The sequence below is a fragment of the Pelecanus crispus genome, chromosome 6 (assembly GCF_030463565.1).
Source record: "Pelecanus crispus isolate bPelCri1 chromosome 6, bPelCri1.pri, whole genome shotgun sequence".
Taxonomy (NCBI): domain Eukaryota; kingdom Metazoa; phylum Chordata; class Aves; order Pelecaniformes; family Pelecanidae; genus Pelecanus; species Pelecanus crispus.
The window spans coordinates 16,515,235-16,619,040 of NC_134648.1; the positions used below are offsets into that span (position 1 = coordinate 16,515,235).

General features: G+C 40.2%; 2 protein-coding genes across 2 annotated transcripts; both read right to left on the minus strand.

The window, feature by feature from the left end:
- Window positions 1–12,222: 12,222 nt before the first annotated feature.
- On the minus strand, window positions 12,223–13,425 carry KCNJ11 (potassium inwardly rectifying channel subfamily J member 11). Its single transcript, XM_009485832.2, has one exon. It carries the CDS (start codon window positions 13,423–13,425, stop codon window positions 12,223–12,225), a length of 1,203 nt encoding a protein of 400 aa, XP_009484107.2.
- A 6,612-nt stretch (window positions 13,426–20,037) lies between these two features.
- On the minus strand, window positions 20,038–103,601 carry ABCC8 (ATP binding cassette subfamily C member 8). Its single transcript, XM_075711762.1, has 39 exons — window positions 103,406–103,601; window positions 101,921–102,062; window positions 99,134–99,255; window positions 93,784–93,950; window positions 91,299–91,541; window positions 90,256–90,444; window positions 83,145–83,309; window positions 80,995–81,150; window positions 74,337–74,471; window positions 72,655–72,817; window positions 67,752–67,792; window positions 67,305–67,450; window positions 62,654–62,759; window positions 61,740–61,850; window positions 59,691–59,766; window positions 59,495–59,600; window positions 54,692–54,727; window positions 53,063–53,098; window positions 49,858–49,956; window positions 48,912–48,996; window positions 47,547–47,627; window positions 44,326–44,463; window positions 41,745–41,870; window positions 40,812–40,911; window positions 39,955–40,202; window positions 38,890–39,050; window positions 37,670–37,739; window positions 36,816–36,973; window positions 35,506–35,598; window positions 31,825–31,927; window positions 30,279–30,392; window positions 29,532–29,652; window positions 29,237–29,367; window positions 28,574–28,652; window positions 27,600–27,708; window positions 25,575–25,678; window positions 24,663–24,796; window positions 23,229–23,291; window positions 20,038–20,175 (listed from the first exon to the last, which is right to left on the minus strand). Exons 1-39 carry the CDS (start codon window positions 103,599–103,601, stop codon window positions 20,038–20,040), a joined length of 4,791 nt encoding a protein of 1,596 aa, XP_075567877.1.
- Window positions 103,602–103,806: the final 205 nt, after the last annotated feature.

Below are 103,806 nucleotides of genomic sequence, written 5' to 3' on the forward strand. Positions count from 1 at the left end.
CTCATCTTTCAGCCTAGACACGTCCTAAATATTTCAGATGTCCCTCAGGCTCCTCAGGACAAAGCCAGGGTTGCACCAGTGTTGCACCAAGTGTGCAAAGAGCATTTTTTAAAATTTATTTTAAAAACCAAAAATAAATTGCAACATAGTAGTTATGAAATAGGGGAAAAAAGTGCTGGGATTAGATGCAATGCATTCACATACTGCCCCAAAGGACTAACTGAAAAGATGCAGTTTGACTTGGAAGGTGGCTAATATGTGACATCCGGCCCACACCTGATGCACGTGTGTGATCAGTAGAACTTCAAAGTGGTAACTCCCAACTGCTTGATGATATGGTTTCTTCATTATTAAAAAGAAACAAACTTATGCATCTAAATAACCCTTTCGCAAACAAATTCACATGGAAGAATGACACTGATGATTTACCAGAAAGTAAATAGATTGTTTCTCCTGCAGTAGGGGAAAGCACTTTACTCCACAATGCACCACCTTTTAAATTGTGCTGGCATAGCTCTTTTGGGGACCGTGAGGAGGACTAGCAAGGGGAAACTAGGAACTTCATAAGCCAGGGAAAATATAATAAAACGTATAATTACATGTCACATTTGTTACAGAAGCCCTGTAGCTGGACAAATACTAAATTATTATAAATAAGTACATTTTCATATCCAGAGGACTAGAGGTTCATTGTGTTTAAGCTGTCAAAATAATGTTATTTCTCATACTTATTGCATTCCTCACTGAGACTGCATCCCTCTTGTTTCCTGTATAAATAACCAAATACATAAATACCAAGGCTATAAAGAGCTAAATCTTTATAAGCACCTTTATCTGCTTATCTAGCACTAGCAAATACTAGAACATCTCTCTGCACCTGTGTATGTATAGAGTAAGTGATTTCTGCCCTGAAGAGATTCAAATCCAGTGGTTACTGCAGGGGGATATAATCAAGGATAACATCAGACAAGAGCTACCAGGCAACTCAGGTAACTGCTTCTACCTACAATCTGTGTTTCAGATAACACCTACAGCTTTCATGTTTGGCAAAAAAAAAAAAAAAAAAAAAAAAAAAGTAATGTACAAAGCCTGGAGAAACCAATCAGAAAAGAGGTATTTCTGAGGCTTCCAGGTATGTATAATACATCTGTGGGTCCTTTCACTTAAAGGGCAGTATAGAGCCCTATTTGATGGAACTTGAGGGAAAAAATAATTTTGTTTCAGGTATACAGAGTCATTTGGGACAGGAAGGAGTCGCTGTGCAAGCATGATTCAGCCTCAGGAGTCCCTGGCTGTGGCTTGCTATTGAATTAGTCCACTTGGTGCTCCAGCAGATATATTCACTTGGCATGCTATCTTTGCCACCTAGACTCTCTACAAAAGTTCCAACCAATTGGTATAAATGAAGGTTGAATTTAAGCTTGGATTTTTGCTTTCCTTCAATTGTTTTATTTCAAATGAGTGAAGAATGTTATATTCCCCACTATGAAATTTGCCAGAAGTAAAGTGGCTGGTAAAAAACATAAACGCCAAAAGATGAGGTTCTGTTATCTTTAATCCAGCCATTCCACCACCAGTTTTCTTTCCAGGAGCTAACCCATCTGACAGGAGCAATTTTACTTTCCCTCTCCCCTCTCAACCACAAGATGTAATTTCATATTTACCCTGCTGTAAAATTCCAGTGGCAAGGAAGCAATATATATTTTAGATTTCATACTTGAGCATCAAACCCTTGTCTGGGTTTTACTTCTCAACTTGTTTGACATCAAACTGTACATCTTTCTCTGATTTTGTAGCAAAGTAACAGAATATTTTAGTTGGTGGAAGCGATGGTAAATGGGCTGAAAACCGCCTGCTCAAGACAAGTGCTTAATTGCTATCAAGTTGATAGGACTCGTACTTTGGTCTTACTCCTGCTGCCAGGAAAAAAAAAAAAAAAAAAACAACAACAAAACCAACACACCCTTTAACAAAGAGCAAAATTTCTCTCTTTTAATATATGCAGTATGACACACTATGTATGTACATACGTTAAGTCCAGTGTCTTACCGAGTCCAGTTACTGAGGACTCAAAGAACAGCAGGCATATACTTTCTTTCTGTTGCAATTGTTTCTTCTGTAATAAATCACTCTTGGCTTAGTGTCCCAGGAGTATTTTACTGCTGCAGCTTTTTAATGGAAGACTTTTTCTCTTGCTTTAGCAAAGTGTCCTCTTGTCTGCAAGGTAAGAGATATTCCTACACAAACCACAGTTAGTAAGACTGTCTCTCTTGAACTTGCCATGTTGTATTGGGTCTGGCTGAGATGGAGTTAATCTTCCCCCTACCAGCCCTCACAGTGCTGTGCTTTGTATTGGTAGCTAGAAGGTGTTGATGATAACACACCAGTGTTTTGGCTACTGCTGAGCAGTGCTCGCACAGCATCAAGGCTGTCTCTCCAACGTTCTCCCCCCATCACCAGTAGGCTGGGGGTGGGCAAGGTCTTGGATGGCAACATACCCAGGAGAGCTGACCCAAACTGACCAAAGGGATATTCCATACCATATGATGTCGGCTCAGCAATAAAAGCTAAGAGAAAGGAGGAGGAAGGGGGGGACATTCACTATTTATGTTTGTCTTCCGGAGCAACCGCTATGTGTACCGAGCCCTACTTCCCAGGAAGTGGCTGGACATTGCCTGCTGATGGGAAGTAGAGAATAAAATCTTTGTTTCCTTTTTTTGCTTCTGCACACAGCCTTTGCATTTTTTTTTTTTTAATTAAACTGCCTTTATCTTGACCCATGAGGGGTTTTTTTTTGGTTTTTCCATCCCTTTTTCTCCCCACCTGTCCTGCTGAGGAGGGGAGTGGTAGAGCAGCTTGGTGGCATCTGGCATCCAGCCAAGGTTAAACCACCACACATATCAAATTTTGTACCTGACAGCATCAAGACTTGTATGTATGTATCAGAGCCACAAAGACTGGACAGAGTTACGTGAAGCCAACCAAGTCATAAAAACTAGTATTGGAGAAAAAGGGTTATATTTTTGTATGAGCAAACTACAGTTCTCTCCAAAGGCATCTGACAATATCAAAATATTAAGATGAGAGGTTTCGCATCCAGCAACTCAACACTGTGTAGAACAAGCCTTTCAACTTGAGCTTGCAGGTGAATTGTATTGTTTTATTATTGTTTGTTATCTCTTATAAGTTAGTTTAAATTTGGATACCAGTTTGCAAATACTCAAGCATCTTTTAGTGTGGCTGGATAATGGAGTAAGACACCCCACAAAGCTATTAGAGGTATTGGACTCTTACCTACAGGAGATTATATCTTTAAGGAAGTATTTCTATATGTCAGAATAATGTGGAAATTATAAAATTTCCCATCTCACAGTTATGCACCAAATGCGCTATAGCTACACTGTAAGCTTTAAAAATGAACTAACAGAACTTTCCCCCTGTAACTCACCAAAGATCAAATCAATCCTCACAACTAATGCTGACCAGTAATTTTTTTTATTTAAACTGTTCCAGAAAAATGAATGATATACGAGTGCCAGCACACCATTTTAGTCAGGCATTCTCTGAACTGCATCCAGATTTTTTTTTTTTTTAAGTCAGTAAGAAGACATCTGTTGAATTTAGCACACTTTGGAGTAGTTTCTCCAGGAGTCAATGTGAAAACCAGTGATACTGAATACTGAGGAATGAGAACATACTACTAAAAATTTTGTAGACTAGTTTAAATTTGGCAATACTTTTTAATACAAGATTGTGGATTTTTCTATGGATATATTAACTCCCTTTATGACAAGTCAGTATGAGACTATTACTATTGTAAATAATTGTATTTCTTCCTACTTTGTAGAAGAACCTAACAGGGCTGCTAATAAACTGTCTCTGACCGCAAGTCAGAGCCATACAGAACCCTTAAAGTATTAGTTTTAAACCAGAAATAATTATAAAGGCCATTCTGATAATATCATTCCCAAGCATGATTCTCACCTCACCAGGCAAACATTATTGGAAGGTATGATAAGTGACAGAATGGCTTACGCAGCGGCTGCACGCCCCTGTATCTCCTACAGGACTCTAGGTTTGGGATCAGCAATGTCTGTGTAGAAGGGGAAGAAATAGGCAGGATGTATGTTGTCCACCACCACCAAAGAAGTTGTCCCCAAGTTAATACTAGTAGTTGTTAAACAAATACCTTTTTTTGATATGGAAGTCACCTGAAGGAGGCAGTAAGGGATCTCTGGCAGTCCAGACAGAGGTTCACAGAGATGCAGAGAAGGTTTTTGAACACATGACAGTTTCACATTGGGCCTGCTCAAGGCCAAGTCCAAACAAGGGGAATAAGCAGGCAGGGAGTCTTATATTTGTACTAGTCTCTTCAGGTAGTTATTTAATGTTATGGGACATCAGTGAAATGTGAAAATTTCAGTTTTAATAGTAGAACACAAACCACTCAGCCAACATGACACATTTATGGAGTGGCGTTGGTGCCAAGACATTTATCAGCTTCTCTCTGAAAAAAAATAAAATCAAAGATTCTGGTCCATCTAGCCAAGAAGCAGTTACCACTTTAAAGATAAAATGCATTACTGCACATCCAAAGGCTAGCGTGGATGTGACACTTCAGTGCTGCGTATCTGGAAGGAACAGAAACAGGGTGAGTTTAGGTACCTGGTTTAAGGGACTACTCCTAATTGACGAAGAAGTAGAAAATAAGGACTATGAGGATGGAGCTGGTTTCATCCCCTGTGTAACTTGAAAAACAGAAAAGCAGAGTGAAGCATGTGGGATCAGATGGGAGTTTTTACTGAAGATGAAACTTTTGAGGAAACCTACATTTTAGAACTTGATTGAGCTCCACTTAACAAAGGAAATGGACTCTCTTCAGTGAAGACAGATCTGCACATAACGGTAGAAACACATGTGATACCACCGAAATATCTTGAATGGTAGTACTGTAATTGAAGAGTTCTGACTGTGGGTCACAGGGCTGTGGCATACTGTGGAAATTTTTATTTTATTTTTCTCCTTAAACAGATGCTGTTCAAGAACGCAACAGAAGTGCCGAAGTGACACACTTTTCAGGCTATATACAGTAATGAACCAAATATGTAGGGGGAAAAAAAAAATCAAATAAAGGAATAACAACTTTGCCGCAATTAAGAAAAGGAAACACAAAAGAACAACCTTTCAGACTGAATGATCAAATATCACTATCAAATGCATCCATTTAGTAAAACAGGTAGATTCCAAGTGATTTCAGCTATGGATGTCCAGACAACACTTGGCAGAAGAAAGTCTGTGAGAAAATAATGGCTACTTCCTACAGAGACATTTCTAAAGATAGATACTGCCTTTGGAAAAATATCTGTTTACTGCCTATAATTCTAGATAAATTTTCAGCAAGCATGAGCTTTCTCCGTGGTTGGTGAAGCCAGCCATTAGTTCTTTCAAATCAAGCCACCATCCTGTATTCAGTGATCAGCACACCCACAGAGTGCTAGTCATCTTCCAAAACATCACTGGGGATGGCTGTATAGGGTAGCTTCTTTACCCTCAGGGTCAAGATTTACCATCATTTTACATAAGGAAGCCGCTCTCTGGGCACTCCGCTCCAACAAAATCTGTACATTTTGCAAGAAGAACACTCTGATCTTCCTGCTCATCTCACTGCTCTTCTACTCATAGAATCATTTAGGTTGGAAAAGATCTTTAAGATCATCGATTCCAACCGTAAACCTAACACTGCCAAGTCCACCACTAAACCATGTTCCTAAGAAGTGCCACATCTATGCTTTTAAGTACCTCCAGGGATGGTGACTCAACCACTTCCATGGGCAGCCTGTTCCAGTGCTTGACAACCCTTTCAGTGAAGAAATTTTTCCAAATATCTAATCTAAACTTCCCCTGGTGCAACTTGAGACCGTTTCGTCTTGTTATCGCTTGCGACTTGGGACAAGAGACCAACACCCACCTCGCTACAACTTCCTTTCAGGTACTTGACAAATAGGGCAAGCTGATCACAGACCATGACATAAACATTCAAGTCATTCAAATCCCTCAGCATATAGGATTATACAATATGCACAGGGGCCATATTCTCTCGTGCTGGGGAAAAGGAAATAAAACAAGATCTTTACTCACAAGGCACAGGAAGAAGTTCCCAGGAGATGTTGAAGCAGAAGGATACTTTTAACAAAAAACATGGGGAACAGCATCGGCGTTGCAGCAAAGGCACCATCAGGGATTAGTTGGGTCAGCTGCCCACCCCATTAAACTAAGACTGCCTAACCCTAAGAGGGAAATCCTGGTGCTAATGAACTCCCTGGCAAGCTTTCTTGGATTTAAAGGCCCAGGATTTAACATGGGGACCTGATTTGAAGCTCACTGAAGTCAAGGGCTCCTGCTGCTGGCATTGATGCTCACTGTCAATCTCTGTGCTTCAGCTCTGCTCAGGAATAATATTACTATGACTATAACCACAATGCTATTTATACACTGTGCCTACCTTCTCTTGGGCAGAGAAAATATAAATGCAAAACAATAAGCAGGTATTTGCCACTTAAAATAGCAAATGAACAAGGAACAGCCAAGGAAGGAAAAGAGTGGTTCCCACCTCCCTACCTGGCAGTCCTACTCCCAGCTCAGGGCCTCAGCACCCTCATGGCAGCAGGGGCAGAGGGATGGGATGCTCAATGCCTCCTGCCAGGGCAGGCCCCGGCTCCTGCGAGGGGAGGAAAGAGGAGACATGTTCTGCTGCAGGGCCACCATCACAAGGCCTCTGGGCCCCCTCCGGTTCAGCTGGGATTGATTATTTGAGCTGCTCAGCTTTGCAGTAAAGGAGCCGGTTAGGAAACCTCTCACAGAGTTGCCATCTGCATTTAAACTCAGTAAGTCAGTCAGGCACAAAGGTTGACGGGGCAAGTGGCAAAGAGGGGCTGCAAGTTTTGATTTGTGAAAATTACTTTTAAATTGAGTCATTCTCCTGTGATGATTCTTTAAAGTCACGCTACCTATTAAAACCAGGGCGTAAGCCAGAAAAACATGCAGCATGCTGTCCTCTGTATGCACCCAGCAGTGCTAAGAGCAGGATGGAGGCAGTGGTATCTGCAGCCTCACAAGAATGTCTTCTGGTCTTTTAATAGTTCTCCTTGGGGAGGTGTGGAGGTTTGTATCATGTATCTTTCTCCTGTTGCTGAATCAAAAATAGTACACTGAGTCATTTGTTACAGGCAGTTAGACAGTCACAGCCACGTTGAGCACATGTCCCACCACCTGCTCTGCTCCAGCTTACCCAACGCCTCCTTCACACAAGGGTCTTCTCACCTCAAACAGCAGCTTTGCTTGAGTAAGGTTTGCAGCGCTGATTAAATCCCTCTTTCTACTGCAGCACCTGCTTTTGCAGCAAGTTGGCAGATTATGTCCTTTGATCCAAAAATCCACTGAAATGGGGGGGAATTTTTCTAATGCCTTCCAGCAACCTTGGGTCAGGGCTGTTGGGTTTGAGATGTCCACCTTGGAATGGGGCGGCCGGCCCTGGATGAATGCAGAGCCTCACAGGAACATGCACTGCAAAGAGCATTGACCCTGCCCATGTTTAGTGGCAACACAAGTATGACTTTGAGCATGGGGAGGGAAAAAGGTGTAACCAGGGAGCCTAAAATGCAGTGATTTTGAACCTTCTCTTCTCCCTCAATCCTAACCTGAAGAGCTAAACCACTTTCCCTTCCACAGGGACCTGCAAAATGAACAACAGGGAATAACCTGTAGTAGTTTATTAATACCCAGTTCCTAGGAATAGATATTTCCATGCTTTGTACAAGAAATCACCGTGAAAGTTGCAAGCCTGGCAATTTCACAAAGGTTTTGGGGTTTCTAATATCTATTTTATTTCCCAAAGCTCTCTTGTGCTTTATCCCAAATCAAAACAACGTCTGCTAGTAGACCTACAATAATTACCTTTAGGGGTGACCGAAGTACAAAGAAAGAGTGGAAGAGGAAGGAAAACATGCAGAAACAAATTCAGTTTTCAAAGAGCTATTAATTATTCATTAGCTTGACATTATTAACTATTAATAAATAAATAACCACAAGAATCAGTTGCCACAAAGCCCTCCTAACACTGCTTCCAACAGGGCTCTGTTGTGACTTGTACCTTGCTCAACACGCAGCACTGTTTACCCACCGGGTTGAGCAATGCTGATCATGCCCAGCCCGCAGTCTCGCCTTACAGGGCAGGCTGATTTTTGACATTGACCCTGTTGCTAATCTATGCTAGTATGTAAACCTTGGCCTTGTTAAAGACTTTTATACCAGCATCTCATATCTGCTTTTTATGTCTCTGATCTTTCATCTCAGCACCGTTACACCTTTGCTCCTGTGAAGGGCTTCAAAAGAAAATAATTTATTACTTCTTGGCATTGTCTTCCTACTATGTCACTTGCGGATTTTAAATGTATTTATTTTGTGTACCTGGCCCTCTTTTGCCTTAATATGCAGCCTCTTGAGTTCACTTCTGGTTTGTATCTATTTTACAAGGAGATTTCCCTACTGAAGTACACTGCTATAACACTATACTTGCCATGAGCCTTGGGGGATAAAGAGACAAAGTCAGACCTTGTTATACTCTAATTTTGTGTACGTATGATGTCACTTGATTTCATTAGGAAATGCAACATGAAACTGATACGTCCAGTGCCTATGTTCTCACCAGCAGTCACTACAAGTATTTTAAAACTGTGGCATATAACGTAAGTGTTCTCCAGTTTCTGTTTCTGATTAATAAGCTCTGTGATCCTTCTGTGCATCCAAACAACTTAACAAACTCCAATTCGAATGCACTAAATAGTGTGAACCATGAGTGTAAACTGGTAATGGTCTCCGGACTCTGAAGCACATGAAAGGCAATTCCCATGGACACAGTGGGTTCCACCAGACCCTAAATTCAGCAATGGGTTGCTACAAAACCTACAGCTTCCCACTTCTTGTGTCCACATCCTCCCCTCGGCCAGGGCAAGCCACGAGCATGCAGCCCCCAGCTTCCCTCACACTGGTTTCGGTGCAGAGGAAATGCAAAGAGGCAGCAGTGGTGGGAGCCACAGCACATTCCCCCCAGCAGCTCGGCAGGACCCCAACTGCAATACCACCTACCAAAATGCAGACATAGGCTGAGAAAGTTCAAAAGCCCACTCCTTTTGGACTTCAACTACAGAAAACGCAATGTTTTCTCACTGCTAAGAATGAGGACTTTTCTACACCAAATGATAGCACTGATGCCTTCAGAACCTTCCTACAGAGAATGGGGGCGGTCAGCATAAGTACAACTTCGAGAACAATTTCAGATATTTGTGTTCCCAAATACTTTGTAAATGACCAAATGAAAGGATCCTCACAAAGAAGTAATATCCCTAGAACAAAATAAATACACTTATTCTTCCTTGCTCTGCCCCTGAAATGCTCCTGAATATTTTAAATGCGGAAAGAATAGAAGACTTTAAAATTACAAGAATCCTGAGATTCAAAATCATCAACACTTTGATTGAAATAATTCACTATGGTGATTTTAATAGTACAAATCCTGCCTTCCTCATAATATTATGATGCCTATTTATTGCAAGACTTCAGAAAATTAGGCAGATTCTTGTAAAAGAAGTGACGTAAAAGGTGGTCCTGAAAGCAGCCCAGCAAATGCAAGCTGTTTCCTCATGTCTTTCCCCTCCCAGCTCACAGTGAACAAAGAGAATTTTCTACCTCTCCATAGCACAGATTTCCCTGAGGGAAAAAAAGGCTTGCATCGGTTCCTGAAAATAGTTGCATGGTAGTGCTACTGAAATCACTTCACATTTAGATCAAATCTTGACAAGAGCTTTAAAATGCTACCACAGCTGAAGAGGTTTTATGCGAGAACCTTAAGGCGTATCTTACACATTGAAATAAGGCACTAAGGAGGCTAAGGAGAAGCCAACAATTTCAAGACACCGGAAAGCTAACTCTAATATTTTATCTATGACTCTTGTAAGAACAGAGCAGTAGTATTGTGATAGATGATAAAGAACAATGAACTTTCAAAGGAACAAAGGTGTCTAGGAGATGCAAATAGCTCTACTGTAAGTGCCCTTCCGATGGGCGATGGAATGGAGGCAGTAAAAGGGAAAGCTGGAAAATAATGTGACAATTAGACTCAGTCCTATAGAAGAAATCTAATCATCAAAGGCATATTATCATGCCCTATTTTAAAAACCAGGATTTTTTATGATTACGAATGCAAAATACGCCTTTCTGAATCTTCTTTGCTGATTACTTGTTAATGCCAGTTTGTCTGTCTTTTCATTGCAAAACACATACCACATTTTTACAGCTGTTCACAGAATAGTACTGGTGTATTGGGAATTTGGAAACTGAACAGACATTTATTCTCTTAACTGGCAATCTGATAATGCTAATACAGGTCTTCATAAAACTCAAACACATAAATATGGAAAATACAACTACTATTTTATCATTTTAAAGCAACCATTGATTTTACCCAAACATTATTTCTTTTTATTATAGATGCCTGAAAATATTCAATATGGAAGTTTTGTCACACTTTTGAATGAGTTTGTCATATTGTTACACTGACAAGGCATCAAAAATTTGCCATATTATTGCCAACACAAAGTACTTCAGGTGTCTGTCATGAACTACATCACATACGAGAACTTGATACTAGAAGCTCTTTGAATAATTAAGTTCGAAAGTGACTTTGAAAGTAACTCTGCACATCTTGTGTAGCCAGGTGTTGGATCAGTTCTGTAGTGCTTATTTAGGATTTATTTGGACAACATTATCTTTTTTTACTTGAGCGGCAGTTTGCCCTGTCAATAGCGCACTGTAGTTAATACTGCTTCTATCTCCTAATAACCCTGCACAGAAATAAAATTGATGCTTTTACTAATATCCCCAGATAGAGGATTTGCAGGAGTGTGCTAAGGGGAATTGCTCCTGTTGTCACTGTGGAACTGAGGGGGTGAACATGGCTCCTTCGTGTTTGCTGGTAAATGCCAGATGTTGAATTCAGCTAAAAACCAGGGCAGGCACGGCACCAGCTGTGTAGGGAGGTCAGGATATAAATGAAAAGGGAATCGTTTCCTCAGCAGGAGTATGTTTTGTGGTACAGCATCCCAGAAGTGACCACGCTGTCTTACACATCACTCCTTTCCCTAAGCACAAAAACCTCTGCTTCTCTTACAAAAGGGAAAGGAGTGAAAGGTATTGCCTACTGCATGCAGATATAATTTCAGCATTCAGCATTGCGCTTTCATTTAAAATGTCTAATTCTATTTATATTCCCTGATTATCTAACAGAATTCACTCTGACCTAAGGGAGAGATTAATTTTTCTGCCGGGTATCCTATTGCCATGTGGCTCCGTGTGTGGGAGATATTGCTTCTCTTCATTTAGTCAGCTAGAACACAGAATTTTTCCTATTTATATTTAATTTCAGTTGTATACTATCCGCTACTCTTTTTAAAGGCAAAGCATTGCTTACTATCAGAAATGTAGAGTCCAAAAAGGTATTCCTGAATGTTTTATTTCAGAAGTGTAAAGGGTTTTAAAATAAACAAAAGTAAATACTCAAATACATTTCATATTGCATGTGGTAGGAGTGGCTCCATACAATACAATATGGATGAAGCAAATCTGGCAGTTAATTTCTTTGAGAAATAGAGTATAATACATAGACACTTCCAGATCTGGTCTTGTGTCATACATAACATTGCCTGACCTTTTTGTTATAATTTAAATCCGGCCTACTTTATTAATTATTAATATTTTAGTTTGCTATATTGATTGTTCAAGTTAGGAAAAAACCCAGTTAAAAACTACTGACTTTAGAACACCTTAAGTACTGCAATCTCTGGAGATAAATATACATTTATTTTTTGAGAAAATATGTCATTACCTGCAGATTAATCAATGCAAAATGATCGTGCAATTAAATAGGACCGTCTCAATTAAAATTTAAAGCTGCAGACCATGATTTTCCTACTCCCAGTGCTGCTTGAAATCTCTCACACCTTTAAAAAAATATAATTAGCTTTAGATTTATCCCACAATAAATAACAGCAGAACATACCTTGTGCTACCAACCTGAATTTAAAAAAAAGTAAGAGGCCACCTCAGTGTTTTTAGATTATGAGATCTTTCAGACACAAAGCCCTAACAGAGTTTCCCAGTCAAAAGGCATCAGGAAGGCTCATCGCTTAGGGTAAACTTGGGCTTTAGCTTGACAGACCTCTTCCTTATTGTGCCTTTAGGGGACAATGGCATGGTGTCCATAATGCTCTTATCCTCCTCCAGCTGCCTAGCAGTGCACGAAGGGGTGGGCACTTTCACCGTGTTGCCAAATTTAGAGTAGTCCACGGAGTATCGCCCATCTTCCTCTGCCACGATGGGCACAAACCTTTGGCCCCAGAGGATTTCATCCGCCAGGTAGGAGGTTCTGGCTTGAGTGGTGATGCCTGTGGTCTCCACCACCCCTTCCAAGATCACGATGATCTCCAGGTCCTCATGGTGGTGAAGGTTCAGGGGGGAGATGTCGTAGAGGGGGCTGTTCTTGTCTATCACGTGGTAGATGATGAGTGGGGAGACGAGGAAGATGCTGTTGCCCCCCACCGGGTTCTCCATCTGGATGTCGATCTGGTTGAGGGGCACCACCTCCCCCTCCAGGCTGGCAGTCTTCTTCACCACCTGCATGCGGATGGTGGCGCTGATGATCATGCTCTTCCGGAGGTCACCCACCCGCAGCATGAAGCAGAGCTTGCCCTCCCGCAGGGCGATGACCGCGTGCTTGCTGAAGATGAGGGTCTCGGCCCGGCGGTGGGCCTGTGAGGTCTTCATGAAGATGCAGCCCAGCATGATGGCGTTGATCACCAGCCCCACGATGTTCTGCACGATCAGCACCAGGATGGCGGCCGGGCACTCTTCCGTCACCATGCGTCCCCCGAAGCCGATCGTCACCTGCACCTCGATGGAGAAGAGGAAGGCGGAGGTAAAGGAGTGGATGCTGGTCACGCAGGGCACAAAGCTGGCTGAGGCCCCCACCGCCCCCTCTCCAGGGTCGCGCTGCAGCCGGGTGCTGTGGTCCAGGTCTCCGTGGGCGAAGGCGATGAGCCACCAGACCATGCCGAAGAGCAGCCAGCTGCAGAGGAAGGACATGGTGAAGATGAGCAGCGTGTGGGGCCACTTGAGGTCCACCAGGGTGGTGAAGACGTCCTGGAGGAAGCGTCCCTGCTCCCGGATGTTTTTATGGGCCACGTTGCAGGCACCGTTCTTCCCCACGAAACGCGCCCGCCGCTCCCGGGCGCGGTACCGGGCGTGATCCGGCACATCCTCCGCCAGCCGGGTCAGCACGTACTCCTCGGGGATGATCCCCTTCCTCGACAGCATGGCTCCCCGCCGCCGCTCCGCCGCTCAGCGCCGCCCCATGCAGCCGCCGCTCCGCCGGGGGCGGGAGAGTGGCGGCGGGGGGGGGGACGGGGGACGGGACACGGCCGCGCCGCGGGGGCCGAGCGGGCGCACGGCGCCGCCGCAGCCCCCGCCGTAGCCGGCACCGGCAGCGCGGCGGCGGCGGGGTCCGCGGCGGCCACCAGGAGGCGCGGCCGAGGCCGGGAGCCGCCGAGCCCGGCCCCACACGCCGGTTCCGGCGTGTGGGGCCGGGCTCGGCGGCTCCCGGCTGTCTTGCGATCCCCCGAGCCGGTACCGGCGCCTCGGCGTAGGCCGAAACGAATGGGACGAAGGCCTGAGGCGTTCCGCGCGCGCGCGTGCGTGTGGAGGAGCCGCGCGCGCCTCCGCGTGAAGCGGTCGTTGGGCAACGGGCGCAACGGAAGGCGCTTAAAAAAAAAAAAAAAACCAAAACCGTTGGGCGCCGCTCCTCAACGTCGCCCTGTGGGAAGGGAAGGGGGGGGGCGGGGGGAGCCGAGCCCCCCCGGCTTGCTCCCCGGTGAGCGCTGGGTGCGTGTCTTTACCTTTTTACCTCAGTTTTGGGGTTTTATTGCCTGAGGGACGGGGCGCTCGGGCTTGGGGACGAGGTGGTGTGAGCGATCGCCTTTCCCCAGAGCCGATTTCTGTAAATATTTGTTCGAGGATGGATTTGCTGCCAGTACCTGGCTTCCATTACCAGCTGCTACTTCGCAGGACGGTGTGGTTTCAGGTTAGGCAATTATTCCATGAAATAGAAAAGAAAATGGTGCTGGGGGTTTTTTTAAAGGAAATCTTTAATGCAAAAAAAAAAAAAAAAAATCCTGAAATTCAGCGGCGTGTCTTTCTGTAAGTAGGAGGAAGGCATTCATCTAGTGAATCAGGCAGGCAGTGGTGGGATATTTGCTTGAAGAGGCCAAGTCCAAGGATGTAATGGTCAAACAGAGACCTGAAACTAAAGGGGCTTTCATTCCCACTTATAAAATTTGCTAGAGTTATTTAGCCTTAACTAAGGAAGGATTTTTTCTTAAAGAAGGAGCTCATGAAATGATGTAAGCTGTGACTGCTCAGGAAAACATCTACTCACCAAATGACAGTAAATGTTGCAGACGAATGATCTGTCCACAAACGGTTAACCCACAGTGACATGAACTTCCAGCCAGCCATCAAAATTGCCAGAAGAGGCTACAAAAGGAGGCAGGAAGCTAGAACTTGTCTGTGGCAGTATGATGTCTGTGTGGGTATAAATGCATACATGCGCATGCGTATAAGGATGTGTCTTTGTGACAAGATGCATTATTTCAAAACACTCTGATGTGACTGCTCCACTGTTTAAATAGCAGTATTCTCATTCATGTGTTTACTTACTCTGATTTAAATATTTTGCTTCTATTTCAGTTTAGACACCAAAGTTGTAGAGTTGCTAAAGCATCCTAGGATATTCTGGATAAGAGGCTTTTTCTTTAGTGCCAGTAGATTTATGATTATATTTTCCTAATTGTATATGTCCATGGACTTTCCCTTCAGTTTTGGCTCTAAGTGCTTTGGTACCTCCTGTAAGCAGTTCCTGGCATTGATTGCCTGGGCAAGGCAATTGCCCAGTTGATGGTTGGGAGCCAGCCAGCTGGGGGTTGAAATCAACTTTCACCACCTACAGTTACTTACTGTGGCCCACCTATGGATTTCAGAATAGTATTTTGAAGTAATCACTCTGAGATCTCTGAGCAGTCATTACAGGTCTTGTAATTAAATGATTACTATTACTTTAGACTATTTCTGCTTTTCATATATGAATAGTTGCATGTCCTTGGACACATCCATTGCTTTTGGAGAGGTCAGTTTCCCAATACTCCACACTTTCTCTTGTTCTGGTCATCTTTCTTGCTGCTTTCATAAATAAGACTAAAATGACAACAAGGTGCCCTGGCACCTGGCTGCCAGGCTGCTGAGCTTAGCCGAAGATAATTCCCCTTTCTCTGTATCACTTTGTCTGCTTGACATTTTTCATGTGCTTGCTGCAAATGTCATTTGCACCTATGCTTTTACTTTGATAAGTACGTGATTTATATATACAATTTAACTTTGTTGTGGTTCAACTAAGCACCACACAGCTGCTCACTCACTCCCCCTGCCCTGGTGGGACGGGGGAGAGAATCGGAAGAGTAGAAGTGCGAAAACTCATGGGTTGAGATAAGAACAGTTTATAATTGAAATAAAATAAAGTAAAATACTACTAGTAGTAATGATAATAATAATAAACAAAGCAAGTGATGCATGGTGCAATTGCTCACCACCCGCTCACTGATGCCCAGCCAGTCCCCAAGCGGTGATTGCTGCCCCCCGGCCAACTCCCCCCAGCTTATGTACTGAGCATGACATCATATGGTATGGAATAGCCCTTTGGCCAGTTTGGGTCAACTATCCTGGCTGTGCCCCCTCCCAGCTTCTCACTGGCAGGACATGAGAAGCTGAAAAGTCCTTGGCTAGCATAAGCACTACTTAGCAACAACTAAAACATCAGCGCGTTATCAACATTATGCTCATCCTAAATCCAAAACACAGCACTACACCAGCTACTAGGAAGAATTAACTCTATCCCAGCCGAAACCAGGACAAACTTAAAAAATATTGCATTTTTTATACTTTTCTTTCTAAACATTTTAAAAAACCCCAAATGGATAAAGTAATTTGAAGATTTACTTGTCAAAGGCATGGTTCTCCAGCTGATGGCAGCTCATAGTTACTTCCAGCATTCTGAAGTGAGCATAAAGAAGCTCTATAACAGCATGCAGTACTCACTGGTAACATTTCACACTCTTTTGCAGAGACGGACATAGGTATTCAAGAGGCAGTCATGCCTTTCGTGCCATTTTTCCTTACTCTTTTCTAATCGTTGTATTATTCAGTACCTTTTCCTCCAGAGGGCAGTAACTACATGAATGTAGACTGAAAAAAAAAAAAAAATTATCCGGGAGGAGTGTTTTAAAGGGAAAGGTAAATTGCTTCATAGCCTGGTACTAGGAACGACCCAACTAGCCTACTACAGCAAGGGGCATTGCATGAACATGCTCACCATGTTGGTTTTAGGAATCCTCAACTCTGCAGAGCTAGAAGGGTGTTTCCTTGTTTCCACTTCTGTTCTTTATTGAGACTGTCATTTGCCACTTCTTTTCCTTCACCTCCCAGCACTTGTTGGATGAGATGGGACAGCAAGGCAAGTGGCTTCTGCTGAAGAATTTCTAGAGCTGAATAAAAAGAAGCCCTGTCTTTGTGGATCAAGTGACAGATACTTAAAAAAGTGACAGATCTTCTGAGTGAGCCAACATATTTGTGTTAAGAGCTGCTGAACAAATTGGGCTCATGGGAACGAACATTCCCACTCTGTGGTATTGAATCATGAGGGGTAAGTTTTTCCACCCACAAAATAGGTTTTACATTTCAAAACTCCCCCCTACCCCAATTTATCCTAAGTTTAATGGCTATCAAAGAAGCTAGTACTATATCTGTTAAATTAAAATTTAGTTAGCACCATGGTATTACTCTGCCTTTGGATGCAGACCTTTCTTTCAAAGGCTACACAGTGTAACCCTAACATGAATTAAGCCTCACAAATCACCCTGCTGTACGAGTGGGTAGACAGAAGAAAAGAGATCAGAGTTAGTTATGCAAAGCATGAGCTTTGCTGGGATGAGGCATGAGCAAATCTGGGATGAGGGCTAATGTAGCAAGCATGCTGTGCTTCCTGGCCTTCCAAAGAAACAGTGTTACCTTAGAAATAAGTAGAAGAGGATGAAATGGCCACACTGAGACAAGGGGATAAATGCTATAAAAGTTTTTGCATAATGGGAGCATTTATAGAAAACAAACAAACCCTGGTGGCATCTCCATGGACAGCCTACCCCACTAACACCATTGGGACTGAGCTGAGTCCCATCTCAGAGGAGAAATGAAAGTCTGGACACGGCAACTCCCCTCAACAGCTTCACATGGCTGCTCTGGGGCTGTCTTGCACCCATTTTAGTACAGCACTTTGCTTAGTAATGCTTCATTGCTATGCAAAATACATTTGTGAGCCTGAGTCAATAGCGACTTCTGGAACGCAGATCTTGAGGCAACAGGTTTAATGACTTAAGATAATGACAGTGAGCCTCCCACCATAGAATAATTTTCTTGGATACTGCTTCTGGTCACTGTTGAGACTTAACCCTTTGGAGTTAGGGGGGGACTTGGCCCCATACAAACAAGACTAGATAAAATGTGCTGAGGAAATGTGAAGTGTATTCTGTCCAAGCGGTAGCTAAGAGGCCTCCCTGTTCACACAATTTATCCAGCAGTGTGGTGCCATTAAAAAGATATATAATCCTTGCATACAAACCAACTCACCCTACTCTCCTGCAATGCTGCTTTGCCAAATACAAGCCCCATTTACAATGGAAATGTATGACGCTTGTACTCTAAGTTCTTATTTCTTAATACTGCGAGATATAATAGTTGTCTTAGCGATATGCTGCGTCCTTTACTCCCTGGCCTTCGTTTCCAGGTAAGGTTGTCAGAAGCTTGCGGAATAGGAACTAGTCCAAATTGCAGCATCAAATCCCAGGCACTTTATTAAAAGCATATGAAACCTCACTTCTCTGTATGTCTCCTCTTGCCATTAGGATTTACGATCTTCCACAGATGGTTGCAAAGCTTCTGAGGATCTCTCTCTGCAGCATAAGTTTGTGATGTCCTGCAGAGTGGTGTTTTCCTAAGCCTTTACAGGACGAGAACCTGCCTTAGACCAGCGCTGGGCAGCTAGGAGACAGCACACACAGTAGCTGTAGTAGAAACCTGCTCCGTGCTCACTGTGCCCTTCTGCTACCCTGGAATGATAGTCACCTGGCTCCCATTTCTTCTCTCTTAGCCCTAATGGATGCCTGGTATCCCAGGGTGAAAACACACCAATAGTTCCGCAGCCATTTTTCCTTTGAAGCTGCCCAGCAAAATGATTCCCTGGAGGAGGAGATACCTCCCAGCTGCCCGTTTTCTCTCTTCATCTGTAGGAGGCAATGACAGAGCTCATGCATTTCATCTGCAGAACTGTATTTTACCTCCCCACTTTTACCGTTGTTCATCCTACACTCTCCTGTTGGTTTTATGTTCTCTGGCCCCAGTTTGGTGCTCTTAGGTATTGCATAAATAACAGCAGGCAGATACTGCAAATACTCTGCTGTGGAACTGGTAACACTACTTAAACAGCAACAACAGTTCTTCAGTTTTCCTTGCTCTCTGCTGCAGTGCTAGAAGAGAAGTAATGCATTAAAAATATCATGTACCCCATCAGAACACTGAGATGTCTTTTTCTAGAAAATAGAGCCTTTAAAAAACAGATTCCAAATTAATTGAGCAGACTAAAGAGGAGGAAAAGGAGGAAAAAAGAAAAAAAAAAAGAGAAAGGAGTTTTCCCAAGCACTAGGAATTCTTCAAAAAGGGAGGACAAATGGATGTAAAGGCAAAGTTGCTGTAAAAAGAATAATGGTGAAAAATTCATTGTAGCCTTCAATTGGGTCATTGATATTCTAACCTGTTAGCAATTAATAAATCCTGGAATGATTGTCACAATGAATCGATAGGGCAGGGATAAGTAGTTGTCCAGCCAAATTAGGACAATTTCAGTGGTTACAAGTTATCTTAAGTATACATAACTTATTGGTAAGGATCACAGTGAACCCAGAAACAGTGTGACAGTGGGTGAAATATGTGAGAATAGGAGACAATGAGTCAAGCTCTCATGGCTCTGAGCTACAGTGAAAGGTTTAATACTGTTTATTTATCAGATTTGGAGGGATAATTTCCAGATGAATTGGTATGTCTGTACTGGTCTGGAAACGGTGTGCATTAAACACTGATACTTTATCACAGCCTGCCTCCTCTCAGCTTCCTCACAGTTTGGGAGGGAGCCTGGCTCAATCCCATTTGGAAGCAGTAGAATATGAGTCAAGGGGGGTAGAGGTGAGGCAGCCTAAGAAAGACTGACGGAATAAGATTGTGACTAATTTCTAAATGGTATTAAAGGAGAGACGAAAGAGACACAGGCACTGTCAATAAACCACAATATAAAAAAAGTTTTATAGATTTTATATTTAGATATTAAAGCTTTACAGAGTCATATGATTAAAAGAGATACACACTTCTGAGAAATACCTTTGGTATATAATTTTTCCTTCTGCACTTAGTCAGTCATGAGCATTATCTACAGTAGGGCTATGACGCATAAAAAATAACGTTAATAAAATGACAGGAGAGGTTTAAGAGTTACATAAAAACTCCATGCTGGCTATGTTTATTTGATGTGGATCCTGTCATATTTCACCCATGTAGTTTGTTTCAGCCATGTTTCATGATTCTTTGGTAGCAAATAAAAGGAAGAGTAGTAGTATACAAAAAAGGAAAGTACATGGATAGTGTTCCAGATGGAGAAAAATGGCTTATTTTATTAAAAAAGGAAAACCTCAATTTATTTGGAAATAGTATTTATTTACAGGTATTTTACACTTTTAGAAAATAATACCATTTTACTTTAAAATGCTTCATTTATTTGTATTACTTATCTGCTTGTACAAAAGAAGCAAAGACACTGTCTTCTTGTTCTAGCAGAACCTCAGGCTTGTCATATTCCAAAATAACCCCTCTCTTCATTACAATAACCAAATCTGCATTGAGTATGGTGTGCACGCGGTGCTGAAAAACAAACAAACAAAATGCCAGTTGAGTGTATCTATCAAATATACAGACTTCCAGAAATCAATTTTCCTATCAAGTTTGATTAAGGCTACTTATGCTACTTTTCATCCTAATTTACTGTGCAAATACTGCAGATAAATAAACAGACCAAGAGCCATGTGGATATTCAGGTACCTAAATTGCACATAGGTACTTGAGTATGAATCATTATATGAGTTCAGACTACAATGTCCCTGGCCCAGGGTCCTGCCACAAAGCATTGCCACAAGGTAGCCAGGAGGAGTGGGAACAGGGCAAGCAAGTGCAGAACCACATGTGGGTACTCTCCTGGACTACATCTAGGTCAGGGGTGTTCCTGAGCTTGGTGTGGTTTGTCTATTTGTAAAACTGAATAGATTTCTCTTCTAAGACTTTGCCCACATCTTCTCTTGAGCTTTCATAAGCATTTTCCATCCACATCCTTTGGAAAAGATTTTTCCAGGCTTGCTCCCCACTGCGTGAACAAGTACCTCCTTTTGTATGCTCTGGGCCTCACTGCTCAGAGCTTCATCTGATGCCTCTTCCGCCTCGCCTCATGATTTTGCAGACCTCTCTCACATGTCCTTATGTTGTCCTTCTTCCAGGCAGAAGAGGCCTAGCCTACTCAGCTGCTCCCCTTAAGGAACAGTTCCACACCTCCAATCATCCTTGTGCTTCTCAACATTTTTCAGTTGTAACACGTCATTCTGGGGATGAGGAGACTGAACTACACACAATATTCAAGGTATGTGCGAACTCTGGACTTAATACAGTGGTGTGACGTTTTCTTTTTTGTTCTTTACCCTTTTCTCAGTAAGCTCTAACATTTGATTAATTTATTTTATTAGGAAGAAACCTGCCCATTTTTTTCCCACAGTGAATGCTGAAAATAATTAATTTAGCTTTTCTGCAATACTGTTACCTTTCCTGAGCGTTCCTTTCATGTATCAATCATCAAATGGCCCCATAGACTGACAGACTCCTTGCTCTCAGTGTGTTTCAGGGATTCATTATTAGTTTTGATGGCTTCCATACTTTTTTTTTTTTGCCTACCTTATTGTATTTTCACATGTAACATGCCAGAATTTATGATCATTTCTGTTCTCTTTACTTGGCTATGAGTTCAGCTTTTACAAGAATGCCTTCTTGTTTCTAATAGTCTTTTAGTCTTTTTTATTTGTTTAGCCATACCAGCTTATTTCTATCCTTACTCAAGCCTTTCCTAATAAATAGCATGCATTGGCTCTGTGATTTTTGAATAAAATCCTTCAGTAATTTCCATGATCCCTGTAGATTAAATTTTCTTCACGTCCTCTTTTAGCTCCCCCCCCCCCCCCCCCCCTTTTATTTTTGGGTTTTGTTTTTAGCAAGCCTCCTCATTTTTACAGAATTCCACTTTCTAAAGCTGAGTGTAACTGCACTGGATTTTTTGGGTCTGCATTACTCCTACAGGGATATTTAATCTCAGAATACTGCGGTCCCTGTTACACAGTCACTCCTCACCCATAAGGTTCCTAATCAGATCTTAGGCACCCTCAGTACCAAAACAACCCTTGTATTTCCTTCTGTGGCTTCCTAGCCAGATGTTCCATGAAATAATCACTGATGGCATCTACAAATCTCATCTCTGCTGCAGTCCTTCTGTGACATTTATCCAGTCCACAGGCAGGGGGAGGGGACTGCAATATCACATTGCAGTTGTACTTGCTGCCCTTGTTGTCTGATCTCTTTCAGTGTAACACAATCAGTGCTGCCATCCTGGTAAAGTAACGTCGATGATAATATAGACCCAATACTATGCTCTTCCTAAGCACAAATTATGAATATACGGCTTTCTCGGAGCGGGGGGAGTGGAACAAAACACCAAAACCCACCAAACCACAAACCACTACCCAATCCCCTCCCCCCAAAAACATGTTACCTTTCTATTACAGAGCATTTTGAATACAAACCCACCTGCTGTAAACCACATTTACATATTTGGAAGTAAAAACATTCAAAGTAAGTTTATTCCAAAATGCTGTTTGTTTGAACTGCGTAGTGTAAAACTCGCTAAGAGAGTGAAAGACTAATAAAACTTTCTCAGCCTATCCCCAAACTGAAGAAGATAACGTAAATGCAAAATGCAGTGCAACTCAGAATTTTCATGCAGAGAAATCAGGAAATTTCATGCTTATGATTCCTTTGGTTTTTTTTTTTTTGTAACAACACACTGAATGGATACCATAAGATAAATCAGGTTTTCTGTTACACGTTTGCTAGGTGAAAATAAAAAGATGCTGTAAGATTCCTGAGCACAGATTTCTTGACTTGTGTTTAATTTTTAAATGCTAAGAAGCATAATGACTTTATTTCACCTCCCTGAAATATGTGTATTTTTAGAAAATAGAGGACTGAAAGATATGTATTGTTTCTGACATATCTGTTGAGCCAACTGCTTTGATTCAGGTCAAATCTCTTTCATAAACAATTTTTCTACAGATACTCAAGATCTTTGTATAATCACTTCAAGAATTTGCAAACTTAAATTCAATCACTGTCAACAGGGATGGAATGTTTATTTTTAGAAGTTAGTAAGATTCTCATTTATTTGTTTAAATTCTGAAACATAATTGCTTTATCCAGTGGCAGAACTATCACAGTGTTACTTGTTCTTAGTTAAATGATTACTGTAGCTTGATAAAACTTATTCCTAGATTTCACAGTAGTCAAAGTCATATTGTATTTTAAATTAGCCTAAAATGGGTAACAGAAAATAGACTGCATACTTAGATTACATGCCTTTACAGGCAATCAGACTTAGCATCACACAACATGCTTAAGTAGCTGTTGTTATGCATTTAAATAAGAAAGTAGTTTAAAATGGAAAAGAAAGCTTACACTTAAACACCACATTAAAAAAAGTTTAATGGCCAAACTAACACATTTATTAACATTGACAAGAATTGACTAATGCGGCACTTCTGATTCTTGTTTGCAGAACAAGCAAATATACAAGAAAATATTAGAACAGCAGCAGACACTGTACTTACTGCTATTGTAACCACAGTACGGTCAGCGAACGCAGTCATGACTACCTTCTGGAGTATGTTCTCCTATGTAAAGAAAAACATTTGTTGTTTTTCAAACAACAGAAGTTACATGATAGACACATAGACACTAAGAAGGCTTGAGTGACCACTGATTATTCCATGCTTTTATTGATCCTTTGTTGCAGAAATGGAAAATTAACTACATGTCAGAACTAAGCCAGAGCCATGTCTTGAGTTAGACAGCCCTGCTCACTCCTGCAGCCCCTACTGCCTCTGGGCTTCAGCACACATGAGAGCTATGCTCTGGCTCCCAAACCCCTGCCAACCTGACCTCAGTTTTACAGTGAGGAAATCAAAGGTGAATTCAGGGTGCTGCCAGGCTGCCTGCATGCTGGCACCTCTGCTATGCGTTCTTCACCCTGCTGGAAGCCCAGGAATGTCCCAGCACAGTAGGGACATCTAACACCAAGGGGTGGCAGGGATAAGCAAGGGCGTGTGCTGTACCTGGCGTATTTAACAGTGGAGCTGATATTTAAGGTGGTCTTAATATGCATAGTTCTCACTCAACAAGTACTCATCCTTTGCTGTTTAGGAAACACGTTGTGTACCAAACTGCCTAGAAATGTCACTAGCGCAGATACATATCTAAAGAACAGATAATAGCAAATAAAGGTATCTCAAGGGAGGAACTATATCCTCAATGTGTCAAAATTCAAAATATGTTTTAACTGGGCTGCATACAGTATAATTCCCAACGTTACTGACACCCAACACACTAACATTTTACAGAACTAAAAATTGTAGCTGTTAGAATAAACTTCTCCAATTACATTCTTTATTCATAGAATGAAGACGACTGAAACATTTCTCATAAAAGCACAACAGAGGAAAAAAAAAATCCTGAGAATGTACTCCTCTACCTGGCTAAAATCCAGTCAGTGCACTATTATTGTGTGGTTCAACCTCTGTCTAGCAATTTCAGGCAATTAATGCAGTAACCCAGTATACCTTTTCTATGTCTCTGTTTATTTCCTTGATGCTACTTTTCAAGCCTTCTAACTTCCTGACTTGTCTTGTCCACCATGCTCGGGCAATTTGTCTGCTTGCCAGTTTACCCTTTAATGACCATCCCAGCTGACCTTCCAAAGATTTGTTTACTTTTAGGAAATCAAACTGCCAATGAAAATAACATGCTTCATTTTCCTAATGCAAGCAATGCTGGAATAACTATTAAACCCTTAGTAAAACGATTTAAAAGCTCTTTAGATTAGTTAGCAATGACTCACAACTACCTGGACTTGTAAACACATCTGCACTAAATATGGTATAAGCATATTACAGAGTAAACAGAATTGCTTTCCACCTTTTTCTTTGTATATTAGCAGTTGTCTCCCCCTCAAGGAAAACAAGAAATCAGAAACACTCCAAACTCACTGTTGCCATGTCAATAGATGCTGTGGCTTCATCCATGATGAAGATGCTTGTCTTCCGCACAAAAGCCCTTGCTAGGCAGAACAGCTGTCTTTGGCCCTGGCTAAAGTTTTCACCCCCTTCTGTGACTATAGCATCTGGAAATGATACAGCAAAAACAGTATTTATGGAGTGCACGCGTGTGTGTGTATGAGAGGGTCAGAACAGAGTAGAGCATATGCTTGGAAAATACTGACTCACTTTAAGCATAAAGATTTTCAAAGTAACATTTCCTAGGTCTACAGCTGCTGGTGACCCAATTTTGCCTGTTTATTTCCATTGTTCAAAACAACCAGTACTTCTGTCTCACTATATTCTTTATATCTATTAGACATCAAAGTAGCTAGGGATGTTTAAGAGCGAGTTTCTCTGGAACACATGCAGTCTAGGACACTGCATGCCCCTGGCAAAGTGGCATCCATCATTTCTTTACCCTAAGGCTTTACCATTTCTAAGGTTGGGGGGTTTTTTTGGCATAGCCAAATGATTCACACCTTTAAGCTATTGAAATTTTCCTCTCTGAACATGACTACTGGAAAATACAAAAGAACATATTCTAGACAACACCTGACTTATTGACACCTTATTTGAATTCACAAGACCCATAAAGCTCAATGCTTCATAACAAAGACACACTGAAATAAAATAATAATTTTACCATTGATTGGACTAAAAACAGGATTCTGCCCCATGGGTGCAGTTGGTAAGGGGGTTAGATGGATATAGGACCTTTGCCTGCAGGCAAGCACTTTTTGTCACCTTCCATAAACCTAAAAAGCTTTTTCTTCCGCAACTACCTTTTTAATAAATAGTGAATGTGAAACAGCAATGTTGTGAACACTGGAAGCAATCTTCTCAAGAAGCAAGTCTTATTACCTAGGCCCCCAGGGAGCGCTTTCACCACATGCTTGAGCTGTGCTATCTCCAATGCTTCCCATAGCATGCTGTCAGTGCACTTCTTCTCAGGGTCCAAGTTAAACCTACAGTTATGTGTAATTCAAGAGCATCAGTCAATGTAAACTTATGCAATGTATTTCTTCTTTTAGTGTGCTTAGAAACAAACTTGCAAGCAATGAGAATCATACGCTAAAGATCTGGACCAGATTCAGCCTCCTCTTCTTCAGGCTAAACAACCCCAGTTCCCTCAGCTGCTCCCCATCAGGCCTGTGCTCCAGACCCTTCACCAGCCTTGTTGCCCTTCTCTGGACACTTTACTAACTGTACTGTAGCTGTATGCCACCAGCGATAAATACATTCTGGGCAGAATTGGAACAGGCTGCCCAGAGAGGTGGTGGAGTCACCATCCCTGGAAGTGTTCAAAAAACGGGGAGATGTGGCACTTGGGGACATGGTTCAGTCCAGTCTACCCTTGATTGGTTTAGTGTGGGCTTGGTAGTGTAGGTTAATGGTTGGACTGGATGATCTTAAAGGTCTTTTCCAACCTAAACGATTCTAGGATTCTGATCTATCATTGGTAAAAATCGACTGAATTTTGCAGACTTGGTCAATATTTATACCAATGTATTAAGAACAAAATTTGACTCTCAGTTGAGCAGAATGGGAAAAGCTTCCTGTTTTGCAGATATCTTTGTAGTTTTAGAATTTATTTTGTTCTGAATAAAGTAAAGAAATTCACATGCTTTACTAGAAAAAGCTCTGAAGAAAAAAAGCTGTGAATATAATCGGTTTAAACTAACATTCATTTTTTTAACAAAGGCCAAAATTCTACCATCTCTCCTTCTAAATCCAATGTCTCTTTGTTCTTTACTGCTATAGAAATGCTAAACAAAACAATCAAGCTTCATACTGAGTAATGAAATGCAAGTCTTCACTACAACTGAACAAATCTTGCATTTATGAACAGATGAATGTTATTTTAGCTTGCTGTAGCCTAGAAATAACAGCAACAAATGTGAATCTCATATCATATTAATATATAGAATGATAATCATAAATAAAAGATTCAGTGGTGCACAACACTTTTTAGTTTTACTTTTTACTCCTACTGTTAGTGGCTGTGAATGACCGATGATGGCCTAAATAAATTTTTTAATAGGTTATTTAGTAAAACAAAGGTATACAGTCACCTCATCTTCTGACATGAATGAATCATGCTCTATTCAGGCAAGTTCAGGAGATAATCTTGGGATCTGTATTAGTGTGGAGTCAGCAAACTACAGAAGACTATAATTTGCAGTGAACTCTAATGACTTATGTAGAAACTGTAACTGCAGGTGATGTAAATCTGCACCGATGATTGTACTGTTCCTTTCTAAGGTAAATGCCACAGATACACAGAAGGGCATTTGTTGGAAACTGTGAGAGCTTTTTGCCACAGTTTCTACTGCATCATCCTTTCAGAGAAAGGGGATTCTTACAGACGAAAGAATGTCTCAAACACTAGAAGAGCAACACGGATAGAGGCTCCAGGATAAAATACCCCAGACCTCCCCGAGTACTTCTCATATTGTTCTATTGCTTCCTCTTCTTCTATATTAATTTTTTAGTCTGCATTTTTTTGCATTTAGGCAGGCAGATGAAAATAGATGTAGGAGAAAGAAGGTTTCAAGAAGTGCTGCGTGGTTATGGGTATTTGATCAGTAAGCTAAACTGATTACTCGATCCTGGAGGAATAAATAGTGATTTTCCCTACTTCCCAGGCATGGGATACCTTCTGCCAACAGTGTGCTGACCAGGCTCAGGCACTGGGAAGGCGTAGTCTGGCAGGGGTGGGTAAAAAGCGCAGACAGAAGGCAATGATCCTCCCTACTCCAACTGAGGACACTGGAATTGAACAGTTTGCTATCAGCAATTCTGTAAAAGTCATTATATGGTATAATTATAATATATGGTGGCATATAAGTCATTACATGGTTTTTATTGCGGGTCCTTAATGCTTACCGGATTGTTCCGCTGAATAAAATAGGATCTTGGAGAATGATTGACAGCCTGGATCTCAACGTCTGTAAGGGGAGCTTAGCGATATCTATACCATCAATGATAATCCTTCCTATTCAAAAGAAAGTGGATAGTCTGCTAGACTGTCATGCCACACAGCTGCTGGCAAAGGCATGGCTCGCTTTCAGCTTGCAATACAGTACAGCAGGAACAGGCCTTGAATTGCATATCCATTTATTCACTAATGAAACAAGTTTTGATTAAGCAGCAAGCACAATTGTCTTGAGACTAAGCCTCAGCTGGGAGGAATATGAAGTATACCTGTAATATCTTATGAATGATTAGACACCTACTTATCTGCTTGACCATTATAAACACTATCAAACAAGAAGGTAAGAGGTTACTTCAACAGGGACTAGTTACCAGGGGGAACAAGTGTTTGAAAAAGCCAAATTACTTTTGAGCACTTTGAAATTTTATCTCCAAGTACAACTGTCCGGGTCTGCATAAGGGCCCTGTGGGCGGTGTGGCTGGGAAACTGAGGCTAAAATTTTTTGAGATGCGCAGGAGGACACTCTGTGAGGCACATGGACAAGGCACACATAGCAGGAAATATGGTAGGAAATTCCAGGGCAGCAGGCCAAACTGCAGTCCCCAGTTGCTGAGTTTTCTGGGCCCAGTGGGTCCTATCTGTGCCTTGTGCATGGATCCTTCGTTGTACTTGAACACCTTCCCCTTTAATGGTTTGCTCCTACTGTTGTGATTTAACAGCAGAAAAGGACTTTTTCTTCTGTCAAGTAGAATTTTTATTGATGCAGCTTATCAGTGGCACAGCTGTTAGGTGACAGATGATATCCTATTTAAACAAGGCCAGAGAGTGTGTCCTGCAGATTCAAAAATCGCACTTCAAAGCTGCTGCTGTTAAGAAAGCACCTTCAGGAGCTAAGCTTGACCGATATGCAAAAGCATAATCTTACCCTCAAAAGTGTCAACCATTCTGAAAAATGCAAGAGAGAAGGAGGATTTTCCACTGCCTGTTCGTCCGCAGATCCCAATCTGTGTCACAGAAAGCAGACGAACATCAGGTGAGCGGAAATGGATAATGTCTGTATTTGACACTTACGATGAGTGGATGGAGGAGCTGTTCTGATCCACATGATGCTCATGTCCTTCTGACAGTTCAGTCAAACTGAACTGGCCATAACAGTATCCCTAAATTCACTTTTTGTCTTTAGGGGTCTGAGCATTTAGGCATAAATCAAGGCCAGTACTATATACAGGAACAACTGGAGAGTGGCAACAATGGGAATAAAGGCAAGAGAGCCACATGGGAATGATGGAAAGTAGGTCTAACACAGTAAGGAGTCACTGTTGCTTCTTTTGGCACTGTGTGCTGACAGCAGGGCACTGGGATACTGAGCAGTTGTGTGTAGTTCTAACTTCGCACTCTAACACATGCCTAAACACACCAAACTAAGAAACCCACAAACTCCTTTCCAGCGCACTACATTCTTTTAGAGCAAAAATCTGTAATTCAGTCATCAAAACATACTGTGGTATGTTTTTTCAACTTTGCGATTTCTACCGATTCTACGATGTGCTAGTCTAAAGAGCTTCTCAGAATCACTGCATTTCTTTACCTTTTGTCCTGGAGAGATGTGGGCATTGACATGCTTTAGCACTGGCTTTAAGTTGCTGTCATATCGGACACTGAGGTTCTGGATTTGGATCTCCCCTCTGTCTGGCCAGTTCTGGGGAATCTGTGAGGAAGCTGTACCAGCAGCACAGGGTAAAAAAAAAAAAAACAAAATCAACACACTCATAACAAACTAATCAGCTAGTTAAGTGATTTACTACTATTTTCATGGTAATACACTGCAAAATCATTAAAATTTCAGCAAGCTCTTTCTGCATGCTGCACAAAACCGCACTTACTAAGGAGCCCTTCGTAATTTTCAGCTTCTGTTTTGAGAAGGCCATTGATTCTTTTCACTGCACCCAGCTGGATCTCCATGTCAGCCAGGTTACGAACCATCCAATTCAGATAGTTAGACACCTGATGTAAAGCAAATACACTACTAAATTCCAGATTCTTAGTAGTTTGCAACATTTGACCAGCATGCAGTTCATACTCCTCCACAGTAACACTTGTTCAGCTGCGTAGCTGAAGTTGTGAATGAACTGTATGGTACACATCAATAGGGTGACAACAATGATTAAAGGTTAAATTTCCTAACTGCAGTGCACAGATACTTTGGTACTATGGAGATCTGATCTACACCAACAGGAAAGAGGGAGGGGAACAGTAAAGACAGGTGAAAAGACTTGGTAACTTAAGGTTTGACAGTCTAGAATGATGTACCAGGGCATAATTACAACTGAAGCACTGAAAAAATACTCTTCACAATGCAAGACAATATAAAAAATATGATGTAACTTGGCCACGCTTTGTTGACATATTTGAACTAACACTTCAATGAATATTTTATCTAAAAACTGAAGAAAGCATACACTCAAATATGTCAACCATTGAATGTGAACTGAAGTTAACACATGGTTTCAGTGATGTTACAGTACCCACTATAGATGTACAGACACCTTCGATCTTCCTGTTCATCTTTGTGCCCTGAAGAATTACAAAAAAATGTTTGGGAGACACAAAAAGGGTCCAGAGATTCTTACCATAAGAGCATAGGTTAGTCCCAAGCCTACAAGTCCTGAAGAGAGTTTACTATACAGGCAACTGGTAATAGAAGTGACAGCTGCTATGAGTACCACACATGCTCCAATGTACTCCTGAAGGAATATGAATAAGCTCCGTCACTGTAAGTCTACAAATGATTAAAAAATTCTCATAACTTTGCATACCAAACAACAAACCCATTGCACAGTTTGAAATGCAGGCTGAAAACACCACCATACAGACCCTGCCTAGGAACCCATTCTCATTGCCTTTAGTGTAGCTGCGCTGTTTGGAAAGCTGTTGTACACAGGAGTTGTACCAATGCTCCTAATCTTCTTCTGGAGAAGTCGCTACAGATATCTTAAGCATGTAATGGAGGTGGCTGAAACCGTGCAGCTGATGTTACCTGAGGTAGGATGGAAATGCTCATGTGATGCCCTCTTTGAGTGGATCCTCTCTGTGACTGATGATTGACTGCTGAGAGGCACTGCAGTTGCTGCTGGGTGGCTACCATCCATATTTGTTCAAACAAGCTGTTCTTGCACAGCATGTATCTATTAGTCAGACTGTGTCCACCCATGATTGGCTTTTGCTGCTTTAATTTAAATCATTAGTGATTTGACTTCCCACAGACAAGTCTTTGACTAAAATTGCATAACAGACTAGAAAATGAACTCTGCAGGAAGGAAATTGTCACTAGTCTATGTTTGTACTGTTTAGTGATATAGGCAATGATCAGAATTAGGGACTTCAGATAGTCTAGGACTGAACGTATAAAAGGGTAATAACATTTTATTTAAGTCATACTCAATACCTGAATTTAAGTAGCAAAAGGTACCAGCTAAAATAGAGTCCAAAATGGAGGTATAGAATGTGACACAAAATAGGAGTTAACATCCACTTAGCGCATTATAAAAGGAACCCATGTTACCACAACAGCAGTCCTACACCTGTATCTAACAAAGCCTGATACAAACATCACCATCCACAACATAAAATTCCTTGATTTGCTTCTTGAGGAATTATTTTTAATAAATAATTTCTCATGCCAGGCCACTTTACTGAGCACTCTAAGGCAACGGGCACCTGAATATCTCTGGCATTCTTCAGATGACCCAAAACAGGCACAAACCTGTCTACGTCCTTCTGCTTATTAACAGAGCTTCCAAGATGCTGGAATGTTCCTGGGGAGCCACAAGACAAAGGCCTGCTGACACTAACACAATTCCATAAAGGCATCCTGGCTGGCAGCACAGCTCGACCAGCTCTGATCGAGTGCTTCACACACAGAGGAGCCAATGTGACCTATAAAAACTATTCCTGTCTTGGAGAAACAGCTGCAGGCTACGGAGAAAATTTGTACTCCATTCAGTTTCCAGGATGGGTTGGGCACACGTTCATTACAGATAGAGAGATATAGATATAAAGGGTAAAGGTACAGCTTCGAAACCCAGATGAGACTGGATAACTGTTGGATGCCTCATCAGATTGCTTGGAATGAAGTAAAATAAATTCATTGTGTATGCACAGAAATAATGTACTTGCCATGCGGACTTCCAGCCAGCGATTGGCAGCTGTAAGGAAAAGGGAAGCGATGTTGTTGGAATCTGTGTATTCAAGAAGTTTTTGTCGAAATTTGGCTTCATACCTGAAAAAAAAAAAAAAAAGAAAAAAGAAAAAGAAAAAAGGGTCAGGCCTTGGGGTCTTGGAAAAATGAAAAGTAAAATTTAATTTCTGGATGTATATGCTCATGGGCAGCTTGACACAGGGTCTAAATCAGCCTATCAATAGTTCAGAGTGACATCAGCTGTAGACTTGTATTACACACAAGCAAACTGTATTTGCAAAGTATCTTCAGGAGTAAATGGATGTTACTGCGTTGATGAAACTATGTTGGACTTCTGGATCACGCTTTTCTAAATGTATTTTATTGCATAGTAACTCCAAGTGAGACAAATCTGAAACTAAAAAAATTAAAAATATATATGAGAGAGAAATAATGCATGCATGTACTTGTCCAAAGAAGTATTAGTACTGCAGAATGCAGTTCATCTTCTCAGTCATATAAATTCAAGTTTTAAAATTTATATCACTGTAGTACCTACAAAATTGTAAGCATTTATAAAGTACAAATCCAAAGCACCTCCAGTCATGGTTGCTCCAGTGTTAGATAAACATGTTTGTCCTTATCACTAAACAAACGGAGCACTTTGGAAAACAGAAGTCCAAGCACATGGTGCAACAAAAAGTAACAGACTGGAATGAACTGTGTGTCCCCTGCCCCACAATGAATTAGCCACAGAATACAAAATAAGATTAATGGCAAATAGGTCTGTCTATAGTTTATTATAGTGGATCTGCACCCACTCATGAGAATAGCTGCAATGAATTTTGCCTTGAATTCAGCAGATATGGAAGATTATTCCCTGCTACACCTATTTAGACCGGGGTCTTGGCAAGCATGCAAGTCAGCCAGCCACCCCTTTTAGCTGGGCATATTTATTTGCATAGGTATAACTTAATGTGATGTTAAAGTGTATCAATAATTATGTCTAATAATAAAGGAGAAGTCTGGCATAAAAACCTTTTCCAGGGTAGTCACAGAAGCTTGAAGGCCTGAAGATGTAGTTTAAGCACCCAAAGCTTGCCTTTTTTCCCCCTTTATTACATTAGGAAGTTTAACAAACTTGTTAATCTCCCCCTATAAAATTTTGCCCTATTTATATCCTTAGCTATTATGGTTGCAACAAGCACTAGTTATTTATAAACTCAGCTCCCCTTATACTGATATGAGAGAAAGATATGACAATGTTCTGTTTAAGTATGAAGTACATGGCTTAGAGAAGCTTTCAAATTTGTTCACTGCTGAGTATCTTAATCCTTCTTCTGAGTACAGTATAATAAAGTTACGACTTTACATAAATCATTAATGCTTTTGAGGAAAAGAAGTAAGTGCCGCTTTGTGGAAGTAATTTAGCTGTTCACAACTTAGCCATGTGCCAAGACATAAGAGATATGTCTGCTGTATGCAATGGAGAATGGCCTGGGCTGGCTCCGAGCGTGTTGGTGTGTTTGCACAGCCTAGCATGGTTGTTCCTGAAAGCAAGCATTAGAGTCACGCAGTGTCAGAGCTAGTGAGCCCTGCCTTTCCTCAGGACTAATTACCCTCGGTGCCCTACCATAAAGAGATGGCTGTACTGCTTCTGGAACCAATTCAGTCACATTTAACTTTCATATCTCTATACCATGAGGTATTATGTGATGCAGATATGCCTTAGAAGATGTGAGGTATGCATCATGAGTCAGCTGTGCATATGCATGTGGAATGGGGATGCAGACAAAGTTACCACTGCTGGTGGAGTACTGCAGAAATACTAGAATTTCTCTTCAGAAAGTGTCCCCAGATTACCGGGCCTCTCAGAATACAGACCAGTCTTTGCAGAAGTCTTCACATTTACATTTTATTGATTATTTAGCACTAACACTATCTGAAGTGCCAGATAGCAAACTATGAATCAGGTCAGCGCATCTGCTGAAGGTATATTTATAGCTGCAGCAGTAGCTGTCTTTCTGATCTCCCCCTGGTTTTTTGTACAGTTCTTTCCTTATGCATTCTGAATAAGCACAGGACAGAGAGTTACCAAGGGTAAGGACACTCCAGCAACAACTGGCACCTCCTAACTTTATGGCTGGATTCCTGAATTAGTGTTATTTTTAGGGATGCTCAAGCTAGCAAGTCTAAACTCCACTCCTGCTAATAAGTTAGGCAGCTGAAAAGCTACACAGTCCTAAAAATAGCTAGGTTACCAGCTGATGCGGGAGGCTGGCAGGCAGATGGAATACAGAACCTACTGAACGCACATGGCTGTTGGGTCAGACACACATCAGTTACTGCAGGATTTAAGAAAATGGAGGCACCAAACAATTCATTGACAGAGGAATTCATTTCAAGGTGACAGGAAGAATCAATAAGGAATGCTCCAAATGACTGAAAATATTAGCTAGATGGCATTGAATATTATTAATTGTATCAACACCTGAAAATATATAGCCATAACACTCTAAAGATCCTCTTGATGAATTAGAAGATTAAATGGATAAATGAGAAAACCAACAGTTAAAAGAGAAATTCAATTTCCTTAAAACTGAACATAGACATAGCTACAAACTAGAGAACACTGTTGGCACTTAACGAATTAAATATCCAGTAACAGTCATTAATAATGGAAAACACTATGCTGTTCTACCACTCTTCAGGAAGCTACCTTCAGTCAAAAAGAAATAAACTCTTAAATTGATTGTTCATTCATTGAGCTATTTATATCCTATTTAGAACAGTTTAAGAAAAGTTAATTTTGCGCATTACTTCTATTATAAAATTAACATTATAGATTAGGAGGAATTAAGTTTCAAAGAATGGTAACAGTAATAATTAACTGACAAAAACTGTAGACATGTAGATGAGATGGGTGTAGAAGACAGTTGCCCACATTTGAGTCACCTGGGAAAAGACAATAGCACTCATGTAAGAAAAGCAGCTGGTAAGCTCTGCAGTAGTTTTATTGGTACCTCTACTAGCATCAGCGTGACTGCCATTTTTGTAACACAGGTACACAACCCAGGCATGTTATCAGGTATTCCTGGGCTGCTCTCCTGTGAGCTTATGTGGACAGAAAAATGAATCAAAACAGGCGATGAAAGACTTTGTCTCCAGCTTGTGTATTTTCAAAATCAGTATAAACAACCACATTTTCAGCTAGCAACTTGAAAAATAACTTAGGATGCTATTGTATCTTCTGAAGTCACTAGCATGCACAGTTTATCTTACCAGGACATTGACTCATACACAAATTACTCTGGCATAACAAGTTAGTGCATACTAGTTGTTCCATGGGAACTATCCAAGCGCATAGTCTGCCACACTGCATGCTCTGGTAATTGCAAGCTAATTTAGCTTCTTAAATCACATTTGGCCACAAGTTTTTTTTCAGGCTGCGTGCAAGTGTATGGAGAGTTACACAGGGCAGCTGACACACATTAGCCTGCTTTTCTATAGCAATTCTTTCACATGCAAAACGCTTAAAGTTTTTCAATGTTTTGGATTTGCCCTTTACCAGTGTTTTGGGGACTCTGGATTTTCCAGAGTTATAACTGCACAGCTGCAGAACAGAATCAGAGATAGATATTCAAAAGCGAGGTAACGTATGTTTCTTAAAAAAACTATACCTGAAGGCTCGGATGGTGGTAAGACCTTCAACAGTCTCTGAAAAATGGGAGAGTAATGGTAGCTGAGTGCTGTCATCCAGCTGCTGCAGGTCCCTGAAGAGGGTTATGAAAAGAATTTTGTAAAAAGCCAGTTTTGTCATGCAGTTATTGTCTTGAAACAGGCCCAGGGAGTGTAGTCATCACAGTAATTATAAATCTAAGTTCAGATAGATTGCAAAGCAGTGCTGCATGTCTCTGAGCAAGGAATGAAGACCCCAGGAGGATTTTTCTTTTAACATTTGAATACAAACAGTGCTGGAGTTCTGAATGGGTCTTTTCCCTTCACTGCCTTCCCTCATTTCTCCTATATTCCTATTTCTTATACACAATTGTTTATCCATATAAACACCATTCTGACCCTATGCTGAATATAATGGGAACTGCAAATAAGAGCTCAAGTTAAGCAGAAGGCAAAATACAACTTCCTCTCTCTTTCCTCTCTATACCCAGATGACATCACAACTTCACACTGGGCTAACAGTGTAACTCATACACTCAGTGGAGTAAATGAGAGCCCGCACTCATCATTAGGTTGTAGTTCTCAATTTCATGTTTAGTCATCAAATCAGTGGAAGCACGTGTGGGGTGAAATTCTATTTAGTCTCAGCTTCTTCCAGCAGGAAGTAAATTGGTTGCAGACTCCTCCTCGATCCATGCATACACGAAGGGGATAAATGCAGCATTGCTGCAAATGCTTCTTGAGTGCCACTTGGGGGGAAGCCGTATGACTGTAGAAGGACAAAAATGACATATATAGCTACAATTTTTCAACTTGTTAAAAACTAAAATGCACCCAGAACAAGAGAGGATGTTCATGCATGTTGGATCCTTAACAGGCAGTAGTACCACCATGGTTATACTGCATTCTCCAGCCTGTCCCTCACTTTACGGATTTCCACTTCCACCTGGATGGGCAGACATCAGTTTCCCTGTTCTGTCACCACATTTTCTTGGACGTACCCAGCACGCAGCCCTTGGGGAGGAGAGAATTCAGTTGGGTTTTTTGTGTTCTGTGAACTCTAAGAAACTTTGATCATGGACAAAGACCCTGCTCGTGCTTCCCAGAAGTTCTGCTTGAAGAGCTGCAGACAAAGGCACTTGTAAAATGACACATTTTCACTATAGTGGATTTGGCTCACTTTCAGACAAGGCCATGGCTTTGACAGGACCAAATTTAAACATGAAGTTCCCCAGCACTGCAATTCTGCAATGTAATCATGCATTGCAGAAGATGTTTCTATTGCCAGAATGATACTGGTTTATGCTCTTACCGTGATGCAACTCGGAAGTACTTCTGGATGAAGTAACACATGATTGCGAGGGGAACCAGGGCAATGAGAAACATTGGTGTGACGTACGAGATGACAGCAAGAGCAGATACACACAGCAAAGTGGAACGACTCAAGCACTCCAGGGTAGCTGGAATGTGCTGTATAGATAAAGAAGAATAAGCACACAGAATCTTCCATAACAGATCAAGTTTAAAACAGCATTATTTAATTTTCCTTTCTCCCGCTCGCACAAGGAAAAAAATTTTGAGGACTTGAAGTACTAAGCATACAGGTCTGCTTTTGAATTGACTGCTGGGTTTTGGGAAAGTCTGAAGGGATTTCTGTGGGGCTGCTTCACGTGTCTGCATTGTGGACCACAATCCTCACGTCAGAGGATTATAGATGGGATGCAATAGATGATTTCAGCATCTGCATCGATCCTATGAACTGGCAGTGCAGTCTGGGGTAAATACTGATAATTTGAATTTCAGTCATTTCTATTTTGGGCAACAGCATTTGCCGCCTTCTCATTTCATTTCCTCCTATGTGTCAAGTCAATGTGTTTATCCGCTTTTAAAAAAAGTAGATCCTCTTAATTTGGGGGTATCACTATTGATCTAATTTCACTTCCCTTTTCTATACAGGGCATCTTAATCAAATAAATGTTTTTTCAACGTGCATTTAAGACAAGGAATTCATTCTGAACCTAGAAAATCATGATGCAAATTGATATAGTAGTCAAATTATAGATCATCAGTAAACTTTATCTAAATGAGTGTATAATAAATGAAAATCCAGTCTTTCAGACTAGAAAGATAGGATAACTTGGGAGCTTGAATATATTTATTTAGTACCTGGTCAATGGTATTGCAGTCAGCTGAAAATCTGTTCAATATACTTCCCAGAGGTGTTGTTTCAAAAAACCTAAAATGAGACAAGGAATGGGAAAGATTAGAATATTGATACTAGAATAGTTTTACATTTTTTTTTTTCCCGTCTTCCTTAAGCTAGGTACTGTATCAGACACAAGCAAATAAATTGACAGCCACAGTAAAGTTTGCCATTCTTCCCCATAACCATGACTTTCCAATAAAATGGCAGTCTTGACTGTAACCCAACAGCAGCAAGCATGTCCTCAGCTCCCTCTACTGCGTAAGCTATGCAAATCACATGATTACATTTAAAAAAAATCCTTTCAGATTTGCAATTTGAGGCCTCTTCAATTCGTGAAAAATGCAAAGCTAAATTGCAAGTCTTGCATTTTTCTGGGAATAGAAATGCATAACTAAGAACAACTGCTGGAATAAAATATTAAAAAACCTTCCCTTTACATTTGCATATGCAAAGTACAAACTTCATTATTGCTCTGTAATTGTTAACTGTTCCATAACTCATGTTGACCCTGAAGTCTAATTCTATCCTAAAAAAAAAAAGTTTAAAAAAAAAAAAAAAAAAATCTGAGGTTTTCCATGTATATTATTTCCCCATGATTTCTGGGTCAAATACAGTTAGCTTAAAAACAAGAAGGTATTTTTTCCTAATGTTAAGTAACAGTTGCAGGTTTCCTTTCATTCTTTAGAAATAAAACTTACGCAGGACAACAAAGGCCTTCACCGGTATCTGTGCACCCCAGTGTACTCTAATGATGCCTGTGATAACACTTGCCTAAGCTCATTATCATTCATAGCCTTGCACAATCACTGCCTGACAGTAAATATTTCTAGTGATTAAGATTATGATGCATGCTATGAAGGAACTGTACAACATATTGATCAATAATTGTGGTTTGTCCCTAATTAAAAACAGCAAAGAGAAATTAAACGTGCAAGGAAGTACATCTCTAAAGTTGCGGTCAGGCAGGAGAGGCATCTGACTAGTGTGTAGGAACTCGAGCAGCCTAGGTACCATTTTCAAAAATTGCACAGTAGTTTGATACTTGGTGATTTTCGATGACACATTAAAATAAAATGTGGTTCACAGTCACTTCTTAATAAAAAATGTGCTTAGAAGACTGCCTTAAAGTAAGGAACACAAAATGACTACAATACAATTTGTATTACAATCAGAGGAATACCTCATTGGAGCCAAAATTATTTTATTAAGTAAAGAAGAGTGTAGCTTTTTGGTGACTTTCAAGCCAGTCCACTCCACCGCTATTGATGTGACAAGACATAATACAATCCCAAGACAGCAGAGAATGCTGAAAACTTTTGAATACGGAGAATGGTTGAAATTCTGAGAAACAAAGAAAGAGCAACAAAATTATTCACTGTAAATTATGTTCAAAATTTATTGTAAAACACACAAACACAAGACTCCCTAAATTAAACTGTCAATGATTTTCAACCATCTTAAACCACAATTTATTATCCTTTGGAGAGAAGTGTGTTTACATGAAAGAAAGATTAATCAGAAATTTAGTATCATAGAATACTACAAAAAACCTTGAAAAGGTATTTGATAATTTCATCTGAAGGAAAAAAAAACATCTTCAAAGCACTTATTAGGGCTTTATTGTTTTGGTCTATTTTTTGAATAGGAATAGAATATAATAGTTTTTCATTTGAAATACTAATTTCATATTAAAACCCAGCATCAATAAAGCATCTTTTCAGAGATGAAAGTGTGACTCCAGTGAAATCACACATGCACCTCCCAAACGTTACTATGGATTATTTGTAGGCACTAAATCACAATAAAGAAAACAATCCCAGTTCTAAAAAAATCCCTCCGCTACTGCTTTATACATACAGAGTACCCTGCTGCGTTTAAAAAAAAAAAAAACAAAACCAAAAAACTGTGTTTCCCATATGTTACAAAACCTGAAAGCCCTGCTTGCAGTGAGAACGCAACAGTAGAAGAAAAAAGAACTATGATATTAAAATTACTTTAGAGACCAAGGTTTAGGCATATCAGCTAGGTGATGAAAATACAACAAATCTAGCAAAAGGAGAACAACGACACACAAACCTGTTAGTTTTATTGCACTGTGTACCTGAAAAATGCATTAACCCTCAAAATACTCGGGGGTGGCTCTGTTACTAGAAATATAGCATATCGATTTCTTGGAGCAGAGGTTGCCAGTGGGAGATCACCACCAGTTAAATCATAAGAGGAAGGTGAATGAGGTTTTGCATACCTCACTGTGAGAGCAGTTTTTCAGCTCTGGCTCTGCCTTCACAGAAATGGCATCCGAGGTCCAGCATGCCAGGCAGTAGTCGATGGCCACCATCACCGTGTGCTTCAGCAGCTGGGACAGAACCAGAAGCGGCAGAAGGAGGATTCCTGCTGCGCTGAGGTACTTGCCACAGGCTCTCCAGGGCATCTTTGCTCTCTGATGCAGCACTGAAGACAGGTTGTCTTCATCATCACTTTCTGTTACTTCTTCTGCAATGTGCATGAAAAAAGTACAGCCACACTGACTTGTACACACCTTTCATAGAGACTGGCAAGTGGCAGCTACAAAACAGGTCATCTTATACAGGATAAAGAGTGGCTTTAAGGTGAAATTACCTGCTCAGGCAGGCATGTTTTAGCCTGCTAAAGTTAGTAGTAATGAGTGCTAAAAAGATGCAAAAAACCTTAGCACTAGGTGATCATCGTCTCCAGTCATGTTTTTGCAATTTAAAAGTACTGGCTTGATAAAAATTAATTGCAATTTTTTCCTGGGTAAAAGCTTAAACAAGTGTGCTTAGGTATTGACAGGTTTGAAGCTCACCCAGCAAAAATTATTCAAAGTTATTCCTCTTTCGTTATCCAATCATGTTCAAGTATAAGAAAAACCCCCTCAAAAGTTTGGAGGAAGCTATGACTTGTGAATGCTTGAAATCACTGTAGTCCACAGGTAAAATCAATGGAAACGGCACTCTTACGAATCATGACCCACATGAAAAATGATTATTCTCCTGCCAGTTTTAATTAGGGTAATTCATTCTAAAATAATTTAACTGTGAAACAGTAATGTAGTTATACTGGGCTCAAAGGGTGCCCTTTTACCTTCATCCTCTTCATCATCTTTCAGCAGAGCTTCACGGGAATACATCGTCCTCCGGAGATTTGTTCTTTCCAAAACAGTTTTTCTTTCAATAATAGTCTCCTAAAAAAGGAACAGTACATGTGTTTTCAACCAGAGAATTACTAAAAAAAATTACTAGCTGTGACAAAACTTGTTTCCAATCAGAACCTGACGTCAGAGAATCTTACAGCAGGCAGTCATAAGCGATGGATTTGCTACCTCTGGGTAAAACTAAAGGGCATTAATTAGATATCTGACATCAATTTCAGGTTGTCAATCCCAACCATCCTGGAATCTTAACTTGGACAGCTATCCCTGAATTAAAAAGAACTAAGATTAATATCTCATTCTTCCTGTGTTGTAGTATTAAAGACAAAATGTGTTAATGATTTAGAGAGCTTTGATATAGGCACATCTGAAAAACTTCTACCCAATGCAATGAGTAAATTCAGGCATATTTACAGAAGCAGTTGTCAGTAGTGCACATAGAATCACAGAATCATAGAATGCTTTGGGTTGGAAGGGACCTTGAGAGATCATCGAGCCCAACCCCGCTGCAGTAAGCAGGGATTGAACCTGTGAACTTGGAGTTATTAGCACCATGCTCTAACTAACTGAGCTAACATTACCAATGCTCTTCCTCTAAAATGGCCCAATTTGATATTCCTCAGACAAGAATATTTTGACAGGGCTTCCCGTCAAGAATGGATCAGAAGCAACAGTATCAAGGAGGTGTGAGGTGTCCAGATGAAGGAACTTCTCTTAATAGATAAATAATAATGATAACAGTAATACTACATTCATAGTAAGTTAGAAATCACACACAGCATGTCAATCCTTGCTAATGTTTTCAACCTAAGAAAAAAAACTTGTCATATTTTTTGCAAATGTCGATTGCCCTGCTCATCAAACACCTTCTCCAGCTCTTGGTCTTGTCGATTCATTAACGTCTTCCAGTGTTCAAAGAGCTCAGTCTCTGATTTCTGAATGTCCTTGAGTGTTCCTTCTCTCTGAATGTTACCATCTTTCATCGCAATTATCTAAAAAGTTAGAAACACAAGTGGTGAGATAAACAGCCACGTATCTCTATTTCTTTCAAAGCTATCTTGCTGTGTCTGGACGGAATTTTCTCTTTTCTTAAATAAAGACTATTTTTGCGAACAAATCTGTCTTTTAAATAGACACTGAAGTTCTCTCTCAACTCTATCCCTTTACTCAAGGTGCTGCAAAACCAGAAACTTCCGCCACTTCACGCTTTCAGAAAGGAAGGCTGCTTTTAAGTAAGAAAGAAGAATGGGGTCCCCATCAGCAAACAGAAGAGTGCATTACTTTTCCTAAATACAAGTCATTAGCAAGATAAGATTTTAGAGTCCTCTTACCTCCTAAAAGGAAAAGGCTTTTAGCAACACACTGTGCACAGCATGTTTTGCCCTCATTCAGGCAATTAGATATCAGCATGCTGGCTCCACCGTCTGTTTGGTATCATGGACCTGATAAGGAAAAGCTAGGGAATTTGAATCCCTAAAAGCATTTATCCTTTTTAAAAGCACAAATAGTGGACATGGTGAGAAAAGAAGTATATATGCAAGGCAAAGTCTGAAGGGTGTGGTTTCCAGGTTTATATCAGTGTAACTACATTATATACACAGTGTACCTACCTTCACTTGAGATCTGACAAGGAGAATTGGAAAATGAGGCGTGTGTTTTGTAAACCCATGTGACATCATTAGAAAATAGTTAATGCAGTATTTGCTTTTCTCTCTCCCTGGAAACTCAGAAATTTCTGGGGCTGGGGGGTGGGGTGGGAGGGAAATCATCTCTTCCACTTATTGCTAAGAATTTACACCAGATGAAAGGAAAAAATAAAGCAAACAAGGTTCTTTTTGTGGCAATTTATTCAGGAAACCTGTAACTGGGATGGACCCTGAATTCTTCTGAGGGTTTTGCTATGAAGATTTCGGAGGGCCATCACATATACTTGAAATTATATTTTTATTTAAAATTCGTTAATAAGTATTCCCACTGCACTCCATTGGGTAAAATTTGCTAAGGCTTAATGAGAACTGTGCTTAGGAAAAAAACCTGAACTAACTCTTAATAAATATTTTTTAACTATAAACAAAATTAATACAAATCCTTCCTGGCTCACAGGCTGTTTGCAACTGTGTATTTCATAAAACCTTACTGAAAACTGAATTAGAAGATAATAAAAATAAAATAATTCTCATAGAGTATCTCATAAAACACGAACACCTAGAAATGTGTCTGACATTCATAAAGAAAATGAAAAAGATTATACTGATACAAGGCCACAACTGTGCGTATTAAAAAAAAGAAAAAGCCAATATACAACAATTGAAAAAGAGGAAGCTAAGATGAACCCCATAGGGAGGGGAAGGAGGCAGAAAATTCCTGTATCCTGAGAGATACTAACCAGAAAACCAGAACTGTGTTTAGAACAGTAGTAATTCTTAAGAGTGTACAATTGAGGGGCAAGGTCACAGTAGACACCATAAAGGATAAACGCTGCCCACCAAAAACATGATCAGAACAAGATTAATGTCTATCTGCAACTTTATAGCAAGCCAATCTGAAGACCAGAAAGCAGGTGAAATATGATTCTTTCTTGAGACAGAGTAACTGCTGCTATAGTCTGTGCAAGACGCAAATGACAGAGAAGTCCTGTTAGGAGACGTAACTGCAGTCATCAATCCTCATGGGCAAGAAGACCTGTGATGTAGCTGGATAACTGTAGGAGAACTAAGCGCAAGGCCCGTGTGAACCACTGAACTAAAAACAAACCAACCAACCAACCAAAAAAATCCAACAAAACAAACCTCTTTATCCTACTTGATTTACTTCATTTTTGACATTTGCAATTGCAGACTGTTACAGAAAGCATACCATCATTTTCTTTTCTATAAACTACAGGATATAACAAACAAACCTAACAGAACAATTGAATACTACACATTTCTTAAAAATTTGCCAACGTACAAAGGGTAAAGATGTTCCTGATACATTATGTACTAGTACTACCGCAAGGTAATACTATTTTTTTCCCTATTATTTCCATGCACCTCAATATCCATAAGCACACCTCTTTCTGTGATAGCACAGATAGATTCCTAGTAACATCCCAGCAGAGGCAAATATGTTACTCAAACGTTTCACTGTTTTGAGATTAAAAAATGAGCAAAATTTTCCAATATAACTAATGGTTTTGGAAACTTGATGTATTTTAAATGCAGCCTGCTTTCATGATAGCATTAAGTATCAGCTTTATGAAAATCCAACCTATTCAGGTGTTCTAAGATGGGAATCCCAAAATTATGGCCCTCCAGACTCACTGGCTAATTTTTGAAAGATCTTTATTATGTTCCTTCTCACTCAACTACCACTTGGTGGAAAGATGAAGCAAAAGCCTTGTTTGTAGCAAGGCATAATCATGCCACATTCTTGCCGCCTCAGAAAAAACAGGAAGAGCTTTCTTACCCAGTCAGCATGGGGTAAGTACTGCAGCTTGTGAGTTACTAGCACAATGGTCCGCTTGTCTTCCCGTAGCATTTTCAGGATCCCTTCTTGCATGAGATGGTCACTTAGGTGGATATCCAGTGCAGAAAACGGATCATCCTGTCACAAGGAAAAGAGGTCAGCTTTTGGAGCCAGCATTTATGGGATTTAAGGAAACGGACAGATTTTAACACTGGTAAAACCAGTTAGATCGATATAGGCAATCAAAAAAGGCCATCAGAAGATCAAAATTGTTCTGCGGAATGGTTTTCTTAAATTACATAACAACAAACCTTGAACTATCTTTTTGCAGTGAGTACTCAGACATACAGTAACGTCAGCTGTGTAAACACTATGATTTCCTGAGGCTTTCTGGGAACCGCTCCTCTCAACAGATGTCTTTCATAGCCAATGTAACTGCAATACATTGTTTCTGTCAGATTCAAGACAATACAGCAATGTATGTCTATGGCCTATATTACACAAACTGCTCCAGGGACAGTGACAAAGAGCACATTTTTATTTCCCTTGTACATAAAGGAGGTTGTAGTGAGGTGGGTGCTCGTCTCTTCTCCCAAGTAGCTAGCGATAGGACAAGAGGAAATGGGCTCAAGCTGCACCAGGGGAGGTTTAGATTGGATATTAGGAAAAATTTCTTCACGGAAAGGGTAGTCAAGCATTGGAACAGGCTGCCCAGAGAGGTGGTGGAGTCCCCATCCCTGGAAGAGTTCAAAAAACGGGCAGACGTGGCACTTGGGTATACGGTTTAGTGGGCATGGTGGTGTTGGGTTGATGGTTGGACGGATGATCTTAGAGGTCCTTCACAACCTTAATGATTCCTAGATTTTACTTTCATTATAAATAATCCAGCCACCAAGGCAGGAAACATGAAATTGCTGCTCTACCCTTAATTGGTTTAGTGGTGGAGTTGGTAATGTTAGGTTAACGGTTGGACTGGATGATCTTAAAGGTCTTTTCCAACCTAAATGATTCTATGATTCTATAATTGCCTTCTGATTTTTTTTTTTTAATCGATAAATCAAAACTTTATTAAGAAAGAATCACAAAAGGAGAAATACTGATCATTTTGATGACTCTGCTCAGATGCTTGATTTACGACCTAGATTACCTCACTGAATCAATGAATTATATGCAATTAATTTAGGTATAAGCTAATCTGTACCATCTTTTGGGGGATTTGTTTACCTAATCCTATTTATATGGAATTACAAATCTATTATTTCTGCTTGCGCTAGTGATACTGGCTGTGGGATTTACTTAGTATTATTATTTCATACTATTATATTACACTAAAACCAGGATTTCTTAAAAATCAAATTTTGTTTTCTTTTCTCCAGATGTTTGCTGATAAAGTACGGTTGAATTTGAATTAATTTTGCTTTCTGAGTGACATCATTACCACCAGTTATTTAGGGAGAGGTATAAGCAAAGACATGAGTGCTTTAGAAAATCCCCTTGACCTTTTATTCCCTTCAATTTTGCAACAATTTATACTGTGACCGCATTAGATGCTTTAGTATTGTTGCTTTCATGTATCTACAAAACCAAAAATATCTGAAATCAACAGTACAATAAATATGACCACTGAAATTCTATTAAATCAGAACATCATAACATAGGGCACTTAAAAAGTGCTTTTGAAACACAGTAACTTCTGACTGTGATACAGAATTTATTCTCAAAAGTGTGTGTGCGACTGTGTGAGCACTATGCTCACTGAGCAAGGATGTATGTTGTCAGCTTTCCTGCTGCACTCTTCTGATCTGACACGACCTAAACATCATTCTGAGCCCCAAGTTTGTGCACAGCCACCTCATACGCAATGCTGTACTTCTGGGAACTGTTAAGTGCCAGTTCACAGAACATGACATTGCACTGTGGAGTCAGGCAAGGCTGTTCATTAAGGCAGCACTCATCATATATGATTATAATGACACATAAATTACAAGACACCTGAAAAAAATCAGTTCATGCTACAGGACTAGTCCGACATGCGAGAAATAAAACATGCTGAGTGAATGAATGTAACTAAGAATAACATATGTAATGAATTATCATGTGACCTTTTTTCATACCTACAATGATTACAAGAATTTTAGAGAATATGAAAGGTTATTGAATATGAGGTGCACGCTTGTGAGAGAGAAGTTTCATAAGCATTTGTTTACAAAATCAGTCTCAAAAGAACTGAGCTCTGCAAATACTAACATACAGGATTCCTGATTATTTTTCAACAATTAGTGACTGGAAAAAAGTTTATTTGTAGGTGCTTTTACATTATCAAACCATAAGAGAACCTGCTACTATTAGGAGTTTATTGAGTGGACACTCAATAACCTGCACAAAAGGACAAAGTGGCAAAACCAAGTTGCAGCCCAATACTGGAGCTGCTGGTTTGCAGCACCTGACCCAACTGCTCTCCACCCTCCTGCATTCTGGTCAATGCCTGGAAATGCTCCGCACATGAAGCAAGCACATATTGATCAGCCTAATTACAGGGAAAAGTTTAAGTAACCTCCCAAACTTTTAGGGATGACCTCTAATGCGCACAGCTTTTCTAATCCCATGCGACTCACGCCTCACTGTCATAACAGCTGGATTCAAAGCTCCTTGAAAACTGAGCTTGAGAAGGAAGTCCTAAATTGGAAAGCCAGCAAGCTCACTACTAGGGAGTGTGTAGGATGCATCCGTTTTCCCATCTACTAAGTTTTTAGAGCCTGCTCTCACTCCTTTTTCCGTAGCATTTCTGTTGAAGTTGGGACAGGATATACAACAAGCAGTTCAGGGTGGGAAGACAGCTTAGTTTGTTGCAGAAAGGAAACACCCCAGACACAGGACAACATTAATTTTAGGCCCAAGACAGCTTAGGAATTTTATGAATACAGCTAAAACCATTAAATTTCTAAGTACCAAAGATAAACACAAGGGTCAAAAAGAAACTTCCATAGACTGAGAGGGGAAGTACCAGCATTTCAATTTGCATCCTAATATCTATCTGTCTGTCTGCAGCATTTACAAAATGCTTCTTGCCTGCAGGCTAGCTAACAACAGATATAAAATAAATGGCACACATTTGGCTTAGCTCAGTGAAGCACAGTGTTCTGTGTGTTACCCATGAAATACTCTAAATGCTTGCATTTTGTGCTCATGTTTGCAGCATAAACATAATGGCGCCTACTCACCAGGAACACAACATTTGTCTGCTGGTAAAGTGCTCTTGCCACACTGATACGTTGGCGCTGCCCTCCAGACAGATTAATACCCTGGAGATAAGCAGGAGAAAAACAGTCAGACAGTTATAAAAACACCAATTGAATATTCATATTTTGATTCGATTATCCACAGAACACTTTCTGGACAAAGAAACCCAGAGAAATTTTTCAAAAGCGTGGGCCTGCAATTCAGCTGGGACACAGTCCACAAATTGTTGGAAAAGCCAGAGCACTCTGTCCAGAGCTGTACTCCATACATACCAGAGGGATGGGAAATGTTTAATAGTTTGTGCTGACATAATGGTGTAGGTGGCGCAGATATTCTGCAGGCAGTCTAAACTAGACTTCTACTCAAAAGTTAGCCTTATGAGTCTGGCTGTGTCCTGGTTTTTTATTTATTTTTATTTTTATAATTGTACGCTGTCATACTGTATCAGCTTCATTATATACTGTAATCAGTAATTGCTAGCTGGGAGCTCAGGCCATGCTGAGGTGAACATTACCTGATTGCTACTGTACTCATTTTCGGCCCTTAGTCCCCTGCTATCACCCTGCTCTAAGTTACTTATCCTTCCTGTGATCCACCTGCAGTTTCACAAACACCTTAAGCTCTCCTAAGCCAGTACAGCTGCCAAAAAACACTACCCCACCTTCTCCCTCCGCTCTGCTTCCCTCCTGCTGTCAAAACCCATTTGTTTGGCTACACAATGAATTGGGTTAGGAACTAATCCATTTAAAATTAATATGATAGCCAGTATGGAGATTAGGCATGGAAATGTATCCTTAAAGGTATCTGGGGGGGGGGGGTGGGGGGGTGGGTGTTGTGGTTTTTTAGGTTTTGTTTTTGTTTTTGGTTGGTTTGTTTGTGACACTGCCAGTATATGCCAGTGTAAATTGTTTACAAATTTGTGACTTCTGTTTAGCTTTCTTGTCACTCCCTAATCTTCCCTGATGTGATAAAGCTTAGTTTGCTGTTTATTAAACACCTGCTCTTTTTTAAATGAAGGGGCTCTAAAAATCTATGAATTATTTATTTTTATGTTACTCCTAAAGAAACCAAAAAATGCACTGTGAAATCAGGATATCTGAGATAGCAGCCACAGAATTAGTCAAACATTCTGATAGCAGCACATTTAAATTATTGCATCTTACATAAATGACAGTGTTTCCATGTTTACTGAGCAACGAGCTTTCAGACTAATGACACAAATGTACACTCAACTGAAAGATTACCTTTGTTGCCAAATAACCGGTAAGATTTTAAGAACACACAAAAAAACCCCCACCTCTCTCTATATATAAAACAAAAATAGAAGGCTGTAGCTGTTTACTGACCCTCTCTCCAATCTGGGTTTGGTCTCCATGAGGGAGAATGTCAATATCAGGCTGGAGGGAACAAGCATCAATTACTGCTTTGTACCTGCGGAAACAAAAAAGGTAATGCAAAATCCACACAGATACTGCTAAAGAAGCACATTTCCTACCTGCAGAGGAACAAAAATTAACCAGCTGGAAAAATCACACAGTGGAAAACATATTTGTTAGCCACTAATTGTTCTAATGGGATCTCTTTCAGTCACAGGCAAGTAAATATTTCAGTGAAGAAAAAGTATCTTAGGTCAGCTTCCCAATTAAAAACACTTAATAGTTAAAACCAGGCAAAACAAGCACAACTTCTTCCATGGCATATTGCTATTGTTTAGCATTTAACTTTTTTCATGCCCAGGGCCTTTGTTTCTTGTTTCAATGTCCAAGGATGACAGAAAAATATGTGTGTAGGATGTGAATACACAGCCAACCACTTCTTTTAAGGGCAGGGGGACTGAATACCAGCAATTAACTTTTAAGTATTTTAGAATGTTTGGTGGTCATTTATACTGAATAAGAAGGCAGCCCATTAATCCCTCACAATGTACCAAACACCGAAATTGTAAAAAGCAGCATTCCCACTCCCCAAATGGCCAATGTCCTAAGACACTTAAACTAGTCAATTAGATATAAGAAGAGAATACTGCATGCTGCACAAGCGCGGTCCTGGGAAATGAAAACACTTCTACACTTAAGTTCAAGTGAGACTGCACTCTGTCTCTTGCATCCTTCAGGAAAACCATGGTCAAAGGGGCACCGCACGGAACTCACAGTCTTTTGTCATGTTCAGGCAGGTGCAGTACGTTTGTTACTAGGGGGAGATGGGGACCCACATGTGTGAGCTGAGGCCTACGCAACTCCATCATTCAGTGAAAAGGGGAGTAAAGCATGTAACAGTGCTGAAACCCGTTACCTCTGTTTGTTAAAAGGGCTTTCAAATGTGATATTCTCTTCCACTGTGGCATTGAGTAACCAAGGCTTCTGTGATGCATATGCTACGGATCCTCTTTTCCTGGGGGGGGGTGAAAAAAAAACAAACCAAACCCAGATTTCCCAGTTTACCAGTGCAGTAGGCATGTTTGAAAACCATGTTCTTGTAAAGGAAGAAACTGGTAATAAGTCTTCAAAAACGCTCTTTCATTTTTGTTCTTTAGGACAAACAATAGCTCTCCCATGAAGGAAATACATAAGATGTTAAATTTCGAACAAAATACTGAAATTGTTCACCTAACTGAATTTCATTTTGTTCCCTCTTTTTCTGCTGCGAGGTGGGTTTTGGAGAGGCTAGCTCAGTAAAGCTGCCTCTTGAGCAGTGCAGATGGCAGAAAGAAAATTACCAAAGACCAAACCTCAGCTCCGTTTAGACAGACTAATAAAAAAATTGTATAGCAGATCACTAGTTAGGCAACACATTTCAGGAGGGACGTTCTAAAAAGATATTTTTAAGGCGTTTAAAAAAAAAACCCCAAACCAAAAAAAACCCCTCCACACATGCACAAAGGCAATTCTCCCCCCCCATCCCCCATTTATTTTCCCCATTTTAAGAAGAGAACTGGAGTCATAAAGTGAATGTGTAGCCATGGGTAAAATCTTTCTGTGTCTATAAAGACAAGAAAAGAGAATACAGACAAAAAAATATTTGCTAAATTTCCTCCTGTGGAATCGCCCCCATAACATACCATCAGAAAGGTATGGTCAACAAGATCTCACCATGCATATTTTATTTCATAGGGATTATTTTTATTACTATTTAATAATAAAAGTATCTGCCTGCTAATGAAGTAGTAGTGCTTTTGTGGCTGTTGTGCACTAAGGACCTCAGCAAGGCAGAGCTGGGAGAAAGGCAACATTTTCTATCAGAGCAACTGATACTGTTGGAAAACTCATTGGCATATCACTGTTCCTCCAGAAAAGGGCCAAAAGAGGTATCATACGCCTAAAAGCATATCTGTTTTCTTTCCCCCGTATCAGCTAATCCAATAAAAAGATAGGACCTCTCACCCAAACGTAGCCTTTGTCTGCTAGACAGCCATTACAGCAGCCTCTTTCTAGTTGGACCTGAATGCAATTCAAACCATGAGCTGCCAAAATACACCAGGCACTTTATCTTTTTTTTAATCAGGAGTTAAGGTCACTTGACCTGCTCATTTTTTCAGGCTTTCACCAAGCTCACTTAGAAGTCATTATAGGATCCAATTTTCTTTGGTGACCTGAAAGAACACACAGTTATGCTACCCTGCTAACATGCTTCCAAGTTCAAATGTCTGATGCCTCATTAGAATTTAATTGTGTTTTATGAATTTTCTTTATTGGAAAATAAAACAGAAACAAAGAAAAAAAAAGACAGAAAAAATCCCCCAGGCAGCCCAGCCCACAGTCCCAAAATCTAATTCAAAGAGCATTCAGTTTTGCCTCAAGAGGGAAGCATTTTTCAATTAGTATGAAATTCTCATCCCAATGATTGAGAAAAAAATTGCTCTGAGCATTCCAAGATGAACATGTATTCCCTTCCCCTCCTTTTCATTGCTTGAAACTGTGCCTTTGCTGCTCTTAATTCTCAATGTAATTGAAAAGTTACTTCTAATTCATTTTTTGAAAAATAGTAGCAAAGTTTTGAGGAAAATGCTTTTACAGCTTTTGTAAAAAAGTGTTCTTTTGTTCAGTGAAGATATGGGACTGCCAGTACGATGCCTTCCATACTGAGAACCAGTACGATGCCTGGGAACACCATTCACGTTTGGCTTACTTTCTGCTTTTAGGCCATCAGTGAAAATTACTTACTGCAAGGAATTTGGAAACAAGCAATGAGCTTGCCAAAATTCATTACGGATTTAGAATTTAGTTAGCCCCTCTTAAATTAAATTGCAAATTGACACTAGGATGACATATAGATCATATTTTGACATAAGAAAAAGCTTGCAAGTGCTTGATTGTATCAGAAATCTGTGGCATGTCTACAGTGCTTCTTACAGTAAAAAGGCAGTCAAACAAAACTTTTCCTGAAAATGTGAGAAACATGTGGCAAAAAATCCAGAGAACAAAATATTCTGAAACAGAGCGTACACCACTTTCTCTGAAAGCCTTGAACCAACCTAAGGTTTCACACTTAAAAGACTGAATGCAAATAAATGGCTTAGCAGACAAAGACTTACAAGGAATTTATTCTGCAGGTGGAAGTAATTGCCTCCTACCCCCAGACTGCACAAACAAAAATGTATTTTCATCGGTGGATTGTAATTTTTCCCCCTGACAACAGAACATAGACTGATCATAGCCTCTTAATTATCACAAAGAGGCAGACAGCAAAATCCAACCTTAGAATATATAGAGAAAACCTTCCCTGAGCTCCCTGGAGACTATGCTCTTTGGCTAATATAGGATCAAGCCTGTTGATTAATTTAGAATCAGAAACAACATTGTCAAGATTGTTTGTTTAAAGTTATTAATCTAACTCTATCTTCACATTTCATTTTGTTAAGTCCAGTAGGCTCAATATGCATTCAAGATCACTGAAAATAAGACTAGTTAAGGGACATTCATAATATGAATCTCAGTGCCTTAACAAACCTACCAAGTCTGAAATGTTGGTGATTTTTAAAAGAAAATAGATGCACTTAAAATGCAATGGAGTTATGATTATAACGGTAAAGGAAATAATACATTGCAAAGCCCTTCCTGTGTGTTTTGGATTGCTGACTACACTTTTATCTTGATCATTTTGCACAATTCATGAATTTCTAATATCAGTCAACAACTCAAAATCAAATGTTCTCCAGATATGAGAGAAATGTGTACTGTCCTATCCTATATTATTACTGCATGAACAAAAAATATGCTTCCATTATTTTCAGCCTGATGGTAGGTAATAGAACATTCTGATATTGCCAGTCCTGAGTATTCAGGAGCATACTTTTTTGTCATTATTAAACTGCAAGGGTCACTTGCTTGTTTTCACTTCTAAATCTTGCAGTAGCTGCATACAGAGACAACCTATTTGCCTTCTAAGGAGGAACAACCCATTAAGTGCAGACAACTCTGGAGAATGTTCAGATAGTCACAGAACGGCTGAGGTTGGAAGGGACGTCTGGAGGTTCCCATTAGTTTTTAAAGTGTTGTACCTGAATTCCGTGTCAACAGGAGGTTCTTTCTCTGGGCTGCAGAAAACAAACATAAGGGTGTTTTTGTTTGGGTTTTTTTTTTTATTTTAGACAATGCAAATAATACGTTAAAGTACTATCACTATGCTATGATTAAAAATGCAACAAAACGACTGCGTAACAGAAATAAAACTCTCTTAAGTATGCCAAAATTCTGTACTACGTGATATTGACCTAAAAGGTATGGTTAAAGTTTCATTTTTGAGAAGTGCTAAACAACCTTGTAGAAAGTGTTCGACACCTATGCTCAAGATCTCACAAGACTTTGGCTGAAAACACTCTCTGTTCTGAGAACACCAAAAACGTTCTACGGGATGCTAGCGCAACAAACCCACCAGACGTATTCCTACAGCACTTACCCAACATAACTGGGATTCCCAGAACCTATGATAATGTAGGTAATTGTTTCATACAGTCTAATATTCTTTCCTACTTTTTAATATGCTTGCCATACTGTTGTGCGTATTATCTCACTGTGTGCTGTCCATCCCCATAACTGTTTCAAACATGTGAATGCCTAATTCTGATCATATTTCTCTTGTATCTTAATGGGTTCAAATGGGTTCATTTTAACTTGGCCCACAAATTGCAGTCTCTCTCTACAGAAAGAACTGTGAGATTTCCAAGTATCCTCTACCATGAGGCTTAGTCATTAGATACATGAAACTCGCTCTTATAGTACACGCAGGTGGGAGCGTAAGTTTTGCAGGACTGAGTCTGACAACCAGGGAACAAGTCTGAGAAATAACGTAAATGGGAGAGAAGAGGCCAATAAATCTAAAGAAAAGGCAGTAGAATAGTTGGTGTGTAACAGAACCAAGAAAATATTCTGGTCAGTAGAAGACACACCGTTTAGCATAAGTCAAGAAAAGGGAAATCATATGACATTTTTCCTCTGCCGATTTCAGTAACAAAGTTCTCACTGACTTCAGCAGGGATAGGATTGTCACATTTACAAGGTTTACCATTCTGGAGGTTTGTGCTCCACACTAAAATGACGACCATGTCAGAAAGCTTTACTCTCAGTTAATTTGGTAGACATTCCCAAAATCCAAGCTGAGCTATGTTAATCAGGTAAAAATAATCTCCATGCAAGGATCCCTTGCCAACAGATGGACTAATCTGCTACTCCCCACACTTCTCAGTTTGTGTGTGCCTGAGGAATGTGAGGTGAGAAAATAAACTTATGACAGCATGTAAAAAATTAAAAGAAGGGTAACGGGGACAATTTGCTTTAATAAATGAAACCTTTAATGCAATACTTGATACTAATTTTTAAAGCGTAGCATTAGGGAATAATCTGGTTCAGACTTTAAGAGAAGGATTTTCAAAGACATACAAGGAAAGTTAGGATATGATTTTCAAAATTGCCAAACAGCAATGCTTTCATAAAGGAAATCCAGCTCTTATTTTTGTAAGTCACATAGGTGGTTTCAAAAATTGTATCCTAAGCAAATTAATGCAGTGAAAGGTTCACTGATTTTCAGAATTCTGACTCTGAAAATTTTAAGCATAGATTTTAGAAACCTTTGGTTCCTTCTATTGCAATTGATTTAGCAGGAAGACCAGTAATCACATACAATACCATACCTGGCATCTTCCCCCGTCTCACTGTCAGAAGTACAGCTGCATCACAAATAGAAAGCAAAGATTGTTTACTTAAGTAAGCACAGGCAATCTGCCCCAGAAAGAAAAACTATTAAATTCCACTTAGTGCACAGACTGCAAACAGTATTTACCACAGAGCTGCAGCACAGCATCTGTTCATTCTACACAAACTGACTTGATCTTAGCAGTCAAAAAAATTTTGTGACAGCTTTTTTTCCTTATAAACATTTAATTTGACTCAACAAGTAAAATCACCTCCACTCTGTCCTGGAGGGGCTAACAGAACTGAGAAGTCCTAGTGTGACAAGAACGCAGTTCCATTAAAAAAAAAAAAGGACATTTTCAGGGAAAACAAACTGATAGTTTGTGATACTGTATTTTTCCATGGCAGTAACTGCACCTTTGCAGCACACAATGGGTTAGTTTGGACCCCAAATCCCACCTTCAGTTGACTTGCAACATGCTGCATTCTGTATCAGCCCTATCCTTGGGGGGATGTGCCTGTATAAGTAAGTGTGGGCAGGTCTGAGGGATGGACAGGTTTTGTTTCTGCTGTTTTTCAACGTGTATCAAGATGTTCACAGACAGAATTGTTTTGACAGGATGACTGGCCATACTTATTACTGATGCTAAATTCAGTTCCATTGAAAAGAATGAAAAAAAACCTGTGTGTCAAGTGGTATAAACAAAATCAAGGAGGAACAAAGTTTTTCATGCTTTAAAGAGAATAGTCTCATTAACTTTATGCTAACACCATTTGCTTATAAATATCCAGGAAAGAAAACTATACCTGCAGTTTAAAAGGTTGGTTTGAGACACTTCCAAAAAGTTTATGCATAGTAAGCAATGACCATATCTAAATTCAATTTACTGTAGAATTTGAGAAAGCCGGCCAGCCACTAGTATCTTTATTCCAGATTCAGTGTACTGAACAAAGCTTTTCCACAGTTACCTCACTGGTCATTAATGACTGTGAACTCAGTGGCACCTCCTCTAAAACCCCATGAACCTGTCGCGTATCATTAAGTAGCAACACATTCTTTCCAGAAACTATCAAGGGGCTGAAATAGGGAATATCTTTTCCAGCCCTTCCATGCACAACACAAGGACCCTGAAGAACAAACGTCGGTTCCCGCTTCACGGACCACCCCAAAGAAGGCCTGGCATCCGTTCTACCGGGGAACACCCTGATAACTTGCAACATGTAGTGTCTGTGCATGACAGCAGCTCCCTCTCCACTGTGTTCTTTTCCCACACCAGCCTGTGAGACAAGCAGAAAACTGTGCAGCTCTCATAATCCATCAATGTAGCTCCAGAAGCAAAGATCGGCCAGGGTCCCTCGTGGCTAGCATAATTTACCAGCGCTTATGGCAGGTGTGCAACTTTGCTCCAATTTCTGCTCCGAAACCAGGGCAGAGTGCCATGCTCACAGGGCACGAATGATTCTCAGAGATTCTCAGAGAGCAACACGAGGTGCAGCAGCACACAGCAATGTTCCGACTTCCTCTGTTTACCATATTCTTTTGCTATACAACCACAGGTGCCACAATTTTTGTATGCAAGTATTGGTAGATCAATTCCCCAATCTATGTTTGTGTTCTGTAGCTGGAAAAAATTAATTCTCCATTTGGAGTTTTAGCTCAGCCTTTTCAACCCACTTTTTCCCACTTCGACTTTGTTTTACCCCTCCTTTCCCCCTTTTCCTGCATACTCCTGGCAATTAAGGCTGCATTTATCTCCTACTGGTGCTGAAATGTCTAAGTAATGTATGTGCAATAATGAGGTCCAGATCTAATTTTTCAAGGTATATGGATGTCTAAAGATGCAAATATGTGCCTACTGAGTTTTTCAAGCTTTCAGATGTCTATTTCCAATTTAAACAAAATAAAATTAAGTACCTGGATGTTTCTGAAATCTCCAGTAAACACATATTTATAAAAATCAATGTACTTTTTAGGCATCAAAATAACTTTAAAAATATTGTCATTTGATGAAAACAGTCAACTCCACATTAAGTAGAAGAATATCTACTGTTAACAACCTTAACAAATTAGCACTTCCTTTATATTATAAGGACTCTGGATTCACATGGGAGTACATATGTCCTGTTTAGAAACAAATGACATAATTTTGTTTGAGCAAACTATTTCTCATTTAGGTCAATTTTCTGGTATTGTTCACTCCAAAAAGACTTACAATATAAACTGCTTCCTGGACTTGAACTGGGACTATTTAAAGTGAGATACTGCCCAGAAGAAATCAGCATGGCATATACTATAATTATTTACTTGATAACTAGTCAAATCAGTACTATCTGCCATCTGTTCAGAATGTAAATAATGATTTCTCTATTTTTGTTAACCTCTAACCATATTATAAAATATTTATGCTGAGATGCTCTCAGCCAGCTTTGGACAAGGGGCAGTAATCTGAGCTGGATCTTCCAGGCACACACTATAATACAAACAACAAAATAAAATCACAAATGAGCCAGTGCTCAGTTCTGATTAGCTGATTCCTAGCCCAGAAATAAATCAGATTTCTTTTTAAGGTTCTGAAACAAATAATTTTTATAGGAAGCAAATAAAGATGATATGCAGTTAATCCTGTTTTATCAATAGAGCATGGAGGCACAGAGGAGGGAAATGACTTGTGCATGGTTATCCATTAGACCAAGGGAAGGGCCAGGAATAGAATCCAGATTTCCTGAGCACCGAGTGACATGTCAGCAGGATGCATCCTTCGTCTTCATAGCTGTGACCTTGGAGGAAGGGAAGGGGAAGGAAATTTGGAATAATTCAGGACTACTCTGTAATGTGACTGACTGAAGCCAAGCATTCATCTCATCCCAAACAAAGAGCTGTAACAAGGATCTTACTGATTTTGGTGGCACATTTTATTGCCTGAGCTAAGGCTACGAGCTCTGGTGATTACTTGATAAGGCTACTCTCCTTGAACCCAGGATAATGTTGCATGTACCTAGTCAGGCATTAGTATTTTCTTATCAAATTAAGGAAGCTTTCATCTGATAGCTTTACAACACAGGTGTGCAGCCTACACTGACTGCATCCATCATTCTGAACAGACCAGTGCACATGGTAGCAGCTCTGAAAGATGAGACAGAACATATATCTGTCCCAGTGCAGCCAGCACTTACAGTGCTAAGATTGTATAAAGGGGCTTGTGGCAGGAACACATCTGACAGATAGCAAAGCAAATGTGATAACGACCGAGTTTTACCTTGTGATACTTTGGCACATATAGAAGACATGAAAAACAGCTCTGACCTTTACACTGTTGTGAAGTACATACTTCTAAACAAGTGCTATTTAAAAACACAGTCTGATCAGAACCATCATGTCATCTGTTTTAGTTTAGCATCAGACATTCAAATTACACTTCTTAATCATGTTATGTCATCTGTAAAAAATTACAGCCTTGCTGAAATGAAATTAGTTCACCTAATAAGGCTGCAGGGATTCCGTATGGTTTCTCACCATATTCTGATTTTCTGCTTAGGGAAGTATGTTTTAACGGATAGATCACCACGTTCTGGAACTTTGGTTTCTGTTCTTGTGTCCCTCACCAGCTGAAAGGGTCACCTTCCCATGTTTCATTTTCCCCACCTATAAAATAGGGAACCTTCCTTCCTTGTACTATTACTATTAAAGCATGTGGAATTCTGAGTAGTGACTGGCTTACGCGTGAAGGCTGGATATAAATAATACCTCTCTACAAACACTCAAGAAATTTGTGAGAATTGTTTCACCAAATCAGTGCAGAATCCACTGGGTAACAATGTCAATCAGAGTGTGTGGATTTGACTTACAGTTGCACTGTTGTTCCTTCATTCCCAATTAGCTGGAAATAAAATTAATTTTTTTCTCTAGGTTCTGCTACAATTTGTCAAGCTTTACCTACAAATAATTGTATCCCAAAAGGCAAAGATTGCCTATATGGCTAGGAAGACCAGTACTGTAAAATAAACAAGCTAAAAATGTTCACACACGTTGATCAGACAGTGTACTAGAGATGGCAGTAATTTACTGGAAACCACATACAGGAGTTGCAATATATTATACCACCTTGCCATTTAGTTTGAGGGCCAAGACACCAAGCCCTAACAATACAGCTGTTGGAATTCAGTAGCGGGTTTTTTTCCTCCCTTCATGGCCAGTACAAAAGTCAGACACAAGTATAATCTATAACTGGCTGTCAGAGCACAGCTGCTGGGTCCCCTTGGGGAAGTAGGGAAGGACATAACTACCTCCCTCTTGTCAAATCAGGCAGGATGCACTGGGGGAGTACCCTGAGGTCGCTGCCACTTATAAAAAACTCTTCAATTTCTCAGGCACTAGACCAGTGCTGGGATGGAGCACACATCTAAAAGCACAGCCAGGGACCACTCCTGGTGAGCCAGTACCTCTTTATAGTTCCATTCAAAGACACGAGCTCAGGCCTGAAAACGCAAATGCCATTCTGTAGCAGCACAACACTTCAAGCTAATTAATTCTGATTCCAAATTAGTTACGATTTCAGTCAGGTTGTGTTGCTGGAGTGCAGAATGCCCAAGGATGGTTATCTATTCCTATTAATGGAATAGATAGGGCGTTTGACCCCATCTGGGGGTTCTTTCTGATGTGCTCCCCTACCACTTAGGGCGAAGTTTTTCTCTTGACTGTACACCTACAAAATCCCTGACTCCACAAACAGGTTCCTGGGATAGATTTGGGCTTTTTTCTGCATTATTACTCAACTCAAGCTTGAATTTTTAAATAGTACTACCTGCTCCAGAATATGTTCCCAGATATCTTCTGCATCTCACCAAGTATGGCTAGCAAGAGAGATGACTTACCGCACCCAACCTGTCCTACAATCATTGTTAGCTGACCTGTGAGAAAGGAAGGCACGTATAAGCTTCTGATTTACAAAATGCTCATGGAAAAACATCTTATTCTGTATATCTGATGTCATTTTGTACCTTGGGGGATTCGGATATCAATGTTGGACAATGCTGGAGGACCTTCAGGTGTCCAAGTGAAAAATCCATTTGTGATCTATGCCAAGATGGAGAGAAATAAGAAACAGAAAACCAGCTTTAGAGCTGACTTCTTTTTTCAACATCAGAGACACTTCTGTTTTCATTACACTGCGCACAGGAGCAGAGTTAGCCTTTGCTCAATGCAGCAAACAGATTTTCAAGTGACAAATTTTGTAAAGGCCTGTATTCTGATGGACAAGAATCTCTGAACTCAAACAAGCACAAGAATTAGAAAATTATGGAAAATTCCTGATGAAAAATAAGTTGCTGTTTAGGGTTTCTTTTGTTATGTTATTTGTAAGGTGGGTGCATGAAATAAGTGAAATGATTACATCACAAATAAATTATATACAGGGTCATGGTTTGCTCTCTGCAGAGCACTAAAAGTCACTCTAGACACACTGCAGCATATACAGCAATTACACGGTCTAAATTCCAAACAGATCTGCAGAACTTTCCACAGAAATCAGATGTTGCTGCCTATTACAGTATTTTCCTTTGTATTTCTGATACGATTCTCAGATAACCTAGGCTTTGCTAGATACAAAAATCTTTTCACTGAAAAATACTAAAAACAAGAAACAAAGCCTTTTCAGGACTTTAAACGGAGGAGATTTCCATGGATACTGTGAAAAATAGGAAACAGGAGACAATTTTAAAAGGCCTGTATTTATACAGGACCCTCTTCCATCACTTTTTCAGAGCCACTGAAGCCTTCAAAGCCTTTCAGCAATGCAAGGTACAATATTTTTTGATCCGAGTGAAATGGGACACATTTATCCTACCCTGGAGAAAGAATTGATACTCTTATCTTGGGAAACAACCTGAAAAAATGAGCAAAAGAAAGTGCAGTGTTCCTCCCTCTAGATTACTGAAGGCAGCCAGAGGATCCTCTCTTGAAAAATGCCCCTTCATTCATGGGCGATGAGCTGCAGACTGACCATGCGAAGTTCCCTGAGCCAGGTGCCATCGGTGACAACAATGTCAGCAGATGGAGCCAAAGATTACCCCCGGTCCTGGCTTTCTATTCAAGACCTCATAAATACTGCCCTTACAGAGGCTACTGCTCTGGCCTCTCCTTTGTGACAAACTCCTTTGTTGTCACTCCAGGCTGTCTTTTGATCCAACATCCCACCCCAAACCCTCTCTCCAATATTCCTCTTATTTCCCTGGAAGTCTATTCAAGAAGGATCCTGAACCAAAGCAGCATGTCAGATGACAGCCTCTAAAAAAAACCTGAAAGCACTACCAGTTTGTCCTACTTAGTCCCATAAAACTGAATTATTCATTCTCTTGTGCTACAAATGCAAATGCAATAGCAGACTTCCTAAATAAACAGCATCATCACTATAACAACCATCAGGATTTTTATTACTTCTGGCCATTTCTATAGCAAATCAAGAGCATCAGTCTTCAAAGTGGCATGGGCAGTTTTAATGTTTTCTTCAAAGAAGTTAGGTCTTTGGGGGTTAGTTTTTAACTTCACCTTGAAAGGCTACTAGGAATTCCAAAAGAGGAAGGGAAGACACATGACAAGATTATTTTAGGAGAGTCTAAAACAAATTCTTTTAAATTTTCTTCATATCATTTTTCTATACAGGCACTGGAAATGGAAAGAAGAGTCTGGCATACATAAAAGGTTGTACCAGATGACCTTTTGAGGTTCCTTCCAACCTGGGCTGTTCTACTTTCTAAGTTGGGAAGTTTTTATCATGAGAACAGGGGTAATGACTTAAACACTTCAAACAGAAAATTGCTGAGTGAAATCTAGAGGGATATACACAGGCTAATCACAGCATAGAGGTCAGTAGTCAACTCTTAAAATGGAAGACATAGAAAAGAAAGGTGGAGGTTAATCTCTGACATGAGCACAAGTGTCTGACAGTTCACATCAAATGCTGGTTCTTGAATTTGAAACTGCCATCGGAATACAAAAGTGACTATTGGTGACCTGTAGTAATAGTGTTATTAGAGTGACCTTCATATCACCTTTACACAAAAATCATCTGCTTCTGTGATGTTGATGGGTCTTCTCATGTGAGAGCTGTAATTGTTCCAGTCGTCCCTGGCAGGCCTCTTGCGGTTAATAACTTTGAGTGGCTGTGCAAAATCAGAAAGACAGAAATAAGCAGTAATTGGTGGCAGTACCAGCAAAATGTCCTAAACACAAGCAACCATGTTATGACCTGTACAGTTCAGGTTATTAAAAAGAGTTTTTGCAATTGCAAGAAATAATCAGTAGGAAATGGAAAAGTAAAAAATTTATCCTGGGTATGTCCTGGTTTCGGTTGGGATAGAGTTAATTTTCTTCCTAGCAGCTGGCATAGTGCTGTGTTTTGGATTTAGCATGAGAATAATGTTGATAACATACTGATGTTTTAGTTGTTGCTAACTACTGCTTATGCTAGTCAAGGACTTTTCAGCTTCCCATGCTCTGCCAGGTACACAAGAAACCGGGAGGGGGCACAGCCAGAATAGTTGATCCAAACTGACCAAAGGGCTATTCCATACCGTATGACGTCATGCTCTGTATATAAACTGCAGGGGGGGGGGGTTTGGCCGGGGAGCAGCGATCGCTGCTCGGGAACTGTCTGGGTATCAGTCGGTGGGTGGTAAGCAATTGCATCATGCATCACTTGCTTTGTATATTATTGTTACTGTTATTATTATATTGTTATTATTACTACTACTATTGTACTTTATTTTATTTCAATTGTTAAACTGTTCTTATCTCAACCCAGGAGTGTTTCTCACTCATACTCCTCCGATTCTCTCCCCCATCCCACTGGGGCAGGGGGAGTGAGCATGCGGCTGCGTGGTGCTTAGTTGCTGGCTGGCGTTAAACCACAACAGGGTACAAATTACTCCAGCCACTTCACCTGCAATTAAACAGCATTACTCACCACTGCCTGGTATTTGCTGTGATTATCTGCACTTCCTAGCTCTGAAGATTTATCATGCTCTTCTCCAATTTCTTCACTTGACAGGAATTCACTCAGTTTCTGCACACTGAAAGGGAAAAAACAGAATCACACCTCAACCTGGAATGCAAAACTTTTGTTCACTGCCACGTTTATTATAGAGCATCCCTTTTAGTATTTCAACCACTGTCTGCTGCATAGTTTGTTTGTTTTCATTTTGTTACAGGCATATGAAAATATGCAATGAGAAGTTACTGCAAGGAAGCTGACAAAACCCACCCTGTTGTCTGTTAACAGCTACGACATTTTAATGGTTTGTGCAGATGCTTCTCAAGTCTTGTATTTTCTGATACCACCAGGGAGATTACACAAAAGATTTTTTCAGGCACTTGGTGGGATGCAGACCAGCTACAGCATTAGCTTGTTTTGAAGCCACATGCTGAAGTAGAATTAATGTCATTTATATTACTGAAGTGTTGCACTGTCAGTTCCACTGAAGAGTCTTATGAACACTAGCAGTCTGATGAAATCCGTACACCGTGAGCTAAATTCAACCAGCTATGATGAAATACAAAGTGTATGAGGTAACATGATAAAGCAATATACCTTAACAGAACAGTGTTCAATAGATGAGATATAAAAGGAATCCTGACAAGCAGCAACAAAGGAGAAGGCATAAAATCTTCCCAAGCTGCTTAAGATTTAATTAGCTAAGAGATAATGTGCCTTTATTATGACATTGAACAGATCATGACATCAATTTTGTCCCTGTACCTGACTTTGTAAAATGTATGTCTAATCTACTAACAGGGACAGCAAATGAAATTTGTAAAGGAAGTGGACCGAATCATGAACTCAACATCAAAGGAGCTCAATTAGCTGGAAATAAGTTAACTATCAGTCTCCAAAATGATAAAGTGCCAGAAGGCCTTAAGTTCCTAAACATAAATTTATGGACAAGGATTGAAAAAAATTATTTCAATATTTAGCCTTAGGCTAATTGGGAAGAAACAGGCAAATGATGCCACTGTAGCATAGTGATACGTGACTATCTGTTAGTATGCAAATCTTAAAAAATAAAAATAAACCCCCCAGCATTTATTTTGCATTCCACTGCCAGGGATTTCTTCTTCAAAAGGAGACTTAGTTTCCTCTAAGAACCTCATGAGATACCCCACTGGTGCTAAAAGAGTGCTTGGACCAAGGCAGCACAGGACTGCCTAAGGCAGACTCCCTAAGGCAGACTCCCTGTACAGTTAGTACTTGTCCTGCAAGTAGAGATTGAAGCCACCTGGGGCATCCCTAGGAGAGAACTGGTTCTACAGCTGTTCTGTCAACCTGCCCACTTGCTAATGGCAGCTGAGGACAGTAAGAGATGTACAGCGGGGTGAATTTAGCTAGAGCAGGTACTGCAATCTAAGCAACTGAAAAGGGGGAGAATAACTATTTGGGATGGGACAAGAGGAGTAGTAACTAATTCAAGCTCAATGTTGGACCAAAATTCCTTAATGGGAAGGTCTATTATCTCAAAGGAAGAAATTAAAAGCACCATCACTAGAGATAACTATATCTATTTGCACAAAGCTCTGGAAAACAGGGCTAGGAATGATCTTACCTTTTTTGTTCAGTGAATCAGATGTTTAAAAGACCATTTTAAATGTCTTTGAGTGGACCAAATGACGGGTTAGACACTGCCTATATGGAGTTGGTATGCAGCTGCACCTACATTCTCTATAGGAAAATTACACTGACATTTGAAGATATAAAGATCTGAAGATGTAAAGATATAAAGAGCTCTGAAGACATAAAGAGCAGATAGAGAAGGCCCCTGTGTATCTGCTCCAGGGTCTAGAGGGGAAGGAAGAGAAGACAGCAAACATATTCTTGGACCATGCATGCCCAAACAAGACTATGCCTCTATGAAGCCATTCAATAGTTTGATTTTTGCTCTTTGCCCTCTGGTTGTGTACCAAGGTGGCCAAGACTTCTCTCTGCAAGCCCTCTGCCCAATGCTCTGCTTGACTCTGGAATTGCTGCTCCTGTGGCAATTACTGAGGAAACACAGTATAGCTGTGAGAAAATCTTTTGTTAGAGGCAGCAACTTATATAGCAACTCATATTTCAGGATGCCACACCATTCTACACTCTTAAAGAATACAAAAAGTACGTGCTCTGCAGAGCTCTCGCTGACATTGCAGTTTCACTAGCATTCCAGTATCTCCATGGGGGAGCTTATTTTTAAGCCACAGAATAGACGCATTGATTAAAACATGGTTATTTGCACAGCTGACTCAAAAAGCAGTTTCATATTAAACCCAGTAAGATACATAATGCCACTCTAGACACTTGACCTTTGCTGATGGAAAATTGTACACTGTACCCTTTGTCCTTGAAGACCTCACATTTAAGAAATACATCAATTGGCTATTCAGTTTTAATTTTCACTGGCACACACGCTCTACACATTAAAAAAAAATAAATTTAAAGAAGTAACAGAATTTCTGACCTTCCTAAAGACTTTCAACAGTTTCCCCCCTCCAAAGCAAACACCCTAGCCCCATAACTTGGAAAGTTTGCAGGGGCGCTATGTGGAACAGAACCTTTAAATCCGTTTTACCATTGGAATCAATTACACAGTTGTTCTGATAGTGTCAATGACAATCCATGAGGATGCTTTACAATTGGGCACATATGTAATGATTAAAGATATTGACACGTTGATTTGTGGATATTATTGTCCTTAATAGCATCTGGCATCAGAGACAGTAGCCAATATTAACAGAGGAGGGGTTGTGAAGTGCCTGAGATGCAAAGCCAGTAACATCAGCTCAGTATCCTTTCTTTACATGCTGGTTCCACTGCTGGATCATCTTCTGCTTCACTTAGTTCCTTTCTGTCTCTACAAGAGAAGCTGTCTTGTACCCTTGCTAAAACCAGTTAGAATATCTCAGCCTAAAGAAAGCTGAAGTGCAACTTTATCAAGGTTTATTAGGTTACCTTTACCTGATCTTACTCATCAGCTACTTACTAGCAGGAAGGTGTAACAGCAGGACACAGTTATAGCAAGGAAACATTAGTTGTGCTCACTTGACACACACAGAGCTTTCTAATAACTTTCTGCTTTTTCACATTTACCAAACTCTTTCAGCAAGCATGCGTTTGCATGGGTTGAAAATATCTGGCACTTGCTTCCAAAGTATGGCACTGAAGGATGGGGTACTTGAAGACACATCTAGAGTAGCACCAGCAGCACTATGGAGCAATGCACTCTGGAACACTACCTGGGTTACTGTGATACAGCCAGCCAGGAAGGCAAGGATCACATCAACTTTGTTACAGAGTTTGAACCAGGGGATTCCTATCTGCACTACAAATGGCAGGGCAATAGCCTGCTAACAAGAAGATAACTACAGAATAACTCATGAAGAACTCCCAGCTAGCAACGATTAATACTTGGTTGATACTAATTGCTTTAGAATTGTTCCTGCAGCATTAACAGGCACACAATTCATTCACAAAGAAATCCTTAGACAAGGCAAAATAAATGCCCATTACCAGTGCCAGTGTGAGCCCCCAGATACTTTGCTGGCTGCAATCTTAGTATGACAATTTGCCATGACTCTAGGGACTACCACTGTGGCTGCAAAACATTTCATGCCAGCTGCTGATGCTCTCAGATCTCACACTTGTTAGGAGAGAGGACACAGCTGTGACTTTGCACTGTCAGGGAATTTTGAAACAGCAAGGGCAATCTCAGCCTCCTGCTGTAGTCTCCCTTCCATCTCTAAAGTGACACAAAGGCAATTAAGCAAGGGCTGACATCCAGTATCTGTCCCATAGTTTAGACAAGCTCTTAAGACAGCTATACTGGAGGTCACAAAGAGGTCCTAATAAAGTAAGAAACCCAAACTCTCTCTTCCTCCCCTATCAGACAGGTAGAGTTACACCGCATACGAAAAGCATCAAGAGGATTGTACACAAATCTGTTGATACTCAAAGTAAAACTCCCAATGAAACAGCAGTTCTACTGGTTGTTATTTCAGTTTTTGAACACTCGGACTAACACGTTCATAAAGTGAAAATTCATCAAGTCTGGAGTAGACATTTAGTCATTAACTTACTCTCACACTTAACGGTGATTTTTATGGTTTTTTTTGTCTAAGTCTAACTCTCCACCAACAGGCAACCTCTCAGGCAGAGGGGTGGAGGCTGAGCACAGCCAAGGTACACGCTTAAACACACGTGCTTCTGTGATTACCTTTTTCCCTCTACATGCTTGATGGAGGGAAATATTTGGGTGATTTACAAAACTACATCTTCAGTAAGTTTTTACTTCTTTTCTTGTTACCACATATATGTTGCATGCAGTACCAATAGAGCTCAACCCATTCCACACAATGAAGTACTAGCTGTGGACCACAAAATATTGGTTGTGACAATTGTATCAGCAAAGAACTTGGCCCACATACTACAACCAAGGGAACCATGCAAGATAAAAAGTTGGGAAGCAATTTATAACAACAGATGCATAATCACCACACTATTTCTAAACTTACAATTGGAAAATGAGCAATAGACACATCCTCGAAAGTTAGAGAGGTGTTCGCAAAGATATTAATTTTACAGTTCTCACCTTACTAATGCTTTGACAGTGGATCTAACCACGCTGGAGAGCAGGAACAACGGAGACACAAGAATATGAAACAGGGAGATAGAGGCAAATGCCACAGATGGGGAGAAGTCAGCCTTTCTTGTCAGATGAGCATGGACCACGAATGTCTACAAAGAGACAGACATCATCATCACCGTTTTGTCATAAAGAAACACAAAAAGACTTCATATTTCATAAGCATTTCATTTACAGAATCTTAATTTATACTATCTTAACAGTTTGGGGGAGTGTTGCATACTCTGGGCTGCTTCTGGTCACAGGCAACAAGTGGGCATTTTCCATTCTCTCCCAGAGGAGTTGCAACTGTGTAGCAGGTTTGCATCCTGTCCTCCTCCTCCCTCATTTCCACATCACTTGTACTTGAAAATGCAGTTGTAATTAACACTACTTAGAAAAGTCCATACTTACTATAAGTACAGCTGCAATTGGTATTGCTGCATTCATAAAGACTGTGAAGGAAAACATGTAGGAACATTTAGAAACAATTTCCATTCAGGCATGCTAAATGTTAAAATACTACTAGCACTGGTTTACAATGGTATTTTCTAAGCTTAAGATAGGAGAAATGCGCAGCTATCTACACACATCAGTACATTGTTTTAAAATGCCTAGAGTTTACTTCCCTTCACGGCATCAGAACAGACAGAACCCAGCAGCGCACCCTAGAAAAAGATGACTAATCTGCTTTTGAGCTGCGATCAGCTCACACGCAGTTCAGCCAAGGGCCGCTGCAGGTCTCCGTCTCACGACAGGCAGAAAGGCCGAGCTGGCACAAGGTCTGGCGGGCAACTTGAGTACCTGACAGCGAGAGGAAAGGAGACCCAGCAGAGGCTGCACAGGTCACAGCGCTGGGACTGCCCCGCAGGCTGGCTGCACGCCTGGCTCTGCCCCATCCCGCAGCCCAGCGGCACCACCTCCGTGGAGAGCCACTGGCACGTACATCAAGTTGTCGCCTACTTCTGGGCCACCACTTCTGAGGTGCGGGGCTTTGTGGCCCCCTCAGGTTTCGGGATGCAGGTTCAAATGGTAAGGAAAGATTGGGAACCCTGCACTGTAACGTTGACTTAGTTTATTCTTATGGAGGATTTACTCATAATTACCCCTGCTTTGTCAGGCTTGGCTACTTTGTGAATGTCCTCGGGAGCTTGATACAGGTTCTAGTGGTACCTAAATGCAGTAGAGCTTTGATTTCAGCTGGGCCTTGAGTTTTTAAAATGCAAACAATGAACCAGCTTCCTCCCTGACCTCAGTGTCTGTCTTGGTGCCCCAGATTCCCTCACTATAGCAACTCATACATGCATTCAGAGGTTATTAAACAGATAGATGGGGAGAAGCAAGCAAATACCATTTCTGTACAGAGATCTCTCTTAGATTGCGCAGGAATATGGGTTAAGAATGCAATAACAACAAGTTATCTGTCTCGGAGCTTGAGTCAGAACCAGAGTTATGTTCTTACCCCACACGCCTGTCCCCTCTATTGCAACCTGAGAATACTGTTTAATCATCACCTTTACATTTTGACCTTCGCTCAACTTTATTTCATGAAGTAAACAATACACAGAAAGAATATAGAATCTATAGCTAAAATAGAATTCAAGATCAGCACATGTGTAATAGAAAAGAAAGAAGGTAGCCACTTCTTTTTTGTTTAAACTATGCCTGTCCTTTTTTCCTACCAGGTATAGCCAATGTTCAGACAGTAAAAGCACTCCCCAGTTACTTCACCTGAAGTGGAGCGTCATCATTTGACCCACAAATACTTCTGGCTGACTGTTTGACCATCCTTTTCTGGGCATAAACCCCCTGAAGAACTTAACATACTGTCAGATGTTCCTTTTTCCTACATTTAGATGACCTTTATTGAATCCTGTAACATACTTGTAAACTCTGTACTCAAGCTTAAATAAAATAGCTGTGTTATTTCACATAGCTCTAATTCCTTGACAGAGGGGAGTATTTGAAAATATAGGTATGTTTGTGTATGTAATTCCAAAATAAAAGCTTAGTCTTTGAAAGACTAACATGTATTAAAACCTAGAATTTCACAGTTTACTTCTCACCCGGGGGGGACGACACACACGTGACCCAACAACTTTTTCTGAGGCAAATGTTCTTTTCTGTGTTGAAATACAAACCAGCTTCAGTTCAGACTCATTTCTCCTAATGATTCTACTTCCTGCCCAGTTTTCACACTTTGTATAAACTTGAGGTAGTTATGGCATAGAAATTTTGAAAAAGGGAAACTTGCTGCCTGCAACTACGGACTTTTTAATTCTATTAAATCCTTGCATTCACAATTTGCCTTTGAGACTGCTGCAGTTTACTTTTATGAATCAATCTGATGAGGGAATCTAGCAAAGCTGATGAACTTCTCAGAGATGGAACCTGCTCTTCTGCTGTCTACAGTATGAGATCATACCTGGCAAATATGCAGCTGGATGGATTAAATATACCATAGGGTTGGCAAAGCCTGCTGCCATTAAGACAACTAGGGTCACTTGTTGGGTCCCAAGAAGTCAATCTGAATTTTGCTATTATGTGAGATCACAAGTACATCCAAGGACTTCACTTCAAACATCATCTTTCAAGCAAACAAATACGGGCTTACTGAATCACTGGAATTTGGGGGAGGGAGGGGAAGGGTGTTTATTATTTTTATTTTTTCAATTATGCAAGTGTCCAGAATAATAAACGGTTTTCTGGGATAATTTTATTTTGCAGCTAAGGCTTTTGGTCTAATTAGATTCAGTCAGAAGTACTTTGTTACTTGAAAAAGGCAGTCTGAAAACTGGGAAAAATGTTTTCAGTAATTTCTGAATGTTTTAGGACAGTAACTACTGTTATTTTCCTGTGAAAAAGACTGGAGTTACTTTGCTTGTGACAGATGAGGCAAAAATTCATAGAAGTAGGAAAACCACCCCTTCCTTTCTCTGTCGTTCCTGAATATACAGTGTATATTAAATCCTGTAAAACCAAACACAGGATAATCTTACTAATCAGTATGAAAAATATTATGTCAGAATCTTCTTTGCTACAGTTAAAGAATTCACTGCCAAAACTCAAAAGGCGTCACTACCAACTTTGCAACCCAGCTTTGATTCTGGTGGGTACATTTCATTACAATTATAGGAAGAGGTAATTTCTATAATAGCTCTTTCAGTACACGTGAACAATTCCATATACATACAAACTGGATCCAGGCACAGGGGTGAGGCAGATGAGATCCAATTTCCATGCGGTCTTGAAATGGATTTTTCTTGTGGCCTAGCCAACACTGCCCTGAAACTTGTAGGTATATTTTCTGTAATGCAATGTAAATCTATTCCTCATGAACAGAAGTAGCTCCAACCACATTCATTCATTCATGTTAAGAGCTAAGTTTATTTAGAAAAGAATTCCAGAGTCTATTCAAAACTGTATGCTAAAAAGAAGTATATATAAAAGTATAATTTCTGGTTTCTTATTGTTCTAGGAAGTGTCTGCCTTCCTCTTGATCAATAATACATAAAATCTTAGTCATGTCCTGCCTTTTTCATTCTTTTTTTTTTTCTTTCTTAAAAAAATTAAATCATATGATCACTGTAATATTAACAAACACGCTTTGTGCTGATTATACCTGTCATTCTAATTATACTTATGGTAAGAAAAAAGGCAAGTTCTCCTATATCTATGTTCTCTTTTCAGTCTACTAAAGTACAAGTTTGTATAGATGAGTGTAATTTCTGCTGAAGGCAGAGGTTGTAAGGAACTTCTAGGCTGAAACTACAGGAACTCTTGATAAGCCAAAATGATATGCAGCATCAACATAAAAAAAGCTGTGATGGTTTACCCCAGCTGAGAAACTGATCTACTGTGTCTTACATACACATAAATATCACACATAATACAAAACAAGAATGCAAACACTGAATATTTCAAGAAGCATCAGTAAATACTTAGAATTCTTTTTAATAATACGTCTTCTTATTTATGTCACTATTTCTTCACAGAATAGTCAGTACTCTTGGGATGAATACACCTTTTCCTAGCTGTTATATATGATACTGTGAGGACTTAAAATCAAATAAGCCTGCACAGCTCCTTCAGTCCTACAGCTGTACCTGTGGCTCTGACTATAAATAGATTTTAATGTCACATGAAGCAGTGCAAACACAGGGAGCCCATCTGTGTTGATCTGGGTGTAGGACGGAGTTTCCGATCACACAATCTACTCCAGCTAAATTCTGTTTTATGTCAAAATGGAAACTACTCTCAAAGCCCAGAGAGCTCAGGATCCCCAGAGAGAAATTCTAGTCTCAGAAGTCAAGGAAAACCTGCACTTAATGTCAGTTAAATTCAGTGGGATCAGGATCTTTCCCTCAGAGTGCATTATCTATGTGATCATTTGGCAAGGAAGAAAGTCAGCTGCATGTCTCTTGGGCAAACGAAATCAAATAATACTAACCAGACTGGAAGTTATTTTCCCTAAGGTGTAGTCTTCCTTATTAGTCTAGAAGGTATTTGTACAGGTCACTTGTGGCATTTGAATACTTCTCACTAAAAGTTTCCATTTTATTAACATCTTACAGAATATTTGAACAGCGTTCTTCAGTATGACTTTACTAATTATTTCTGAAGTATTACAGTAGCAATTATATAGGTGTTGCATATGATCTCCTCAAATACAGAGTTCAGTTGGCCCTAGGTCTTTTTAAAAGGATGAGAAATGCCTTAAAGTAGCTTGAAAGATAACATGAGACAAACGAATCTGGATATGGAATGATGAAATTGCCAGGATTCTCATCTTTTTCCTTTCCAGGATATAGAAATAGTCTTAAGAATCACTTATTTTTACAAGAAATCCAAATTTTGAGTAAGAAAATGTAAGTACCATCTGCTGGAGCTTCAATGCAAAGACAATTCCTGTCACATATTATGATACACTGTATTGTGCAAAATACAGGAGGGAAAAAAAAACAAAACCAACCCACCCTGTACATCAACAAAGGCTTCTTCCTGAGTGCTGTCTTATAGAGGAGAATATTGCTGGCTGAAGGTAGCCTGTGAAACACTTGGCCCTTAAAAGCTTTTTTCCAGAAAAGTTAATGCTATGAAGCATTAATCTTGACTTTCTCTTTTAGGCATATTTCCCATACAGGCAAAATTCTACTGAATTAAATGGAAAGTCTGACTAAATGAAAAGCGAGGAGTACAGATCAGAGCCTAAAGCAACCAAAACAATCTCAACAGAGAAATGGTAAACTCATTAGTAGCTAATAATGCAGTAGGCACTTCAGCTGAACAGTGGATTAGAATGAAGGAAGAGACTTACTGGATATGGAAGTATAAAGGGCAAAAGACTTGAGGCTAGTCATTTCTTTTTGTCTGGTTTCCTCTACGCTGCTGTGAAAGATGTGTTCCCAAGCATAGAGTTTAAGGAGCTTAATGCCTCGCAGCATCTCATTTGTCTTCTTCAGTCTCTCATTGGAGTACTCCTGCAACATTTACATACGCATTTACTTAAAGAGTATGATTAAAGCACCTGTCCCCTAAACATAAGGATCACACAAAAATTTTATGCAACGTCTTGTAATCGGTCAGGTATACTTTACTAGTTCTGTCCATTCAGATGTTTTGTTGCTGTTTTTCACGAAGGTGAGCTTCCCTAGAGCTCAAGTGAAAAGGCCGTTGGTTTGCACTCCTAAATCGTATAGCTTGTGCTGAACATTTTACTCCTCTCTCAGCTTTCTGATTACTTGCAAGGCAGCCTCTCATGACTTCTACTGCCCAGCACAGTGGCTGGATTTTCAATAGGCACACTGGCAACATACAGAGGAGATCAGAACACGTCAGCAAGCTACGACTGGGCACACCGCTCTGCCCAATCAACACGATACGGAAACAACCGCGTCAGGCTTCAAAGCAGCAAGTCCTCATTAGCAAGAAGCTGTGATCCTGTAGGGAACCTTGACTCTGAGCAGGGCTAGCTGGCTCAGGCGCAATAATACACTGGTAAAGTTATACTCCCAGTAAAGCGTAACTGGCAGTTATGCCGCTTCCAGTCTTCAGGCTAGCTCAAGGATCTTTGTACCACGCTACATTGCACAGCGGAGACATTTCTAGCACACAATGCGCTGCTACCGTTTGCAGGAATTTCTAGGTGATGCTGACTGTCTGCTGACTGACTGGATGCTATGGGGATGAATACTGTCTACATTTCCAGAAGGGTGTATACTGTTGATGTGAAGGCATTACTTTTCACACAGGAAGGTGCACAAATAACTCTCATTACCACCCATGATTTGTGGTAGAAGACATTTCAGCAAGCTGTCTGGCTCCATTACAGGTTCATATGGCTTCCTTGGCAGTGCAACAGTCGCTGAAAGTGGGGATAAGGTTCAGAGCAGCTGGACATGGTAATTCCAATGAACCAAGGTAACTTCCTCAGCAGTGATGCAGGCAATTGAAATTATAGACAAGCCAAGTGAGGGACCAAGGAACAGCTTGAGACTGAGCAGACCTCTAAGCTCCCCAGTTGAGGAGCATGCTGTGGGAGTTAGGACTGTCCATAGCTTATTTAAATAAATCACTTTGATAGATTAACACAGCTATGATGTATCTGGGGTCTGAGTTTGGGTCCAGCATTCCCACTTCCTTTCCCCTTGGACAGCTTGCCCTGCATGATTCATTTATTTGTGCACCATCTGGCTGCACAAAGCCATTTCAGTCAATGATTACTGACCATTTTCATTTGCAAGTTAGAAAGACCTTAAGTTTTTTTGCTCTTAGGGAAACACATACTTGTTGAAAAATATAAACCCCAAAACCTGCATCTTTACTGTTCACGCTTATCATGCTTTCACACTCTTGAACTTGACATTCCTGTATGTTACCAATGTCTGAGAATCAGTTCTTGGTCAATGTCCACAGTTAGCTTTGTAATTCCAAACACAGACCAATGCATAATTACCAGAGGTGATATTTATATCATGTACCAAGTTTGAAGACACTCACCAATGTGCTTCTCTGGGCCTGTGAGAGTTTTGTTGCTACAAAGTACTGAACAGGTGCAAGGATTATGATTACTGCTGCTCCAATTAAGGCACTGATTCCAAGAAGGTAATAGAGCAGAAGAACTCCTACAATTATCTGTTGGAAGAAAAGAAAGTGAGGGGAAGGCTTGGGATAACTTCACTTTGGGTATGCACCACAAAGAGCAATCACAGGGTAACTGGACAGCACGTTCAAAAACAACAGCCACTGCAGCTAACCCTACCCTCAAATGTCATACGTTCTGCATCGCGGGCACAGTGGGGTTTGATCAGCCAGGATATTCTGCCAGAGGACCAAATACACCCACCTGGTGTTCCTCCCCAGCTTGTGGATTCTGTGTACTGCCATTTCATGGACTCCCCATTATGAACAGTAGAAGATTGTACAGATTTGCATATCTTCTCTAGTGTAACTCACAGCTATTTAAAATAACTTTACTTAAAAATAAATACATTTATTAAAAAAAGCTTTAAATAAAACTTAAAAGTTATTTTAAAAAAATACTTCCAAGTAACACATTGAGATATTGCCTTTACAGTCACTATCAAATATTTTTCCCCCATTGGCCAGATGATGTAGCATGCATTTTCTTTGACTTATAATTGTTTTTTTTTCTTCTTTGACACTTAAGCATTTTTACACTGGGGAAGAAATTACACCTCCCAGTTTGATCAGAACTCACTAGTCTACAACACATGGGACTTCCCACAAAGGATGAATCCTTCTTTGCTTACTACAGAACCTAATATGAAATATTATTAAAAATACAACTGATCTTGTAAATGTTAACATGACATTATTGCTGAGCAGTACGTAAGAAAAGGAGCATCATAAGCCGTATCACTAAGAACCTCCACTTCAAATAAACTCTAACATAAGTTTGCAAGGAACTGTTTTAAGGATGCACAGTACCAGACTGGCAGTGACTGTTAAAAAAAGTTTAGAGAAACAGCTTAAGACTTTGGATAAATAAGAATCTGGAGAGCCACAGTCAGGATGGAAAAGGATACTGTAAGCAGCTCAAGAAATACAAACAAGATATACAAGCTGTCAATGTTAATTACCACTATTCTAATGACTGACTCTTGAACAATCTGGAGCATTGACACTATAAATTTATCAGTAAAAGTGGATAAATTAATCAGAAGACCTAGTGATAGAAAGCTAATTTCATACATAATTTCCCTTAATTAAAAAAAAAAAAATTGGTAATTTCCTTAAGCATTATCTACTACTCTTGCTATATTTGCATACTCTCATAACCCTCACAGAAAGACTATCTTCCATCATTTTGAAGCTCAGTAGGCATATGACCATCCATTCCCACACAAACTTATGGGAATTGGGTGTTTCTATGAAGAAAACCAGAGTCCTTAAATGTCCACATTTCCATCTTGACATTTTCATGAATTTAAGGCACACAGGGAGAAAACACAGTTTTGGGTTTTTTTTTTTCCTTAACAATCCTTTGATGCCTCTCTGCAGATGAACTAAAACGTGACTCTTAAAATGAGTCACAGTATTTACTTAGGAAACATGTGGTAACATGAAAGTAAAGTCCTATTGTATATACACCACAGATCTAGTAAGAGCAAAGGTTAAATTGTAAATTAAAAATCTTCTAGTGACAAGTAAGTAAGCAATCTGCTCCCATCTGAAGTCAGGAAATCTACGAGTGTATGAAGCCAAAGAAAATATGCAAGGCCTCTGTCAGATAGCGCTGGCAGAGGTCCCCTCCAAAACATGAGATGGTCTTGGTCTTTACAGATCAAGATATTCATTCCCAACTGCTTCTTCATGGGCAGACAATCTAGGCACGCAAAATATGGGAAAGCATTGAACAGCGCACAGTTAAGAGATGTTCAAAAGTACAAAGTCAATGCAGAACACCGACCCGCTGCTTTCCCCCACTACTGGTTGATTGTCAAGGACATTATGGGACCAGCTTGTTCTAGAAACAGAGCCTCAGCTTCTCACTACTGGATCCTGAGGGAGTTGCGAGCTCACAGCCGCTTTCCCCACCCCACATCCTGGCTATTCAAGGTCAGTCTTTCAGTCTTTGCAGTAAAAATTCTATGTTTTCACCATAGATTAAAAATGATCCCATGTTCATCTTCTTTATATTGCAATAAGGGCAAAGTTTTTAATATCTTCATCATGTATGGGACAAAAAAAAAAAAATCTCAAAGTACATGAATGCTCCTATCTGAAAAGTGCTGAAATCTGTAAGCATTATTGCAAGTAATTCTATATTTATCATACCTCACACTACTTAGTCAAGAATAAACAGTACATAGATAATACCTGAACTGCAGGAGGGCAGTATCTGGCAGATGGGAAGGCTCTCATTAATATTTCTGAGAAGGTAGCGATCATATTTTTAAAAACCTGTGTAATGAAACACTTTGCTTCTCTTTCATCTAAATCCCAAAGCTCTTACCTGCCAGAGATGATATATCACAAGCAAGAAGCTCACCAGTAGCTCTGGTTATTTTGTCTGGATTATTTACTGAAGACAGCAAATACTTTCAGCCAGAAACTGCTTTGTGGCCAGTTTTGAAAGAGACAAATGTCCTTTCATTACAACTGTTAAGCTATCCCTGCCAATGAACCAGAGATATGAGAATCCAGGATTTTTTAATAATCACAATGAAATCAAACAAGGGTGTTTATAAAATGGAGGCTGGGAGTCGGGGGGAAAGCCTTTATAGGGCCTCATTTTGCTCCCAGGGTTTGAGCCAAACCTACTGAGGGCATCTTTCAATTGATGGGCATCCCCAGGCCTCTTTTCATTGATTTCAATGGCCTTCAAACAGTAACTTAAGGCAATGAGAAAGCTCCTATTCACTCCAGTCAGAGCAAAGATAGGACTCAAATTATCTGGACTGTATGGAAAACCTAACTTGTTATGAATGGCTAGGTCTTGTAGTCAAGGATAATTTAAAAATCCACAGCAGATGCTGAAATGCTGATTGTTAGCTTAAGAGCTACAAAACAATTAAAAACCTGTTTTAAATAATAATGAAGCTTGTTCAACTTTTTATTAGCCATCTCTCGAGCATCCAGTGATTGTTTTCACTGCCTCACAAAACAAAGTATTGAACGAATGTTGTGGCAACATGTTTTGGAGAAACCTTTGTGACCAACATGACTCATCTGTGCCTTGTAATGCATGCACCATCCACAAAACAGGAGCATGCTTTGACACTGATAGTCCTCATCTACTCAGGAGCACTGCAGGGTGAATTTTAATGCAAATATAATCACATTTTCAGAAGACGTGCAGGAAATATTTATGAGTCCATGAATTCTGGCACATTAGACAAAAATCTTGTTACAGAATATGCAATGAAATTGGCTTAATTCTCAGTTGCACTAAAGTGTGCTCTGCACTGAGCTGCCAGAGTGGTCTTACAAATAAGTGTACGTGAAGTTGGTACCTCTTACATAGCCTGTTTTACTGACAGACTTACAATGGAGACTAAGCCTAGGGGATAACTGGACCCTAAACATTATCATTAAAGGGGTGGACTCTACTTAATGCCTCATAGCTCTTTCAGCATTATCATTTTATCACTTTTTTATCATTTTATACAATCACTAACTTCTTACTGCAGGGTACTTCTAGTAAGTGGATAAAAAAATACCCTGATATCCAAATTATTACTAACAAACTGCCAACTTGTAACCATATTTCATGTGATATTTCACATCAGTTTTTTTCATTATAGTTGTCTTCTCCTTTGCAGTTAGAAATCAGCATTAGCACACGTTCCTTCATCAGTGGCATTTTTCCCCACTTTAAAATAATCTGGTTCCCATTTTTTTCCCCCCATAACTTCAGGGAAACCATCCTGATGCTAAAAAGTAAGTCAAGTTTCTTTCTGAAAAATTCCTGCCGATAATTCATATATTCATCACCCTTTTTTAATTCTAGAAAGTAAAATGTTTTTAACTGGCATATAAGCCTCTCCAGAGTAGACCAGGAAAACTACTCTATACCCCAATGCAGTTACTCCTGCACAAGAAAGATATAAAGGCATTTATACTGTATGAATGCAGCCACACTATGACCTGTATAAATACGACTACAATAATTTTAAATCTTAGTATTTTAACGGGTATAGTTATATACAGCTCACATGTAGCGTAAATGCAAATCCTAGGCATGAACGCTTAGTTAAAAGAAGCTGTCGGTTAGTAAGCTGCTGATTACACCTTAATGGGCTCACTATTCTGATTTGAGGCTCTACACAACTCTCACTGGAGTTAGTGAGAGTTTTACCAGAGATTCAGACAGATTTTTTCTTCCTCCACAACCTACTGCAGTCTCAGAAGCAATCTACCCCTCACTACTGCAGAGATACTAGAAGACATGTGGTAACATATTAGATTTCAAACACATATAGCAGAAGTGTGAAGACTCCCAGAGTATTTCAAGAGGCCACTAATTGGTTTTCCAAAGAACAAATACTCCCCAAAGATTGAGACTACACAAGAGGACACAAAGATGCATTCCAGAACTCACTATCACTGACAATCATGAAGGACCTACACTGCCCCTCCCCAGTATTTTCCTCAGTGAGGGGGGAAAAAAAAAAAACCCAAAAACCAAATCCAGGGAAAATAGTTATACCAAGGGAAAACAGTTAAACCAGGTTTTTTTTTTTTCCCCAGGTTAGGAAGTTAATCTGGCTTACCATGCAATCAGATGATTTTAAGACCATCACAAAGGAAGACTTGCTCATCTGATCTGTAGCAGCTTTACCAAAACCTCTTGTCACTGACAGGAACAATTGTAAAATCCACTCAATTCTAATATGTATCTTTATTGTCAGAAAAGAATCCAGATCTGATGGCCAGCAGCCTAGCCTAGCCTTACTCTTTGAAGTTCACAGAATTTATATAATCACCTGAATGGCTGGCTTTTCTTCCCCATCCCCAACTTTTCAATGTAATATTCTTATATGCTCAACTTCTTAGAAGAAAATCATTAGTATCCGATGTTGATGGACACAGGAACTCCTAAGCAACACTCCTAAAGCCATGTTAGAAACTGACTGGAAATATGATCTGGCAGTTGCAGTCCATATACAGTCTCATGAAAATTATTTCATTTTTGAGCAAGAGCAGGCAACCCAAAAAGCAAAGCTGCTGGGTAGATTACTTGCAGCTTTCTGACTTCCACACCAGCCAAGTCAGCCTCTGCGTAGTGCTGGAACCAGACTACCTTTGTGACATGAATACAATGGAGTTTTCATCATGTCTTTGAAACTAAATGATACTTTTAGAAAATACTGAGCGAATCTAAACTCTGCTGCCCCTTTTGTTTGTATTTAGTTTTAGCATTGAAGCACTCTCAACAAAAATACACTGAGTAGCTGGAAGAAAGCAGAAAGAATTGCAGGGTACTGTATTAATAATGAAACTATGTGTTTTACTGTCAGTTTGCTCAGGAAATTCCTAAATGGAAGTGCAGGAGATTTCTACGGTTTTGTTTAAGTACTGGCTCTCCCAAACTAAGTAATTTGCACTTTTCCACCGTTTCAGTAAGCGTGAACTTTGAAAAATGATCCAAGGTTGTACCAAGATTACTCTGACCTCCTACTAATCTGTGTCTGCTCTACCCTTTTACTAGCATAAACTTGAATTAATCACATGGCCATCCAGTGAGATTCTCCACTTCACAGACCCAGAGGAATACTACCTCACTGAAAAAAAAGAGTAGTTTTGATCAGATTAGTTTTTCAGTAGCTCCGCAAGCTCACGTGACACAATGCACAATCTATAGAGCTGGAAGAATGAAGGACGTAAAAATACTGTGTTTCCATGTTGGACATCGCATACGAACGCCTGTTTCAGTAAAGGAACAAGCTTAAGATTAATTTAAATCAATAGTGAAAGTACCCTCCGAGATGGGACTCTGCTTTCCTCATCTTGAGGACTTGGTAAGACACAGCTGCATTTCATTGGGCATTACGCAAGGCTACAGGACATGGGAACCAGGAGTCATCAGGCGATTGAGCGTGACTCAGAACAGTGATCTGCTCCATGTCACACGTGTGGGAAAGGAGATTGATGGGATGAGAGTCATATTTAGAGACAGGAGACCAAAGACACCAGAGAGGATAAAGTCGCAAAACCATTTCACATAACAAATGAATCTGTGGGATTTCATGCGCTAGAATTTGTCATCTGTGAGGCAGCAGTAGTTTTAAGAGATGTCCAAAGGATCATCTCTAAGCGATCATATTTTGTAATGAACTGCTACTTCTCTTGCTTCTGCTAGGATTCAGAAGACAAATGATTGCAATACATTCCAGTTAAGTCCCCTGATGTAATAAATGAATGCACTGGAATAACATAACCGGCTGCACCCTATAAATTCTTGTTACAAATGCAAAGCACAGGTGGCAGCCATCAAGATCCTAATACAATCCTCAGTACCTGGAGTCCTGTCACAGATGTGAAATATATTACATACCGTGTTTCTAGACATTAACATCTTGAATCTTATTTCAAGGTATTCTTTAACATGTCTACTTTCAAAACATTCCCAAGCAAGCAGTCACTACAGTCTGATGCATGTTAATAACAAAAGCACGTTCAATCTCCTCACCTGTACTGGCATAGCCCAAAGGTTAGGGCAAAGGAAAAAGAACCACATCAGTTGATTTGTGTCTATGGCAACCAGGTTACAGATCTGGCCTGCAGTCATCTCCCCCATAGACATGTTAGAGGTTGAAAGCTGCATAATTTTATTGTATATCTTTGTCTGGAAGAGAGATCAAAAGGTGTTAGCATATAGAAAGAAAATAACATTTCTAGCTCCATCTAAAACACAGGCATAGTCCAGCTTGCTGAGGGAAAACAACATTGCTAGTAACTTGAATGAAGAGCTGAAAGTTTGCTTTTTTGCTCACAAAAAGCACAGTGCAATTAGGTACATAATGGTTGTCTAAGTATTCCCTTTTTGCACCCCTGTAGATCAGTAAGAGAATGAAACCTTTACTGCCTAAAAGGCCCAAGAACCATAATAACAACTATGATTTATACCTCCAGCTTCTCCATGGAGTGCCCTTGCTTTAAGCAGTGCTAATAAAATAATATATTATTACATTCAGTATATAATAGTCAATATATTATAATCCCTGTTATTTTTCTCTGGCAACTGATTCAGGTCCCATCCAACCTCAGAAGTGTGTCGCGGGCTCAGAATGTTGCTACATCGTGGCTGGAGAGGTCAGTCCCATTACAAAGTTTAATTCACAGACAACTAATGTTACAGGTCCGATTCTGTACTGAATTAAGTAGTTGCCTCAGTGCAGAATCAGGTACCACGTATAAAAAAATAACTTACTACACAATAATGGAAGTGTACTTTTACCAGCTGGTTTGGTAAAAGGCTACACAGTGATGCTTTGCAGTCATGAGACTTAGCTGACAGGAGGCACCCTGATTCACTAAGTCCCTTCAGATCAAGTGCCAACTGTCCATCATGAAGCATAAAGTCACACAAGGCACATTGAACAGGTGCAGGTTTACACAGGGGAGGAAAGGAGATAAAAGATTTAAAGAAAATTGAAAAATTATAGGAAAAAGATTGTACAAAAATAATGGCACAGAGACTGCCATTAACGCTAATCCCGCTGCTTAGAGTGATGGCTAGAAATTTTCCAATTTGAACAGTCCAACTGCCGGCACTATCTGGGCTTCTGTGTAATATCCAGCACAGAGAACACAAAAGCAAAATTTTTCTTAAGCAAAATTGTAGGGAATGTGCACTATTTACCAACAATTCCCCTTTTATGCTTGCTGTGGTCCGTGTATTTTTCAGTTAGTTGCAGCTCTTCTGCTTGATACAAGATGCCCAATCTTTTTATATATATCTTGGGTCAAGTTTTTATTTCTTTAGGAATTTTCTACTTCACTCTAATGAGGGAAAACCAATGGATGGAATCCAGAAGTCTGGCAGCTGACAAGTGCTTCCAAGTGTAAGATCAAAAGAGCATTAAACAATTACGCTGCTATTGAAAGCATCCATCTATCACAGGGACTCTCACAGGATCTATGTAGTTCAGCGGATAAATAGTGTAACTTAGAAGGGTGGCTTTCAAGCTGTCAGAGGGTAGGTTTCAGCCAGTGCACAGAGCAGTATTGCATTGTAATCTTACACCCAATTCTCTCCTTTCCAGGCACAGATCTTTGTATATGACATAAAACTTTGATCTGCTGTTCACAGTTAGACAATGATTACGGACTCCATTTTACCAGTCTTACTTATGTTCAGTAATTACAGACTCTGCAATGCCTGGCAGATTTTGTGGCATGACCCATGGAATAAGACAGCACTCCATGCACTGGGAATACAACCTATCCTTTTGTCCAAAGTGTATTTACAAGACATTTTAAAGCTGTATTATTTGCATGAGATATTACAAAAATGCGCCTTTGAGATGCAAGAGGTGTGGTTCACAACCTAAATTCTTTCAAAAGTTATATTCAGTTTTACTGTCAGCAAATCTATGCTCAAAGGTAAGAAGAAATACAGCATTACATATTACAAATAAATGTTTATATAAAATAATCAAATAAGATGCAGAGGAAAGAGAATGGAGGTCTAAGTTAACACAATCTTTAACGGCAACGGTTACATTCAATACATTTCAGGAGGGAAGCATTTCAGAATTTAACTACTACAATTATAATTTGTATTTACAAATACACATATGATTGTATGAACATGTTAATTAACAATATATTTGCTACCTGTATTGCGCCTCTCAAGTTGATTCCCGTTTCAATAGCAACGTAGTACGATGCTTGGAGAAACGTCCTTTGCAACAGAAGGGCAAAAAATAACAGTACAGCCAAAACATAAGCGTTGGACAGGAACTCTTGAGATGAAATAAAGAAAACACCAAGAATTTTAGTCTACAAAAAAAAAGAAAGTTGGAAATCAGGTGCCATGGTACTTTAATTACCAGTTTTGCATAATTAATAAGCAGAGATAACCACAGTTTATTATTTTGAAAGTGCTCCCAACCTGATCAGAAACCTCACAGTTTATCAATTCAAGGGAACAGTCATAAAATGTGCCAACTCAGTAAGCTTTATTTAAATGCAGAATGACATTTATAGGATTTCTAATATCCTTCCAAAACTCTAGGACACTTTGAGTAACTCCATATGGTCATTTGCTAAAAGATGTGTGCTGCCCATTGTCAGAAAGAACTAGTTAACATCCTTTCGGAGAAACTAGTTTCCTTATTTTAGCACCTCAGGTTACTGAACACTAAAATGACCTTCACAACTTGCTGAAAACACGTCCTTCCAACTCCTGGAACTGCGTACATTATTTTGGTTTGCAGCATCCAACAGGTTTGTTCAGCATTTTTATTTACAGTCATTACCTCCTAGCAAGTTCATGACATCACCAAAGTGCATTTTGAAGCATGTCTATAGTTTACTGGGAAAGCAGTGCATTTATTCTAGATTATATTTAACAAGCAGACACCTTTGGTGCCACAACTAGTTGAGAGGCTGGCTCACCTTGGGAAGCCTTCTGAAACTAAAATGTCTCTGCCTGCCTCTCTCCCCTTGGCTCCTTCAAAACTTTGATTAGCGGCTTATGCTGCCATTAGAGGCAAAATTAGGACGAGGTCTCTTTCTATTCTTTCTATTCTATTCTATTCTTTCTATTTCTATTTTAGCCTGGAGAAGAGGAGGCTGAGGGGAGACCTTATCACTCTCTACAACTATGTGACAGGAGGTTGTAGTGAGGTGGGTGTTGGTCTCTTCTCCCATGTAGTTAGCGATAGGATGAGAGGAAATGGGCTTAAGCTGCGCCAGGCAAGATTTAGATTGGATATGAGGAGAAATTTCTTTACTGAAAGGGTGGTCAAGAATTGGAACAGGCTGCCCAGAGAGGTGGTGGAGTCACCATCCCTGGAAGTGTTCAAAAAACGGGTAGATGTGGCACTTCGGGACATGGTTTAGTCTAGTCTACCCTTGGTTGGCTTAGAGTAGACTTGGTAGTGTGGGTTAATGGTTGGACTGGATGATCTTAAAGGTCTTTTCCAACCCAAATGATTCTATGATTCTATTCTATGATTCTATTCCCTCTCAGAGGGCTTCTTGTCATTTACACTCTGCTGTATTCCTTGCTCAGCACATTTCTTCTTGCCTACATAGTTTCTTTGCTGCTGACATTTTCAAGGCTGCTGTAACACTTAACAGTATTTCACAAACTCTCACTGTCTGTACGTTTTATTACATCTGATCTGCACCTTGAAGCTAACTGTTTATAGAAACCCCACACGACAAGTTAATACAGAGGCTAAACCAAATTTTTCAAGCTGTGGTTTTAAAGGGCTGAGCCAGCTGAAAGATGAATGGACTTCTCCCTACCCCTAATTGCACCCAGGTTGCTCCAAGCTGCATGCTTTTGTTGCTTACTGCGTGCTAGTCTGGGAGCTTTTTGGATCTCTTCTGGAGCTAGTTCAACTCACTGACAGAAGAAAATCAGCCCCCCAAAAAATATCTGCTTCTTTTCTTTTAGTTCAGTGGGCCAAAACAGACCACAAAGGTGTCCAGCTGGTGCCAGAGCTAGAGCAAAGGAGTGAACAGGAGCAGGGGTGACAAGGAACGTGAAAGGAGGAAGAGCAAGTCCTTTCAGCAGTGGTGACCCAACAGGTCACTTCATCTTCTTGAGGAACTGAAGCCTTAGGGTATTTTTATCCACCTCTTTTTACTCTATCTTTTGAGGTTCATGATTGCTCCTGCCACTACTGTAGTAGGCACACTATCTATCCCCCTGACATCAGTAGGGTAATTAATTAGGCTTAAAAGCAAAGAAATGTATGCTTACCTTTGCAAACAAATAAACAAGATAACGAGCAAAACAGTTTTTGAAAGGATGCTCTCTTTTACTCCATGAGAAGAGTGTGCACTTACAAGAACACGTTCAGTACAAGTTTCCACAGTGCCTTCCACCTCACATAGCAATACTCCTTCTCATGAGAGAAAACTAGTCTGATCTGTCCACACAACAGTTTAACCATCTGTTGAGGTGCCTGGGAGGTCATTCATCAACACCAGAGAGTCATTCTTCATAAATATCTGACCACTACCAAAAGAATTGTGGTTGACCCTTCTTCAAACATTGACCAAATTAAGCAGCTGTCAAAGGACTTCTGTCCACTACGCAATACTGACGGACTTAGGTGAATTTCTTAGCTTTACTCCCTTTTCCCACTTATGTGGTATTTGTTACAAGCTACTGAGAATCAGACCAGGGCTGGACACAAAGAAAAACAAGTAATTATGATTCCATTCCTGTAAATCTTTGTTCATGCAAAAGTTCCTTATTTCCATAAGGAGGCATCTTGATAGTCATATACTACTTTTATGAAGTAGACAGTGCAATAACTTACAAGAACATGGAAAATTTCCATCAGTTACACCCAACAGTGCTGAGTTTCATGCTTTGAAAACAGGGAATAAAAACTATTTCATTTACTAATTTATTTCCTGCTCTCAAAGGTAAATTGGCAGGCGATAATCTTTTCCAATTCAGCTAGGTACTTGACTTCAACCAGATTTGATGTACGTAAACATTTCTGCAGTCTGTAGGGGCACTGAACTACATAAGGAATTAGCCCTCAGAGAAGGCCTCTGAGAAAGTATTCAAGCATATGGAGTCTTCAAAGTCAAATCAATAGAATGCAAGCAATTGCTGGGCATACTTGTTTCTTTAAATCTGTACAAAGTGCAAAGCTCTGAACAATTATGGTACATGGCAGCAATTATGTTCAGATAAAGAGACATTGAACTACAGTTTTAGTTATTTGTACCTTAAAGGGATTTTAAGCCCTAAATTATTACTTATTCCATAGTAATTCAAATAGGCTACAGCAGCATTATGCACTACAAAAAGTCTATGCTACAGCAAAAATTAGTCTCTCTTCCAGATTATTTACAGTCTTACAAGCTCAGCTTTTCAAATCAAGTTAACTTGCCTTTGACCCTTGCAAGATGTAACTGTGGTTGTAAATTTATTCTTGCTGTAACTCTGAAGAATATGAAGGAAGACCCAAGGCTCTACATTGAGCCTGGAAGCTTTAGAAAATGTACCACAGGTCTGGAAAATTACAAGTACAACCGAGTCTTCTCCCATGCTACCTGTAAGGCCTTGACAGTGGAAAAGGAAAGAGAAATTCACAAACTGGCCAAGTCCATGGCCAATTAGATGCATCCAATTTATCTTTCAGACTCTTTAATATTTATGGTCATAAGCATAAAGCATTAGGCACATGTAAGGTGGAAGAACTGCCCCTGGTGCTTAACTGTACAAGTTTAAGAGCCACCTATTGTCTCCTGTGCAGTGTATATACACTTAAATACAAAATAGAACGTGAAACAGTATATAACTGCAAAACTTGGGGGGTGGGGGGGAAGCGGGAAGAAAAAGCACATTTGCGGAAAACCAATCATATACATTTGTGTTGCTTTCCCCTCAGACATATCTCGTTGACTTGCAACAGTGAGAATCTTTCCTTTGAGTTACCCTTTCTCAGGTCAGCTATTATTTTAGCAGTTCTTCACTGGGATTTCTTTTTGTTTGAATATAGGGTCATCCAGGAAAAAGTGGTATCTCTGTAACACATTAAAAACTAAAAAAAAAAACTTCTTACGAAGGCAAAGCTAGAACAACATACAAGTCTGTGACACTGCGAGACTGTGATTGTAAAAGACACTACCATGACAGCAAAGAGAAAGGCCAAGCATTATCACAACCATGAACCATGATGGTTACAGACTGTGCTGTATTACATCAGAGGCAGTAACACAGGCAGCACAACGTCAATGCTGTCCTACATATACAGCTGGCTAGTACTGCTTATTACTGCAGCTAGTACCACTTTTTACTGTCTGCAAAAGAATACTATTTTTTACACAATGATGTTCTGACAAATGCTTTTCTAGCAATAAGATTTTGCAGTGCAGTGGTTGATTCACATCAAAATATTATACAGTAGATAAACAAGGAGGAAAAGCGAGATGAATATTCTCATTAGTACTTGAGAGAAAAGGAGGACTTAAACATATATACATAAACATCACACACAGAGACTTGGTGAAAGCACCAAGATATTTGCCAAGTCTCAGACGCATTATCAAGCCATTATGGTTTACAAAGTCACTGAGCATCTGTGTGTTTAAACTACAATAGTTGTCTAAGTGCACTTGTCAGCCTGCAGGAAACAAGGAAATAACTGAACATCTACTGAACCTTTTGCACATAAGGCAAATAACCTTGTCTGAGAAGTTGATGGAACTAATTAGATGTTTTATTTTCAGAAATGGCTTTGGGGACATTCAGTGTCCCACCTTCCTGATGACTTCAGGATAATACTACTTTTTAAAAGTACCAGTAGGCTCTAACCAGTAAAAGGCTGAGCAAAAGGCCACTATTTAAATACTTAAAGACCCTAGACTCACACAATCTTAAATGGGCCTTTCGCTACACTGGGACCTATGACTTCCAGAGCTTTTTAAATAATGAGTCTGTAGGTTTGGTGTATCATTTGAATGTGTTATGTTAGCAGATATTTCAAATACTGGAACTGCTAATCCTAACATTGCAATGTAGAAGATACTACCAGCAAAATATAAAGGTTATCATTCTGTCAGTCTCTTCTTCAGTGTGAAATGATTAACACTCAAAGAAATTCATGTCATAAGAACGTTCCGGGGTGGCCATAAATATTGATACTGGAGTTATAAATAAACATGAAGAGCGTGACAGAATTTAAGATGCTGTCATGCTCTGACTAACTGCGGCACTAACTAAAGCAGTTAATACTGCCCGTGACACCCACGTGATATCAGAGTTCCAGCTCCACAGCAGTTTATATCTGTCATAAAGGGCCTGAAGAATAGAGCAAATATTGTATCTCAGGATTTATCTCTTTACCTTCAGCTTCACAAACAGAATTTCTGTTTGAAAGATACAGTTGACTCATTACAACATCTCCTCAACCTAAACTATTTAAAATGAAGAAATGCCACTTTTAGGGATGGGTAAAAGACACTCTCCGCAGTAGTCACAGCTTACTTTGCTTGTCCGATTCTGTCCCACTGTATGACAATTCTTTCTAATGCCCTTAAACTCAGCAGCACATCAGACACAATGCTTCCCCCCAACTTATCTTTGCCTTCATACAACAGTGTTTTAGAAGACCTGTTTCCCACACCTATGTAGCTCTCAGGAACAAACAATTAATAAGGCAAGGTTCTCCTTTTTTGACTCATTACAAGTAAGGATATAACATTCCTAGCAGTAGAGCTGGTGTATTTTTTCCTAAAGTAGACCCAGTTGGCTAGGTATGTGCATACATGTGGGAGTTTTCCTGAACACACCAGTCTGTTTAGAGATGGCTTGAATAGAAAGCCTTCATACATTTTAGAAAGATACTTCATCTAATCCAGCAAGAGCAATTTTCAAACGTAAAGGTAATTAGCCTCTTAACAGAAAAACAGTGTGTATAAACCAGGTCAACACAGAAGGAAAAGCCTCTTGGAGACCGTTTAGCCAAGGTAAAATACACCCTTAAGTGTCACTTATGAACCATCACCATCAGTGAATGTTGCTGTTAGGTGATCCCCAAATGGTGAAAGTGACAACAACGATGAGGCTACCACTTAGCCAGACACAGTGAGGATGTCAAGGCTGGATGGGACTCCATCCAGGCCCTAGCAGGACCAGTCCTGAGCATTTTTCACACAGGAGCCCTAGCTGAGACTTTAATAGGAAAATTAAATAGGATAGTCTAAATAGTGATTTGGTATAATTTCAGCTGAAACAGTGTTCCAAACAAATTATGAAGAAGCAGCCTAAAAGCTGCCACAGTACTTTGCTGCAACATAGTGCTCTATTTTTTTCATTTCCTGCTTTAACTGGTTTCCATTGAAACTACTTGCTATATGAAGTTTCCAAATATTAGGATAAGGATTGCAAAATGTATAAACAATTAATTGTAGCCTGAGGCCTTTGTTAAACTTTCTGCAATGCATCTGATGTATTTCAATATGTACAGTGGACCTAATCCAAAGTGTACTTGAGTGAATGGGTATATTTCCATTAGCGTCAACAGACTTTGGAAATCAAGTCTTCTCTCAAACAATAAGTGAGCTGCAAAATTAAAGTGAGCTTTCTCATAAAAATCCAGCCTGAGTGACCTCACCTTAAAATGAGAAGATTCTTCCTGGTCTGTCTTTTTTTTTTTTGTCTTTTTTTTTTTTTCTTCCCCGTTAATCAAGAAGTATGTCTGTTTCTTCTTGGGGAACATTCATTTAAGTAGCATTCTTTAAAAATACATTTCAGTCGATCTTTCAAAACCAACCTCCCCAAAGACACTAGTGGAAATTCTTTGTCACAGCTAAATTATTTGGCATTTTATTGCGATGACAAAATCCTGCTTTAATCCTCTTTAGACATCACTCATTTTTGGAAATGAAAAGCCAAGCCTATTAAAAATATACTTTTTCCTTTCTGAAAAGCACTCAGTCACATACTTGATTCAGTCTCTACTCAAGACTATACCTAAAATCCTTACGATACTAGTGGGATTCTGGATGTGCTTCACCATTATCTTGAATGAGGTTTTTCCCCAGAATGCAAGCCTGACTAGAGGCGTGGGTAACATATTTTGCACCCTATCAAGGTATAAATGTGGATAACAGGCATTACAGACATACTGTCATTTCTAGCATTCACAAATACATTGCAGAGTCACTTTCTTTACTGAGGCCAAATAATACATAGTCATAGCATTACTTTTTTGACTCCTCTATTTTTATGACATTTTGACAGTACCTGTGGGCGGATGGTGTTATTTCCTTTTCCAACATTGTGAACAATCCCAGAGATACAGAGCGGACCAGCAAATCCAAGCAAGTCAGCCAGGATACGGAATGTGCTACTGAGAAGCAAGGGTCTTCCAAAAGCACAGCAGAGAGCACGCCAAATTGATCTGGATCCTTGTGGAGATGACGACCTTTTGTTCTGCTCAGAATTTAAAAAAAAAAAAAAAAATTAGCAAGAATTATGGTATGTATTAACCTCAGGCCTGATAAATTATTGATATTTTTATCCCTTCTTTAATTCATTGACAACCAGTTGCAATCTTTGAGCTAGGAAAGCACAGGAACTACAATTATTATTTCATTTGTTTTTATAGAGTCAGAACAAAGCATTAATTTGTACTCTCCTCCATGTCACAAAGAACCATTATGTTTTTCCTACCCTTAACAGGGATCAAATAAGTGTGGTGTTTGTGGCTTGCTGGAGGAGAAAGAAAAAAAAGAGGGAGGGAACTGACAGGTTTTGTGTTCCTGTGAGCATAGAGACTGGAAACCTACACTCTTTTTAGACAGAATGCAAAAGACTTTTCTTAAAATCCTGAATACACTCAGCTGCCACCAGGGAGTCAAGCAGAATTTGAGCTGAGGTAGTTCCAGCCCTGAAATCTCCTACAGACAAACTGTAACTGAAGTAACATGGAAAAAATAGTCCTCCGAGGCCTCCTTAATATTGACTAATAATGATTCCAGGGTCTTATTAGGAAGAATGATAACAGGGTTCAGTGAATACAATCCATAATTACTTTCCACATCAAAATAAAGGCCATATGGATTTTACATACATTTAACCAGTCATGTATTTGACATGCATGTTTAGGTAAAGAAATTTCATTATTTGTATGAGGTACAACTGAGTATGTGATAAAGCTACGCTAATGGATACTTCATTTGTATCATGTCTGTTTATATAATTTTGTATCATGTTCACAGCATAAAAAGTACGGAAAAACGTAAGCACTGAGTAAGCAGATGGACATAATTCCATGCTTTGCATACCTTCTGGGCTTCAAAGGCTTCATTAAGGCGAATGTAATTGGTCAGAGCTCTCATAGCAATGGGAAGCTTGCCTATAGTTTTCAAATCTATTGGTTTTTTATGGGCAGTCTTGATAAATGTATTCATCCACCAGTATGTTCCTTTGGATAATAGATTCACAAACGGCTGTAGGAATCGAACGCCAAGGTCCTGGAGATCCTCAGGAGGTTTAACTTCTTTAGGAGTTTTGAAGAAAACATACCTCTGAAATTCAGAAAAATACCAGAAGAATTACACTAAACACATAGAAAACAAAAGTCTGCAAAGAAAAGTTCAGAGATAAAGGACATAGCATATAATCAATGAATCAGTCTTGGTTTCTCAAAAGTACTCAAGGAATTTACACATTCAAATTCAACGAATGCAGCAATTAAGTTTCCTCAGTACTGGGGAAAATCAGAGGAATCCAGTCTAGAAATAAAACAGCCTAAGCATTCACTATTGCTTTGTTTATGGGGTAAAAATTTACATATTTGTAGAAAAAACCCCTCACATTTCAAATCGTACAGCCCCAGCCTCTCTCTCTGAGTTCCACACAACCCAACATGGGCCATACTAGCTTAGGCACAGCCCTGAGGCTATCACAGTGATTCATCTTCCATACCATACTGCCTCACATTTAATTAGCTCAGAACACGGAGCTACCTCTGCTGTCCTGAGTGGGTCTGTAAAACCACTGAACTAGAGAGTACATATGGCACTAACAAATGTTTTCATTGGTCTAAATGTGGAAAGAGCAAGGTTAGACTGCTGACCATTTACTGTTGTCAAGATAAAACTTTTTCAGACATCACTCATTTTTGGGAATGAAAAGCCAAGCCTCTTAAAAATACACCCTTCCTTTCTGAAATGAGTACTCAATCACGTATTTCATTCAATCTCTACTCATGACTGTACCTAAATCCTATTAATCTTAGTAGGACTTCTGGATATGCTTCACTGCTATCTTTTCTCCAATCACAGTTGGAGAACTAATTCACAGATCCTAGAAAAAACGGTGATGGGGTTGGGAAAGGCCATCTAGAGGAACAATGGGAACATTGGAAGGAAAGAAGAAAGGACAGTTGGGATTGAAAGTCAAACCAGTTAATCTTCTGTCTTCTGGACGAAGATGGGGGAAGGCAGGAGAAAAAAGGTGAGGCCAATTTCTGCTGTTTCTGCTGCATAGCGGTCTCACCCCTTATTTCTACTTTCCTTGCCCCTCCTCCCCCTCAGCAGCGGCCAGCTCTCCATGCATCCCAATCCCTTCTTTCAGCAGCTACAGCAACAAGCCTGGCTCTCCAAACTCTGCCATAGACATAATACGCAGCAAAAAAATCCATACTGCTGGCTAATTCATTTTATGCATCAATGACATCCTTTAATAATTAAATCCAAACAGAACATAAAAAAAGATTATAATAGTCAGTGACCATTTTTTATTCTTCCTTGTGGCCTATAATTCCACAGTGATTAAATCTTATTTAATTATGCAGTTCTATTACGAGGAGGTTTATGAGCTAGTCTCTCCAATATCACATTTGAATTTCACTTTTCCCACAAGCCAATCCACTGTTTTTCATTTATGACATAAATACTGAACATTCAGCATTGAGGTTTTTATTACTCTTTCTTTCAAAAGGGTTACTGCAAAGTCTGCTTCTAGACAGATTTTTGTCCCAAGTTATCAAATAAACATACAGACCCACAAAATGCCCCAAGAAAATCACAAAAGAGCAAATATCTGATAGATGCAATTCACATTGCCGAATGTGTTACTAGAAAGAGTTCACATACTAATGCAAGGGAAGCAGCAAGAAAATGTACATGGAAAAGTTTCTTTCCCTCCTGAGACTAAGCTTAATCTGTGCACACAGTTAAGTGAGGGACAGGTGAAGGGAAGAACTTTGGCATTTATCTAGCCAGCAGTCTCCAAAGCTATCTCCCAGTTTGGATTATGACTGCAGACACCATAGAAAGGGAAATAAAAATATATACATATAGCTGGGAGGCTAGATAGCAACCCCAGTTGCCCCAATAAATCACTTATTGTGATTGTCTCCTGGAAAATGAGAGATGTTATTTGTGTGTCTAAGATATTCTCTGACAGAGTAGAAAATTCCTTTCACCCAGTCTCTCCTTGCATCAGAAATACTTGTTTCTGATGACTGAAACTGTGAATCATAATAGACATTTTTAAAACAACTTGAACAGATGAAATTCATCTTAATTTAACTACAATGGAGGTTTTTTTTTTTCTTTAAATTATTGATTCATCTGGCCTAATGAAGTTGGGTTAACCTTTGATTCTTAAATATATTTCTATTTCTATGTGGATTTTTCTCTCTCCTTTAGAAATGCATTTCACAGTAAGTACCCAGGAAGAGGAATAAAGAAAAAAGAAAAAAAAAACAAAAAACAACACAACACCAAAACACAGAGGGAGACTTCTATGATACCAACTTACCCTCACCCTGATGACATTTATTTCTACAGCTAGTAGCATTCCATATAGAACAACCAGGAGTCCTGTGAGGCAAAATCGAAGCTGAGAAAATCCAACCCCATTATCACAGAACTTTACAAATTTGATGGTTTTAGTTATGAAAGCTAAAGTCCAGTAGAACAGCAATGCTGTAGGGGGGGGGGAAAAAAAGTTAATCAGCTCCACAGTTGCAAAAATACACAATAGCAGTATTAAATATTCATTCAGAAAGAATGCAACAAGAATATATAAAACCAGAGAATGGCCTTTCTCCTGTCAAAACAGAAGCCTAATTCAATTCCACAAACATGAAAATGTTAAGATATTGTTAGTTCCAAATTCCTTTCCTATTAGATTTAGTGATATTTGGAAAGTTTCACAAAGTGAAGCCTGCCGAAGGAAATTTCCATCTCTTGTAAACATGCGTCCACATGATGAGTTGAAGGGAGGGAGTGCCCCACAAGCGAAGGTGGCTGTGAATGATGCTCTTCGAATTTGGTTAATGCTACAAGACTGCTATGAATTTGGCTTGAAGGAAAATTGATCTCATTCTCCCCGCGGATCTCTGGGATGTATGCAGGAATAGATATTAAAATATTTTCTCCAAACTGCTGCTGCTCTATTGTTCAATGCAAATTCCATAGATGTAATTTATAATGCAGATACACAGGCACATCAAGGAAGGATGTTCTGGCATTTGTAGAGCACAACTTTAACTTTTTAGAGTTCTATTGAACTTCTTGTCTAAAAGTGCTACTGTCAATTATGGATAAATACGCCCTGCAGTAAACTCTGGTGATTTGAAAAGACACTCCATACCATTCACCACACCATAAACCAGCTCCTGTTCCCCATTCTTAAGAGAATACCTTCTGGGGTCATGTTCTTTTACATGAATCTTTCATTGCTGCTATATCTCCCATGGTAAAACAGCTGGAATGTGCTCTAACTGCCAAGGAAAACATGGACATGCTTTCCGAGTGTCTGGCTGCCAACACCAGAGAGTCTTCAACCAAGACATTAGCACCCGCAAGTCTAACTTACAAATATGGATAATCACCAGGAACTTGCACAAATTTCAAAGAATTTGTGGCGTTCCAGCTACCTTGAGGCACCCTAGAAAGCCCTGTGGAGATGTACTGTGGGGCTACCCTTTCCAAGCAAAACTAAACTCAACACGGAGAGTCCGTATGGGATTTGGGGCTGCCAATCCTGCTTCTATGGCAATCAATTTCAAAACTCACCTTTAGATGAGGGCAGTAAATGGAACAGTGCAGGAGTACTGGGCATTAGGACATTTGCCGAGAGAGTCTATCTTCCTCTAAAATGAATAGGCCAGTTTGTAAGAAGAAAGCCCTACAAGGTCAGGTATTTCAGCACTGTATTTCAGTGGCTGATGCAGTTGCAGAGAGGATTTAGGAGACACACTTACAGAATCTCTCTTGTAAAACTATAGCTTTCTTATGTGAGGCTACCTACCATCTTCCCAATTTACACTGCATCGAATCTAATCTCCTCATCTTCCTTCAGACTGTTTCCTACCTCTGAGGCACTATTCCTTCCTGTTTGTGATATGCCTGACTAAAATCTCACTTAATCCAAGAATACATTCCACATTGTTCTATTCCTGACCACCCTTATCTGTTAATCCTTGTGTTTTGTCTCATTCTTCTTACAATGGACTGAGAATGCATCCTTCTTAAAGAGGACTTACACAAACATAGCACACTGACAACCTGCACCAGCAGAGGACACCTGAAAAAACAACCAACCCAACTGGTATCTACGCAGAGCTCTTGGAAGAGGAAATAAGCACTAGCAGAGCCATTCTCTTTTCAGGATTAAATAAGGGTCTATATGACCTTTTTTTTTTTTTTAATTATTATTTTCTTAGAACATCCATTTATCTTTTATCTAAGAAGTATTAGAAAGCGCCAAACGCAACATTCTTAGGTGATAACTGACCTCCCACTGTCATACCTCCTAGAAGCATTTAACTTATTTAGCTTCTCACTTTTGAATACAACAGTATATAATCTAATCTGGTGGATTGTTCACAGGCCCCTCAAGATAAGGCTCCTTGGAAAATACAGTTATGGTTCTTTCTTTTAGACTGTGTTTTTATCATCTGGCTGGTGAATGCATATTGGCTGAGAGTTTCTAGAAATTATCACCAAGAACTTCCACTGGCCTGAACTGCCTAGCAATCAGACCATGGAGGCATGCTTTCATTTATTTGATGGCTTTAGATCTATTCTAGATGGCTGCAGCCTAAAGGACTTTGATTTTTCTTGGGCTGTGTAAGCTACCTCAACCTACAACACCAGGGTGTAGATTCTCACCTGGGGCCAGACCACTGAAAATTAAGCAATGTGGAACTCAAAACTGTGCTACACCTTTATTTGATTAAGCCAAAGATCTGAAAAACCATGCACTTAACTGGATGAGATTTATTAATTAACCTGTGTCTGTTTGGAGAGAAATTTTGTGTACTAAGCAATAAGCATTATATTTATACAGTAACAGGAAGTTCAATTTTCAACAATAAACTAATTCCAAGGGAATTAAGTTCCATGTCAAGTACAAGAAATTTAAAGTAGAAAACTAGATTATTGTCAAGAATGGTAAGGCAGTCCTATAATTACAACTGGTTAAAAAAAAAAAAGACAATTTTCTTAAATAAAAAAATTGATGTGTTCCCATACTACTATCCCTTTCATATTAAAAACTCAAAGTCCTATTGTTATTTGATAATTTTCTCCTACTGTTTAATTTCTGAAGTTTATTTATCTATAAAACAAATAAACAGTAACTTAAACAACAGTGCAATCAGATGCTACCATTCAACTACCTATTTTGATGGTCAAGAAAGCTAGCAGATTTTCCAGTTCAGTATGAAAGCTATGGGCATAAGGCTGAAAGGGAGGATCAGCACAGGAATGTTCAGTCCTTGTCTTGCATACCCCAAGGGAGTGTGCTAATCCCCAGGTCTGTCATGGTATCTGCCTCTTGAAGAACTACAAACTGACTTGGTTTAAGATACAGAGTGTAAAAGATTTTAAAGAAGAAAACATCTCAGAGTTTCACAAGACTGGAAAATTTTATCCTGTTCAGAATTAATGAACAGACCTTTAAGAGTCTTCTGCACTGCATCAGTGAGAGTTTCCCCACTGTATTTAGTAACTTTTGGGTAAGGCTCTGTTAGCCTTTGCTTTACACGCCTACCAGCTCTTTGCAAGTGTAGGCATTGATCCTGCAGCTGAGAGAGATGATACCCTGCAGTTAGGTGGAACTTCACCAATGTTCAGGAGCCGCAGAAGACACCACATCAGGTCATTTACTTTACTCTCTGTGTGTGTAATATTAGATCTCCTCTACAACATTTTATTAAGAACCCTCTTTCGGTTTCCTTTCTCTTACACTCAGCAAGAAGTTTATCACCAACTTCAGCTTTTCGTCATGGTTCCCATTTACCTCATTTGTATTAGGCTCTAAAACAAAGCTGCTTCATGGCCACACTGCACTCTAGTGGGTTGATAGCTGAGCGTAGGTCTAATTTAACTACCCCACCTGGTTACAAAAGACAAAAAAGATCCTCCTTAAAAGAAGGGTACAAGAAGAAAAGCAGTCCTAAATGAGAAGACATAAAGGTTACCAAGCCTGGATAGAAATCTGAAGTTTTTCATGAGGAATTACCTTTTTTTTTTTTTTTTTTTAATTTAACAGGAGTTACAGGCTGCTTCTGCAGAACAGGATGCTTGCTTACCACAACATGCAGTTCAAAATAATCTTTACTATTTAAAAGCTTTCTCAAATCCAGTTATTACTGACTTTTTACCACCTAACAAAAACTAGAACAGAACTTTGATACACAGAGCTACAATGACACAAGACAAACCTTAGCAGGATCTATTAATACAGAAAACCAGCTCAAAACAAATTTCATGAGCCAGGACCACCAAAGAAAGAACAGCCAGCAGGACAACTAAACATGTAGATATCCACAGTCTGCAACCTACTTAAACAGTAGAGAACACGTCACTAACTGCATGACTGTCAGCAGTAATGGATTTCTATAGCTAGCTACAGTTTATCTACAATCTTGCAGAAAATACATAGTATACTAGGTATTTTTTATATATAGCAATTTCCATTCAAAAGGCCTTAAAGCAGTTTACAAAGGGAGTTTTAGGAACAGGAAGCAAGAACAAGTAGGCAAAATAATATATCCAGGGTCATACTGAAAGTCAGTGATGTCATTCATTTCCCTTGACTCCCTGCATATTTCAATAGACATCACACACACACAAAGATGGAATACTGTGTCCAGTTTTGGGCCTCTCAATACAAGACAGACATTGAGGTGCTGGAGCGTGTCCAGAGAAGGGCAACAAAGCTGGTGAAGGGTCTGGAGCACAGGCCTTATGAGGAGCGGCTGAGGGAACTGGGATTGTATGGCCTAGAGGAGGCTGAGGGGAGACCTTATCGCTCTCTACAACTACCTGAAAGGAGGCTGTAGGGAGGTGGGTGCTCGTCTCTTCTCCCAAGTAGATAACGATAGGAAAAGAGAGGAAATGGGCTCAAGCTGCGCCAGGCAAGATTTAGATTGGATATTAGGAAAAATTTCTTCACGGAAAGGGTGGTCAAGCATTAGAACAGGCTGCCCAGAGAGGTGGTGGAGTCACCATCCCTGGAAGTGTTCAAAAAATGTGTAGACGTGGTACTTGGGGACATGGTTTAGTGGGCATGGTGGTGTTGGGTTGATGGTTGGACCAATGACCTTAGAGGTCCTTTCCAACCTTAATGATTCCTAGTTTTTACTTCCATTATAAATGATCCAGCCACCAAGCAAGGAGGCATGGGGTTGCTACTCTACCCTTAATTGGTTTAGTGGTGGAGTTGGTAATGTTAGGTTAATGGTTGGACTGGATGATCTTAAAGGTCTTTTCCAACCTAAACGATTCTATGGCTTCAATCTTCTATCATGCTTCTATGCAACGTGCTGACAAGCAGGGGGATTTGGACAGCTTTTACAGTTAAGAGTTTGATGTGCTCCTTTTCCCACAAATCCAGTTTTTCCTAGAGAAGCCTTTGACCAATTGGATCCCCAAGAACACCACACAAAATACTATTAGAAGTTAAAAAAATTAAAACCAATGAACTGTTTCAGGAAAACTCAGAACTGAGCCTGGCAATGGCAACCAGCAGATCAGAATAAAGGTGTAGCTTCATCCATACAAGCTAGCACTGAAACTGGAATGACCTGTCACGGAATGAACAGACACACAGCACCACAATCACATTTCCAAGTCTTGTAAGTTGTGAGACGTACCAATTAACAACTTCGGGAAATTGGATGTTTCAATATTATGGTAATAGACAACTGATGTGATGGCCGCCAAGAATGCCATCCCAGCCGGCATGTACAGGTGTAAATGGCGCGATTCTGAAACCCTTAAAAAGAAAAGAATTAACATCTATTAAAATCAAACCCTCTTAGCTATTTAAATGCTTCCCTTTTAATTTATGAATCATATCCTGTACCCAGCCCTGATGTAGGATTACGTTATGGATGTAAAGCTCTCCGATTTTCAATTTGATTTATGCTCCTAAATGACATAGTTGGATTTCCAATTCTTCCCCTGTGCTGAAAATGAAATGCATGTACTCCTATTTCCTGCTGAAATCAATTGGAATATTGTGTAAATTAGGATAAGCAGCTCAGCTCCAAAATGAGAAAATTTAATTTAAGCTAAACTAGTCTGGGAGCTGTCCATCAAAATATGTAGATAAGACCAACTGAGAGCACAGTTTAAGATTTTCTACAGAAACTTTTTGTGGAAATGTTTCATTTTCTTTTTCCAGTTTGGGAGAAGGAACAGCAGCACAGCATGGGAATTACTTACAGCGAGTTCTGTTTTCAGTGACTGCAAGCCAACAAACAAAACCTACAACAGAATCATATACCCTTAAGTTTTGTCCTATAAAGCAAAACTCTCCTGACGCTTTGCTTCAGCTAGCAGCAGAGGGGGTCCTGCCAACTACAGCCCTTTGGAAATTTGGGAATATGGGAACTGCTGGGCACCATTGTTGGTTTGTGCAGAGGTGGGTAGAATCATGTTTTCCCCCCACCCCTTTCCTCCTACTTGCCATCTTCTCCTCCTCCCCTTTCCTTTCTTTCACAAAAGTAAGGGAGTGTCCTGTGCTGTCAAGAGGTACGATTTCCTCTGTCTCCTAACCACATCCAGGAGAAGAGCACCAAGAGGAAGTCTTCAGGACACAAACACTCAGGGAAATTTACACTTTGTCTTCTGAACCTCATGGAAAACAAATTAGCATCCCTGGATTTGTTCTTACTGCAGCAAGAGCTACCTTTGGAGAGACAAAAAGGGCTGCTCTGTCAGGGAGCTGGAGATCATCGCAGGATGTCACACGTCTGAGAGCAGAACATCCCGAATGTCTACCATCTGTAGGAGCTCAGGAGGACCACTTCCTGCACCTGTCCTAGGAAAGGAAAGCCCTCCCCACATGGACATTGTGGTGAACTCTGCAGAGCTGGCTGGAGCCATGCTGACAAGCTGTGGCATAACCACTTAACTCCTCTTGTTGACAATGAGTTGTATGTGTATACAGCAAAATGAGAAAAGATTCTCCAGTCTCTGAATTCCTAGTAATGCCAGGGGTTTTTGTACATCAGGGCTGAATTCGCAGCAAGGAAAAACAAGCAACAGGAACAGATTTCTTCAGACAGCCCAAGCTTCAGTAGGTAACACTGCAGGAGTGGGAAGGGTTTTTTGTATTTATTTCACAGACAGAAGTTGCTGGAATTCCCCTATGTAACAATATCTCCAATAGACTGCGTCTATTGCTGAGGTGCTAAAGCCTTTGGCACCCAACTGCTGTCAAAAGGACTTACCAACATGGTCCATTTTGGTCTTGGAAAGTGGGTGAGTCTCAAAACCACTTTTATTCACTGGAGCACTCGCTAGCCTGAGTGCTTGGGAGGCACGACTGTGGGTTGGCACTCCCCCAGTATAGCTAGGAGCTTTGATTCTCATCAGGTGACACTTATTACTTAACAGCAGCATTCTGAGTCAAGTTAAATAGCAAATAAACATCATGAGAGGGATTGCTAAAGAGCAAAATAAAACAAAAAACTCAAAGCAGGAGATTTTGCTCTGAGCATCCCACACCCTGATAACTCTAAATAGGCATGAGAAAAATTCCTTTTTAAAAAAATTGGCACTGAGAAACATCCCCCTATTTATATATGTTTAAAAGAAGTTATAATAATAATGATTATATCACTTTCTACAGCAGAATACTGCAGTGCCTTTCACACTGGCTGGCAGACAGTTGTTACATAGATGGCTAAACACAGAGGTTTTGTTCTATTTAACGACCAGCTTTAACTTTATAATCCTTGGGTTGAAAATAGCTATGCATATCAGACCTTTCTTCAGAGGAAGATGATCATAGCCATTGTTATACAACATTAGCTTTTTTCATGATAAATCACTCTATCACTTGCTTCACTTGGAATAATTTTTCCCCACAGATTACTGTTTAAAGACATCCTAAGTTGAATAACAGATGATGGATCATGCTCATATAATGTGAGCTGCTCTGCTCGAGGCCACAGATCAGATGTACAGACATCAGAAGAAACTCCATGGGGCATGAGATAAGGCCCAGTAGATCTACTCCTCTTATTAAGATGAACAGAACTCAGTTTGCGAGGGAATGGTATGACCTACCGTGCACATGGGAGCTCTGTCTGAGTAAGGACTGTGGGACTGGGTCTTTGGACATAAAACATATCATGAAAATGTCACCATCTGCTTGAATTGTTAGGATTTATCTATGATTACTCTTTGGAAAGACAGTGTCATTAAGCTGAACTAAAAATGATTAAGGTCAGTTGTGCATGTGTACATAACTTGGCAAGGTCTGTGGAATTTCTGATACAAGGTCGGTAGGTTAATCACCAAGAATACAGGTTACATGTTTATAACCACAAGGAATATGGTCGAGATGAGAATTTAGACAGGGAGAAAATACCTACCCTGAAACCTTTAAAATACTTCATGCTGTCAGGAGAAGGTAGACACACACTTACCCATCAGACACTATGCCCTCTGCAATTTCACACACCAGCACAAACAAGAGGATGAAAGTCAGTATCCAGCGTAAATTGTGCCCAGGAAAATGAAGCCATGTGCTATGATGTATATGTACTTTAGAACTCTGGCTTCCCCATCCTAAACAGGGAAAGGAAATTATGAAGAGCTTTCTTAACAACAAGAGTGACACACAAAGTTCCTGTATACAGAAAAGCATGTATGCAACAAACTAAAGTTGACACAACTGTGTTGTTAAACATACACATATTTGAATATTTTCAGAACTGTGTTCTCATTGCTTCCCTTCATACGGAGCAAACTAAACAACACAGACAGGACACAGCCTTACATTCCTATACTTTAGCAACTTACTATCGAGTAATTATACGCATTAAACATTTTGCAAATATATTAACAGTTTAAATGAACAACAAATGAACGTTTTGACAAATACGCACGAACACTTCAATACACACGTTATTTTTTCTTCACTTCAACGCATTTAATTAAAGAATTTACATCTTACCTCACAATTTTTTTCTTTTTAAGTAACTCATTCTCTTGACCTAGATAAAAACTAGCAATACCGAGAAAAGCCAGATAAACACAGGTTGCCCTAAGCAGTTCTTCAGCTGACCCCGTTTTAACACTTGTGCTATTATTTCGGCACCGGACCTTTTACGCTCAACAGAAGCGAGTGTTAAATCACCCATCTAGAGGGCAGACCAGGCTGAGCAGAACGGTACTCAAAGTAGTAACAGCCGCATGTATTAAACCACCGGGCCACCTAATGGTAACCCCAGTTTTAGGTTATCAAATAGCATCCACTGCAGATATGGCAGGAGTTAGAGCAGCCAGGCAGCCCTCCTAGTAACGAGGAGCGCTGCTCGGCTGCTGCAACTCTTCAGCAATGGCAGGGAAGGTTATTTGATAACGTGAGACTTACTTGCCAGGTTTTCTGGGTTTTAATAGCACATTTATTTTTGCCTCCCGCGCAGGCAAATCCCGCAGCCTCCTCCAGCACCCATCCGGCCCCTGCGCAAAGAGGGGCTCCCCCCCCACCTGGGGAAGCCCCCGACCGAGAGAGCCGGGCAGAGCCGCCCGGGGAGGGGCGGCCGCCGCGGCACCCCCGGGGCTCGCCCCGCGCCCCGGAGGCGCGGCGGGAGCGGGGCGCAGAGGGCGAGGCGAGGCCGGGCGAGCGGCGGGGAAGGTCCGCAGCAAGGCAGGGCAGGGCAGGGCAAGGCAGGGCAGGGCAGGGCAGGGCAGGGCAAGGCAAGGCAGGACAAGGCAAGGCGGGAGCGCGGCACACGCCACGCAGCGGGGAAGGGAAACCCACGGGCACGACAAAGCAGGCGGGGGCGGGGAGGACGCGGACACGGCCCGGCCCGGCACGGCAAGACGGGGCGCGGGCGGCTCGCAGGGCGGCACAGGGCAAGGCAAAGCGCAGGCGGGCAGGGCAAGCGAGCCCCGCGGGCGCTCACCGATGAAGAGGATGGGGAAGGTGATGAAGAGCAGGAAGACGTGCGGCACCACGTTGAGGGCGTCCACGAAGCAGCCGTTGTTGAGCACGCCGTGGTCCACGTTGTAGGCGGTGGAGTTGCCCTCGTCGCCGCAGAAAGCCAGGGCCATGGCGGGACCCTGCGCGCAGCCCGGCGCCGCCTCCGCCTCCGCGCACATCCAGGCGGGGCCGGCGCCGGCTGCGCGGCCGCGGCTCTGCCCGCACCTGGCGACGCCGGCGGCGGCCGCGGCCCCGGCCCGGCCCCGCCCTCGCCCCGCCCCGGCAGGCGGAGGGGCCCCGCCGCCACCCCCCGGCCTCAGCGCCGGAGGGGGCCTGGCGGGGGGGGAGCGCGGCGGGGATGGAGTCCGGGGCGGCGGGGTCCGT

Excerpts from the sequence above, each read along its gene's own strand:
- KCNJ11 (XM_009485832.2), bottom strand. The coding sequence starts at position 13,425 with ATGCTGTCGAGGAAGGGGATCATCCCCGAGGAGTACGTGCTGACCCGG.
- ABCC8 (XM_075711762.1), bottom strand. The coding sequence starts at position 103,601 with ATGTGCGCGGAGGCGGAGGCGGCGCCGGGCTGCGCGCAGGGTCCCGCC. Across the intron at positions 54,728-59,494 it reads GGGAACATATTCTGGAGCAG|CTGTACTTCTGACAGTGAGA; the intron begins GTAGTACTATTT and ends TTTGTGATGCAG. Across the intron at positions 36,974-37,669 it reads ACTGCAATACCATTGACCAG|CACATTCCAGCTACCCTGGA; the intron begins GTACTAAATAAA and ends TTATCTATACAG.